This window comes from Alligator mississippiensis, chromosome 1 (assembly GCF_030867095.1).
Source record: "Alligator mississippiensis isolate rAllMis1 chromosome 1, rAllMis1, whole genome shotgun sequence".
NCBI classification, from domain to species: domain Eukaryota; kingdom Metazoa; phylum Chordata; order Crocodylia; family Alligatoridae; genus Alligator; species Alligator mississippiensis.
In genome coordinates, this window is record NC_081824.1 from 238,179,949 (window position 1) to 238,291,795 (window position 111,847).

At 48.4% G+C, this 111,847-nt stretch overlaps 4 protein-coding genes and 2 long non-coding RNA genes across 8 annotated transcripts in view; 3 read left to right on the forward strand and 3 right to left on the reverse strand.

The window, feature by feature from the left end:
* Positions 1-3,447: 3,447 nt before the first annotated feature.
* On the reverse strand, positions 3,448-17,773 carry FAM162A (family with sequence similarity 162 member A). Its single transcript, XM_006273259.4, has 5 exons — positions 17,623-17,773; positions 16,690-16,812; positions 12,492-12,600; positions 8,221-8,329; positions 3,448-3,690 (listed from the first exon to the last, which is right to left on the reverse strand). The coding sequence occupies exons 1-5, from the start codon at positions 17,693-17,695 to the stop codon at positions 3,634-3,636; spliced, it is 471 nt and encodes a 156-aa protein (XP_006273321.1). The 5' UTR covers positions 17,696-17,773; the 3' UTR covers positions 3,448-3,633.
* A 60-nt stretch (positions 17,774-17,833) lies between these two features.
* MIX23 (mitochondrial matrix import factor 23) lies at positions 17,834-38,870 on the forward strand. Of its 3 annotated transcripts, XR_002087914.2 has the most exons (6): positions 17,834-17,942; positions 20,772-20,897; positions 22,094-22,240; positions 27,967-28,026; positions 32,474-32,560; positions 38,591-38,870. XR_002087914.2 is itself a non-coding variant. In XM_006273254.4 (5 exons), exons 1-5 carry the CDS (start codon positions 17,892-17,894, stop codon positions 38,639-38,641), a joined length of 435 nt encoding a protein of 144 aa, XP_006273316.2. In that variant the 5' UTR covers positions 17,835-17,891; the 3' UTR covers positions 38,642-38,870. The 3 variants fall into 3 exon arrangements, 2 of the variants coding, with proteins under 2 accessions (XP_006273316.2, XP_059576305.1); XM_006273254.4 differs by lacking the exon at positions 32,474-32,560 and having other exon boundaries at positions 17,835-17,942; XM_059720322.1 differs by lacking the exon at positions 32,474-32,560 and having other exon boundaries at positions 17,883-17,942; positions 20,767-20,897.
* Positions 38,871-55,881: 17,011 nt separating this feature from the next.
* Positions 55,882-72,854, forward strand: LOC102576020 (cystatin-B). The gene is made up of 4 exons (XM_019480129.2): positions 55,882-56,337; positions 59,950-60,051; positions 69,569-69,670; positions 72,459-72,854. Exons 1-4 carry the CDS (start codon positions 56,263-56,265, stop codon positions 72,585-72,587), a joined length of 408 nt encoding a protein of 135 aa, XP_019335674.1. The 5' UTR covers positions 55,882-56,262; the 3' UTR covers positions 72,588-72,854.
* LOC132247674 (uncharacterized) lies at positions 58,865-78,919 on the reverse strand. The gene is made up of 3 exons (XR_009458953.1): positions 75,520-78,919; positions 69,475-69,580; positions 58,865-61,582 (listed from the first exon to the last, which is right to left on the reverse strand). It is a non-coding gene; the product is annotated as an uncharacterized LOC132247674 (long non-coding RNA).
* Positions 78,920-95,746: 16,827 nt separating this feature from the next.
* On the reverse strand, positions 95,747-109,756 carry LOC132247676 (uncharacterized). The gene is made up of 4 exons (XR_009458954.1): positions 109,659-109,756; positions 103,240-103,275; positions 97,137-97,214; positions 95,747-96,026 (listed from the first exon to the last, which is right to left on the reverse strand). It is a non-coding gene; the product is annotated as an uncharacterized LOC132247676 (long non-coding RNA).
* LOC132247675 (cystatin-B-like) overlaps positions 102,041-111,847 on the forward strand; it is a 10,991-nt gene continuing 1,184 nt past the window's right edge. The window contains exons 1-2 of the mRNA XM_059720325.1: positions 102,041-102,192; positions 109,753-109,854. Of these exons, the coding sequence (XP_059576308.1) occupies positions 102,127-102,192; positions 109,753-109,854 (168 nt within the window). The 5' untranslated portion in view covers positions 102,041-102,126. The remainder of the gene's footprint in view (positions 102,193-109,752; positions 109,855-111,847) is intronic.

Here is a 111,847-nt window from a genome sequence, read left to right on the forward strand (position 1 = left end):
CCCCCTGCTGTCCCAACCCCCCCACGGCTGTCCTGCCCGTCGTGCCTCTGGCCCTTTAAGAAAAAAAAAAGAGAAAAACCCCCGGACTCACTGTTCCTGTCAGATGGGGGGGCGACCCCTGCTGCCCTGCACTTCATGGGGGGCTCTTCCATGAGCCCCCTGAAGCCCCAAGGCCGCTGCAGGACCCAGTGAGTCCCGGGGCTTTTCTCAGTTTTTTTTTTTAAAGGGCTGGAGCAGGGGTGGGTGGGGCAGCCTGGGGAGGAATAGTGGGGGGTCAGGGGAGCTCGTGGCAGAGCCCCTCATGCAGTGGGGGGCAGCAGGGATTGCCCCCTCACCTGGCAGCACCCAGTGAGTGGGGACTTTTTTTTAAAGCCCCGGGAGCTGGGGCAGGCAGGGCAGCCAGGGAGGGGGGAGAGGGGGGGCTGGCGGGCAGGGGCTGGGGGCTGGCAGGGTCCCCCAAGGTCCCTTCCTCCTCCTACAGCCCCCCCCTCCCCTGGCCCCTACTTACTAGCTCCAAGTCCAGCTGCAGCTTCTTTCAGTCCACCGGGGACTGTCCAAATCATCAAAGCTCTCCAAATCTTCCAAAGATTCAGAGAGCTTTGAATTGATTTGGACCTTTTAATTGGTCCCGATTGGATTCAGATTTGAAGATTTGGCCACTGAATTGGCCGAATCTTCTCTGAATCGAATCATCACCCAAAGCTTCACCCAGCCCTATTGATCACCAGTAGCACATCAACACATCAGCCCAAATCCTACCAATCAAATGCCACTACCAGAGCACTCTAGTATTATGGTGTGTCTAGGCTCCATGCCCCAACACCATCTCTTTTTATTTCACTTACCACTGTGAACCCACCTGCCTATTCCCATTCCCCACATTTCTCACCCAAGCTCCCAGTCCTCCCCTTTCCTCTTCAGTCACGGGTCCCCTCATTCCTTGTCCCATTCTCTTTCCTGCCCTAGGTCCAGTTCTTGTTCTGTTTGCAGTTGGCTTAGGCAGCTTCCTCCCCCATACTGCAAAGTCAGAGTACTGGAGACCTCAGGACAGCCACTCTGCTTCCAGTTCTGATGCCTGGCCTTAACCCCTCCCATAGCTGCAAGAGCAAGGAGAAAGGCCTGCTCAGTCTTTCAAGGTTTTAGCTCCCAAAGCTTTAACAAGCCTCAAGTAAGCATGTATGGATGTACAATTTTTCAAGATCATCAAAATTCAGAAGGATGGCAACAGGTGTATTTCTGACACTAAGACCATCTTTGTAAGGACTGGGTTGTAGGTAGTCTGGCCTAGTGGTTGGACCCATCACAACATCTGAGGTTAGGAAGGAAGTTTATTCCATGGTCTGATTGGTATGGACAGTGGGGGTTTCTACTTTCCTCTGTAGTAGGGGGTCACAGCCCTCTTCTTTGGGTCCCTTGAGCATATTTTAACCCTTGCAGCAGCACCAGGGCATGTGCCACCATTGTCCCCCTGCTTTATCTGTAACAGGTTAGGGTGCTGTGCCTTGTGGTTGTGACAGGGATGACTATCATTTCAGTAGCAGCTTAGAAAAAGGGTTTGTATAGGATGTTTTGGACAGGGATGATCCTGATTCAGGCATGGGGGTTGGACTACATGATATTTAGAGGTTCCTTCCAGTCCTACATTTCTGATTCTGATTCACCTTTCTGGCTTTCTGAGTCCGAGTCTTGGAGAAGGACTTGCTGTGGAGCACTGCTCCACCTGTCTACCCCCTGCAAAGGTGCAACAGGCAGCAAACAGCAGGACTGGCAGATCCTACAGCTCAACAAGTGGTTCCAGCATGTAGACCAAGTTACTTTCCTGTGGAAGGATACAGAGGGACTGTCCTGATGCTGCAGGGTCTTCATCAAAAAGGACCCTCAACTAAGCCAGAGGCACTATCACTACTGTAAGTAAAAATACAAAGAAAAGGTATTAAACCTAGAATTTTAAAACTTTAAGCTACAAGCTAGCTGTAACGAACACACACTACTGTATTTTGGCTTAGAGCCCCATGCTATAAGAAGGCAAGCAAGAGGGCCTTCTGAGTATAGACACAGTCTAACCAGCAACATTTTAAAAGAATCCCATCCTAGGCACAGAGGGTTCATTAAAACTGATAGTGAAATCAGCATGGCCAGTACCTCAAAGACTAAATGTAGGTAATGAGGTAATAGAATTCACATAGAATGCCGTTTTATTTGAAAAGCAACTACAATATTTTTATAAACCAGCTGCTGGCAACCTTTTAAATCCATGGGCTGGAACAGCTTGGCTTCTGTCAGATGCAAGCCAGGTGGCTTCTGTGGCGTAGTGGTGGGTGGGGAGAGCATGGAGGAGCTTTGCCTGTGCAGGCCAGGGAGCTCAAAGCTCTGCCCATGCCACGGCTGCTACTTGTTGCTCCCCAGCAGGGGCACAGGCACAGCTTCGGGGGGAGCGGGGAAAGTGGTAGAGGGAGCTGCACTGGAGCCAGGTAGCTGCAGTGCATGCCCACACAGCTACTTCTTCTGTGCCACAACTAAGAGGCAGGAAGAGGGAAGGGAAGAAGCAGTAGCAATGTAGACACAGCTTCCAGTTGTCTGGCCCTGGAGCAGCTCCCCACCACCTGGAGCCCCAGCTGAGGAGGAGTGGAGCTGGGAGAAGTGGCAGCACAGCTCCTAGCTTCCCAGCCTGACCAAAAGCCAATAAAATACTGGGCATTTTTAAGAAGGGAATAGAAAATAAGACAGAAAACATCCTCATACCATTACATAAATCCATGGTACACCCACATCTTGAATACTGTATGGAGTTGGGGTCTCTGCAACTCAAAAAGGATGTAACAGAATTAGAAAAGGTGCAAAGCAGAGCAACCAAAATGATCAGGGGCATGGAGCAGCTTCCATACAAGGAGAGACTAAAAAGGTTAGTACTCTTCAGTTTGGAAAGAAAAGGAGGGGCGGAAGATAACATAGAGGTCTATAAAATCATGAAGGGTGTGGACCAAGAGAACAGGGAGCTGTTGCATCCCGAGTCCCAGAATGCTAGAACCAGGGGGCACCCTATGAAAATTAGTAGGAGTCAGGTTTAAAATTAATAAGAGATTTTTTTATGAAACACAGTTAACTTGTGGAATTCACTGCCACAGGAGCTGATAGAGGCAGATAACATAGCCAAGATCAAAAAGGGACTAGACAAATTCATGGATAATAGATCTATTAATAGCAGTTGAACAGAATGGTTGAAGATGTTTTATCTGGCATCTCTAAACCAATGATGGTGGATGCAAGGAAGGAAAATGGATATGGGATAGATGACCCTAAATCTATCCAGTTCAATGTTCTCCCTCTAGCATCCACTTCTGCCACTGTCAGAAACTGGATACAGGGCTAGAGGGATCACTGGTCTGAGACAGTATGGAACTTCTTATGTAATCCCTATAATAAACAGTTCAAAACAGGATAGATTAGTAGTATTAAGAAAACCATTTATTTGTTCTCTACAAAACAAAATAACACACGATTAGAACAACAGACCAGGAGAACATACAAAGGTCTTCCCCTTGTGGCTAAAGATGACATGGTCAGCAATGTTTTCCTTTCACTGGTTTCTTCTAAATTAGGATTTGGCAGATGGACTCTAAGCATACTCATCTCTCAGTGTGCTTTCTTCTCCAAGTTCTGGCTTACAAGGCTTTCATGTCTTTTGAGAGCCTAAAATAAAATGACAAGGAAAGAGTGGACATGTCACATAAGAGGCTGTAGCAATGAACTTGGAACTAGGAGTCAACAAGACATTTGATTTTGAGGTGAATAATATTAATGCATTCATACTAAGAAATGGCTCTTTTGAGCCTATGCACAGCTGCTCTTTTGCAACATTTGTCAACTTTAATATGAGATGAGAGGATTAAAATGAAAGCCCCAAAGAAACAAGTGCCTGATTCTTGAAGTTTGTTATTTCCCTGAATCCAAATTAAGCCAAGACAACAATGGCTTATGTCCCAGTTTCTTTTAGATGGCTATATTCTTCCTTATTTCTCAAAAGACAGCAGTTATTGGAAGCAAACCAAAGATAGATATGAAAATTACAACAGATTCCAGTACAAACTGCTGTGGTCAGGAAGCCCTTAAAAACTACTTCCACTATAATCTCACTTTCCAATGTTTTCACTAATTCATAAACCAGCAAAACCAGGACTGGAGCTGTCTCTGTCCAGCCTCTCCAGAAAGGGAGTTAGCTTTTAGAAGTCAGAAGGAAATCCCTTTCAGTCCTGTTTGTATTCAGAGAAGAGGACACAATAATATAGTTTACCAATTATAAACATGTTCTGGGGTATAGGTTGTAGCTGTGTTGGTCTAAGGGAATAGGCAGACAAAGTTCTTTGGGTAAATCTGATATCTTTTATTAGACCACAAGAATAGATTAGTGCAGCATTTCTCAATTGGTGGGTTGTGACCCAAAAGTGGGTTGCAAGAATATTTGAAAGGGTTGCAAGGAAGTCCTAGAAAAACTGGCAAAAGTGCAGGTTTCCCCTTGCAGGCTGGCAGTGTTGCAACCTGCAAGTGACTGCTTGGGATGATTGGAGGCAGCAAGCAGATGTGCATCTGCATGTGGCCAGCATACAGAGAGGCCAGAACATGGGAGCAGCCCCAGCTGCTGGACCCAGGTAAGTGTACGAGGAGTGGGGGATGGAAGTCCAGGGGACTGTCTGGAGGACTTTGGGGGGGGGGGGGGGGGAGGGGTGCACGTGTGCACACACTGGTGCTAGGGATGGTGGCCAGGCACAGCACTGCAGCAGGGCAGAGGGAGGAGAAGGTGCCTGACAGCCAGGGTCAGTCCTTTGCAGCAGGGAGCTGCGTGCCTGGGCCAGCAGCATGAGTCCAGTACCCATAGATGAAGGGGCCCACACTTGCTGCTTGGGGGACAGGATGGGGGCAGCACTCACTGCTCACGCTCTGGCCCAAGTGGGACAGGGGCAGCTAGGGGCCCCCTCCGGGAGAGCTGGGCGGGGGCAGGGGACTGCAGATCAGGAGTGAGGGGTGCCAGCATGGCCTGGGTGGGCAGGGCTGTGACTTGGGGGTCATGGGTGCCAGCAATGCCAGGGGGCTATGGCTTGGGACAAGCCATCGAACTTGGCAACTGGGTCCCAGTACAAAAATGGTTGAGAGCCACTGGGTTAGTGCAGTCCATCTGAATCTGAGCATAATGCCCATTGTGCTCCATTCCCCTCAGCACTGACTTTTTCAAGTCATGGTGAACCATTACACTGACTACATTTCAACTCCCTCTTCACTCCCACAGCTAAGCAGGTACCTTTTTTATTATTTCCAAAGATTCCTATTTCTTTTATCATCCTTAAATGTGCAAACCTCACCAAATGGCTATGTAGATGAGAGGCTCTTTTGCCCCCTCACTAGGTGTGTCACATATGACTGGTGTGGCCTCGTTTTCCATCTGCACATTAAATTTTTGGATGGTCCTAGGACTTGACAACAACACCTGGTTCCAGCTGTGAGTGGAGGCCTAATTAGCACATGGATCCTTTTGTGGGGAGATCTCTGTAGTAAACACACATACTGACTAGTGCTGGCCTGTGGGGTCACCAAGGCTTGAAACGCTGTTGACTCTGTTAGGGCCCAGCCCCAACACATTCTAAATCACAAAACATTTGGCTTTCAACTAATATCTTATATGGCCTGCAATATGTTAAAACATACATAAAATGAGTGCTTATGCTAAAAAGTAGAGCAGTTTACAAAAATAAATAAAACTAAAACAATGATTATAGCATGGGGTTTTTCTGTTAATGTTCTATTTCATGCCTGCGTGGCTTCCTGCATAACCAAGTCTGTACTGCTGTAGTTTGCATATAAGCAAATTATTGTGGCTATATTATTTCAACACCATTTATTTTTAAGCTGGAATTTTCTGGTCCCCTGTGTTTTGAATTATCAAGGTTTCCCTGTATTCTGAACTGAGGAAAGCAAGACTTAATAACAAATTTTAAGACTAGTTTTCTACAAATTTACAAGTTGCACATGTCCAACTGAGCACATACTACAAAGTGTTCAATGCAGGAGCATAATGTACACTTCAGCATACCTGCACATGCTGAAGCAACTTAGGAAATCTATTCTGGCCACATACAACCTCTTAAATTTTGACCCTCCTACCTTGTGGCCAGGCCCCAAGTAGTATTTTCTGAATGTTGGGGATCATGAGATTTAACACCCCAAACTGTCTGAGTGCTAACTTAGTCAAGAACATGTGCATGTGATAGGTTCAGCAAACAGTGGGTGTATTTTTCAGGGACACTACTGTGAATTTACAAGAAACTGTGCTTGCCTGCTCAGAAAGGATGCTTTGGGGCTGTATCTTTTCCTCTCATCAAAAGCTCATTGTTGATTTGATATGATGTTAACATGGCCAAAGTCAAGCCACACAACAATTAACACAGGCTTTGGCCAGGTCTCTGTGTCAAACTCACTGTCCCCAGCAGCAGTGCCCTTACACACGCTGCATTGCTCTGGGTAGACAGTTGCCTAAACCGGAAAGCAATACAGCTGCTGCCAGAGGCAGGCCCATTAGCTTGGAGGTGGGTTTATTGGCACTGTTACTCAGCAGTACCTGTGAACCCATCTTTTGGCAACAGTTCCACGGCTTTTGACTTACAAGACAACGTTCCCAGAACAGAGCAGTATGCTTGAGGGCACAGACCCCAAGGGACAGTGGGTTTGCCACGTAGACATGGCTTTTGCACAACTAACATAATTTAGCTCTAACAGCTAACAATTATGTCAAGGCAGGACTTTACATTTATGGAATGTAGCTCAACTAATATTGCTGTCTGGACCTTAAGCTCCCACATTTATTGACTTCTTGTGCTGTAACTGAGAAAACTGTAGGATCTGATCCTACCAGACGCTAAGAACTAGGCCTGTGCAAAGTGGCTAGTACTCGCTTCAGATTTGGATTTGGCCGATTCGGGGGACAGTGATTTGATTTGGCCAAATCAGCCAGGCCCATCCCCTACCCTTCTCCCAGCCCAGCAATGGCTGCCCTGCCCACTCCAGCTCCCAGTACTTGGGGAAAAAAAAGCCCCAGCTCAGCAGGTGCTGCCGGGGTGGGAGGCAATCCCCGCTGCCCCCCCACTGCATGGGGGCCTCTGTATGAGCCTCTGAATTGTACACCCCCCCCTCACAGGTGTCCTGCACGGGCCAGCTCTGGCCCTTTAAGAAAAAAGACCAACCTGAAGATAGAAACTTTTCTTTGAAGTATGGAGCTGGGGCGGGCGGGGACAGCAATGGGGGGGACTGGGGAAGCGAAGATTCGTAGAGCTTTGAATTGATTTGGACCTTTAAATTGGTCCCCTGATTCGATTCAGAGATTCGGCCGCTGAATTGGGCTGAATCTCCTCCAAAGCTTTGCACAGCCCTACTAAGAACCCTCCAATCTCACTGGGGTTGACTGAGAATGGAGGATGAAAGGAACTTCACTGGATTATGCTTGGGTTTTTTTTTAACTGTACTACCAGGTTTTTTGTTAATAAAAATCACTTGGGAAAACTCTCCTTCCAAATGTGAGGAAGTGGCACTTCCTAATGGAATTAAAAGGACACAGGCTATCACTATTTCCCCATTATTAAGCTATTTCTTGGGGGTCAGGCAAAGGTTCTCTTATACCTGAGAACATAGCTATGGTGGTATGGCTGTTGTGGGGCACCTGGTGGTGGCAGCACAGAGCCTCCCCTCCCCACCCTACTCCACCCACCCTACTCCAGGTACTGCAGTCGCACATTCCCGCCCCTACCCTGGAGGCTGGGCAGTGCACCCAGCCCCAGATACCAACCCTGCCCCACTCCCTCCCTCCCTTACCATGGCTGCTGCAATGTGCTCCCCTCCCAAACTTACCTGTAGGAGCTTCTCTCCACCTCTGCATGGGGCTGTATTCCTGGCCATGTGCATGTGTGCATCCCACTCCCCCAGCGCCTTGCAGGCTGGAACTCTGCCAGCCTGCAAGGGGAAAGTCACAGTTTTTCATGTTTTTCTCCTTTAAACACTATGACTTCTAAATTTCTGCTCTGGACTGCATAAAATACTGAGGGCAAGTTCTGAGAAAGTATCAGGCTCATTATTTTATCACTTCCTTGGTATTTCCTATTACATTATATTCCCAAGAGGGATCTGAAGATTGGGTGAGCAGGTTAAGCTCCACTTTGCCAGTCAGCTCTGAATACTCACCTGCTTCCCTTGAATGACCATTGCTACGCATCCCAGTACTGTCAGGACAACCATTAGGTAGCTGACCTTCACACGTAACTTGCCCCTTGCAGCATCAATCATCTCGAACCTTATGAGGTAAAGAGAGACCAAAGACAGAAAAGCAAAGACTCACATCACTTCCCATTAAGGAAATAGCATTTGTTGTAGGCTTTTCACCAACGATAATAAACATTTTACCAAGATGGGACAGCACCATTCTCCAAGGAAATGTCTTGCCCAAGATCAGAAGTCCATAGCAAAGCTGGGAAAGGAAGCTAGTTCTCCTGATATTTGATCCTTTGCTCTAATAATCAGATAATGTCTTTACTTGAATCTAAGATGTCCCTGAATTTAAGACAACCCCCCCCAAAATTAGATGTTATACATAAAAAATTATAACAAATTTATAGGGGGTAGGTGTTGTGGGGAGGTCAAGCAGTTTATCCCCTGCTTGGCCTGCCCCCCTGCTGCCTGTCACACATCGTTTTCCCTTATGTAGACATGTCCTAAAAGTCTGCAGGATTAAACACACATACCCCCCCCCAATTCTGTAATTACATCTGGCTCTTTCTAAAGAAGGGAGAGTGGCTTAGTCATCTAAACCAGGGGTTAGCAATCTATGAGTCAGAAAAAGACTGGATCTGGTCTGTGTTTTAGTAACCGTTCCTGTAACCAGGAATAAACTGTGAAACGCAAACCTTTTGAGAGGAGAGAGGGAGGTGGGGGTTCACCACATTATGCCATCACAAAAAAAAAAAGATGATACCCCTTTTCAGTAAGATGGGCTGCTTCCAGCACTGGGCTTGAAAATGTTAATGGAAAATTATTATAAATAGAGATTTTGTATGATCCACCTCCAGTATGACCACCAGCAATTTATGTTGCTAGAAAATCTGAGTAGATAGCGCTCTACAAATGACCCTTCCCACCATCTGCTAGAACAGTGGTGCTCAAGCTTTGGCTCTGCTGGCCAGGTGCCTGGTGCCGGGCCAGTCCTTAGGCCAGATCAAGCCCCACGTACCAGGATCGGGCCCCATGGGGCCTCAGTTGGCCCTTGCAGGCCAGGATCAGACCCTGGGGCCCTGCATTACCTACACACATCAGGATTGGGGCCTGACAGTCTGTACTGCCCCTGCCTGGCCTGGTGAGCTACCACTCTGGCTCACAGGCCAAGGGTTGAGCACCCCTATGCTAGAATAATCTTTTAAGGGAACTCATCTGTTCTTGTGAGGAGCTAGCTCACCATACCATGCAAGCTTTGTCTGCTTCCAGTCTTTTGCAGATTTTATTACATCTCAAGAAGCCCAACATCTGTGGTTACATCACTTGCTGCAGAACATTTACAATCTGGCTTTTTCTAAAGGGAGAATGGCTGAGTCATCTAAACCAGGGGTCAGCAATTTATGAGCTGTAAAAAGACTGGGTCTGGCCTGTGTTTTATTAATTATGTGCCAATCCACTGCTGACACTCCAGCCATCCAATCTAGTTCATATTTTACTAAAAGTACACCAATCCCCTGCTGCTGCTCCAGCCCTCCAAGCTCTGTTCTGAGGACTGCTTTCCTGCCCACTCCTCCCCAGTGCAGCCTCTGCTTACCATTTTCATAGCCAATTCAAGCTCACCCTCTCCACTGCTTTCAGCAGCACATTTTTAAGCAGTGGCTGCATTAGGCATGTAAGAGTAGCTTTCCATACAGAGCTGAGACAGCTGGGGCAGTAAGGGAATCAATGGTCTGCAGTAGTGCCTAACGCCTGAACTAAGCATTCCTAATGCCCTCCGTGAAAGCCAAAAAGAACAATGAAAGGATGTATCAAATACTTCAAAGTTCAACTATCAACAGGTCTCTGTCCTAAACTGGGCTAAATCTTAAAAGACTGAAATATAACTTTGATGGTACAATTTCAACAGGCCCCAAACAAAATCATAGGAAGTTGATACTAAGGATATCAAACACCAGATGCATCTCAATGGTATAAATTTCTCTCTGTAGTTGCAGAGAAAATTGGGGCTATCAAGAGTCAGTTTAGCATTTCAATGAACTCTGGACCTAGGTTATTAGTCACAAACTTCCATCAGTTCAATGTATGATTTTTTTTTTAAATTCTGGCAGCAAATTGGTAGTGCATGAATATTCTAATTTAAATGTATTTAATGTATTTGCAGTAAGTGTAGGCATTCACAGAATTCTGAATTTCAAATCAAGTGTTAAGTAGATTTGCTTTCAAAGTAAAGTTAAAAAATCCATTTTTTTAAAATCGCCTTTTATTTGCCATGCCTGCACCTTAGAAAAAAATAAAAAAAAATACAGATCTGCAATCAGTCTCTGCATTGTGTATCAGGATGGATGGAATATATTATGGAAAGGGCCCCCAGATTTGCCTGCCTTAGGATCACAGGCAAGTAGGGCTGGAAGGGACTTCACAAGGTCATCTAGTCCAACTCCTTGTTCAAAGCAGGAGCATCCCTTGACTAAACCATCCCGAGGCAAATGTCTGTGCAACCTGCTCTTAAAAATTTTCAGGAACAGAGATTCCACAACTTCTCTAGGAAGCCTGTTCTAATGCTTGACCACTTGCATAGCCAGAAAGTTCCTCCTAATCTCCAACTTAAATTTCCTCAGCTGCAGCTAGAGGCCATTGCCCCTAATTCTCTCTCCTACAGCCATAGACAAAAGCCCATCTCTCCATCCTCTCTGTAACTGCCCTTCAGGTGTTTGAAAATTTATGAAATCCCCCTCCAGCCTTCTTTCCCCCAGACTCAATAACCCTTCTTCTTTCAGCTTTCCCTCATAAGCCATACTTCCCAGGCTTCTAATCATCAGTGTTGCTCTCCACTGGTTTCTTTCCAATCTGTCTACATCTTTTGTGACGTTTGGGGCCCAAAACTAGACACAGTATGCCAAGTGAGGTCTCCTTAGTACTGAACAGAGGGAAAGAACCACTTCCCAAAGCAATAAGGTATAATTTATATATGTGCCTCAAATACATATGTAAGAGATTACTATTTTAAAAACATACTGGGTGCATCTACATGTGCGTTTTAATGCGTAGTAGACTGCACATTAAAGTGTCATGTAAAAAATATGACATTATGCTAATGAACAGTAAAAGTCTACTGTATATTAACTGTCACTACAAAAGCATGCAAATGCGCTACTGCACATTAGTGCAACTTAACATGCATTTAGTAGCTTACATTGGAGGTACTGAGTTTAGTGTGCATTAGGAAAGGCGCAATAATGCACGTGTAGACATGCCCAAAGTCAGCATAATTTGTTTTATAAAATAGGCATACCTGAATAAGTTAGTCTTTAAGCTGCTACCCTGCCCTGCCTGACTTCAAACTAACATAGCTAAAGACCTCTCTACTGATAGCTGCAGAAGAGGGTTGTTTGTCAACTTTTAGACTAGGTTAGACAATCACTTGTTTTAAGATTATTTGGATGAGGATATTTCTGCTTTGAGCATGGTGGGGTACGGGGAGGTTACATGTATTACTACATCTCTGCTGCCCCACCATAATTCTCTAATGTCAGTGGTCTCCAACCTTTTTAAAGTAGATCACCTTTGACATATAAAAGCAACCCAAGATCTACGGTGTGCTGACACCCCACCCTCCCCCCACCCAGCAGATAAGTCTGTGGGAAGGGAAGAGGGGGGCAGATCAAGACAGAGGGAGAAAAAATTATTTGGAGGTATGCATCCCCAGCAGGTAAGTCCCACCCGGCCAGGGCCCCACTCAACTTTCCCCTGCTCTTGCCTCTGTGGCACTGTCCCTCTCTGCCGGGGCCTCAATCTAGCCCCGGTCTCTTCCCTCCCCCACGAACTGACCTGCTGGGCCAGGGCATGCGTGTGCTCCAAGATCTACTAGTGGATCGAGATTCACTGGTTGCTGACTACTGCTCTGTGTTAACTTGCTATAAAATGATAGTTCATCCATATTCCAAAATTAGTTGATTCAGGGTCTTTTAATGATCTGACCCATACTTTTAGACTACCCTTTGGAACAATCAATCCAAAGGGTTAAATTAAAGAATTCCAGGCAACTGATATATAGTTCCTCTATCAGAGATCACAACAGGGTAAGATTCCAGACATCACAACTGCTAAAAACTGAGAAGTGTTTGATTCTGCACAATTTTCTTTCACCTACAGAAACCCACTTGCTCTAGGAAAGGAAACTCTGGAGAAGGGCACAAGTACCTCATTAGTATGTAGACAATCTCTAGCTTATAATTTCAGGAACTTACGAGACAGTCTCTGGTATATCCTCTGCTTTTTTGAAACGGCCTGACCACAGAAGAATCTTCTTGTCCCAGTCTGTGGGCCTGTGTCCTGGAACTTTGAATGAGGGCTGACCTAAATCCAACGAGGAAGAGAAAGACGATCATTATAGTTAAAACAATACTGGTCAGGTTGAACACCACAGATCGCCTTGTCTGAGCACTGCTGAAACTAAAGAGGAGAAGGAATCATATACACAAAGAACTTTACGGTAACGGTTGCCAGAATCTGGAATGGGTTTACAAGGGAGGTGGTGCTCTCCCCTACCTTGGGGGTCTTTAAGAGGAGACTGGACAAGCACCTGGCTGGGGTCATCTGACCCCAGCACACTTTCCTGCCCATGGCAGGAGATCAGACTTGATGATCTATTGAGGTCCCTTCCGACCCTAACAACTATGAAACAAGCAGAATGAATGGGAACAAATGAAAAGCTAGCAAATCTTACTTAATGCCTTGCATATTTGGTGTTTCTGAGGCCAAAGGAAATGCTGCAGAAACCACACTTTGCCCAGACTCATGCTCCAGAATCTATGCTTCCATTTCCTAAAAAGTCACAGGCTTCATTCTCCATTGCCTTGCACCTTCTGTCATTATTTACACCTATGCAAAACAGGCATAAGGTACATCATGACAGGGAAGTGTTTCCCAAACTGTGGGATGTGCTCCATAAGGTCAGTGAAAGTATGAAGATAGCTGGGGTTGGTGAGGTGAGGACTGACTGTTAAACTGTTGTCCAGAGATTTAGCTTATCTTAACAGAAGTTATTAGTTACCAGGGTTGCAAAAGAGCTTTCAAAATGTGATGTAAATGTAATCACTGATAGCTGTATCTCCAGGAGTTTGTAGAGTACCCAAAACACTTGCTCCAACATGTGAACTGCTTTACGCACTTCCAGTGCAACAATTTCTAACTTGCATTTCAAGAATCACATTTTAAATGACAACTGTTTCTGTTTCTAACAACTATTTTGCTGTCCATAGATCTACGAATAGCATCTGACGAAGTTGTTACCTACAAAAGCTCATGCCTCTCTTTAACGTACCACCTACCTATCCTGCCTTCTGTCAGAATGATCGTGCAGTGCATAGGAAAGGCAGTTTCATGGATTGCTGCTTGCTGAGAAAGTCTCAGTGCTGTTTTGACTATCATACCACTTCTAAATATACATACTCTTTACTGGAACAAGTGGCCAACTCTAGAATACCATGGGAGCATTCTGAATGTATAATTACTGGGATAAGAACTAAAACTAGGATTTAAAAGTTCCCCTGTTATCATTAGAATAAAAATTTCCCCAGGTCTGTAATAAAATATTGGGCTTGAATCTGAATCTAATGATGTATCTTATGAATGAAAATGAAATGATTTTCAAAAAGGCAAGGGCATTGACCTTGACCAAGATTTTACTCACGCTGGTTTCCCAACTACCTCTTAAAATTATCACTATGGTAAAAATAGTCTCTCCGTCTGTCTCATCCTCAGTCAGTACGTATCATACCAGGCCATGTGTGGCCAGGTCTGCAGGTCACCCAGCATCAAAAGAAGCAGCTAAGAACCAAGGGGAGCACACAGAGTCAGAGTGTAGGGAAGCCAGAAGATCTGTCTGAGGAACAGAGTCAGAAATCCAGAGGGTCAAGCCAGATCTGGTATCCAGGATATCAAACCAGAACCGGGCCAGGAAGCCAAAAGGTTAAGCCAAAATCAGGGTCCGTGGGCAAGCTGGCTTGGGTATCCAGAGTCTGTCAGAGAACCAGTAGCAGCACAAGCCAAGGATACAAGGTTGAACCTTATTGTCCAGACACTTCCTTTTTGGGGTCATGGTTTTACATTGGAAGGGCTGAAGGGTCAGTTCACCCTGGCTGACCACTCTGGTGGCAGGCAGTGTGCATATGGCTAGACCCAGACGGAGGGTTGTGACCATTTGAGCCTGCTCCCGTGTGCTACTAAGGAACTGCCAGACGGGGATGAATGGATATGCCAAGCAGGCTGAGGCCCCAGGTTCAAGTGTGCAGTCAGACAGCATGAGAGTTCAGTACACAGGTGCAAACTGGTGTGCCTCCACATGCTGGATCCAGCTGTAGAGCAACTGTGGCATGACCACACACTGGTGCAATCAGAAGCACAGGGCCATGTCATCTGGATCTGTGAGGCTCTTCCTGGGTCCGGAAATTTGTCAGCAGGGAAGTGGTGGCAGCATTAATTACTGCAACTCTGGGAGCAATTAATGTTGCTATGGCTCCCACACTACCATATTTCTGGAACTGTGGGGAGCCCCAGGGCTGGATGACATAGCTCCATGGGCTGTAAACTGAGCACCGTTGCTTTATACCTGTTACACCTCAGACTGGCTGTGAAAATTGCTAAAAATATTTTCAACTTTCCAAGCAAAAGAGCTGTTACTTGACCATTATAGTCTGTTTTCTCAACCTGTAGGTCAGGACCCATAAGAATATATGAAAGGGTTGTGAACAGACTTTAAAAATGGATTATCCTTTAAAGAAGAAAAATATGGGGAACTGTGGCTTTCCCCTTGCAGGCTGGCAGAGTTCCAGCCTGCAAGGTGCTGCTTGGGGCCCCACATGCCCCACCCCTTGCAGGGCAGCAGGTGGGGAGTTAGGGGCACTGGGTCAGGACTGACCACAAATGTGTCCTGGTACAAAAAAGGTTGAGAACCACTGATCTAGACATTACTGCCTTCAAATCACGGTCAATGTGAAACATCCTTAGCACAGTCAAGGTCTCAGATGCCAGCTGGAACAGCCTCAAGGATAATCATGGAAATAAGGAGAAAGCAAAATACAGATTTCCCTTGCTTAATGTAGGTTCTGTTTATGTAAATTCGCTCTTATACGATGACCCTTTTTATACCAAAAATTCATTATATGCGAGGTAAATTCACTCTTATGAGATCAGTGTGGTGGAAGCCCACAGTCAGCTGCTTTGTGCAGTGCATTGTGGGAGTGACACACACCAAAATATAGTCTCTCCTGTGTGGATCTGTGCTCCTTGCTCGTTGTCTGCAACACGCGTTTCTGTAGTTGCCATCCCCATTATGGCTTCTAAACATCCCACTTGCTTATCTCCTACCCCTCTCTCTGGCCCATCAATGAAGACTTCACCACTCTCTTCACACCAACTAAACATTCACCACCACCCTGTGCTTGTGTGTACTGTCTGCTGCTGGTGAGTACCAAAATTGCCTTGTAACAAGTGGTAGAAATGGGTCTGGGGGTCAGTACAGTTGAGGTCTTGGAACGTATCCCTATTTGTTATATAGCAAAGTGGGTTTTCTTTATGCAAATTTGAGTTATGCACCGTTTTCCAGGAACCCATGTACCGCATAAAGCGAGGGAAACCTGTATTTAAAGCTTGATGTTCTGTGAAGAGAAGAAACAAAAATACCTAGACCTAATACCCACGGCGGAGACGGGTGCGCGCAGGCCCCGCTCCCACCCTTCAGCCGGCCCCACATGGCGGCCGCGGGAGGCCTCGTGCCGCCCCGGGCTATCGCTTCCGCCCGTGCCGGCCCAAGCGGGGGACGGATGGGCAGGCGGGCGGGCGTCCTGCTGCCCAGCACTGCGGTGCTCGGGCCCGGACAACCCCGCCTGCAGGCCCCGCGGATGTATTGGGGTCCGGGGCAGGTAGAAGAGCGGAGGCCCCCCACAGCCCGCTCTACGCACGGACATGTGGGCTTCTGTGCAGAACAGCCCGGCCCGGCCGGCGGTGGGGTCACATGCCCGCCTCGGCTTCTCCTCCCCCAGAGGGCGAGTGCAGGCTGTGGGCTCGGGTCTCTCTGCTGCACTGCCTTTGCCCCGGGCCCGCGACAGCCCCGTACCTGTTGTGGGAGGCACAGCTCATGGCCCCCACTCTTGCTGGGCTGACAGCAGGGGTGGGGCCAGCGCAGTGCTCCTGGGGCAAAATCAGCAGGACAGAGAGAGCCCACAGCGAGCAGACCACATCTCTTCCATGCACAAATTTGGGAGGGCACTGGGGGGCGGACATAGTGGTTGGGAACTGCACTCCATCCCTCCACGCACCCAGATGAGTAGCCTGTGGCCCCATCCTGCTCCCAGCCCGGATCCTATGCTGCACCCCCAGTCCCTGCCCCACTACTACAGGCCTGATCTGCTGATGAGCTAATTCCAGCTTGCCCCAAGCCCCTACCTTTCAAGTTCTGATTGATCCCCTCCTGGGATTTACTGCAGAATCCTCTCCTTATCCTCAGATCCATCCCTTTGGTCAGCCTCAGACTCACTGGAACCTTCTGCAACACAGCCATTGCTCTGCCTGCGAACCAGAAGAAACGGGCAGTAAAGGACTGAGTAGAATCCAAAGAGCTCGTAGTGAAATGGAAAGTGCGAGGTAGACATGCAAGATACCGCATAAGAAACAGAGTAATTCTCCATGCTGGAAGCTAGGACAAAAAAAGATGAGGTGATGACATTGCGATGGAACAGGATGCTGAGGGTCTAACAACAGAGCTTTAGAGGAACAGAAAACTGAACATATTAGTACTTGTGCCTGAACTTGCCCTGCCTGCACAGAGATGGAGAGTGATGCAACTTCCTAAGGACAATGGGACATGTAGCAACTGCATTTCACTTCTACTTTCAGCTGCCTTGGATTCAGTTCAGGCAGTACCACTTCTAGGACACGCACTAGGTTTTTATCTGACTTTCTGTACCCCAAAGGTCAGCACAGACTGAAGGCAGAGGTAAACAGGCAAAGAAGAAGTACACAGAAGATGAGCCAGCTGTCTTGCTGGGTAGTAAAAGAAAAAAAAAAGGCATATCTAGCAGAAGTGAAATGAAGCCTGGGGGCAGCTTGTACTACACACAGCAAAATGCTGAGTTACAAGGTCTTTGCCAGGCACTCTAAAACCACTTGCTTCGTGCCCCTCGACCGCAGGCTGGTTTTGCAAGGAGGAAGTCTCTTTTTTTTTTGTGGAAACTTCAGCCCTTTTACTACCTGCGTGGGCCCTGCTTTCAGTCCTTTTGAAAAGGAGAGGAAGGAAAGAGGGGCCCGAGCCCGACCGGCCGTGGGGCGGCTCCGTGGCGCGGTCTGAGCCCGCGGGACCGGCAGGGGGTGGGCACTCACCGGGCAGTCCCCACATGGTGAGGAAAAGATCCCGCACAGCTGCTCCTGGGCCCAGGCCGGGCTCCAATGTCATGTCATGTCATGTCACGTCACCTGCCCTGCCCTGCCCCTCCCTCCTGCTCGTGCGCAGGCCGAGCTGAGCCGAGGGTGAATCAGTGTGTGGCAGGACCGGGGGCGGGGCCTGCGCGTGCGCCGTGACCGCGCGATCCCTGGTTGCACGCACCGGCCGGCCCGCCCCCCGATTGGCTGGCGGCTCCCGCCCCCCCAACATGGCGGCGCCCGGTGAAGGTGTGGGCTGCGAGGACTTTGCCGAGTTCCAGGTGGGGGCGAGGCCCGGGCCTGGGCAGGCCGAGAGGGGCCTGCAGCGGTGGAGACGGGTGCGCGTGGGCCCCGCTCCCGCCCTTCAGCCGGCCCCGCGTGGCGGCCGCGGGAGGCCTCGTGCCGCCCCGGGCTATCGCTTCCGCCCGCGCCGGCCTGTGCGGGGGACGGATGGGCGGGCGGGCGTTCTGCTGCCCAGCGCTGCGGTGCCCGGGCCCGGACAGCCCCGCCTGCGGGCCCCGCGGACGTATTGGGGTCCGGGGCAGATAGAAGAGCGGAGGCTCTCACAGCCCGCTCTACGCACGGACGTGCGGGCTTCTGCGCGGGACGGCCCGGCCCGGCCGGGCTGGCGGTGGGGACACATGCCCGGCTAGGCTTCTCCTCCCCCAGAGGGCGAGGGCAGGTGCAGGCTGTGGGCTCAGGTCTCTCTGCTGCGCTGCCTTTGCCCCGGGCCCGCGACAGCCCCGTACCCCCGGCCTGGCCTGTTGTGGGAGGCACAGCTCATGGCCCCCACTCTTGAACCATGGGCACTCAGCAGGGGTGGGGCCAGCGCAGTGTTCCTGGGGCAAAATCAGCAGGACAGAGAGAGCCCACAGCGAGCAGCCCACATCTCTTCCATGCACAAATTTGGGAGGGCACCGGGGGGGTGGACATAGTGGTTGAGAACTGCACTCCATCCCTCCACGCACCCAGATGAGTAGCCTGTGGCCCCATCCTGCTCCCAGCCCAGATCCTATGCTGCACCCCCAGTCCCTGCCCCACTCCCTCCTTCACCATAGGGGCCTCAATCTACTCCCCCTGCCCTCTTTTCTCTTCTTTATGCCCCTTCTCCTCCATAGAATTGCCTGCAGGGAGCTGTCCTCCATGCTGCCTGGCTGCATTCCTGCCCACATGCATGCATGCAGCTGCGCACATGCACATGGGTCCCCTGCATCCCGCTCCCCACAGCTCCAAGCAGCCCCTTGTGGGCTAGAATACATCCCGCCTGCAAGGGGAAACCTGCCATTTCCCTGGCCCTGGCCCTGGGCCCCACTGGTTCATGCATTAATCTGCCTGTGACCAGCATGGAGACAGCTCCATATTTGATGCTGTTCCCCCAACACCAGCCACTCTCTCAGGGCAGGTCTAAGCTGCTCTGAAAAGGGTTGGGGTGGAAGTGCTTCCCATGGGCCTTCCCCACAGGCATGGCCTCTTCATGTTTTGCTGCTTGAACAGGGCTCTACTCTCAAAACTCTGCCTGTATTTTCCAGGAATGAAGAGCCAGCATTGCTATTCCCAGCCAGGAGACCCAGTGTGTTTGTCCTGTAGCCTTGCTTCCTGGCCTGTTTGGTCATGGTTACAAGTCTAGTTTATTTAAATACCTGCTTCCTCTTTCATCTTCTTTCCAGCAGGTCCCCACTCTTGCTCTGGTATCACAGGTGAAAGGCAGCTCCATTCAAATATTAGTGCCACATCTTGCTCTCACACTCTTCATATAAAGTTTCTTGTGCTTCTTGACTAATTCATATCAAATGCAAAATGTGAAACAACTGTGCACTGCTGTAACCAGGGACTCACATACGTTGTATCCCTTGAATCTGCAGTTTTTCCAAGACATTGCAGAATTCAGTACATTTTGCTGTGAGATGTGCCAGTTTGCTGCAGTGTATATATATTTTTTTCTTCTTTATTGTGGTAGTTTATAAGAACCTTAGTCCTTCCATTGTGGACCTTTATTTCACTAGGTATTGTACAAAAGATGGTCCCACCCCTATGGTGTTTTTTTCCTGTGATTTGTCTGTAGTTGTGCTGTCCAGCTTTTTCTGCTATGGGAGCTTAATTAGATACTTCCTGCAGCAGGTGTAGGAAGACACAGCAGGAGTGGATTGAGAGAGTGTGCTGTGCAGTGGCATAGCTGCGCTTCCTTTGGAAAGGAATGGACGAGCCACTTTCTAAGGAGCCCCTGGGGGCTTTTAAAAAAGTCCTTGAAGTAAATTAGAGTCCCCCCCTCCCCCCTGTTTTGTCCTGCATGCTCAAAGGCATGTGCCCTCACCCTCCTCCCCAGCATACTGCTACTGCTTTTCTTGCTGTCTATGATCAGGAAAAGCTCCAAAGCCACTCAGAGCTGCATGCAGACTGGACTTAGCTGGGAATAGCCACGGTGGTGTTAGCAGTGATGTCAGGGCTGGGTTGCCCTACTCTGCTTGGTCCCTCCAGGAGTGGGATCTCCCAGCCCATTGCTACACTGCTGCTGTTCCCAGCTGAGCCCAGCTTCTGTAGCCTGGCTGGAGCAGTCAGGAGCAGCTTTGAAGCTTTTCCCTCCCCTAGGACAGAGGGGAAAGCAGCAGGCAGACAGGGGAGAGGGGAGAAGATGTGCCTTTGAGACTGGATGAGAGTCCAGCTTGTAGAAAGTGAACCAGAAATGCTGGCTAGCTGGCTTGACATGCCCTGTTTCAAGGGCAGCAGAGCAACGGATACAGGGGAGGTAAGGAGGTGCTCAAGCAAGCTACAAGTTCCTTACTGGTGGCCATGGTGGACAGTACTGGGACTGAAGTCTGGAAAACCCTTAGGCTTGAAGAAGAGGAGAGTGGAGACAGGCTGCCTGGACCAGACAGTGGAATATTTTCCTTGGCAAATTTTAGATCCCTGAGTATCTCTGTGACCCACACGTTAAAAAAAAACAAAGAAAAAAGTTAAAGACTGTATTCAAGTACGTAGAGGTTGGCAATTTGTTTTAGCTACATTCTCTTGCCAACCTAATTCAGCTTCCTACCAAAATGTGCTTTGTTGTATAGTTTTTCTCTGACTTCCCAGTTGCACAAGTGTAAGCAAAGATTTCTTTTTAAGTACAGGAGTTGCTCAGGGTGATGAGGACAATTGATGACAGGATAGTCCATGAATTAAATACTACACTTCCAACAGCTTCCTTTGCAGGGAAAATCGATGCCAAGCAAACCTGTCAAGAGCTCTACGAATCTGTAAGTATATCTGCTCCTTTCTGTCCCAATCCCTGATGCTTTATTAAATATAGAGTCTAGTGAAGGAGAGCACCACATCCTTGTTTCTCAGAGAATTACTGGCCTGGCATGTAGCACGCTATGCATTCCTAAGTGGCCTACTTGATCTTCTATAGTCCCATGCATGTAACATTTACTTGACAGCAGATATACCATGCACATGTTTCTTTTGCTTTACAGTAATGTTCCTTCAGGATATAGTTCTGACCTCTGTGTGGCGATAGATAGTCCATTCATTGTCTCCATATAAATAGTGGTGCTGACATATTCCTGTGTTACTTTCTAAGTAGTCCGGTTCCTGTCAATATTTGATTCCCATCTGCTGTCACTTGTTAAATTCAGTTACTTGCTCCCTTGAGCATCAACGGGAATCAAACTACAGTGGCAAGTACCCAGATATCAAACCTTTTATATTGAGCACCTTCGACTCAGTGAACTAGCAGAGTGAGTTGTGGATAAGAATCAGGTACAAAGTACATAAACAACAAAGCAGGAGGGTTCATCAATGGGAAGCACCCCCTAGGAGAGTTGTAACCTCAGAACTGGGTGTGGGTGGTTATGGTACAACCCTCCTGTCTGTTGCCCCACCTACTTCATTGTCAGAGACAATCTGTCTAAATGACTTGTACCCCAGGACAAAATTCAATGATTGTTGCTGGATGAGAGGGGAGAGTTTGCATGAGACATTTTCTATTTACAGAAAGCAAGAGAATACCATTTTAATAGCTTTATCTGTCTCTGCTGATATTGTGTTCTTATAGCACCTGCTTAGAAAGTTTCTTCATAGCATGTAGTATGAGGCTGACAGTGGTAAAGAAGCATGGTAAGGAAGCCAATATAGTTATATTACTGGAATTCATTTCCTTACCTGCTTTAGAATAGGAAGTAAGACCTGCCCCCAAAGGCAGTTGTCAGTTTGTAAGGAGCAGGATCTGCTTTTGGAAGAGGGAAGGGGTATTCTTCTTCCCTATGATGTGTGGAAGTGAGCTGTTCCACAGGCAGGAGGACATGAGAAGCATTTGTGGGAAAACTAATACCATCAGAGCTATTTAGGCATCATCTTTTTTTATCTTGTTTTGTGATTTGAGGGTCTTTCTATTTCTTCTCTTGGGACATTTAACTTGTTGCTTTCATTCCCCCCTGTACTCACCAACTAGCTGATGGAGGCTCATACCAGCAGGGAGATGATGATCAAAACTTGCATTGCTCAGACTTCCAATGTAGTAAAAGCTCTCCAACAAGAGAGGGAGAAGGCTGAGAATGATATAGCATTGTTAAAGCAACTCAGAAAAGAGCAGACGAAGGTGAGTGGTAACATTTTAAGTCACAAAGGAAGTGTGTGTGTGTGTGTGTGTGGGTGGGTTGAGAGGGTGGTGGGGGGTTGTCTCTAGAAGATTGTTGGCCTGTATTGAAGTCTAGCTGAGATTAATTTGATCTAAAAAGTCTGAAGATTTGTGAATTTGTTTGGAGCAAGGATCAGCCTCTTCAGGCAACAAGACAGTACTGCCTACATTCTCTGAATGTCCTGCTTCAACCCCTGGTTGTGCTGATATACACAAAGATAAATGTGCACAGTACACCCACCTAATAATTACTTTAGTCAAAACCTACTAGCACCAGATAAGCTAAAAATGAAGGCCATTTCATGTTCATATTTTTTATTCACTTTAAAATGCCTGCCAGTGTCTTATTTCTTTTCAGAATTTGAGAAAAGTAATGCATCCAAGAATTTGAAAATACATGCAATAAAACACAAACATTAGAAAACTAGGAAATTTCACTGTTTGAGTGCTGCCTTTTGTACCACACCTTGGTACAGCCTTAAATCAGCCCCCTTGTATCATTGCCGTAGATGGGGCATCGCCACCCCATAACTCAATCTGTTAATTGGTACTTGTACTCAGTTTACCTGCAGTATTAGCCTATAATCATGTCCCTGGCAGTTTTGATTTGCAGTATTTTTGTGTATGAAATACAAATGCCAAGTAGAGAAATTTTTTCCAGACTTCACTAAGCAAGCTTGAGTCTGAATGAAATTGTCATAGCTCACAAATCTCCAGAAAAGAGGATCTGAATTTGTTTTTTCAAAACTCCAGGACCAGTTCCTGTTCTCCAAGCTATGGTTTGTGTGGGTTATGCAACCTATGTTGTTAAAAAAAAAAAAAAGATGGCCACAAACTCCTGGAAGATTGATTCAGGCTCAACATTAGGAAAAACTTCTTCACAATCGGGGTGTCCAGACTGTGGAATAAGCTCCTCCAGAGGTGGTGCAATCGCCTACCCTGGAAATCTTCAAGAGGAGACTAGACAGTCACCTTGCTGGGGTCACCTGACCCCCAGTTATCTTTTCTGCTTGGTGCAGGAGGCTGGACCCGATGATCTTCCGAGGTCCGCTCTGGCCTTACAATTTATGAATCTATGATCTCAGTAACTTAGAGCAAGTGTCTTTACCTCCAAGGCCTTACTAAAATATCCTTTCTAGAGCCTACTAAACCAACCAGCAATAGTGTGATAACTGTTGAGTTTCAAAACTAGTTCCTAGTATCGCTGGACCGCCAAGCTAATGGATAGTCCAGTGGTACATTTTTGAGAGGTTCACAGTAATAGCATTTTCTAGTTTGGGGGATGGGGCAGCAGTTACAAAAACTATTCAAACCGGATCATGTTTTTACACATTTTTTTAATCTTTGAAACCACGAGCCAAATGACTAAATATGTGTTGGACATAGATGTAGCTAATATTCAAGCCAATCTGGACTTTAGTTTTACCTCTATAGAGAGATTTTTTTATTTTTTTCTTGCTCAGTGTATGACTTTACATTTAACCACACTGAAAATGTGTGCTGTTCGATTGCACTCAGCTGCCAGGCAATCCAGATCTTATTGTCCATGTCTTATTGTCTTCATTTTTTACCAGTTCTCCCAGTTTACATTATGTGCAGATGGTATCTGGAATTACTTTGTGGTTTTCAGCCTATAGTCTGTGAGCCCCTTCGGGTCCACAGACTGTGTCTAAGATAACTATGATATATCAAAAGTATGTGAATAACTAAACTTACAATTCAAACGGGTCTGCACCTTCATTCAAAATTTCCAAAGGGGGCCACACCTCCATTCAAATTTTTTTTAGGGGGTTGCAAATGAAAAAAGATTGAAAATCACTGTTGTATGTAATTTAAAAAAAATAAATGACATAGGGCCAAGAACTGAACTTGTAATCTTATTTAAAAAAAAAGAGTTAGAAAAGATGTAGTTTCCGTAAACCCATGGTGACTGTCATTACTCTTTGATATTTTATATTATATTGCAGCAGCAATGACAGGCCTCATCTCCCTACTTAACCCTGTGGTGTCTTTGGACAATATACTTTGTAGTTCTGCATCTTGGTTGATTGTGCATTTTTAGAAATAGGTTAGACAAATACTTGTATAAGATGATTTGGATAGGGATGACTCTGTCTTGAGCAAGGGGTTGGCCCACATGACGTCTGAAGGACCTTTCCAGCAATACTTCTGTTTCTACCTTCAATTCTCTCTCTCTCTCATATGCATCAAATCTTGTATTCACTTATTTTGCTTAGAATCAATGTCAGGTTGAAAGACCTAGCATTCCTCACATCATTCCATTTGTTTTAAGAGTTGGTGCAGCAGTACTTTCTTCCAGCTCTGTGCAACTTTAATGCTCCAGAGAGTTCCTTTCCCATAACCTGAATACCTTGCATCCAGAAGTTTTTATGCCTGAAAATATCTAACTTTAGTGTAGCTGCTATTTAGCATACCCCCTTGCTGGGCAGCTTGTGTGCATATGTTTGGATTTGGGGGATGGGAATCAGTGACCCTGCCTATGGAGGTTTTGTCTGTAGCTAGGGAGTGATAAAAGCTAAGCCTCAACAAGTTTTAGAATTAGGTTGGGGGCATGGGGGGGGAGGGAGGAGGGGGGCAGAATAGAGGGAATGACCCTAGATCTTCAGAATTTAAGATGCTTCATTTATGGGAGATTGAACACAAAACCAGAAAAACAAATTAGTTTGACCCAGATTTTCAATTCTTTTTGTCATTACTAGTATAGAAAGCTGACATAGTAGGTTTAGGACTGGGTGAAATTTGGAAATTGAACACAAGTACTTTTGCATCTTTAAACTTTCTGCTTCTTTGGAGAATGCCTGCATGGCCCTAATATAGACTTTGTAAGGCAGGCTTAAGTCCTTCAGAAAGAGTGAGTTGGCCATGTAGGCTTCAGGAAGACTGCAGTATGTGCACTCTTGGAAATCTGGATGGAGTATATTTCCTGAACTACAGGTACATGACTCTGGAAGGGTTAGGGAAGCAGGATCCTTTTGTGTGCTGTGAGGTTCTGCTGCCTCCCTCCATCTACTTTTGACAGTAGTAAGATCCTGTTTCTGATGTTTCAAAATTCTGCCTTTTAAGGGAAGCTTTTCCTAATCCTCTGTCAGTTAATGGTGTGGGTCATTTTTGCCTTAATGTAACTTCAGATAACCTCATTATTCATACGAATATTTCTTGAAGTCTTCTAAACCCTTAAACTCTTTCAACAGTGAGTTCTGTAATGTCTCATGGCAACAAAGACCACATGGTGGTTAGCAGAACTGTGCATTAGTGCAGGGGTGGCCAGCTTGTGGCAGGAGTGCTACGAGTAGCACAGACAAGATTTTTTGGGTGAATCTGATATCTTTTATTAGACCAACTTAAATAGTTGGAAAATTTTTTTAGCAAGCTTTCAGGTTTAAAAACCCTTTGTCAGGCTAAGGAGGTCTCTGCAGTTGGTGTGTGCTCTTCCTGGATGGAATGAAAAGCAAAGAAACCAGAGGCTGGGCTGGTATGCATACAAGACAGATGGTTAGTGAAGATGTAAATTGAGGAGCCAGTGGGTGAGAAACAGGCTGCGGGGGGGGGGGGGGGGGGGGTGAGGATGAGGATGAATGTAGGAGTTAAATAGTGGAGAGGTACCTGGGGAGTCAGATGTCAGGCAGGTTATAATGCATCATAAATCTAGTGTCTATATTTAGTTCATGATTTTTTGTATCCAGGAGGTTGATGAAGTGAAGTTCATTGGCTCGTCTCTGAGAAATGTTTTGTAAGTTTCCTTTGAGGGTTAGAACTGAGAGATTGGAGAGTCTGATTACTTTATCTTTTGCTTCTTCCAATTTTGGATTTATTGAACTTAGCACTGGAATCACAGGTCTTCTTATCAATCCATCATGATCTGCTCACTGAAATCAAAGGGAAGTTTTCTGTCTACATCTAAAGTCACTGAGCCTATCGGCATACATGTTTTCTTACTAAAGTAACTTGAACAGCAGTATTCTCTGAAAGTACCATAAATCTTTCTCAGGTAGGACATCTTTAGGAAATGGTAAATATTTTCTGTTTGGATATTTTGTAAAGGGTATGATCTTTATCAACCTGTCAGGTTCTTAAAGATGGATTATAATTTAAAACAGTCTGGAGTCTTTAAGTAATGAGACTTAGCAGTCATGTCAGCACTTCAAAAATATCCATTTCTGTTTATCCAGACTTTGAGGTTTTTGAAGGGATTACTTTGTCTGTTTTTGCCATTTGTGGAACAAACAGTTTGACCTAAGAGCTTAAAGTAGTCATTGATCCTTTAGCACAAAGGTCATATTCTTTCTTCTTAAAGGTGCTGGCTAAGATTTGCTTTTAAGAAACGAGGGCCTTAGAGAGAGATTTTATAAGGTACAAATGGCAGTTCAGTGCTAAATTTCTCTATGATTGACTTGCAAACTGTATTTTTAATTTTACCCCAGTTTGTATATACAGTGTGACACAATTTTAAAAATGTTTTGATTGCACATTACCAGTTCTGTAGGACTCCCAGTGTGCTGCACGAAAGACACAGTTTTTTCCAATTAAAACACTGGAATGGAACCTAGGAAAGCTTTTAGTCTTGGTTCTGTTGCAGACTTCCTGTGTGACTTTAATAATGCATGTGGGCAAGGGACCAAAACTAAGGTTGCACAGCTAACCTTTATTTTGTAATAAATAATTTAAGTGCTTGACACTTCAGCCTTAACTTGTTTCTTGGACCCACCTGCTATAGGGGCCTGTTTATTGCTTATTAATTTGCACAAATAGTTCTCATTGGAGAAAGATGTTGCTTCTCATTAACTATTTCTACCAGGCAGTTGCCTTCATGGATCTATATTCTTAACTCTCTTTATTGCAGGCATACCTGATTGGGGTGCTGGAATGGCAGCAGGAGAGCAAGGGCCTTCAAACTTGTGGAGCGCAGCAGAGGCAGAATGCAATTGCAAGAGAGGTGTCACTGTCCAAAGCTAGGTTAACCTCCCTTGGCCCTGCAACTGCTTCAGTTTTGTATTGAGTGAGAATCCAAAGCCCTGAATTTGGTGGCAACTGCAGGAGTAGGGGAGGATTAACCTGGCTTTTGACAGTGACACCTAACACCACCTCCTGCATCAATGTCCTTCTTCCTCACATATACTCCTTCTACTCTATGTTGTGAAGGCTCAAGACCCTCTGTTCCATTCTGGCACCTCCCTTTACTGAAAGCCTGGGACTTGTGTGCCACTCACAACTGCCTGTGCCATTTGTGGCATGTGTGTCACAGGTTGGCCACCTCTGTCTTATTAGTACAGGGGCGGGCAATTATTTTGGGCAGAGGGCCACTTACTGAGTTTTGGCAAGCCATCAAGGGCTGCATGATAGTCAGTCAGGGGCAGATAAATACTAATTTTCTAAATTTTTTAGGGGCCCCGCAGGCCGGATAGAATGGCCTGGCTGGCCACTTTTTGCCCACCCCTGTATTAGCATCTTCAGTCGTTGATAGCTCCTTGACTGAGTGGCAGGAACTGTAAAACTCATTTACTGTAGGCTTGAGCCTGTACGATGAAGGAGGATGCTTGCCTATGCTTGATGGGCACATTGAGCAAGGAAGTTTTCATGGCATATGAATAGATTGGAGGACTGGTCATTCCGGTTATTGTATTGTATGACTAATGAGTGTGTTTTGTCTTCTTTCTCATTTTTTGCAGTTGAAATTGATGCAATCAGAGTTGAATGTTGAAGAAGTGGTGAATGACAGAAGCTGGAAGGTACTGGGCAATTATTATAGTAAACATAAGTCATATTACTTATGACTTCTATCTATATGTTCAGAATGATGTGTGACCATGATGCATGAAAGGGTAATGAGGCAGGTGTCTAGTGGGGTGGATGAACTGGCAGGCAGGTAGTTCTGTGGATTCATCACTAAAGTCATGGCTCTGCCTCCTTTTGTGGCCTTCCCTGACAAAATTGGGAAGGTAACATCCTTCCTTTCTCCCCCTTCTTCCCCACATCCTCAAAGGGGTGGGTGTGGGGGTGTGTGTTTGGAAGGGGGCGCAGGGGAAAGTACATTACCATTCCAGTTACCAGGAATCTCATCTTCATCATCAGGGATCCTGGTTTTCCCTGATAAAAAATTGCAAATTCTCTGATTTAAAAAACCCCAAATCCGTGATTAAAATGAAAAGTCCTCTCAGTGTGTACGTACCCCCACCTCCCCCGATTTCTGTTCTGCACTGGTATAGGTTACTGGTCTCATCGGTGCTTGAGTCAACTTAGTGGCCAGCTAAGTTGATCACAAGTGGGAGCCGGGCTTTTATTGGTCCGTCTTGTCAGGTGAACCGATGCTCCATGATGTTATGCAGAAGAAGACCCAAAATTGACATGTCTAGTCCCACTTTTTACAGTCTTGTCAGTTCATTCAGTCCTCTGGGCTTTTGCTGTGTTACCACTGTGTTTCTCTTTGAAGGTCGATTGATGTTGTTCTCTCGCTGTTCTGGGGCAAATCTTCTTGTTTTGGTCTCTTATCTGTCTGCATTCTTCAGCCAGTCACCAACTGGTGTTTTCCTTTTCCACAGCCACACTCTCACCCATTTCCTCACGCATGCAGTGTACAAAGGAGTGAAAGGTTGAGCACTTATGTCAAGCTACAGAGCGATACAAAATGGAGTTTCTTAAGGCAATGCAAAACTCAAGAACACCCCCCCCACCCCCCCCATCAAGATAATACACAAGATTAAGGCAATAGGCAAAAGTCTATCTCCATGTTATTTACCTAACTTAAAGCTGGTATTTATTCCATTTCCATAACAACAGGCAACAGCAGGGCCACACAACTGCTTGCCACTGTCAGATCCACCCTGCCCTGGCGATGCATCCCATGTGCATGTGGCAGCAGTGAGAGGCACAACTCTGTGCTGCCGCCTCTGCTGCTGTTGCGCAGGTAGGGGACACATCGCCTGGGCAGCGCAGTGCTTGCAGCTGCAAGGAGATCCCTATGAGGCCTCGCTGTTGCCTGCAATGCTGGGTTGCACCCACAGGGCTGTGGAGGCCTTGGGGGAGGGCAGTAGGGCAGGAGCCCAAGCTTGCAGCAGTCAGTCCGCCCCATCCCTGCCCCGTGCATAGAACTGGGGGGCATGGGTCACCCCTGGGAGTTCACACAGCAATAAGGAGCTGGCCCCACCCCCACACCTCCCAGGTGAGCCACCCACGGCCCCATCCAGCTCCCTGCTGGGGCCCTGCAGCCGTGCATTGCATCCCCAGGCCCTAAGCCCTACACATTGCCTCGCTGGCCAGCAGGCTGAGTTCCAGCACTGCCCAACTCCCTCCCTCCTGATGCGGGGCCTCAATTCCCCATTGCCCCAGCTCTCCCTACTTACCTACAGGAGCTGCTTTCCAGGCTGCCTGGCAGCCATGTGCATATACACGCACGTGATGCCCCCTGCCTAAGTGCCCTTCTTCCGCTTCCCCCAACCCCTTGTACGCTGAAACTCTGCTAGCTGGCACAGAGCTCTTTGCAAAACTGCAAAATCTGTGGGTTTCTTCCCTAAAATGAGAAATCTGTGTTTTCATCTGGTTAAAGGGGAAATCTGTGTTTTACTCTGTTTTTCCATGGGAACTAGAAAACCCGGATCCCTGTTCATCATGAGGAACTATAAGGAAATAGGGAACTAGCATCTGAGAATGCTCATGTTTGATTGAACAACACTAAGATGTTTTCTTTAATATCAGTTTTTGTTTCTCATAAGGAGGGAGAGACTTTAGCAGTAAAGCAAGTTTTATTTCTTGTTTTGTCACCAGTTTAGTGTGCAGTTTTGGACTTCTAACTTCAAACCTACTCTATTTGCCAATGAGTTAAAAGCATTGTTGCTGATATTTGTCTAACAATACTGAAATCTATGTGCAGTAGAGCAGGGGGCATCAAACATATGGCTTGCAGGCAAAATCAGGGCCATGGAGCCATATCATCCAGCCCCCAGTGCTACCTGTGGATATCAGAGTGACCCACAAGCAGCATGCAGGGTATGCCAGATTGCCTCGTGCACTTTGCGGGGCGCCCATTCCAGCTCACATCCTAGAGCAGTAGAAGAATGCCTGCTGTTAGCAGCACAGCATCAGAGTATCTGTATGCCACTCTTGGGCTGTGCTGCATGGCCCCATGGTGGCTGAAGCAGGCAGGACCATACTGGTTGCAGTACCCACTCCAGCTCAGGGTGGATTGATTTAAATCAGGTCAATTTAAATCATAATTTACATCAGGAAGCCAAGAGCTCAATTTAAATAATTGATTTTTTTCAACTCTCCCACTGTATATTTTTGTTTGTTTTTTAACGAAAGGTGAATTTTCATTGGTTAAAACAAGTTGATTTACAACTAAATAGAGTTTTTGCAGTAGATTTGGTGTATATGTTTCCACTGCTCCTTACTCTTCTCCCTTTCCCTTTTCCACACAAGAAATTAACAACAGGGTGGTGAATCACTGGAATGATTACCTAGAGAGGTGGTGAAACCTTCATTCTTGGAGGTTTTTAAGGCCTGGCTTGACAAAGCCCTGACTGAAATGATCTAGTTAGGATGGTCTTGCTTTGAGCAGGGGTTTAGAGTAGATGACCTCCTAAGATCCCTTCCAACCCTAATTTTCTATAATTCTATAACAAACCAAACTCCTTCTCTCTGGGTGCATCTACATGTATGTATTAATGTGCAGCAATAAACTCTGGCACATATCATGCCAGAGCCAGTTGCTCCTGGGCACTGTGTTTACCCATGTACGTGGGACTCTAGCATGTTGAGCCAGGTTGGTGCAGTAGTGGCTGGCAGGTAGCCCAGGGGGTTAGCTTGCCAGCCCATGGCTGTTCCAACCCAGCTCAATGTGCTGTGGAGGGGCTGGTTGGGGCACAAGGATGCTGCAGTGTAGGGTTAACTGGCAGGCAGCCTCTGCACTGAAGCACAGTTGTGAATCAGTCACCTGGGCAGTGTCTATACATGCACTGCTGCACGGAAAAAAGGTCCACAGCAGGACAGTACTTGTATTTACAAGTACTGACCTTCTGTGGAGTTCATTAGTTTTCTGTAGCCTAATAGGGCCACGCATGTAGATGCTGAGATGTTTACTGCAGAGCTAATTAGTCAGCTCTGCAGTAAACCTCCTGTGACAGCCTACTGCACTCCCCTCCCCCAAAAACTCTACCTCTACCAATCCATGATTTTTGTTGTTGTAACCCCCTAGGCTTGTGTGCTGTGGTATTTTAGTTTAGAGACATGCATAGAGCACTTGAAGTTAGTATTTACAACTCTGTACATATGCAGAGGAACCAAGAAAGGCCATTTAACTGAAGTACCCAGAACTATTCAGTAGCAAGGGTTGGCAGTTACTGAGCAGACGCTTGTTTTTTCATGAGCTGGAGAATAAGCCGCCATTAAGCATGCAGAGTCCTGTGTATTCATAATTTCAGAGCTGAGATGATCAGAGCTCAGATAGAGCCAATGAAACAGAAGTTTTGATGCCATCCAGGTGGACTCTGTGGATTATCTTGATCAAGGAGGACACATGATGGTGTCTGCTGGAGTCAAAGGCCAGGTCCCAAAATTTGTGATGACTTTGCCGCTCCTTTGCATACTATAGTTTAGACCCTGCAACCCTTGGAGGGTCAGGCCCGTAATACATGAAACATGCCATATTTTTAAAGCTTGACCTCAGAAGTTAGATGTTTTCCCATCATTCTTATATAGAAGAAAATCAGCCTTTAACTCGAGAGATTTTAGTGTAGAGGCTCATGGACTCAATGTGTTATTTTATTTGAATTACTTTAATAGATTGTACTACATTTATACCTTACCTTATGCTATATTAAATTCACATTTCATTAAGCTGGTTTATTTTTAAAGAGGAAAACTTACAAAAAATCCAATTTAAATGTAAGAAAAATTCATGTTTTTTAAAGGATGATTAAAAAAAAAACAAACCCCAACCCTGCTCCAGATCCAGAATGCAGGGTAGTCTGACCTGCAAACTGTCTCTGTGCCACTCATCCTGCAGTAGCGGGTTAGCCTAGTTATGCTAGGGGCTGTACCAAGGTGATGGATTCTTCCACATGTTAGGTTGTGTCCGTTTATCATTTTGCAGTTAATATTCCTGTTTTGAAAGCTTTTCCTTTTTCTTCCCTGTTGCTGGGCAAAAGAAAAATGAGAAATTCTCTCTATTTTTGGTTATAGGACAAAACCAGAAACTGACTCTGTTAAATGCTAACAAGGCAGAATCAGACTAACCAGGCAGAACTGGTTTTCACCATTGTCAGAAAAGTAAGTTTGCTTGCTTGTTCTGAAGAAAAGCTACTTTTTGTGCTAATTATCTTTACTTTCATAGATTCATAGATTGTTAGGGGCTGGAAGGGACCTTGCAGATCATTGGGTCCAGCCCCCCCCCCTCTAGGCAGGAAGACAACTGGGGTCAAGTGACCCCAGCGAGGTGACTGTCCAGTCTTCTCTTGAAAACCTCCAGGGTAGGTGACTGTACCACCTCTGGAGAGAGTTTACTCCACAGTCTAGACACCCTGACTGTGAAGGAGTTTTTCCTGGTATTAAGCCTGAAGCAGCCTTCCAAGAGTTTGTATCCATTGGTCCTGGTCTTCCCCAGGGGTACCCTAGTGAACAGTTGTTCTGAGCTCCTGATACACTGATATAGCGGTATGCTACTATCAAGTCCCCTCTCAACCATCTCTTCTTTAGGCTAAAGAGGCCCAGGTCCCTCAGCCTATCCTTGTATGGCTCGCCTTGCAAGTCCCTGATCTTATGGGTGGCTCTTTTCTGGACCCTCTCAAGTTTTTCCACATCCTTATTAAAGTGCGGCACCCAGAACTGGACACAGTACTCCAACTGCAGTCTCACCAGTGCTGAGTACAATGGGAGTATCACTTCCTTAGTTTTACATGAGATGCATTGGGTGATGCATGCCAGCTTGTTGTTTGCCCTGCTGGCTACTGCATCGCATTGACAGTTCATATTCATGCGATGGTCAGTCATTACCCCTAGGTTCCTTTCAGTCATGGTGCAAGTCAAGGTGTCACCACTGAGCCTGTAGGTATGTTGGGGGTTGTTTGCCCCCAGATGGAGCACCTTACACTTGGAAGTGTTAAACTTCATCTGGTTTATCGAGAGTCTGCCCAACTCTTGAGCCTGTCCAGGTCCGCCTGTATCTGCAACCTATCTTCTGACATGACACAGCCCCATAACTTGGTTTTGCCCGTGAACTTGGCCAGCAAGCTTTTCACTCCCCCAACCAAATCATTGATAAAGATGTTGAAAAGCACCGGTCTAAGCATGGACCCCTGAAGGACACCACGGGCCACTTCACGCCGAGACAACACGGATCTGTTCATGAGAACTCCTTGGGTCCTACCCTGTAGCCAGTTTCCTACCCACTGAACCGTTGAGCAGCTGAGCCCACAATCTTCCAGTTTTCCCACTAGATCATTTTGTTCATTTTAAATAGCCAGTTAAGAAGTGACTATTTCTGTGAAGTACTTGGAGGATTAGTGTAGCTTACCAGCAAAAGAGATGCTCTTTTTTGGGAACGTTTGCCTGTGGGTTTGAGTCCAGCTATTATGCAGCCAGCAGGTAGTATTCAAAAGAAAACACACCCATGGGCACCAGCCCCTGGGGTTTGAATTGCAGGAATCTTTGTAGATAAAAAAGGAAAAATACCTCATAGTGTATGCACATGTATGTTTGGAACCCTTTCAAAAGGGGAACATTTCAAAGGACAGCACCTGTTAACTTCCAGTTGTTCAATGTGAACAAGCTGAGAAAGATTCAAATGCAGCAAAACAGCTCCAGCTTTTATGGTGGCCTCTTTTAAGATGGTTTTTAACTGTAGGTTCCTCCATTTTCTCTATTGGTGAAATGGGGCAAACTTCTGGGAGGTTGTAAGGGTTAATCAGTTAACACTTAAAGTGCTTTAAGATCCTTAAATGGTTTAGGGATGTGAAAGCTTAACCAATTAATCGTTTAACCGATAAGTGCAGTGATAACTGATTTCAGGGGTGTTGGTTATAGCTGTGTTGGTCTAAGGACATAGACAGACAAGGTTCTTTGGGTAAATGTGATATCTTTTATTAGACCAGCTAAGTAGTTGGAAAAATTGTTCTTTGCAAGCTTTTGGGCACAAATGCCCTTCTTCAGGCATAGGGAGAGGCTGCTGGTGTTTTGTGTATTCTCCTGGGTGAAATAGAAGCCAGTGTGCAAAATGCAGGTCTGTGAAAATTCAAATATGTGCAGTGAGAATCAGAGGGGATGGGAGACAATAGGTGTGAGATGGGTAGGTTGGGAGGGAAAGGGGGGAATGTTGACCTGGTGATGACATGTAGAGAACTTACCTGGGGTTATAGGATTATGCTACCTCCTTCCCCTTCCCTCTCTGCCCCCCACCCCCAAGGGCTCTGAGAGCTGCTGTGTTATTAGTTAATCATTTAACCAATATAATTAGAGGTTAAACCAATATTTTAAATTATATTTACTCCCTAAAATGGACAGGAGCATTAATAAACCTGAGCTGTGAGTGCTCCTGTGGCCTAAGGCAGAAAAATCATTAAATCATGTAAAATTCAATAGAGAGTAAGTTGGAAGAAGGTAAGTCCCTTTTTTTTTTTTTTTTTTTTAGCTTTACCTAATCCAGGGGTAGGCAGCCCCCAGCATGGGTGCCAGCATGTGGCACTTGAAGGCATTTTGCTTGGCACATGCCTCAGGGCGGATGGCAGGATAGGGGCCAGGACTACACTGCCACAACAAGGATCAGGCCCCTCGTGGTTCCTCTACCATCTGCCCCTGGCATGCCAACATCTTACAAGTCAAGGTTGTGGTTGTTTTTGGCACTCTGCCCAAAAATGTTGCTGACCCCTGACCTAAGCATTGCAGTCAAAAGTACTAACACTTGTGGTTGTGGGTCCTTTGATTTTTATTCCCAGGCATGAAGGATTCCTAAGCATCCTAACTACTAACTTCTAAAAAAGTTGTCTGGCATGCAGTGATAATTTGGAGGCTGCAAGGCAGTATATAGCCCAAGTACATCCTGAGTTTCCATATCGCAATAATTTGCAGCTTATCTTTCAGTACTTTGCTTAAACAATATATATAGGCTATTTATCATATACAGATCAAGTAAAAAAGACAATTAAAATCAAGCCAAAGTAGGACTGGCTTTGCAATGCATGTTGTAACATATGTTGCAAGTCACAATTTTTCATCAAGGTTGTGGGCAAGCCTTAAAAATCACTTCCCCATAAATAGCCTAGCCCTAGGAATTGGAGTTTTTGGAAAGAAAGATTTAAAAATGATATATTTAAAATTATTTCTCTTACTTCTATGAAGTGAGCCATTGTTTGCTAAAAACTACCAATAGCTAGAAGGTAACAATCAGAATATGTATGAAACATACATATGAGAGAGGATGGGAGACAATAAGTGTGAGATTGGGAGGGAAAGTGGGGAATGTTGACCTGGTGATAGAATGTAGCTGGTAAAATGCAGAGAAGTCACCTGGGATTATAAGATTGGGTTTGGTGCCTACCCTACTTTAGATCTTAAATGCTAAATAAAATCAGATCTGGGAAGAATACTATGGGAGCTTCAAACAAAAAAAAAAATGGTATTGCAAGAAGTGGCATCTACTAGCTTGGCTCACTACTGAGTCAGTACCTTACCTTGACACTAGGTGGCAATCTTGCTGAGTTTTGGGTCTTACTTTTGCACACACAAAAACCAAAGTAATAAGTAACTCATAAGCAGGGTTTTAATTATTTGATGCAAGTCTGAGCATAGACTTTATTTAGGATGTGTGTCTATTTAAAAGCTGTTTTTATCGGCTCTCTTTGTAGCAAACCATCTACAAATGTGTTTAATTTCTTGTGTAAAGCCTTCAGTTAGAGCAGGGGTGTCCAGCCTTTTTGAATGTGGGCCTGGATCACGAACTTTTTATCACCCAGTGGGCCGGTGAGCCATATTCAAAGATCTCACAGGAAGTGGTATCACATCAGGAAGTGATGTCACGTGACCTTTGACACCAATGAAGTTGCAGGAAGTAACAATGAAATGGGTCTGGAAATGTGGTTTAAAATCCCAAATAAAAACAGTATAAAAGCAACAATGAAATAATACCAAACACTTGACTAAAATAAACACTTAGGTTACAGCAGCAAGCTTTTTTGGCATTCCTCCCTTGTCAGCCTGGCAGCTTTGCAGGGAAAGGGGCCAGGCCTTGGGTGCTGCTTGGTGCCCTGGCCACATTTTGCCCAAACCCATCCTCCCAGACACTCGCTGCTTGGAAAGAAACAGGCTAGAATCAGGGGCTCAAACCCCCTTCTGGCTGCCTTGGCCTGAGTTCCTCAGAGTTTTGCATCCTATTATTATTTTTTAAAGGTGAAGGTGGCTGAGACCTCTCGCCTGTACCACACAAGGCTTCTGAGACAGAAGGGTGCCCATTCTGCTGCCCTGGTGGCTGTGGACACTGCCTTGGAGAGGGAGGTGAAAGGTCAGGGATGCCCCTGGCTTCCCTGCATTGTTCTCTAGCCTCCTCCAGCTGAGCCTTCTCTAATGCAACCTTGTATTAACTTTTTTTTACTTTTTGGGCCCCTGTGCCCCCTCGGCTGTGCCCATACAGGCTGGGAGGGAGATGGCCTCCATCTGCGGCGTTTGGTGGCTCTGGGCTGGGGGTGCAGCTGCAAGGCAGCTGAGTTGGTGCAGGGTGGCCTGTGGCCCTGTGTGGGCAGAGCTGTCTGCTTGGGGGCAGCTGGAGGTTTAGTTTTCTCTTCCTGGATACAAGCCTGGCTCGGGTGGCCCTTGACCAGTGGCAGCTGGCAGGCTTCGGGGCTGGGGGCTGTTAGCCGGAGCCCAGCCACCCGGGCCTTTCAGTGGCACACAGCACTTCTGGCCTCATGGCTGCAAGGAGCAGCCAGGACTGGGAGCAGCCAGCAGGGCAGGGCAGGAGCACAGCAGTCCCAGGGCCCCTGGCCCCACCCGCAGCAACTAGCTCCTGCCCCAGACTGAGGCGAGGCCGCTGGAGGAAGCGGCGACTGGTCCTGCCCGGGCTGTGCAGCGCCAGGCTCTTCCCCCCGGCTCTTCTCCGGCGATGGCAGCAGGCACCGCAGCTGCTGCCCCACATACTGACGCCGGCGCCGGGCAGCCCTTCCACAGCCAGGAGCCAGGTAACACTGTGCTGCCCCCTGCGTAGAGCACCTCTGGACCGGGCTCCTCCTGCCTCCCACCCAGCCCGGCGGGATCTTACCTTGTGCCTCCGTCTGCCATGCATGCGTAGGGCCCGGGCCATGCTGCAGCTCCCCCGGCCAGGGCCAAGGGGCGGAGCCAGAGAAGAAGCTGCATGCGTTCTATCCAGCTCATCTAATCAGGTGCGGCTGGGGCAGCCCTGTGCTGGGCCGTGCAGCCCTCGGGGCAGTGGCGGCGGAACCTGGCTCTCTGATGAGCCCGGCCCCACGGGGGTAAGCAGCTCCCCTCCCTTCGCTGCTGGCTGGGGCCCCACAGGCCGGCCCTGGCCGCCTCGCCTCACTGCTGCCCTGCCGCCGCCGTGGAGTGCGGAGCAGGCACCTCAGGCCAGATAGAATGGCTTCGCAGACCGCACGGCGGCCCGCAGGCCGTATGTTGGACAAGCCTGAGTTAGAGAAACTAAGATAAGCTGTCAAACATGAGCAATTGATTGTCAGGATTGGAATTATCCCCACATAAAGGTTGCTGTGTTAATATTGCACTTTTATCTAAAAGCACTCTACTACAAACTGCCATGTTTACATGAGACACTGCCTGCACAGTTGTTACCGCACAGTCATTTAGTACTTGCATACGCAAGTACTAAATGACGCTTTGTGCCACATAACACGACTGCGCAATAGCAAATAGCTACCATGCAGTCAACATCTTGTGTAGACACGGCCACTGTGTATAAGTCTTGTACCAAATTTACATATAGGTACAAGCTATAATAAATCTAGTTAAAATTTCATCCTCCACTATGATTCTTCCACCTCTCGTGTGGAACCTGGCATCCATTGGGTAATACCATCATTGCTAAAACAGACTAGCTCAGGAAGTAACAAACAGTGTATCCAATTTAAATGCTGAAATCAGTTTAGCCTGGCAGAATGCAATTTCTAAGTTATTTCTTGTGAAAAGTGTCACAGTATCTCTAAGGACTGCAAACTGCCAAAACCTGAGTTTTGTTTCATCTGAAATGTTACATTGCATGGAGAAACAGTTGCCAAATCTGATCTCAACCTTGTGTGTGGAGGATTTTTATGGGAGGAATGACTTGCTCTTTTGGTCTCCCAGGTATTTAACGAGCGCTGCAGAGTTCACTACAAGCCTCCAAAGAGCCAGTGATGCAAGGATGTTTCCCATGAAGGTGGTCTACAATCATGACCAAAGTTGGAAGACATTGGGCAAACTGTATGGGACCTTTCTGGAACCAGTAGAACCCAGTCTCATTTTGTTTTCACTTAGCTGGAATCTTAAGTTTAAATGATTCTCTTAATTGAGAGAAACCAACTTCTGTTTTGTACAAAATGTGTGAAACCACTTTTATAACTAATAAAATGATTTTCAGATGGGATCTGATATTGGCATCTTTTCTTAATTTCTTACACACACACACACACACACACCCCTTGGAGCCGTGGTACCTCATTGAGAAGTACAGCTCTGGATCTGCCCTATTCATATGCTCTCCCTTTGCTGGCCACCAAGTGGGGGCTGGAGGGGAATTTCCCCCCTCCTATTGCTACAGGGCTGGGTGGGGGGGCCAGTTGCCACATTCCTCACCAGTGTTGGGTGGTAGTGGCAGCCCAGGCTGGGGCTGGGAATGGAGCTGTGCCAATGCCTCTGCTGGCACTCATACGTTAGGGTTCCAGCCAGTCCCTTTTCCTTCTCCCCGATCCATGCCTTTGGGGTTACAACTGGGTTTTGCCTCCCACCGCAGTCAGCATGGACTTGTGGGGGCTTTGCCTTCCCCTGTGTCTGAGGGAAGGCACTAGGCCTGGGGTTTCTCCCATGTGTTTAGCTCCCCTCAGAGCAGCAGGGAAGCACAGCCAGCCCTCGTCCCCCTGCCTTTTCTGGGGCATTGCCAGCAACTCTCGGGGCCTTGGAGCACTAGGCCTGGTGGATGTACAACAGCAGCACTGGGTGTTGATGGCAGCACAGGATGGTGATGGGGATAGAGCTGTGCCAATGCCCCTGCTGGCTCTCACAACCAGAGGTCCTAGCCAGAGGGTCCTGTCCCCTTCCCTCCTCCCTGATCCTTGCCTTTGGTGTCAGGAAGGGGTTTTCTTTCCCACCTCAGTCAGCATAGATTGGAGGGTGCTTTGCCTTCCCCTGTGGCTGGGGGTAGGGCACTAAGCCTGAATCCCTCATCCTGTCAAGGGCTGTGAGTGAGCGAGCCCTGTGGGCTATGTAAATGTTGGGGTAGGGAGTGGGGTTCATGTTGGTGTTTGAGAAGCCAGTGGCCCCAGTGTGGGCAGGCCCCCATTCTGCCTGCTGGATCACAGGAAGTTGCTGCTGCCAGCTGGGGCCAGTGGCAGCACCAATCTTCCTGGTACTTGGTGCAGACTGCGCCCAGCGCCAGTCCCAGGTAGCAGGAGCAGCTTCATGTGATCCAGTAGGCAGATCAGGGGCCCGCACCCCTGGGAGGAGTCCAGCACAACCCTGTAGCCCTCCTGAGGGTGCGGGCGGGCCCCCAATCTGCCTGCCAGATGACAGGAGGCTGCTGCTGCCAGCCGAGATTGATGCTGGGCGCAGCCCGCACCCGGCACAGCTCCAAGGAGCTGAGCCCGATGGCAGAAGGCAGCGCTTTGCTTCCCACCACCGGGCTGAGTTCCACAGGGCTGCTAACCACTGGGAGCTCAGCCTGGTGGCGGGAGGTGGTGCGCAGCACCGGCTCTGCTTGCCTCCCGCCCTGGGCTGAGCTCCATGGGGCTGGTGGAGCGGTTTGGAGTGCAGCCTGGTGGTAGGAGGTGGGGAGAGCCAGGGCTGCGCTCCCCACTGGGCTGAGCCACCTGGGGCTGCAGAGCCACTTGGAGAGCAGTGCTGGCTCTCCCCTGCCTCCCACCACCTGGCTGCTTTGAAACTTGAGACATTCTGACACTTTCGAAACATTTCGATTGCCCTCATTTCGTTTTGAAGCTGTTTCAGTGCTTTTTGTTTCATTTGGATTTTGCTGTTTCAAGCTTGAAATGCATCGAAACAGCTTTGAAATGAAACACTTGGCAAAATTTCACACAGCCTTGGGGGTCAGACTCGATGATCTATTGAGGTCCCTTCCGACCCTAACATCCATGAATCTTAACTGCTGTCAAATCCCCCCTCAGTCTTCTCTTCTGCAGGCTCAATAATAAGTCCAGTTCCCTCAGCCTTTTCTCTGCCCAGTCTCCTAACCATTTTTGTGAGCCTTTCGTTGTGTGTGAACCATGTTTATTTCTGCCTGTGTGTTTGTGTGTGCTATTTTCTTCTGCCTCTATGTGCATGTCAGTGTGCCATGTACGTTTCTGCCTATCTCTGTGTGTGTTTGTGCTGTTTCTTCCAGCCTGTGTGTGCATGCACGCGTGTGCTGTTTGTTTCTGTCTGTGTCTCTTTGCACACGCTGCTTATTTCTGCCTGTCTGGATGTATGTGTGCTGTGTTTCTCCCTGTTGTGTTGTATTAGTTTGTGTGTGTGTGTGTGTGTGTGTGTGTTTGCTGTGTCTTTCTGCCTGTGTGCATGTGCTGTGTTTTGTTCATGTGCATGTGCGAGCATGTGAGTGAGAGCCGTGTGTGTGCGTGCGCACGTGTGTGAGAGATGCTGGGTTTGTTTCTGCCTGTCCCCCTGTGTGTGCTGTTTGTTTCTACATGTGTGTGTGGATGCCATGTTTGCTGTTTGGTCAGACACTGACAGAGAATGTAGGCTGCTGGGCAATGCACATTTTGCAGCCTGGGGTGAATGACCAGAGCAGTGTTCAGAACACAGGGTGCATGATAAGGAGACATCTCAGGAACTGGGGTGGAAGGATGCTGGGCAGTGTGGGGAACTGATAGGGTTACCTTGATGAGCCTGCCCTTGCTTTGTGGGGAAGAAGTAAGAATGCATAATGCTGGCCGAAGCCCATTTTTCAGCTGTGCTGGATCTGTTTCCCAAAAGTGGGTGCAGCCTAAAGAGAGCTCATGCCTGAACATGTCAGGCATAAAACTGCATACTGCTGAGCACAAATGACGCGTGCCCCTGGAGGCTGGGGAGCACAGCAACCACCCGCAGGTGGTGGGGGTGTGGCAGCAGCAAGCAGGGAGCTCCCACAGGTGGCTGCAGTGCTGTCAGCAACTGGGAGAAGGACAGGGGACCCGGGGTGGTGAGCACTGTCCAGTGATTGGCAACCTCCCGCAGATGCCACAGACTTGAAGTGGGGAGCGGCAAATGTCTGCAGGCAGCATTTGCAGCGCTTCTTTTAGGAGGTGCACTGCCAATCTCAGTGGATGCACATGCACCCGCTTGCACTCCCTACATGTCGCCAATGCTGCTGAGACCAGATGAAAGTGGGCAATAGAGATGAAGAGACAGTGCAAAAGCCAGCTATGCTGGGCAGTGTCAGGAGAACAGAGCAGTTTGCCTTCCACCCAGTTCAGCTGAGTTCTTAAGATGACTTCATACAGGGACCTGAAAGTGAGAAACCTTTGGCATATGGTAATAGGGAGTGTAGGTGTGAACATGTCAGGCTAAAGGCTGTCTCTCTCACAACTGACCTTCAGCTGTGCACAGCTTGAATGCAGAAGTGCACACAGACCCCTGCTGATGAATGCTTGGTGGCAACAGTGCATAGTATTTCAAAGAAGGTTTGGGAAAATACCACTGGGCATACTGGTGTAAGGGGAGGAGAAAAAATTCTTAGAAAAAGGGACCCCAAGGGTATAAGTTAAATTAAAAAATTAAAAGCCACTATTGTTCTTTTTGTGTGTATAAAATTTCACAGATTAACAAATGCCTTGTGGCTGGCAACTGTTGAGGATGTCTGTATTTGCCCCTGATGTGTGTGTTTGCCCCTTGAGGGTTTGTGAGTGCTGGTGAGGGCTGTTTCCACCTGCTTCAGCAGTGCTAGGTGTTGGCAGCTGCTCAGATTCGGGCTGTGGATGGGGCTGTGCCAACACCCCTGCTGGCACTCACACCCAAGGGTCCCAGCCATAGTGTCCTGTCCCTCCCCTTGCTATCCAATCCCTGCCTTTGGGGTCATTAGGGCATTTTCCCTCCCACCCCGATCAGCATGGGGGGGGGGGAGGGAGGATGCCTCCCCCTGAGGCTGGGGGCTGGGCACTACGTCTGGGATTTCTCTGGTGTGTTTAGCTCCCCTCCCAGCAGCAGGGGAGGCATGGCCAGCCCTCATCCCCCCCATCTCCCTGCTGCATAGCCAGCAGCTCTCAGGGCCTTGGTGCAATGGGCCTGGTGGGTGTGCAACAGGGCTGTTGGGTGGTGTCAGCACAAGCTTGGACAAGGATGTGTGGGGGCTGGTCTGGAAAAGGACAGTGCTGTCTCTGGGGAGTGTCTGGCCTGGCTGGGACCTCTGCAGGGTTTGGCTTGTTCAGCTCTGCTGGGGCTCTGTGAGACACCAGGGACAATGGCCGTATATGTTATTCCTGCTGGTCCTGGGCCTGCCCCCCTGGTTCTCACTCCTCTGCCAGACAAAGGGAACAGTGCTTGAGCTAGATCATAAATGCTCTGCTGCTTCCTGGCAAAGATGAGCGTAAATTCCATTCCCGTTATCCAGAAGCAGCACCTGCCTTTTGCTTTTGGTCTTTGGTCTTACTGGCTCCTGTGTGCCAGAGGTCCTAGAGCAAACCTCTGTCTGGCATGTAAACCAATGTCCAGCACTTGGCCAACAAGGCCAGAGAAGCTCTGGCAAGAAGGATGACAGGGTCTTCTAGGAGCAAGGGCTGAGGGGGCTCTAGGCCAGAGCTGGGGGAGCAAGATAATGGAAGCCAGAAGGCTAGGCTCTGGGGATGAAAAATTTCAGGCCTAGGGGAATGAGAAGATCTGAGACTTAGGGAGCAGTTGGCAGTCTTTGTGGACCCCTTGTCTTTGTCTGCCTTAACTGAGGCAGTGTCTCCCAAGTCCCAACCTCTGCTGTCTAACAGAAGGCTAGGCTGTGGGGGTGCCGACACCACTGGCGGCATCTGCAGGTGGTTGCCAATCGCTGGACTTGTTGGTTACAGTGGACAATAAGCTGAATACGAGCCAACAACATGCCCTTGTTGCAAAGGCGGCAAACAGCCTACTAGATGGCATTAGTAGGAGAATTGCCAGCAGATCAAGAGAAGTGATTATTTCCCTCTCTTCACCACAGGTAGGCCACATCTGGAGTGCTGTGGCCAATTTTGGGTTAAGCCCCCAATACAGAAAGGAAGTGGAGAAATTGGAGAGAGTCCAGCAGAGGGCAATGAAAATGGTTAGGAGGCAGGGGCACATGACTTATGGGGAGAGGCTGAGGGAGCTGGACTTATTTAGTCTGGAGAAGAGAAGACTGAGGGAAGATTTAATAGCAGCATTAAACTACCTGAAGGATGGTTCTGAAAAGGATGGAGCTAGACTGTTCTCAGTGGTGGCAGATGACAGAACAAGGAGCAATGGGTCTCAAGTTGCATCAAGGGCAGTTTAGGCTAGATATTAGGAAGACTTTCTTATTAGGAGGGTAGTAAAACACTGGAACATGTTACCCAGAGAGGCTGTGGAGGTTTTTAAGACCCACCTAGACAAAGACTTGGGTGGAATGATGCAGTTGGGGACAGTCGTACTTTGAGGACGGTGTTGGATTAGACCTAGGTGACCTCCTGAAGTCCCTTCCAACTCTAATTATCTATGATTTCTATAAATACATATATATATTTTTAACAAAAATGGAAAGGCAATTTCTTATTTTGTTTTTACAGGAAATATTGCTAAATTGGATAACAAATATTTTGGTCTAGAATTGTTGCAAGCAGGAAGACAGATATATTGGCTGATACATACTGACTGAATGACATGTGCTATTACATGGAAACTCTGGACAGATTATTTAGTATACCTGGCTATGGTTACATCTGTCCAGCAGAGGCATACCGTGAGGACTGAATTGGCTTTAAAATGTGAGGTTACAGGCCAGGTAAAGATGGGACATATTTTGAGGAATGTACCTATTCCCCCAATATTTTCATGGACCCCCCCCCCCAATATTTTCAGTAAAGGCCCTAATGAAACGAATACAAAGGAAACCACAGCTAGTGAAGTCTTGATAACTATAAGTACAGAAACTCAGGGGTTATACCAACAAGTGTTGGTACATTAACTAATTAAATTGTAAGAATCATATTAATCTCATAGTAATATCTATACCGGAACAACACCTAAAATGTGACCAAACATCTAAAGCCTTGTCTGTCCTCTGGAACATCTAGAGGGAATTGTAAGAATGTAGCGGAGATTTATCAGCCCTTTTAGTGTACTTCCTCTTCTAAAATTGGTAGAGCCAGAGTGCAAGCAGAGTGAGGAGTCTATACGCCCTTTCTTACAAAACACTCCCAGCTGAAAGCATCATGATACACAGGTAAGTTTGTGTGAACAAGAAGGGGTGTTAAGGCAACCTGAAATCAAATCTAAGATTGAAAAATGTCTCCTTCAAAAATCAAGAAATTTTAACCTGTCCTTCCCATAGCACTTGTAACATGGTATGTCAACACATGCAATGATGTTACTGTTGCATGAGTATTCACCCAAGTATACAAACAAGCTAAACAATAGATGGTGAACAATAGCCCTGATGTGGATGTAGCTACACCAGAATAAATGAGAATGCCTTCGCCCAGTATAGTTTATTTTGCTTCCAAAAATTGAATAAGCTACATTAGCACGAGCACTTAACATTTGGATAATTGCCTGTCTTTTAGAGTGGGGTTGCCTTTTTGACTGTATACCACTATAGTTACAAGAGATAAAACTGTTGTAGATGAGCTCTGAGGTACCGTCTCAGAATGGAGGTGACGTGGAGCTGTGTGACCTGTTGAAAGTTTAAGAGAGTAGTGGGCTCAAAGCAAGAAGGAGCTTTCGTGATATCCTCAGAGAATACAGGGTGTGCTCCCATCTAGCTCAACTGGTGTGGAACAGTGGCCTCATCTCCTTCCTGCCATTTTAGAGGTGCAAACCCCACCATGTAGGGGGGAGTAGGCAGCAGAGCTTGCTCATGGCAGGGGTGCAAGGGGGAAGGGTTATTCTTTGTACCCCGATCTGCCTTACATACTTCTGCAAGAAGACAGTGACACAGAAGGAGTGAATTGTGCATGTGGCAGGAAATCTCTCTGATATTGCATTACACTAAATTTCCCCTGTATTTAATATTACATAATTACAGGCATCATATGGTGAATATGATAGAAGAATGGTGAGTGGGGAAAATGAATAGACAGACAATAACTATGCTGTCCTTGGCTTGTTCTGGTCAGACCTCATGAAGAAAGTCCTGCATCTGAGAGCTTGTCTAACTATCCCAACTACACAATTAGTCCAATAAAAGATATCATCCAAATAAATCTTTCCTTCTAGACAAACTAAATATTTTTTGTAATTTTGAAAATTGTTAATGATACTGTTTACATTTTAGACTAGCAGTTGCTTCATTTATCAGCTCAAGCTCCTTGCAGTGCAAATATGACTCCATTTTCCACATTCTATAAGATGCTAAATCAAGGCATACTAAATGCTCCCTTTCTGCACTGGATCACCCATCAGAAGCTTTGCTGTTTAGAGTTTACGGAGACACCGAGTTCTCAAGACAGCGAGAACTTTGGTTCATTTCTCTTGCCTGCCCCACACGATGGGCTTGGGCCCTGGCCCAGCCCCCAGCCCCCTTCTGGCTGCCCCCGTCTGGCTGCCTTGGCCTTGGCCTGAGTTCCTCAGAGTTTTGCATCATATTATTATTTTTTAAAGGTGAAGGTGGCTGAGACCTCTCGCCTGTACCACACAAGGCTTCTGAGACAGAAGGGTGCCTGTTCTGCTGCCCTGGTGGCTGTGGACACTGCCTTGGAGAGGGAGGTGAAAAGTCAGGGATGCCCCTGGCTTCCCTGCATTGTTCTCTAGCCTCCTCCAGCTGAGCCTTCTCTAGTGCAACCTTGTATTAATTTTAATTTTTTACTTTTTGGGCCCCTGTGCCCCCTCGACTGTGCCTGTACAGGCTGGGAGAGAGATGGCTTCCATCTGCGGTGTTTGGTGGCTCTGGGCCGGGGGTGCAGCTGCAAGGCAGCCGAGTTGGTGCAGGGTGGCCCGTGGCCCTGTGTGGGCAGAGCTGTCTGCTCGGGGGCAGCTGGAGGTTTAGTTTTCTCTTCCTGGATACAAGCCTGGCTCGGGTGGCCCTTGACCAGTGGCAGCTGGCAGGCTCCAGGGCTGGGGGCTGTTAGCTGGAGCCCAGCTGCCCAGGCCTTTCAGCAGCACACAGTATAACCTCATAAATCCAGCTTTCAAAATTCCAGAATTCTCAAATATCCAGCACTTTTAAAAAATGCAGTTCACTACATTATTGCATTGAAGAATAGTTTCCCAATAATCCAGAAATTTCTCTGGAAGTCTGGCACGTCTCTGTCTGCCATTGTTTATGTTCATCATTGTTTTGAACAATACTCAGTCACATGTTCACATTTATAGTGGTTGTGCGTGCTTTTCGGTATTGTAATACAACACTGTAAGTACTTTTATTAAATTTTACCATGAAATGACTGCAAAGAGAACAGCAAACACTACCTGCTGTAGTGCTATGAAACTTAAACATAAAACACTCACAATTGGATATTGCATAGGTGGTTCCACTGTGTATGAATTGAAGAGGAAGAAAAATGAATTACTGAAGTTTTATGCAAACAGTGACATGCCTAAAGCTATGAATAGCTGTAAAACAATTGCATATGGCACACGTAAATGATGTTGATAAAGCATTGTTTGAGTAGTTTTGGCAACAAAGAAGTGAAGGTGTACCTATTTCAGGCCCAGTGCTGAGACACCAAGCAAAAGCATTTCATGATGACTTGAACATTACTAAAGCCTGTGATTATTCTGAAGGCTGGCTCCATTGATTCAAGCTTTGTCATAGTATATGAAAATTAGCAGTGCCTGGCGAAAAACTTTCTGCTGGTTCAGAAGCAGCTGAAATGTGTTGATGAATTTGCCAAGTTCGTTGTGGATGAAAATCTTACTACTGAGCAAATGTATAATGCTGATGAAATAGGGCTATTTTGTATTTCTTGTAGCACACTTGCAGCTGGAGATGAGGATATGGCAAGTGGGCTGAAGGAGTCAAAGGAGAGGCTGATGGAACTTGCATGTGCAAATGCAGCAGGCATGCACAAAGTTAAATTAATGATGATTGGTAAAAGTTAGGCTCGGAAGTGGCGAGAGACGCGCGGGTGAAAGCCCGTTGCGCCCCTGCTCCCCCGAAGCCCCCCAGAAACCCTCCAGCAGCTGCGGAGCCCCCCGCTGACCCCCAGTACAGTCGGGGTAAGCGGGGCCCGTGGAGAGAGGGGGCTAACCCCTTAGGTGTGTGTGGGAGGAGGCGGCTGAGTGGAGCCGGGCCGGGTCAAGCCCCGCCCAGGCCCCTACTTCGCCCAGCCCCCCAGGGAGCCACGCGACCGAAGCCGCATGAACAGGCTGCGCAAACAGGCGCGCTTCTCTGCTGGCGAGTGAGTTAGCGCGGAGTTCCCACGGGAGGGCCCCGGACCCTGCCTGCGCACCCCCCAGGGCAGACAGTCCCAGCCATAGCCAGCCTCCCAGAGGCATGACACGGATGGGCATGCGCTGCACCCTGAGGGTCCCCTCGGGCTCCGCGGCCCCCCCCCCCCCCCGGCACCTCAGAGACGGCCACCCAGACGGAGCCCGTAGTTCCGGGCTCCACGCAGACGGAGCCCCTGGTTCTCAGCTGCGGGGGCTGCCTGTCCCTTTTTCAGGCTCTGGGGCCTGGGAGCATGGTGACCTCCCCTTGCGGGGTCTGCTCCCTTTTGGGGTCTCTGGTGTGCCAGCTGGAGGAGCTCCAGGCCACAGTCCAGAGACTGCGTGCCATCAGGGACTGCGAGCAGGAGATAGACTCCTACTGCCAGGCCCTTCTCCCCCGGGAGGCGGAGGGTAGATCACAGTCCCCCTCCACGCCAAAGGAGGACTCTGGGACCTCCCGCTCTGTCCAGCCAGGGGCGTGGACCAAGGTGGTCAAGAGCCGTAAGGCCCGCCGCACCAAGGCCCCTGCCCCGCCGGAGCTGAGCAACAGGTATGCACCTCTTGCTGCCCCATCAGAGCCTGCTGAGTTGCTGGCCCCCACAGGCAACATGGGCCTAACTGCAGCTCCCGCCCCTGCTCTCCCCCAGACAAAACGTAAGGTGTTTGTTGTGGGAGACTCCCTCCTGAGGGGGCAATCTGCTGCCCCGACCCCTTAGCCTGGCAAGTCTGCTGCTTCCCAGGGGCCCGCATCCGGGACGTTGCGGAGAGGATCCCAGAGCTCCTCAAACCCACAGACCACTATCCCATGCTCCTTATTCATGTGGGCACCAATGACACTGCTCGGAGCGCTCCCAGCCGGGTCATGAGGCGCTACAGGGATTTGGGAGCGGGGCTAAAGGGTCTGGGGGCACAGGTGGTGTTCTTGTCGATCCTCCCAGTCTCAGGCTATGGGCTGAGAAGGGACAGGAGGATCTATGTGGTCAACCAAAGACTGCAGCGCTGGTGTCGTCGGGAAGGCTTTGGCTTTCATGACCACAGCCCGCACTTTGGTGAGAGAGGCAGCGAGCTGCTGGGAAGAGATGGTCTCCACCTCTCTCCCCTAGGGAGGAGGCTCTTCTCAGCCAGACTGGCTGACCTGCTCCACCGGGCTTTAAACTAAGCCCGTTGGGGGGCGGGGGGACTACCGCCACTGCTGGCCCACTGAGCAATCCTTGCAAAGCCAGCGGATCACGGCGCTTCAGGGAGCCCACCCCTGCCCCAGCCCTGGTAAAATCTGTGGGCAAGGAAGGAGCCCCCCAGGGGGCACTTGCCTGCCTGTACACTAATGCCAGGAGCTTGGGGAATAAGCAGGAGGAGCTCATCCTCCTGCTCAGTGCAAACAATTACGATGTCATAGGGATAATGGAGACCTGGTGGGACTCCACCCATGACTGGACCACGGGTATAGATGGCTATACTCTGTACAGGAGGGATCGTGTAGAGAAAAGGGGCGGGGGTGTAGCTCTCTATGTTAAGGAAAGCTACGCGTCCCTGCAAGCCGATATTGGCGACCAGGGTGGGCAGCTGGAGACCCTCTGGGTTAAAATCCGTGGGTTGTCATGGGTGACTTCAATTACCCGGACATCTCGTGGGAGGATCGCTCAGCAAAATCTGAGCGGCCACAGAGCTTCCTCTCGTGCATGGATGACCTCTACCTGACTCAAGAAGTCTATGGGCCAACGAGAGGCAAAGCGCTGCTCGACCTGGTACTGGCTACTGGGGATGACCTAGTCGGCGACCTAGTGATCGATGGGAAGCTGGGTGACAGCGACCATGAGCTGATCACCTTCACCATCCGCCGAAAAGCTGGCAAGTCAGTCAGCAACACGGAAGTCCTTGACTTCAGGAAAGCCGACTTTGTCAAGCTCAGGAGGCTTGTCAGTGAGGCCCTAAGGGACCGTGACCACAGGGAGAGGGGAGTTCAAGAAGAGTGGTTGCTCCTCAAGGGAGCGATCCTCAAAGCACAAACAAAGTCTATTCCATCTCGGAGGACAGGCAGCAAGAGGCCACAGCAGCCCCCCTGGCTCTCCAGGGACCTAGCAGACCTCCTGAGGCTAAAAAGAAAGGCCTACAAAGGATGGAGGATGGGAGTCACCTCCAAGGAGGATTACTCTGCACTGGTCCGGTCCTGTAGGGAGCAGACCAGGAAAGCCAAGGCTGCAACTGAACTCCAGCTAGCTTTGAGCATCAAGGACAATAAAAAGTCCTTTTTCGGATATGTGGGGAGCCGGAGGAAAAGCAGGGGCAATGTTGAACCCCTGCTGAACCATATGGGGCAACTGACAACTGACGCCCAGGAAAAAGCCAACCTATTAAATAGGTACTTTGCGTCAGTCTTTCATCAGCCCCATGGGACGCCCATGCCCGCTACAGGGCCGGGAAGTCCAGGTGAGGGTGATCCCCTGCCCTCCATTAATGCTGACTTTCTGAAGGAACATCTTCAGAAGCTGGATACCTTCAAGTCAGTCGGCCCTGACAATCTTCACCCCAGGGTACTCAAGGAGCTGGCGAGCATCATAGCCCAGCCTCTAGCACGGATCTTTGAAAACTCTTGGTGCTCTGGTGTAGTGCCCAAAGACTGGAAGAAGGCCAATGTGGTGCCTATCTTCAAGAAAGGGAGGAAAGTGGATCCGGCTAACTATAGGCCCATCAGCCTGACTTCTATCCCGGGGAAGATCTTAGAAAAGTTTATTAAAGAGGCCATCCTTAATGGACTGGCCGACGTCAACATCTTAAGGGATAGCCAGCACGGGTTTGTTGCGGGTAGGTCTTGCTTGACCAATCTCATTTCCTTCTACGACCAGGTGACCTATCACCTGGACAAGGGAGAAGAGATGGATGTCATATACCTTGACTTCAAAAAAGCCTTCGATCTGGTGTCCCATGATCGTCTCTTGGAGAAACTGGCCAATTGTCGCCTTGGGTCCCCCACGATCCACTGGCTGGAAAATTGGCTCTGGGGTCGGACCCAGAGGGTAGTAATTGATGGAAGTCACTCATCGTGGTGTCCTGTGACCAGTGGGGTCCCCCAAGGCTCTGTCCTTCGACCCATACTGTTCAACATCTTCATTAATGATGTGGACACTAGAGTCAGAAGCGGACTGGCCAAGTTCGCCGATGACACCAAACTTTGGGGCAAAGCATCCACGCCAGAAGACAGGCGGGTGATCCAGGCTGACCTGGACAGGCTCAGCAAGTGGGCGGATGAGAATCTGATGGTGTTCAACGCCGATAAATGCAAGGTTCTCCACCTTGGGAAGAAAAATCCGCAGCATCCTTATAGGCTCGGCAGTGCTATGTTGGCTAGCACTATGCAAGAAAGAGACTTGGGGGTCATCATTGACCACAAGATGAACACGAGCCTGCAATGTGATGTTGCGGCTAGTAAAGTGCCCAAAACGCTGGCTTGCATCCATAGATGCTTCTCAAGCAAATCCCAGGACGTCATTCTCCCCTTGTACTCGGCCTTAGTGAGGCCGCAGCTGGAGTACTGTGTCCAGTTTCGGGCTCCACAATTCAAAAAGGATGTGGAGAAGCTTGAGAGAGTCCAGAGAAGAGCCACGCGCATGATCAGAGGTCAGGGAAGCAGACCCTACGAAGTCAGGCTGAGAGCCCTGGGGCTCTTTAGCCTGGGAAAGCGCAGGCTCAGGGGTGATCTGATGGCCACCTACAAGTTTATCAGGGGTGACCACCAGTATCTGGGGGAACGTTTGTTCACCAGAGCGCCCCAAGGGATGACGAGGTCGAATGATCACAAACTACTACAAGATCATTTCAGGCTGGACATAAGGAAGAATTTCTTTACTGTCTGAGCCCCCAAGGTCTGGAACAGCCTGCCACCGGAGGTGGTTCAAGCGCCTTCATTGAACACCTTCCAGAGCAAACTGGATGCTTATCTTGCTGGGATCCTATGACCCCAGCTGACTTTCTGCCCTTTGGGCAGGGGGCTGGACTCGATTTTCTGAGGTCCCTTCCAGCCCTAATGTCTATGAAATCTATGAAAAGTGGAAACCCTTGTGCTTTTAAGGGTGTAAAGCAGTTTCCTATTGATTACCATGCAAATAAATGTGCATGGTTAACTTTGCAGATAACATTAGGCTGGTTTGAAAATCGCTTTGCACCAGAGGCGCATGCGCATTGCAAGTCTAAGGGACTAGTTGATAACTGCAAAATAATTTTGATATTAGATAACTGCAGTGTGCAACCTGATGCTTCACTCTTGGTGTCAGGCAATGTATGCACTATTTTTTTACCCCCAAATTGTACTTCTATAATACAGCTGATGGACCAGAGAATTTTACAATCACTAAAATGTAATTATAGAAAACAATTTATGCAGAAATTCCTTGTTGCCAGCAATAGAGGTGCAGGTGTTGATGCATTTAAAAAGGAATTTAGCATTAAGGATGTCATTTGGATTATAGCGCATGAGTGGACTGACATAACAACTACAACATTGAAAAATTCTTGGCATAACTTGTAGCCTGCAAATATATTTTAGGATGATGATGATGAATTGCCACTAAACTTTCAAAGTTTTCATACTAGTGGTCAAAAGAAAGTGGCTTCTGAACTTATGGAGTTTGCTAAGGGAATGACAGATAATGCTGTTGCAGAAAGATTGGAAGAAGATGACATTGAAAAGTGGATGGAAATCGACCACGATGTACCTGTTGTACATCAGCTAACTGATATCACTTTCTTTATGTTTCAAAACTCTGGACTTTTCAAATTTCTGGCAGGTGCTAGCTCCCAAAGATGCTGGATTTATGAGGTTATACTGTATTAGGCAAGGCCTAATCCAGGGGAAGGCAAAATACAGTCCATGGGCTGAATCTGGCCCACCAAGCACTTTTATCCGGTCCACAGGGCCCCCCAACATATTGTGCCCTGCCCAGCCCTTCCACCCACGAAGGTGGGAGCAAAGTGCCCATGTGTACACGCATACTCCAAACATACCCTATTGCCTCACTCCCACCCTCATGGGCCGAAGGGCCCAGCTGGCCAGCGCGCAGCTTCCGCACAGGGATCTGCTCTGCTTCCCCGGTCTCCTCCTGGCTTTGGGCAACAGCTAAGGAAGCAGCAGGGGCAGGGCTGCAGTTGGGAATGAGCCCAGAGTGTGGGGCTGGGGCTGGCAGCAGCACGGAGCCTGTGCTCAGGAGGGCAGCGGCAGCACAAAGCTGGGGTGGGTTGTGTGTGGGTGTGAGGGAGGTTGGGAGGTGTGGGGATCCTCCCACACTCCCCCATGGCATGCAGCCCTGGCAGGTGGTGGCAGTAACAGCAGCAGGTGGGTGCTTAGGGTACAGAGGCCCGGCAGAGCATGGCTGCGGCAAGTGCTGCACATTACAGCGAGTGAGGGGCACAGCCTCCCCTGGGCTGTCTGTATTGCCAGTGCTCCCTGCCACTCATGCACAGCCCCTGCACTAGCACAGCACAGAAGGGAAACACCATGTGCTGGAGCCAGATGCCTTCCCTGCTGGGGGTGTGCAGCACAGGTGAGAAGCCCTGCGAGCTGGAGCTGCTTGCCTTCCCTGCTCCACAGTGGAAGGCACCTGGGGCTTCCCACCCCTGCCACGCAACCCCAGCTGGGAAGGCAATAGATTTAATAGATTTCATAGACATTAGGGCTGGACGGGACCTCATGAGATCATCAGGTCCAGTCCCCGGCCCAAGGGGCAGGAAGTCAGCTGGGGTCAGATCACCCCAGCAAGATAAACATCTAAGTGGTTTTCAAAGGTATCCAGAGTAAGTGCTTGCACCACTTCTGTGGGGAGTCTATTCCAGACCCTGGAGAGTCGGATGGCAAAGTTTTTCCTTATGTCCAGTCTAAAATGGTCTTCCAGCAGTTTGTAACCATTAGAACTTGTCATCCCTTGGGGTGCCCTGGTAAACAGATGTTTTCCCAGATCCTGATGCACACTCCTTATATACTTATAGGCTGCCACTACGTCACCCCTGAGCCTTCACTTCTCCAGGCTGGAGAGTCCCATGCCTCTCAGCCTGTTGTGGTAAGGTCTGTTCCCTTGACTTCTAATCATGTAATGTGTTGGCAGCTTTTACAAATAAGGAGGCAGGTCTTAACTTGCCAGGGGTTAACCTGTTTATGGTTTCACAGCTTGAGGCAGCTACATTGCAAATGTAGGAACCAAAAGTGAGTATTTGGCAATTTTAAGGGGGGTGTTGGTAAACACTGGGTGTGGCTCACAAGATTTGCAATCACCCAGCACAGTCATTGGTCTGTGACTGGGCATGTTAGGGTGCTTGTCCACGGCAACAGCTTTTTCTGGCTAAAGATGTTCCTGTTTTTCTTCACTGTTGTAATGTACCACGACTCATGACGTAACGTGTATGTCATTTAGTACGGCTGTGCAAGGCTTTGGACAGAGTTTCAGATCCGGAGAAGCTTTGGACGCTTCAGGGTCGAAACAGCACATCTGGGTTGAAGCGTGGCCTCGTTCGGCTTCCCCAAGTGGTTCGGAGCTGCCTCGGCGATCTGGCCATAGGGTATAATGGGGAAACAACACAATAGCTATAACTTTGTTGTTTTTTGTCCAATTTGGATGAAATTTTCAGGGGTGGTAGGCTCTGCAGAGAGAATAAAGTCTGCCTAGGTTCAAGAAGATCGGTGCAGGGGTTTGGGGGCAACAGCACCCTAAATTCTTGAAAGCAAAACTCATGTCATGTCTAGGCGTTACAACATAGTGGGGTGTAAACTGCCAGGGTGGTAGCTCTTACTGAGGCCACAAAGCCTGCCAAGTTTCAAGAAGATAGGTGCAGGGGTTTGGGGGGAACTTCCCCTCAAGCTCCGGACAAGCAAAACTCATGCCATGGGTGGGTGCTTGTGGGACTGACTGTCTGTCTTGGGCCTGGGAGGGGAGACACTACTGCAGGCCTGGCTGCTAAGCTGCTGTGTTCCCAGTTACCAATCAATGAATCATGATTCACTCAGGGACCAGGGACTCAGGGACCAGCTCAATACACAGGACCTAGCTACTTCATAACGACTTAACGAGCATCAATTAGCACCTACAAAACCAGACTAAGGAGAGGAAGGACTCAATACAGACAATCAACTGCCCCAAGACAGACACAGTTTTGGCACGAGTTTTGTCTGTCAGCAGCTAGGGATGCAGGGCCCCAGAGCCCCCCTGCACCGATCTCCTCAACAGCTGGCAGGCGTCACAGCAGGGGCCACCATCCCTGCAGCTGTCACCCTGCTGCGCCTTAACACACGCAGTGTCACCCATGGCACCAGTTTTGCTTGTCTGCAGCTTGAGGGGCAGTTCCCTTCAAACCTCTGCACCGATCTCCTTGAAACTTGGCAGGATTTGTGGCCTCAGTAAGAGCTACCAGCCCTGCAGTTTTCACCCCCCTGTGTTGTGATACACAGCCGTGACATGAGTTTGGCTTTCAAGAATTTGGGGCACAGTTCCCTCAACCCCTGCACTGATCTTCTTGAAACTTGGCAGGTTTCATGCTCTCAGCAGAAGAGCTATCATCTCTGCAAGTTTCATCCAAATCGGACAAGAAACAACAAAGTTATAGATATTTCATTGATTCCCCATTATAGCCTGTGGCCTGATCTCCAAGGCGGCTTCGGAGCCACTTCAGCTGGATCAAGGCGGAAACCCAGTCCGGAGCTCCGGATCAGATCGCTGCTGACTCACACAGGCCTATTATTTAGTACGTAATGTGTTAATACAGGGGTTGTCAACAGGGGGTATGCATTCCCCTGGGGGTACTTGGGAAGGGGATAGGGGGTATGAGCACCTTGTGCTGCTGCCTCCCAGGAGCAGGGCTGGGGAGAGGGCAGTGGCACCCCCTGCAGGCAGCACAGGTGCCAGCTGGTCAGCCAAATGCCAAGTGCTTCCATTCCTGCCTGCACTGATCTCCACGGGAGAGGCTTATCTTTACAAAGTGTACATAATAGGGAGTGCTGGGGCCTGTTTGTCTTCTGCCTCCCCTGGAAGCCCAGAAAACTTTACACACACTGATATTTAAAGTGATTTTTCCCTTTTTACAATGACTAATAATGACATCTTACACACTTTCTTTATACCTGTCTTCTCTTTGTCTCCCCTTCTCTGATTTGGTGATAGTAAACTCCATGTGTGTAAGTCATATGACTGCTCGACTATATAAGAGATAGTTGACAATTCTCTGGTCACATTTGCTCTAGTGCTTTTTCATCAGAATTTTCAGACAGCCCAAAGTGGTGACTTGCCACCATGGAGACTGCTGTATGTGGAGGGTTAACTCCTACTGAGCCTGCCATCCCAGAAGTCCAGAAGATAGCTGATCAGGTGAGTTGCAAGTGATATGAAAAAAACTAATATACCCAAATTCTTCAGAAACCAGATACTTCACAGGGTTAGGGTCCTCACGCGTCTCCAATGATGAAGGCCTGCTAGGTAACCAGAAGTATGCAGAGCTGAAATATTCTAGCTGTTTGCTGTGACTTTTCTTCCCAAGGCCACCACTTTTCTGATAAGCTGTATAGGACCACTGCTGTGCTCCAACTAATAAAAGGCTCTTCAGTAAAAGCTACAAATGTGCCGGACCCCTGAGATCCACCAGCTGTTTGCTGTGGCTTTTATTTCCAAGGGTACCGCTGCACTGATTGGGGCACTGGACTGCTGCTGATGAACTCCAGCTGAACAGACATGCACGTGAAGTGCCCTTACTATTGCAACTTGTGAATCACCTGGCTATGAATTAAGTGGCTTCCACTGTATAGCAAAAGGTTTCTTTAAAGTAAAGAGAATTCTAGGAAGTCTTAGGAAATAGAATCATAGAAAAGACAGGGACCTCAGGAGGGCATCTAATCCAACCACCGCCTGCTTAGGGCAGGATCATTCCTAACTAAGTCATCTCAGCCAAGTTGCAATAAAACTGTAACCTATTTTAAAATCTGACATTCACATCTCTTACTGATTAGAAGTAACTTGCTTAGGGAATGGTGTTGTGTTTACTCCCCTGCATTAGTCTTTACACTAGTAAAGCTTCAGCAGTGACAGAGAAGGCCAACAGCAAAGGTCAGCTTTCTGCTCCTGAAGCATGAACCCATTGTGTCACTCTGGGTGGGCCACTTTACCTGCTTGTGGCTTCTTTTCCTTTAAAATTTCCTGACCTGTAAAGCAGAGAAAATACTACTACCTTATTTCACAATGGCACTACAAGATTTTCATAGATTTCATAGACATTAGGGCTGGAAGGGACCTTGGAAGATCATCGAGTCCAGCCCCCTGCCCAAAGGGCAGGACGTCAGCTGGGATCATAGGATCCCAGCAAGATAAGCATCCAGTTTCATCTTGAAGGTGTTCAATGAAGGCGCTTGAACAACCTCCGGCGGCAGGCTGTTCCAGACCTTGGGGGCTCGGACAGTAAAGAAATTCTTCCTTATGTCCAGCCTGAAACGATCTTGTAGTAGTTTGTGACCATTCGTCTTCGTCATCCCTTGGGGCGCTCTGGTGAACAAACGTTCCCCCAGATACTGGTGGTCACCCCTGATAAACTTGTAGGTGGCCATCAGATCACCCCTGAGCCTGTGCTTTTCCAGGCTAAAGAGCCCCAGGGCTCTCAGCCTGTCATCGTAGGGTCTGCTTCCCTGACCTCTAATCATGCGCGTGGCTCTTCTCTGGACTCTCTCAAGCTTCTCCACATTCTTTTTGAATTGTGGAGCCCAAAACTGGACGCAGTACTCCAGCTGCGGCCTCACTAAGGCCGAGTACAGGGGGATCAGTAAAGATGTTTGTGAAGTCTTTTGAGTTTTTTCCTTTGAAAGGCACTGCAGATCTACAAAATAGTATTTTGCATTTGCATGTAGAAATATAACCAATGGTTCCTACAGGAAAGATCTTACATGCCAGCAAGCACTGCAGTGTATATCTGATGTGAAGCCACAATCCTAATTTTTCAGTGAACATAAATATGGCTCAAAAGATGCTTTCAGGGGTCATGCACTTGGGATTGAAAGTTCTTGTATTATCAGCAACCTTAAAAATAAAAACAAAAATGACTGTTTTGCTCTCTTCTATGTAAGGCTAAGACTGCTGTCTTGTGCTGACACCAGTAAGTAGAACTCCTGTGTTCTGTGTTCATCTCTTACCTGTTAGCTCATTCCTCTCCTTTGATGTTGCCTTTTTTATAACAGCTGTCTGCAAAGCTTCAGACATCTGACTGAGGATTTTTCAACTGCTGAACCTGTTTCTCTGCTTCCTTTTCTTTGAGCTTCCCTGCTCATTCTGGTTTTTTTGGGGTTTTTTTTTTAACAGCCTGCCACAGAAGCCACACTGCAGCATTATGTTGCCTCTGCATAGGCAGCTTTTCCCACATACATTACTTTTAAAATTGACTTTCTAAGTCCAAGAGGACAAATCCTGGAGAATAAACATCCTCTTTCTAGGGTGAAGTTCCCCCTTTCATAATCTCTTTCCTGAGACTGGACATATCTTTTTTATGTACTCATTTGGAGGGCGATTCCTTCCTCTCAGAATTAGAATTAGATTTCTTCTTGAACATTTTCCTTGTTCCTGCACCTTGCCTGACTCTCCTTGCCAAGTGGGTATCCCCCTGGTCTTATCCAAGAGTTCCTAATCCCTGTATTCCCACTCTAGGATATGCCCCTTTTGCACTAAAAGGGGTTCTCAAATCTATACTTATACCAGTATTCCTCCACAGAGGTTCTCTCAATTATGTTATAAACCATGCAATAGCTGCCCAGTTTGCCTGAATTCTCCAACAGATATTGTTGGATAAATGACCAATATGGGGTTTGGCAAGGCAAGGTTTATTGCACAATATATGGATAACTGAGGCAAATGTAGCAGCTTATATAAGAATCACTTTTATTCATTCACATCATACATTTCATTCACACCATTCACACCAAGTCGCCTATCTGCGGCACTTGGAGTCACACTACAGTGGCCAGTCACAGGCTTCTTCAAGGCGATGTTCAGTCGAGAGGGGTGCCGGCTTCAATTCTCTCAACCATGAATGACGTGCCCCCAAAGGCTGAGGCGGGGAACGATGGCCACCTGTAGGTGATGGCGGTGGGAGCATGGTGGTGGCAAGTGGGGAGGTCCCGCAGGTGTCCGCAGCAGTGTTGGTGGTGGGGGGGAGGTGGCAACCACCCGCAGACACTGCTGGGAGCATCAGTGGTGGCCAGCAGTGATCGGTGATCACCTGCAGATGCTGCCAGCAGTGTCAGCAGTGGGGGAGGGGGGAGGGAGAGTGGTGAGTGGCAACTGCCCACAGGCACTGTTGGTAGCGTTGGTGGTGCAGGGGGTGCACCGCCAATCTCAGGAAGGGCATATGCACCCTCTACACGTCCTCAATGCTCTTGATGTGCGGGCAGGCTGGTGTTGCTGGTTAAGGCATGTTTGGGCTCAGCCTTCACTGCCCTTTTATTTTCATGGGGCAGACTTCAATCAATGCCTGGAGACTCCTTCACCAATCACTGCTTAATTTTTCACTTGAGCCCATCTTTTGGACTCTGTTACTGATTACACATTGTTTTTACATTTCAGTCTCTTTTTCAGTTCTTATTTGTAACATCTCCACATTCTTGGACCACCACCTGCGCTTCATCGTGACGTATATCTCTGTTTACTTCAAATACTTCGTATCAGTCTGTCTAATACCTGTTGCAATCATCCATCTATCAATCATATATCCATAGCACACATACACCCCCCCTTACCACTTCTTTTGCTATAAAATGAAAATATATTTAAAAACAGCTTAGCATAAACATAACCATAGCATAGATATAACATATTTTAAAACATATTCTAACAGTTGATACATTTGAATGTGCTTATTTCAAGAACCACAGAAAGAGGGACTGAGGCAGTTAATGTGATGAAAAATGTTATGCCACCAAACCTTATTTCTTTTTTCTTTTCTTGCAGGTGAAGTCACAGCTGGAAGCAAAAACAGACAAGACCTATACAGTCTTTAAAGCCATAATATATAGAACCCAGTTGGTTGGCGGGACTAACTACTTCATCAAGGTCAGTACACGTTGTGAGATGGAAGAGCAGGGGTTTTGCCATATGTTCTGGCTAAAAACTAAAGCAGAACACAGATACTATTTGAAGTGAGCAGAACAGTCAAGCAGTGAGCAAATGTTGTGGGAAGAAGGTTCAGTATGACTTTAATGCAGGGTCTAGACTTAGTGCTTGGGTAGCTATTCTGAAGTGTTCATGCAGGACTCAGTGTGGAATCAGAAAAAATATATGCCTTAAACTTTGATTATTTTAGTTATAAGATGACATAACCGCTTTGTGGAGAATTGCTGGCTCTGTACAGTAGAACAGATAAGGGCAAGTGTTTGTTCTTTATAACTCCTCTGCAACTGCTTCACTCACCGCGGCCTTGAAGGTAGCAAAAAGTATGTACAAAGTAGATTTCCAGGTGCAAGAAAGAGGTTTGTGAACTAACCTCGCCTCCCCCATTAGTTCCCATCCTGATTACAGCAAAGAAATAATGAAGTAATATTATAGCTGCTTTTCATGCTAATTTCACTATATGATCACGTGAGTTATAAGCGACTGTTAAAAAGTATATAAGCCTCCTGATTTTGCTCTTGGGGGGGGACCCCTTCCAAGTGCTTGGGAGATCCATGTCACTTTGGAACTCCCCCTACAGCTGTAGTTTCTTTTGAATAAAAGCTTCTGCTGACCTGACCCAAAAGTATGCTGCGTGTGTTTCCACGACATCAGGAAGCTAAGAATCTGATGCTCTGACTTTCTCATCTAAATCTTCATGAAGCACTAGTCCCACTCTTTCAGGTGTGAATCATAAAATGTTAGGCTTGTCAAAGGGACCATCCTCTTGCCTGACTTGGTCCATTCTTCTTAGTTGGTGTTAGCATCTTTTTGGGAAGAGAGATGGGGGAGATGGGCAGGAGTGGATCAGTGAAACAATGGCTCTTCATTCCTGCTCTTTTTATACCTTAAAAAGAAACAGACCCCTGTGCCCCATATCTGCTGACCAGGCTCGGGACTAGCGGATGGGATGAGGATTCTGAAGATTTGGGGCAGGGTTCTTGCATTCCTCTCAGATACCAATGCCAGCTTTAAATGCAATGTATGCATGCAGATTTTTATGTCCCCTCAACTTTCTGCTGCAAATGTATACCTCAGCTGTAGGTCCTTGTCAGAATAACAGGTCAGCTCATATTTTCCAAGGTCCTTTGCAAGTAAAAAAACTAGAAAACTTTTTTAATGAGGGGTGTTGCGATTGTATGGTTGGGCCAAATGCCAAGTGTGCTCCTTCTCCATTGTTAACTTGCACGTTCCTGACTTAGGCCCCTTCTGTTCTCCTTTAGGAATGAGTCCGCTGGGTAGACTTAGCTCCAGTATCTTCAGTAAGCTACTTGTTTGAGAGACAGGGTTTCAGTCCATATCCAGAGCTGGAAAGAAATGCTGCATCCCAGGAACTGAACTTCTCCACAAAGTGGAACTGACTAGGGATATCATCTTCCTGGTGTGTCAGTACCTGAATGGCCTGGGACACAACCTCTTGGGCATGTGGCTGCCACTACAAGATTGAGGAGTTTTTCTATTAGACAGGCAAATAGGTTGCTGGAACTAGACTTGTCTGTGTAATACACACACACACACACACACACACACGTCTAGTATATTAGTCTATATATATAAGTCTATACACACATTCAAAATCAGTACACAAGATAAGTAAGTATGTGCATGTATATGTCCATATATAATACACATGCACGCACACATACATAAAATCAATACACAAATTGGGTCACTTATTTAAAGGACTTCAAAAGCAGCAACTTGAGGGGGGGAAGAATAAGGGATTTGAAACCTCTTAGCTAACTTCTGAAAATTCTTCCCCAGGAGGCTAAGGTTGGGCAACCATTTGTGAAAATATAGGCCTAATACTTTGAGGAATAAATGCATCTTTCTGCTAGGAAGGGACTTAGTCCTGAAACAGAAATTTACCCTAAATCCATAAAGATATCATCAACTTGCAGTGACTACCCATTCCTGAAAAATGTGGATTAGTTGGTCCTAGCTGTGCTTGAAGCTGATGGTGATGTCCTGTTTCAAAATGCATCCGTGCCTTTGACTATCTGTGTACAGACATGGAATGGGAACTGGGGCCTTCTGCTCTGATTATAACCCTGCTGGTTGTTGCCTTTTGTACCTGGAAAATGGATGAATGTGGCTAGATTCCCTGCCTGAGTTGTATGCCAACTTTTGGCTCTAGAAAAGGAGAATATAACTCCCTGGTTCCATGTTTGCAGAAATTTTGGGGGGTGGGGTAGGAGGTAAGAGGAGGGAAACAAACAAAAGAAATACAAGTATATGTAAACCTATCAACAATATGGGGATGGATTTTGCTTATTTTGCCAGGGCCATGGTCAACACCATTGTTCTAAACCTTAATGGTCTACCTTCTTTAAGTCCACAACTAATGATGCAACAATATTAGTTTATAGCTCCATTAGGGGTGGCCAGTCACTTGGAAGTGGGTCTTCTCCATCTGTTTGCTTTCTCCTCCCCTCCTCTGTTTTCACCGCCCCCCCCCGCCCAAGGTTTTACTCTGGTTTGCAGCTGCTTAGTTTGGTTCTGAGATGCCAGTTCTGTTCCAGCCATTGCTAGTCTAACCAGGTCTGTGCAGGCACTTCTGTCACCACTACCAGTACAGCCAGCCTACTGGAGTACCACTCAGTCTTTCCATGGAGGCTTCAAAAGCTCCAGAATAAGACAGAGCTGAAGGACAGTCCTTCCCCTTAGGACAGAGCCCTTTACCTTGAAGCCCATTCCTATAATACACAACCTGCTACCTGTGAGCACACTTAGAGAGGGACATGCCATGTATAGTTATAGTAATAATGTATACAGCCAGTGAGTAAATTCCAAATAAAGCAACAGAGCATCGGAAGTAGAACTATGGGTAAGAAATATTATTACTCATTTAAATGAGGCTGGCTGGATATGGCAGTATCATTTTCTCACATGAACTAAACACGATCCCTTCCTTCTAGCTCTGGTGTTTGAACGTATGTAAGTTTATCCTTCAAAAGGGAGAATATCCTCCAGCATATGTTCTGACTGGCTTATTTTGAAGTAGCCAGTTCCTTCATGTACTTACTGACTATAGCTGACCAAGGGCTGGTTTGTTGAGCAGCTGCAAGAGCTCACTGTTCTTGTTGTCACTGTGTTCATGCCAGTGGCAACAAGTAGTGGGTGCACGGGGGTGCACATGCACCCCCTGAGAGCACTGGTGCACCCCCTGACAGACCAGTTGATGGAGCAGGAGGGAGCACCGGTTCCGCCCCTGTAAGAGCTGGCCAGGAAGTGGGGGTGCTGCATGAAGCGCCATAGACACTTCTGGGAGTGCTGCGGCCACTTCTGGGAGTGCCACGACCACTTATCAGTCAGCATGATTGGCTGCGGAGGGACCCCCCGTCAGTCAGTGAGATTGGCACATGCCCCCCCTGACTAAGGTGACACCAGTCATGTGTGGTTTATGCTATGGAATACAGGCTTCTCTGAAGATCAAACAGTCATATCAGATTCAACCTCTGTGGGCAGCACTGGTTTGTGCACATTTTCTGCATCCTCCTGAGCCAGGTCCTGCCTCTGAATGAGCCCACAGACCCTTTGCTCTTTTCATCCAGGAACTCATTTCTCTTTAAGAAGCACTTTTAGTTTGATCCTTCGTTAGCCTGTTTCCTCCTCTCACCTCTGTCTGAGCCTATTCTAACAGAGCACAAAACTGTGTCTCTCTGAACCTGCTGTCTCTTGCTTCATCTCTTTGTAAGCTCACATTGTCCCCAACATTGGTTTTGGATTTCTTTAGGTTCTCAACCTCTGTATATGTATATTCCTATAGACCCTTGTTTTCAGAGTTGTGTCTTTATTTCACTGTTAACATATGTATAAGAAGAGGGTCAGTTACCCCATCCCAGCAGCCAGTTATCTCTGACTCAGTTTTCCCATCTACTGAGAATTTGCCATAGTGCAAACTGCCTTTGGGGTCTGACCCTGTGTTAGTTTGTGTGAAGCACCAGGCCAACAACTGCAAACAACAGAAGCTTGAGTACAGTGTGTGGAGGATACATTTTGGAGTGTGAAAACTGATCCAAATTCAGTACAAGCAATAACAGAGAAGCTGGCCGTCTTATGGAAAGTTTGGATTTTGCTCTGTAAACCCAAGGTAGCAATTTCTACTTCTACAACAACCTGAGCACCAGGACTTGCAGGTGTCCTTAGTCACACATGCGGTGTGACATGAGACCATTTGTGCAGATTGGGTTCAGGATATTTAAGGATACCATGAGCAATCAGTAAAATGCACTTGCATAAATCAAAATTGTTATGATCCTTCAGAGTCGCTACTTTATCTTTGTAAAGTCATCCTTTTGTTAGCTGTTTTATCTTTGATCCTAACTCCCCCATTTGCTTTGTATTTTAGGTTCAAGTTGGTGAGAATGATTATGTGCACTTGTGGGTGTTTCTCAGCCTTCCTAATGAGAAAAAAGAACCACGTCTTGATGGATTTCAGACTAACAAAACCAGAGATGATCCACTGATTTATTTTTAAAGCAGTAATAGGAATGATTTCTATTGCTCCCTCTGCAGGCTGCAAACTTACTCTGCCTGTGTATCAATGAACATACAAAAATAAAACAAATACAATTTTGACAAATAATTTGACACCAGTGATTGCTGCTAATTTACAAGGGGCCAACAAGGAAATGTGGTAATGGTACCCAAAAAAACAAAAGCCATGTTTTCTGGTAGTAATACATGGTGCTATTTACAAAACCTTCCACATAAATATTTCAAAATGTTTTACAAGCAGCAGTGAGTTTGCACACACTGTCCAGTTAGTAAAATGAAGATGATGATACAGAAACAGAGTGGTGAAATAAATGGTGCAGCTTTGGATCCAAGCACCAGGACAGATGCTTGAGCTTGGGTAGGGGCGCAAGCAAGAAAAGGAGCATCCCACTGCCCCTTGGGCATGCAGCAGGGCTGGGGAAGCTTTATGGCTGGACTGCCTTTCCAGGAGCCTAGCAACTGGAGCATTTGAGCATGTGACCAAAAACTGTGCCACAGCACTCCACTACCCTCACTCACGTGAGGCTGGTGGTCATGGGAGTCTTAGAGAACATCGGAAGTGTCTTAGTCATGAAATGGCCTAAGTATCCTCAAAAGGCAAAGCGATTTTGGCTACTTTTATATGGTAGAAAATATATGCTTTATTATGAAACAATTTCACCAAAATACGAGAGCTGACATGTTCAAATTTATTTCAGAATCCCAACCAGGACTCTTTTGAGCAAGATATTAAGATTGATGCAGTCAATCAATGAAGTGCTTTTGGCAGATTTTACACAATCAGCAGGGATCCAGGTTTTCCGTTTCCCACGGTAAAACGGAGAAAACCACGGATTCCGTTTTTATCGGAGAAAACGCGGATTTCTCTTTTTAGCAGAGATATCCGCAGATTCTCTGCTTTTGCAAAGAGCTCTTGCAGGCTGGCACAGCTCCAGCCTGCAAGAGCTGATTGCAGAAAGGGCGGGAAACCCCCAGCCCTGGCGGAGGGGTAGGGAGAGGGGGGAGGGAGGGAGGGGCCTGTGCCTCTGAGGCAGCCAAGGCCGGGCTCAGGCTCAGACTCGCCCTTTGCCCCTGGAGCATGGAGGTAAGTGGAGCTGTGGGGCAGGGCTGGGGAAGATGGTTGGGGGCTGAGGGAGCAGGGGGCGCTGCGCACCACAGCTGGGAGCAGGGCCAGGGGGTGAAGGCAGGGGTGCCCCTTTGCAGGGGGACTTTGCAGGCTAGCGATGCAGGGCACAGTGTGGTGGTGCCTGCCATGTGCGGGCCACACATACATGCTGCCCGGCTGCCTGCCCAGGAGAGGGAGGCTGGCATGTGGCTGGAGCACAGCTTGCACGCGGAGGCCACTGCCGCTTACCTGGATGCCCATGACAGTGGTGATGGCTGCTGCCTACAAAACTTCCCACTGCCGCCGCAGAGCCATGCCCAGAGCTGTGCAGCCAGCCGCCAGGCAGCAGTGGCAGCCTGGTGGTGGCAGGGCAACATGCAGCCATTCCCATCCCCACCACCGCCCCACGCTGCGCCTCTGTCCTCAGCCACGCAGCTCTGGGCATGGCTCTGCAGTGGCAGCGGGAGGTTTTGTAGGCAGCGGCTGTCTCCACTGGCACAGGCAGCCCCACAGGGCCTTTTGTAGGGCCACTGCCTACAAAACCTTCTGCTGCCGCCGCGGAGCCATGTTCAAAGTTGTGTGGCCAGCGGCAGTGGTGCTGTGTGGTGTGGGGTCGTGGTGGGGTGGCTGCGTGCTGCCCAGCCACCACCACACTGCCATTGCCGCTGCCACTGCTGCCCGGTGGCTGGCTGCGCAGCTCCAGGCATGGGTCCGCAGCGGCAGTGGAAAGTTTTGTAGGCAGCGGCCGTCACCACTGTCACAGGGCTCCAGGTAAGTGGCCACAGCCTCCGTGTGCAAGTTCAGGCCCCCCCCCCACCCATCCCTCACTGTGGCTGCAGAGTTGGCCACGGAGCTGTGCTTCGGCTGCATGCCAGCCTCCCCCTCCCCTGGGCAGCCGGCCAGACGGCATGTGTGTGGTCCGCACGTGGTGGGTACCACCATGTTGCACCCCACATTGCTTGCCCGGAAAGCCCCTCCGCAGAGGGGCACCCCTGCCCTCACCCCCTGGCCCTGCTCCCAGCTGCGGTGTGCCACCTGGGGCCAGCAGCACCCCCCATTCCCTCAGCCCCCAACCATCTTCCCCAGCCGTGCCCCACAGCCCCACTTACCTCTATGCTCCAGGGGCAAAGGGCATAGCTCTGCGGTGGCAGAGCTTGCCCACAAAGCCCCCCCACCCTGCATGCAGCTGCCACCATCCTGCACCGCTGCGGAGCCGTGCAGCCGGTTGTGGGACATGCTGCTGCATGGAAGCACCCCGTTTCACCCCCTGGCCGGGCAGCACATATGTGGCCCACACATGGTGGTTGCCACTGCACTGCTGCTGCCGTGCCCTGCACCACTTGGCCACAAAGCTGTGCAAGTGGCCGTGGGATGGTAGCACAGGGTGCAGTGGCCGAGTTGCGGTGGCGGCCTCTGTGGGTGAACCTCCTGTCAGGCCAGCCGGCATGTGTGTGGCCCACAGAGTGGCACCCCTGCCCTCACCCCCTGGCCCTGCTCCTGGGAGTGGGCACAGGGGCACACTCCCCCGCTTCTTGATCTACCCCCCAGCACCTTCCCTTTTCCCTGCCCTGCCCTGTCCCTTCCCCCCACACACACTTACCTGCTGGGGTGGGTGTCAGTGTCTGTGTCTGCATGTCTAGGGGGCTGTTGCGTGGGGCATCAGGAGGGCTGTTGAGATTGGGGGGCGGGGGGGAGTGTGGGGCACCAGCAGTGCTGGGAGGGGCTGTGGGGGGCCTTTAATTTTTATCCTGGATTTTGGGTTTTGAGTCCGAGAACTTGCAATTTTTAATCGGAGAAAACCAGGATCCTGGATAATCAGTATACATCTTGTCCAAATAAATTATAAGTTATATAGCAGCTTGAAAGAGCGAATTAACTCTTTCTGGTGTTAGCGCTTTAACATATACTTTTACTCATCTTTACAGGGCCACGGAGACTCTGGTCTCCAAAGTGCACACTCATAGGCACACGGATCATGATACCTGGCCAAATATTGCTCCCCTCCTCACTTCTGTTCAGCCCATTGGCCTTTTCACTGTGGGCTAAATTCTTAGGCTTTTGAAAGTAATTGTTAGTGGCACCACCAATTCATTGATGATCTAAACCTTCTTGCCTTCATTTTTTTTAATATTACAGTAGAGAGAGACTTTTTCATTCTTGCACGAATAAGTTTAAAAAAATGCAAATTATGTAAAGTGGGTTCCAAGAATAAGCAGAACTCCACAAACTTGGATCAGATATTGTATGATTGCAGAGCACTGTTTCCTTTGGAGCCGCATTTAATAATATACATAATAAAAGGGTAGTGGTGGTTATTCACCTGTAGGGTTGACTTTGGTCTACAGTATGGAGCCTCTAGATCCAAGGCTCCAAGTAGGTATGGTGGTGGTGGTTGTGGGGGAGGGTTGTTTGTTTTTTAGGGAACTAAGTATATTTTGCCATTGTTCTCCTGAATTTTACCATGACAATGGCTGGTGTATCTGTGGTGATGTTTACACTAGGGAGAGCCTTCACTACCACCAGGAAGCAGAAGTTCCAGGCTTCAGGTCTGTCCTGAATACTTGACTGTGACAGTGCACTGAGCCTGGGATGTACTTGGTTTCAAGGTACTAGTTGGTGGATGGGTCAGATCATTTAGAATTGTTGGGTTGGGAGATAGATGGCTGCATGCCTGTATCGGCAAAAGCTGTCTGGGGCCAGAGATCAAGTAGAAGATTCAGTTGGGAAAGGTTTTCATGAAAGGCCAAGCAGAACGTCTGGTTTGAACAGGGCTGTAAAGGACTATGAAGGCGCTTTGGTACAGGCCTATTGAACTCAAGGAGGAAGCCGGCCAATTTTGCGGGCAGATCACAGGCTGCTGTTTTCGTGGGCTGATCACTGTGGGCTCCCCCATACCTCTGGCCATGGGGCCCTGGCAGTCCCACCCCTCACTGCAGATTGCCACGTGGCCCCAAACCATGGCTTAATTACCCTGATTAAGCCCAGAGAAGCCATTAATCCATGTATTATTAATCATGAATTAATGGCTTTGCCATGGTTTTGGGCCATCCTCATGTGATGAGCCCTGCATTTTTGGTGGGCTTCCTGCAACCTGCCCTCCCCTGCAACTCCCCTCCCCCAAAAAGCTTACCAGCAGTCTTGGAGCACAGGGGGGAGGATGGGATGGGGAGAGAACAGGGAGACGGGGGAGTGCCTGCCATGGTGTGCCTCCACACGCCCTCCCCGACAGATGGACAGAGGGTGCAGCCCAGCTGGACTACGTGGTCACACCACAGCGCAGCCTGCGGGTGCCTGTCTTCTTTTTGCTCGGCAACCCCACACCCTGCCAGACCCAGGCATCGCACTCAGAGTGGGTCAGAGGCCCTAGCGGCAGGGATTGTTCCTCCAGCTGCACCCTGGCTGCCCCGTGCTCCTGCTGCTGCGCCCCTGGATGCCACAAACTACAAGCTGGGGTGGCAGCTCTCTGTTCTCCCCTGACCAGTCCCACTGCAATGCAGGGGGGATGCAGCAAGCCGCTCACCTTGGGCTGACTAAAGATAGGCTGCTGCCGCCCCGCCTGCCCTGACCTGGCTGTCAGGACACCTTGTGGCACTACTGCCCCCTGTGGCCGGCCATGCCCCTGCCCATGCCCCACCTCTGCACATCCTGCTGCGAGCAGCCACCCCCGGCCCCTTCTTCAGCCTCACTCCCATGCTTCAAGACTGCAGGGCTTCTCTGCTTACCAGTGAGGTTTTTTTTTGGTGGAGGGGGGAGTTTCAGTGATGTGATGAAAAGGGGTATGCCACCAAACCTTCTTTCTTTTTTCTTTTTTTGCAGGTGAAGCCACAGCTGGAAGGAAAAGAAAACAAGACCTATCAATGTTTTACAGCCACAGAATATAAATCCCAAGTGGTTGCTGGAACGAACTACTTCATCAAGGTCAGTACACACTGTGAGATGGAAGACCAAGGGTTTTGACAAATGTTCTGGCTAAAAGTTAAGCAGAACACAAATGACATTTGCAGTGAGCAGGACAGTTGAGCAGCGAGCAAATGTAGTGGGAGGAAGCATCAGTATGACTTTGATGCAGGGTGTGGATTTAACAGTGCTTAGGTAGCCATGCTGAGGTGTTCATGCAGTACAGGATTAGGGAAACTAAGAAGCTGATGCTCTGACTTCCTCATCTAAATCTTCATGAAGACCTAGTCCCACTCTTTCAGGTGTGAATAATAAAATGTTAGGTTTTTCAAAGGGACCATCCTCATGCCTGATTTGATTCATTCTTTATCTGCTTTAATTTTCTTAGCTGGCTCTAGCAACTTTTTGGGAAATGGAGAAGGGGGAAGATGGGCAGGAGTGGACCAGTGAAACAATGGCTCTTCTTTCCTGCTCTTTTTATATCTCAGAGCCCTGTGCCCCATAACTGCTGACCAGGCTCAGGGCTAGTGGGGTGGGAACTGACTATGCATGTCATAAGTTTATACACATACGCACAATCAGTACACACACAAGATAAATACGTATATGCATGTATAATGCACATGCACACACACAATCAGTACAAAAGTACTTGATCACTACACAAGATAAATATGCATGTGTGTATATAATACACATGCATGTGTGCTCATGCACACACAGAATTATTCTGTAAGGAACATTCATTTCACATGTTCAGTACTTTTGTCACCTCTTCCCTCGTCACGCAAGATGTGGATAAGTCTCAGCCAAACGAATGTTCTTTCGTGGGTCTCTTTATCCCAAAGGGTAATGAGGTTTTCTTAGGTATTTCTGCTTTCTAAGTGATGCTGCTTTATTAGAAAGAAGAGACCGTCTGTTTATATGGTCAAAGTATGCCTGTGCCTCACAGAAGTTAATGCATTTATCTTTGTGTCACTCCCAAAGGAGGAGAGTGCTCCCATTTTCTGGATCAGGAACTGAGATAGAGACATAAATAGGACCATAGGAAAGTAGGACTGAAGGGGCGTCCTGGGGTCCTCAATTTCAGCTTCCTGCTCAAGGCAAAATCATTCTTGACTAAAACATTCCAGCCAAGTTTATGCAACCTGCTCCTGTGGAATCGCATCCCTGGAAGTTTTTGACTTTCCTCGGTAGCCTGTTCTAATATTTGACCACTCCATAATCTGGAAGTTCTTCCTAATCTCCAGCCTAAACTTTACCTGCCGAAGCTTAAGGTTGTTGTTACTAGTCCTGTCCCCTACAGCCACAGAGAAGGGTCTTTATCCTCTCTATGATTGCCCTTCAGGAATTTGAACACTATTGTCACATCCTCCCTCAGTCTTCTCTTCTCCAGGTAAAATAACCCTAGTTCTTTCAACCTTTCCTCACAAGTCTTGTTTCCTAGGCCTCTAATCATTTTTGTCAGTCTCCAATGGACTCTTTATAATTTCTCCATGTTGCCTTTGAAATGTGAGGCTGAAAACTGGACACAGTACTCCAAGTGCAGTCTCACTAGGACTGAATAGACTGGAAGAATGACTACCCTTGACTTGCAAGTGACACTTCTGTTAATGCAAACCAGTATGCTGTTGGCTTGTAAAAAAAAAAGAGCATACTGCTGGCTGATATCCAGCTTGTGGGCCACTGTAACTCCCAGTTGTTCCGTTGAAGTACTGCAGCCTAGCCACTCATTCCTTAGTCTGTCTTTGTGCATGCAATTTTTCCATCCAAAGTCCAGGACTTTGAATGTTGTTGAATCCTTGCTAAATCCTTGCTGAATTTCATCTGATAGACTGGAAAAATGGTCCACAGTCAGTCAGGTCTTTCTGGATCCTAGCCCTACCCTCCAGAGTGTTTGCAACTTCACTGAACTTCGTATTATTAGTAGCAGATTTGCTACGTGTGCACTCAATCCTATTGTCCACATCATTAATGAAGATGTTAAACAATGCTGGACCTAAGACAGACCCCTGAGACACACCAGTTGGCACCTCCTTCCATCTAGACATTGAGCCACTGATGACTTGTTGACTATGATTTTCCAACCAGTTATGTATCCACCTTACAGGACTTCAGTCTAGTCTTTGTTTCTTTAGTGTCTTAATGATTATGTCCCTGCTCCCCTCAAGCCTATAACCTTATCATAGAAGGAAATCAGGTTGGTCACCTCAGCCCATTCCTAAAATACACAACCTGCTACCTATGAGCACACTTAGAGCATGCCATGCCATGTATAGTCATAGTAATAATGTATACAGCCAGTGAGTCAATTCCAAATAAAACAACAGAGCATCAGATGTAAAACTATCCGTAAGAAATATTATTACTCATTTCATAGATTTCATAAACATTAAGGATGGAAGGGACCTTGGAAGATCACCGAGTCCAGCCCCCTGCCCCAGGGGCTTAAATGAGGCTGGTTGGATATGGCAGTATCTTTTTCTCAGGCAATAACAGAGAAGCCAGCCTTCTTATGGCAAGTTTTGATTTTGTTCTGTAAGCCCAGGGTAGCAATTTCTACTTCTACAGGTTGTTGTAGAAGTAGAAATTGTAAGGCCTGTCCCTAGTCACCTGTGGTGTGATATGAGATCATTTCTGCAGATTGGGTTCAGGATATTTAATGATACCGTGAGCAATTGGTAAATTGCACTCTCATCAACCAAAATTGGTATGATCCTGAAGAGAGAGCACTGCATCTTTTTAGAGTCATCCTTTTGTTGCTGTTTTGTCTTTGATCCTGACGCTCCCCATTTGCTTTGTATTTCAGGTTCAAGTTGGTGAGAATGATTATGTGCACTTGCGGGTGTTTGTGAGCCTTCCTCATACAAATGAAGGAATAACATTTACTAGCTATCAAACCGGCAAAACCGGAGGTGATCCACTGACCTATTTTTAAAGCAGTAATAAGGATGATTTCTATTGCTCTCCCTGAAGGCTGCAAGCTTCCTCTGCCTGTGTATCAGTGAACAGATAAAAGTAAAACAAATATGATCTTGACGAATAATTTAACACAAAGGTAGTCTTTATGGCAGCAGTGATTGCTGCTAATTTACAAGGGGCCACTGAGGAAATGTGGCAATTGTACTCAAAAAAGCAAAAAGCTTATGCTTGATACTTTTGGGTAGTAATACATGGTGCTATTTGTTACCAGATTTACACGTCACTTTGGGGAGTGCTCATTTATTCGGGGTATATTTCTGGGGTCTCTGTAATTCTATCAATGTGCTGCTTGTGTTACTTGTGTTTCTTTATGGAGCTGTAGCTCTCCCTTCTGCAAGTCTTCACCCCCAATGGAGCTATCTTGCAGGACTCGGTTTCAATGGGGCTGGGTTCCTCCAACCACAGAATCAGTCAAACACATGTATACACATACACAGATCAACAGGACATGCCTGAGCCAGGCCGGGTTATTTAGCACTGACAGGCTAACACCCCCATATGCCTTGAACTGAGTTCATCAGGGCAATAATAAAATGCAGTCAGACACATACACACGCTAACAGGGTACATCTGAGCAGGCTGGGTCTGATCAGCACTTTCAGCTGATACCCTCATGAGCCTCAAAACTCAGCATGTCACAAGCGTCCTAGTAGTAACCCCCTTGATGAGCAGACCCCGCTGTGGTTTTGGGCATTACAGGGATCTTTGGCTTAGGTAAAAGAAGCATTGCTGCAGAGCAAATGGGGAGGTCAAGGGGAAGGAGGAGTAGGTGAGGTTCAGAGAGAAAGTGTAGCAACCAGCTTGACCAAAAGAGTTATTTATTGCCAGGTATATGAACTTGTGATGATACCAGTAATAATAGCCATACAAGACAGAGACAAATAAACAGTTACAGTATTACATAGTTTCAGTTAGGTTTTTAGGGAAGTCTAGCTCAAGTTTGATTAGCAAAATTCAGGTTTAGAAAGCTGTGCCTGAAGTAAGAGCATAAAAGGTTCCTGGAAAGGGAGGGGGGAAGAGGGAGAGAGAGGGTCTCACCACTCAGTGAAGCTTGAACTAGTTGAGGTCCCCAGGTGTTGTTGGATTTGGCAGACAGGCAGAGTCCTCAGCACAATCAATGGAGAGAGTCCAGGCAGAAAAGGAGTGGAACTGGTGCAGCTTTGGATCCAAGCACCAGGACAGATGCTTGAGCTTGGGTAGGGGCGCAAGCAAGAAAAGGAGTGGAACTGGTGCATCCCACTGCCCCTTGGGCATGCAGCAGGGCTGGGGAAGCTTTATGGCTGGACTGCCTTTCCAGGAGGCAGTCCAAGGGGCTGTGGCTCCTTACAGCTGCTGCTGGCCTCAGCCTTGTGGTACGTGTACTCACAGCTTGACCCCGGCCCGCCCTGCACCTGCTCTGGGCTTGGCCCAATGGAGCAGACCAGCTCCAGACCAGCCGGAACACACACGTGGCCCACCCCGTGCCTGCTCCAGACTCGCTCGCCCACACTGTGAGCAGCAGAGCAGTGGTGGCCAGGCAGAAGCTGCTACTTGGTGTAGAGGAAAAGCAGCTGCCCAGAGCCCATGTCTGAGCTGCCCTGCATCTCGTCTGCACTGCCACAGCTGCTCTGCTGAGTGGTCAGGATGCAATGGTGATGGCAGCAGAGAGGAACCACAGGGTAGACTGGGCGCAGGCTCTAGGGGACTCCAGCCAGAAGGGCTGGGTAGCAGTGAAGGGGAGGGACTGCCTTTCCCTCACACCAAGCAGCAGCTTCTGCCCAGTCACTGCTGCTGTTCAGCATGGGTGGGCGGTCTGGAGCAAGAGCCGGGCAGGCTGGGACTGGGGCTGTGCGCTCCTGATGGTGGCAGAGAGGAGCCACAGGGCATGCGGGCTTCTGGCTGTTGCAGGGGGAGGGCTATTTAGCCCACGGCAGCTGCCCAGAACTTCCTCTGTGGCCTGCAGGCCCAAATAATTGCTCACCCCTGGCTTATTCTGTGCTGCTACTTTTCATTTTTTCTACTCCATTCATTTTCCTAACCAGCACTGTAGAATTGGTCCCTAGGGCTTCACATAGAGCACTGGCAGATGTTAATCTACTTGCATGGCCAGGGCTGCTTGCAGGACACCTGGGGAGGAGCAAAGGCACACCAGAGAGGGTTTGCCCTCCCAATCAGCCCTTGCTGTAGTCACGGTTGCTCTGTTCCCCTTGCCACCCGGTGGCAATGGGGACAGGACTCCATGCAAGCCTCCTTGACAGCTCAGTAATACTTATGTTCCCAATTTCAAACTTCAGATTCTCCAAAGTCCTACTCAGCTGCCCCCTCAGCCTGGCAGTTTCTACAGCTTGCAGGGGGGTTCATTTTCCATCCAGTAAAGCCCTTCACCTGCCAAAACAGTTCTGCTGATGGCCACGGCAAGAACTTGACACTGTTGAGCGCTTGCCTCGTGCCTAAGCCCTTTCAGGATCTACAGACAAGGCAGTGCTCTGCTTGTCTTGTCTGAGGCTCCTTCTGGTAGACACCATCGTGACACCGGCAGGTGTCACCCATGCCTTGCAGATGTCTTATACTTTTCTCTTCATGTTGGGCTATCACTCGCCGGGGGTTTACCCCCTGGCTTTGCCCCTCTTTCTGTAGCTAGGACCGTTCACTTAAGTCCACCCACCAGGACTCGGTTTCAAGGCTCCTAGCTTCCTTTCAAGTGACTCTGGGCTCATGGCCCCAGTGCTGCACCCCTAGTGCACAGGGCTTCTTGAGCCCTCTATCACGGCACCCCTCAGTGCTAATGAGGCCTCCTGCTCCCCTACAGCCTCAGGCACAAACCACTGGCTTTAACATTAAACATAAACCATAGGCCCCTGTGGCCATATAAAGAAAATAAAGATAGGAGAGGCAAACTGCCTGCTTACATGCAATTGTGCTTCTGTCTCACAGCGTGGCCCGTTCTCCCTGAGGAGGCTGCCGCAGCTTCTCTGTAGTCATCAGGAGTCCCCCTCTTTGCCGCCCCCCCATGCCTTCTCCGCCTGAGGTTGCTGTGGTTCTGGCCTTTCCCTTCCTATCACCTGACCAGCTGGCAGGGCTCGATCCTGAAGCCCTGCTCGACTGGACGGCTGCACCTGGCAGGTTCTGGTTTTAAAGGGGCTGCTCTGCTTCCTGGTAACAAGGCTAGGATTCCCTGTTGCAGAAGCTCATCAACTTGTTGGCACCTGAATCTCCACTTGCATCTGCTCAGCATGTAGGTAGGGTCTGGCATCTCAAGCTGGGCAATGCTCAGCTGTGCCTCTTGCAAGCTGTGATCTCCTGTGTTACAGAGAAGCCCGGTCAGATCTTACCTGCGTAGCCAGCTACAACGCAATGAATGCAGCCACAATGACTAGTGGGAGGCGGGGAGGGGGCAGAAATGCTACTGCCAGTGATGTGCCCTGCCCTGTCCCGTGTGGCCTCCATGGTAGGTACCAATCCACTTGGCAGAGGTGAGGTGATTCCCTGTCCCTGTTGTCTCTGGTGTCTCAGACCTTGGCTGCAGTCTGGGAAAACTGCACTGGGGCTCATGAGGACAGCATGGGAATGGTGTCCTGGCCCTAGTGCCCCAGCTGGAGGCAGAATGGTCCCTCCCCTAGTGACAGCTCTTCTCAGCCCTGTTGCCCGTCTCTAACTATGTATAGGGCCATTGCTCCATCAGCCCAGCTCCTCCGTGCTCAGGCTGAGCTCCAGCAGGCTCACGCTTGGGAAAGACTGGCCCTGGGACCTCCAGGCTGCCCCCAAGGAAGAGGTGCCATCGGGCACACATGCAACACTGCCCATCCAAGAGACATGAGCTCTGACGCTGGCTGGCAGCACAAAGCTCTGCCTGGGCTACAGGTTCCTCTGTGCTCCTCCTTCGGCCCTCTGCCAGACGGTGAATCCCATGGCCGTGACCCCACCCGGCAGCCCTGGGACAGCCTAGGGCTCAGGCTCTGAGTTTACTCCTCTCTGTGCCCTGCCTGCAGCACCACCAGCGGCTCTGCCCAGGCCCCCGCTCTTTGCAGGTGCTTGCCAGCAGCTGCCTGGCTAGTGACTGCAGACATGCGTACCCTGTCCACTTTGGGTTGCAATTGGGAGTGGGGGAACGGCCCTGCCAGCACGGCTCACAGGGGAGCAGCTGTGTCATCCTGTGGCCTGACAGAGCCTGCTCAGTAGGGCAGAAGTGCTACTTCATTGGTTGCTCGGTGAGCTACCAACCTCCCTACAAGTGTACCCAGGAAGTGGCCAGGTCCAAGGGCAGTTGGACCCCCTAAGTCCCACAGCTACTTGGTACCTCCCTGTGCTGGGAGTGGGGCAAGCCCTCTGGGTGGGCAGGGCGTGGGGAGCACAGTAGGAAAGGAAGGCCATTACAGGCAGTGATTGCTGTGCAGGAGCGCGTGGTGTTGGGGGTACCAGGAGGCTGCATCTGTGCTGAGCCCCCCGCTGTGCTGGGTAGGGAGTGGTGAGGGTCAGCGCATTGTTCTCCAACTCAGCCAGGCCATCAAGATCTGTGGGACTGTCCTGCAGAGTTTTGGAAGCGTGCTGGATCCATGAGCCTCTGGGAGCGGACCAGCCTCACCAATCCACAACCCTGACAGGAGCCACAGAGGACAGAGCTCTGTGCCTCTAGGAGGTAGTGGTCCAAGCGTGACAGGTTTCTTGATGATACCCCCAGCTCCTCCAATAATCAGAGCACCAGTAGCTAGGCAGAAGCAAACATTAGGTTCGATATGTGCCAATCAGCACGGGAGATCTGCCCTAAATGGTTAATCTGCTGAAAAACCAGAACCGTTTAAAATTGCAACTTTTTGTGGCGGAAAGTTTTTTTTGCCACACATTTACCATGTTGGACTGGTATTCCTATGTACCAGTAGGCCACAGTCCCTTGCTCTCCCTCCTCCCTCACCCCAAAAGGGAGGAAAACTTGCCTGCTCTGTGAAGCTGTCAGGGTATGCTGCCTCCTCCCTGGTACAGCTGAAAAAGGGGACAGGGCTGGAGCTGCCTCTGCCCTAGACCCTGGGACTGCCCCTTGTCCAGTCACACCAGTTTTGCCCTTTAAATTCCTGGCATGCCAGCAGCCCAAGAGCCAGGGATGGTGCTGGTGGGTGGTCCCGGGCTGCCCCCTCACCCTTTAAAGCCCCTACAACCCAAGCAGATGCCAGGAAGAGCCTTAGTCCCCGCAGGGGAGGGGATGAGCAGAGCCGGTCCCCGTGCTCTGCTGGAAGCGGGGGAACAGTGCCAGCTCTGCTTACTGAGCCCCCACCCAGCAGGGACCACATGTAAAGGTCGGGTGGGTGGTAAAGGTGCGTGGGCTGCCTGCAAGCAACAGCAGGGGCTGATGAGGGGCCTGCGCCCTACAATCGGTTCCTTCTGCCCTTGCAGGGAGCCCTACCGCCCTAGCCTCTATGCAAGCAGCTGTGGCAGAGACTGGTTGGGGGTGGCAGGGTGCAGGCCCTCTGATCAGTCCCTGTCACTGCAGGGGAATTCCAGGCAGCCCCCTGACTGTTGCCACCCAGTGGCCAGGGTGAAGGAGCTGTGCGTAAATGGTGGAGAGCCCCCAGTTAGCCTTTGCTGCTGCGGAAGGCTTGCAGGGAGCCCTAGCAGCAAGAGTGACAGGAGCACCTGAAACCCAGGACCTTTAGGGGGTTTCTAGTGCCAGAACACCGGCAGCCCATTAAAGCACCAGAAACTTTTAAGGGGCTCCTGGACAGCCTGAGAATGGCATCAGACAGCTCCTCCCAGGGAGCCAGGAACTCCGAAGGGCTTGCAATCCTGTCTCACTGACAAGCTCCCTTACAGAGCAGCTCTCTCTTGTCCCCTGGCTGGAGAGTGCACCTTTGTGGCACCTTTGTCACCCTCCAACCAGGTGGCCTGCTATAGTGCTTTATTTTTTGTAGCCAAAATAACACCTGTCTCAGGGCCTTCAGACAATATGAACGAGTGATGGCAGCTCCCTGGGTAGAGCACTTAGCCAGGATGCCGAAGAGCTGGGTTCAATTTCTTCCTCACTGGCTGTTGTCTACATGAGACTCTGACCGTGCAGTCAGTTGTTATTACTGCATAGTAGCTTGTTACTACTGTGCAGTAGCATGCACAAAGTGGGACGCGATGCTACTGCGCAGTACTAACAAGCTACTGCACAGATAGCATCAGCAAAAAACCGTTCAGGAACACTACAGCACAGTAACTCCAGTTATTGTAGTCATTTAGTATTTGTGTATGCAGGTACTAAATGACTGTGCAGTAATGACTGTGCAGTCAGTGTCTTGTGTAGAGGCAGCCAGTCAGAAGGGCTGAAATCAACATCTTCCACCTCCCAGGGGCCTACCCACATTAAAAGAGTGGATACTATGTGGGGAAGCAGGGAAACTCATATTCTCACCCTCCCTACCTCACTTGTATTACTGCTCCTCCACTTTGCCATGAAGACTTTGCAACTCACTGAGCCAGAGAAAGACCAAGTACGAGCATGACCCACTGGTTAGCACACTCAGCAGCCCATGAGAGACCTCTCACTGGCTTGAGTATGCTTTCTGGACCCATGAAACTTTTAGTAGTCCAGAGACCAAATATGACTCAGGATCTCTGTGCAGGCTCTTGGAGGCCAAAACCCTTGTTGAGCAAACACTTCTTGAAATGACATCTCTCTCTCTCTCTCTCTCCTTTCCTCCCCACCTGAACCTTTCCCCACCCCTGCTGCTACAAAAGCACATGCATCTCTTCCCATCTGGCCCAAACTGCCATGTGTTTCAGTGCAAGTATGTTTATATACCTTCTATAAGAACAGTTTTGTTCCTTTTTAAAATTTTGCACTGTCCCACCCCTTCCTGCACATACGTAAAGGTAGTAACTTTAGCTATACTCCCAATGCTCCCTACTGTCCTGGTAGAGCAGCACTCCCCACACCACTACTGCTGGCTTCATATCCAGCACTCGCCACCTGCCCCGATCTGGCTACAGGCTGCTGCAGGATGGGGGAGAGGCGGCCACACTGAGATACCTGCACACTCCCAGCCAGGATTGCTCATGGATTGCTAAACCTTAGAGGGAACATTGTTCCAGACCTCTGGGGAGCCTGGCAGGGCAGATGACACAGCACTGTGGGCCAGATCTGGCACATGGGCCAGAGATTGAGAAACCCTGTGGTAGAGGATGGTCACATTCAGTGGTGCTTCATATTCCAGCTCATCAAGGAACACACTTACACTTGTACCCAAATTGAATTTCAAGTGAAGATAAATCCTCTAACACAGGGGCGGGCAAAATATGCCCCACAGACCAGATCTGGCCTGCCAAACGCTTTCTTTTGGCCCAACAATTTGTGCCCCATCCAGCCATTCCACCAACGAGGGTGCTATCAAGGTGCCCACGTGTACATGCAGCCCCAAAAATGTACCCTATTGCTTTGCTCCCACCCTCATGGGCGGAAGGGCCTGGCCAGTCAGCGCGCAGCTTCCGTGGAGGGCTGCTGCTGCCGCAGCCCTCGGGACCTGCTTGCTTCCCCGTCTCCTGCTTGCTTCGGGTGGCAGATAGGGAAGTAGTGGGGCTGGGGCTGGTGGCAGAGTGGAGCCCGTGCCTAGTGGGACAGGGGTCATGGCAGCATGGAACTGGGGTGGGCAGCAAGTGGATGTGAGGGAGAGTGGGGGATGTAGGACCCCCCCACCACACTCCCCCAGTGGCATGCAGCCCTGGCAAGTGGTGGCAGTAGCAGCAGCAGATGGGGTGCTCAGGGTGCAGGTGCCCAGCAAGGCATGGCTCCGACCAACACTGCACATTGCAGCGAGGGGTGCAGCCTCCATGCAGCTGCCTGTATCACCGGCAGTTCCTGCCACTCACGCACAGCCCCTGCACTTGCACAGCAGGGAGGGAAGCCCCATATGCTGGAGCCAGGTGCCTGTCCTGGCTTCCCTCCCTGCCGGTGATACAAACAGCCAAACATTTCTTTCAGTCTTTGAATTTCGGGCTCCCCTGGGCCCCCAACATTTCCGCAAGTGATGGAAGGCAAAGGTAGGCACCCCACCTTCAGGGCACTGGTGGGGCAAGCACACACCATAGGGGCAGTCAGTGGGCCTTTGACTCTTCCTACCCAGGGGACCACCAAGGTCCCAGCAGGAGATAGAACCCTCTCCCACCACCATGCTGTTTGCTGACAGGTCACCACTTCAGGGCACTGTTGGGGCAAGTACACAGCACTGGGGCACTGGTGGGACTGGGGGGTGCCCACCCAGTGAACCATGAACTTTTTGCTAAGTGCCTCTTTGAAAGCAAAAAAAAAAGCCTTGTCTCAGTGCTAGACAATCTTTTGCCCCTCACCAATCTAGGGTATCCCACAGGCTCCCTATAATGTTGGCTCTCTCTGCAAGCATCCAGAGTTGCTTTGCCCTGCAGCCAACAATTTGTTTCAGTCTTCGAATTAGGTGCTTCCCTTGATCACCCCAACAATTCCCCAAGCGATGGAAGGCAAAGGTAGTAAGCACCACCCCCCGAACCTAGTTTAGGGTACTGATGGGACAAGCACACAATGGGGCAGTCAGTGGACTTTGGAGTTTGCCCACCCAGGGGACCACCAAGGTCCCAGCAAGAGAAAAGATCCCTCCACCAAAACCGCTTCTCAGCCCCAGCCCCAGCCCGAAGCACTATCACCAACAGATTTTTTGCAGTATACACACAACTGTACTGGATGTGGGTATGAAATGCACGCTGTCCAAATTTGCTGACGACACCAAGTTGTGGGGCGAGGTGGGCACGCTGGAGGGGAGGAACAGAATCCAGCTAGATCTAGACAGATGACAGAGGTGAGCGGATGAGGATAGGATGGAATTCAATGCAGACAAGTGCAAGGTGCTGCATCTAGGGAGTAGGAACCAGCAACACACCTATAGGCTGGGGAACACCCTTCTTGTCAACACGGTGGCAGAAAGGGATCTTGGAGTCATTGTTGACTCCAGAATGAACATGAGCTGCCAGTGCTAGGTGTACCTTGTTATGCTAGCCGCACCTATTAAGGCTACCCGCACCATGTCGTGCATCTACAGACGCATCACAAGCAGCTCCAGGAAGGTGATCCTTCCCCTCTATGTAGCCGCAGTTGGAGTCAGGCCACAGATGGAGTACTGCATCCAGTTTTGGGCGCTGCACTTCAAGAGGGATATGGACAGCATTGAGAGGGTCCAGAGGAGGCCCACTCTCCTGGTCAAGGGGCAGCAGGGCAGGACCTACAAAGAGAGGCTAAAGGGCCTGAACCTGTTCAGCCTCCACAAGAGAAGGCTGAGAGGGGATCTGGTGGCCTTTTACAAACTCACCAGAGGGGACCAGACTGTGCAATGGGCTCCCAAGGGAGATGGTACTCTCTCCTACCTTGGGGGTCTTCAAGAGGAGGCTGGACAGATATTTGGCTGGGGTGATATGATCCTGTCACCCATTCCTGCCTGGGGCAGGGGGTCAGACCTGATGATCTGTTTAGGTCCTTTCCAACCCTTTGTACAGTACCAAAACTTTCATTTACGGAATTTTAAGTAAGAACAAACAGACAAACAAACAGCAATGGTCATTGAATAATCAAGCAGAAAACAATAGTTCCTCATCATCGTTGGGACTGGAGATCATTGTTTTCCAAAAAGACAAGTTTGAAATCTTTACAATGCCTCCTGAGTATTACTCTGCTGTTGCTTTCTGTGAAAGAAAGGAAGAATGAAAGGAATTTTGCTTTCTTCTCACCCTACTTAATTTAGATTTCTAAAACTCTTTACTATTATATACCTACCTAATCAATCACTGTCCTGATTGATAGTATTGTTCTTCAGCCTGGGTTGTGGCATCTCATGTTGAGAGGCGAGCAACAGCTAGGAGGGGAAATTACATTCAGCGGTTAGCCTGTTCCCAAATCTCAACTAAAAAAAAATCAGTTGGTTTTAAGACTTGAAAAGTACCCCACAGTCAGGTAACTTACCAATGTCTGGCACTCTGACTCTCGGTCTTGGTCCCAAAACAGCAGCTGGTGGTCGGAGGATTCCAACTGGCACAGTGCTGGCAAAGGTGGGGTGTGGGACCATGTTAAAAGCAGGAGTATGGATGAGAACCACTGTGGGTGGCATTAGGGCTAGCACTCTTTGAGTGGATATGGGTGGAGGAGTGGGTGCCTGTGCCTGAGGCAGTGGCAAATGCATTCTGTTCACCAAAGGGCTTGGGTAACAGGTTTTGAAGGTGCTTTGGCTGAATTGTTCACCCTGTCCTCCTACCTGGGTTGAAAGCAGGGATGGTAGCCCCTGCTAAGGCCACAATGCTGCCAAGTTTCAAGGAAATAGGTGCAGGGGGTTCTGGGAAACTGCACCTCAGGCTGCTGACAGGCAAAACGCATGACATGGGTGCTTGTGCGACTGACTGTGTCTGTGTTAAGTCACGGGGGGGGGGAGGGGGGGGGAAAACTGCAGGCCTGCTAGGTCTGCTGTGGCCATGAAGCCTGCCAGCTGTCAAGGAGACAGGTGCAGGAGGGTTCTGGGGCCCTGCACCTCTGGCTGCTGACAGGCAGAACTCGTGACATGGATGGGTGACACTGTGTGTGTGTTAAGGTGTGCCCTCACTGGGGCTGGGGCATCTACACAACACGGTAGTATACCCCAATGAAGGCTCCTCCTACCCTACAGCCTCAGTCCAGTCCACCGCTTTACAAGGCAACAGGTAAGACAATCTGGTGTCTTTTTAGTAGCCCAACTGTATAGTTAGAGAAATGTATCTTAGCAAGTTTTGGGGTTGAAAAACCCTTTGTCAGGCTGAGGAAGCACCTGCAGTTGGTGTGTCTGCTGGTCCTGGATGGAAGAAATAGTAAAGAAGTCAGAGGCTGGCCTGGCATGCAATGCAGGCAAAAAAGCCAGTCAGTGAAAATGGAAATGGAGGCATCAGGGGGTGAGGGATAGGTTGGGGTGGGCGGGGGGCAGAAATGTAGCAGAGAAGGTAAAAGTACCTGGGGAGTCAGATGTCCAGCAGGCTGCAGTGTGTCAGAATTCTACTTTCCATATTGAGTCCATGAATTTTTGTACCTACTACCTAGGAGGCTGATGAAGAGCAGTTCATAGGCCCAACTCTGAAAAGTGGTCTGTACATTCAAACAAGCACCTAACCTCATCACCAGAACTGAAGCCAACTTCCTACAGCTCAAAACAAAACCTGCCAACAATCTTCAGTACCCCTACAAACTGCACACCAGAATCTATCAAAGACGACAATACCCAACTACCTGTGGGGGCACGTTTCTCGCCAAAAAAATCACTCTGTCTCCAGTCTCTCAGGCCTCATCCTGAGAAGGAACAATTTACAAACCTCTTTTCACAGGCGGGCCTATGAACTTCACTTCATCAGCCTCCTAGGTACAGAAACTCATGGACACAATATAGATTAGACAGTGGAATTCTGACACTGCAACCTGCCAGACACCTGACTCCCCAGGTACCTCTGCACTTTTACCTGCTCTGCTATATCCCCCTTCCCCCCATCCCACCCCAGCCTGTTCCTCACCCCCTGATGCCTCCATTTTCATTTTCATTGACCGGCTTTCTTGCTTGCATTGTATGCTAGCCTCGGGCTTCTTTACTATTCCTTCCTTCAGAAACAGCACACACAAGAACTGCAGGTGCTACCTCAACTTGACAAAGGGTTTTTCAACCACAAAGCTGGCATCCCAGGCAGCTAAGCTGAGCTCACCTGGAGCCTCACAACTTCACTGCAACCAGCAAGCCTCAGGCCTGTCAAAGATGTGACAGGTCTGGGCTTTCCCCAGACAGGACTGTACTCATGCATGCATTAGCTGGAGTTTATGGTGCCTCCTCCCCGCCTTTCACCAGGGCATCCTTGGTCCTGGCATTTATGGGGCTGCCATGCTGCCAGCAGTCCCACCAGGCCTCCCTATCCTAGCAGGATGCAGTTTTAGTGGTCATGCCCAGGACCTGGGGCCTCCTCCTTCCCCATAGTCCCAGTCCATACCTCCAAGTTCATCCTGGCAGGGGAGCTCAGCAGGGACATGTTCTTCCCCTGCTGGCTGGTGATGCAGTGAGTGTCCCCTCCAGCTGAGAGTGGGGTATTAACTGGTTTTTAAAAAATGAAAAAAGGAAATAGGTGCTGACAGAGTGAGGAGGGTGGCATTCACTCCATCTGCACCTGGAGTTTGGGGAACCCCACCAGCGGGAGGTTCACCTTCAAGAACACCAGCTACTCCACCAAACCAGGATCCAAGCAGGTGTGGTGGGGTGTCACTATTTCCCCAGCAATGCTAAACACCCTCTTGCTTGGAACACTGGTCGGTAGACAGGACAGGTGCTCACAGGCAACTGTGGCCAGATCCGGCTACATCTGGCTGCGGCTTGCCCAGTAGGCCAAGGGATCACGCAGCTGTGCCTCCACGTCCTCGGCAAGATAGGTAGTCATCAAGCTTGAGTGCTACCTGCCTGATGGTGGGGTCTAGTGCCTCTGGACCCCTCCATGGAAGCCATGCCCTTGGCCCACATTGGCAACGCCTGTGGTGGACGAGGAGACTGGCTGGTGGATGGCATGCTAGCATGAGACAGTGGATACCCCTCTTCCACGTCCCCCTGCCTCCACCAGTCTGCCCCCCTGACTCTCTTCACCAGCACCTCCATCCACTGATCCAGGCTTTGACTGTGGCATACATTGCTCTTCACCCTCAGGTCACAGATGGTGGCCAGCACGTGGCCTGTACTGGCCCACAAGGGATCAAGCCATTTCCTGATACCCTCCTTCAGCCACCTCACCAGTGCCTGCACGTCCAGTGACAGCAACTTGCCCCAGCCAGGAACATTGATCCCCTGGAAGCTCTCCATTTGGCTCTGAAATTCCCTCACTATGGGGATCACCTGGCTAAGGAGGGCATCGGCAGTGCTGAGGGTCTCGATGGCCTTGAGGAAGGGCTTGAGGACCACCAAGATCTGGGAGATGGTATCCCACTCAGCTCTGTGCAGGGGGCCGCGGATCCCAATTTCCCCGAGCAAGGGCATCTCACAGATGGCCTTCTGTTGCTCCACCAACCTCTTGAGCATCAGGGATGTGGAGGTACACCGAGTCTCCACATCCTGCATGATTTTGTGCTGTGGGATGTTCAACTCTGTTTGTTTGTCCCACAGCATCTTGCCCCCCTTGATGCTCTGGTGGAAGCAGCCTGCTACCTTCTTGCATTTTGAAATGCACTTGCTGGTGGTACTGGCACCATCACTGGCAGCTCTGCCCCCTTGAAGGCGTCTCTGACAATGAGGTACAACTTCTGTGCCACATAATGGATGCCAACAAAGTTGGCATCACGGACCACCTTGGCCATATTGGCCCCATTGTCGGTGACCATGAACCCGCGGGTGAGCTCGCCCGGCCCAGACAGGCACCCCTGCACCAAACAGTTCATGGCCCTCATGATCTCTTGCTGTGTGGGATTCATCCATCACCTTGGCTTGAAGGAGAGCCCACCAACGGCCTGACTGGTCACACCAGTGCCCTGTGAGGGAGACGTAGGTGTGATCTTCACCCTGGCTGCTCCAGATGTCCAAAGTGAAGTGTAAGGCCACCTGTGGACCTGCCTTGTGCAGCTTCTCCCTCAAGTACTCCCTGCATGCCTTATACAGGGAGGGTACCACTGTCCTGCTGCAGGTGGTGCATGTGGGCACTTGGTAGGATGGGGCCATGAGCTACCCGAACCCTGGCTGCTCAACTAAGGAGAAGGGTTGGCCACTGACAGCAAGCATCTGGGTGATCTCACTCGCTCTTGCAACATGCCCCATTGTTCCAGGGTGGCCTGCCTCTGCTTTGGGGGGATGGAGGCTTTGGAGCAAGATGGAGACTTCCTTTTAGGCATGCTCCCACTGGTGCCAGGCTGAGGAGAAGCAAGGGCAAGGGGGTGGTGCCTGTGGAGATACATCAGCATCCCTGTGGTGCTCATATGTTTTGTTCCCTTGCCGCGCCTGATTTTGACTCACCAGTGCAGGCAGATAATGTATGTGGGATCAGCTGCCAGCTCAAAATGATCCCAGACCACACTACCTGCTCGGTTCTGAGGTGCAGGTGCATGTGTGGATGCTGCACTTTTCCCCCCCTCAGCAGGCAGAGGCACATCAACACGAGGACTAGACTCATCTGATCTGCTTGCCTCTGCCTCTACCTCAGCCTCCTCCAAAGTGCCTTCTGGGGAAGGAGACCCGGCTTTAGGGGAAACTTGAGAGGTATGGAGCACAAACTCAGATGATTCCCCCTCCTCACCCAGAATTTCCCTTGCTAGGGCACTGAGATTCAGCTCCAGCTCCAGCTCTTCCTCTGTCACTGGAAGGCTCAGAGTGGGAAGTGAAATGGGGGAGAAGAAGGCTGTCATGCTGGTGCTAGTGCTGATGCTTGTTGTCATGGTGGTGGTGAGCGGGGGTTATGGCTGGTGCTCTTGGAGGGGATGCAGTCTCAGGCGCAGGCAGTGGCACTGACACCGCTCCCCTCTCCTTGCTGCTTGTGGAAGCCTCATCTCTGCTAGTTGGAGGAAAGAGGCTGTGTCTCATTTTGGTGGGGGTGGGAACTTACACTTTTCCCTCTACCCCCTATTCTGCCGCTCCCTGAAGGCTTGCCACTACCTACCTTTCCACCACACTTCATGGTGTGTTTCATGTATAAAACCAAATATAATGTCTTCCTTCCTATATAAATTCAATACTGTGTGTGGGTGCAAAGAAACTATAAATGTATAAAAACAAATATAAATGTGTCTTGCTTCCTATATAAATTCTATAATGTATGTATGTATGTATGTATATATGCTGCAAGCTTTAAATGTATAGAAATAAAATATATGTAGCAGGCTTACTGTCTTGGAGCTTGGGTTGAGTAACCGGATTGAGGGTCTACTGTTTGATTGGTGGAACCCACCCTCCAATCCGGAGGCAGCACAAGGGAAGCAATGCCCCGCCCTTTTCCAAAGGGAGGGGGCAAGAAGCAACTGGATCTGAATCAGAACTGCACCAGTCAGGTCCAGAGAACATGGGGGGTGGAGCCCCTAAAGAGTATAAAAGGAGCGTGCTCAGCATGCTACGGAGAGATGACAAGGGACAGTGAGGAGCTCCAGAGACAGCCATCCTTGGGACCCCACTTGAGCTTTAACGATGCATGAATTGGTGCATAGGGATCAGGCTCTAGGAGCCGCTCGAGGTGACTTGAATCTGCGAACCTGGCAAGCAGCTGGGCAGTCGGTGTGCAGGTCACCACATGGAGAGCTGGCCCTAGGAGCAGCTCGAGGCTACTCAGGCCCCACACGGTGTGTGGATCAGCACATGGAAAATCTGCCCTGGGAGCAGCTCGTGGCTGCTCGGGCCTCACTCGGTGCGTGGGTCAGCACATGGAGGACCCACCTGGGAGCAGCTCACTGCTTCTCAAGTTAGCCCCAGCCCTAGGCTGAGTCGTGCATCCAAAGATGCATCTCAAGCTGGTCCAGAGAGGTGATACTCTCCCTCTACGCGACATTGGTCATGCCACAATTGGAGTACTGCGTCCAGTTCTGGGCACCACACTTTAAGAAGGATGTGGCCTGCCTTGAGAGGGTTCAGAAGAGGGCCACCCACTTGGTTGGAGGGCAACAGGGCAGGCCCTATAAGGAGAGGCTGAGGGACCTGAACCTGTTTAGCCTCCTCAAGCGGAGGCTGAGGGGGATTTGGTGGCTGCCTACAAACTCGTTAGGGGAGATCAGCAGCAAATAAGAAGGGTCCTATTCCCTCCAGCAGCACCTGGGGTGATGAGGAACAATGGCCAGAAGCTGCTGGAGAATAGGTTCAGGTTAGAGATTAGAAGGCACTATTTCACTGTAAAGGTGGCTAGGATCTGGAACCAACTTCCTAGCAAAGTGTTCCTCGCTCCTACCTTTGGTAAATTCAAAAAGAGGTTGGATGAACACCTGTCTGGGGTCATGTGATCCTAATGTGTGCTGGGGCCAGTGGCGGGGGGGTCAAACTAGATGATCTATTTAAGTCCCTTCTGACCCCTAACTACTATGAAACTATGAGTCACTGGAGCCCCGCAGTGAAGCTCTGCCTTTAACTAAGTAGGGAGGGCCCTAACCAGAGTAGGGCCAGGGAAAGGGAGGACCCCCAATGTGAGACCTGGGAACCAGAGCCTATAAGGTTCAGCTGCTGTGAGAGACAGAGCCCTGGGCTGCCTAGTGCAGGGTGCCAGGCCACTGAGGAGAGCCAAAGGTGCCGCTGGAGAAGCTCTTTTGGGATCGGCCTCCAGGGATGAGCCTTGGTTGCTTCAGAGAGGAAGTGTGAGTTGTTGGGGAAGTGGGCCCCGCAGGGGAGGTGGGAACAGGATAGGAGGGTCTGCCGCCTCCACCCTCCATTGCGGGAGGGACGTGTCCACATGCCAGGACCCTAAAGGGGAGGGGCTCCCTTGTAACCTTAACTACCTTGTTCAATATATTAATTATTATATATGTTGTAAATTATATGATTTATGTGAATTGGGTGATATTATGTGTAGTGTCATATGCTAAGCTTTATTGTAAATATTTAATGTTTTAAGTATTCATTAGAGTAATAAACTGTATATAGTTAAGCACTCTGGCTCTGTAGAGAGGAGAGGGAACTGCTCTAGTAGCCGGCCCCTCCATCAGCACCCTGCCTGACCCCCACCACTGTCATTGGAGGACAGGGCACACCCCCCTGGGTGTACCCGAGCTACATATACATGTATTTCCCTTCCTATATAAATTAAATTCTGTAGTGTAATCCTATCCAATATAATTATAAAATTGAAAAGAATAAATTAATGAATGTAATACTACAAAAAAAAAAAAGTGTAAGAAAGAAAAAGATATTCTGAAATCCCACTTGCTAGGCTAGCAGTAGCAAGTAAGAAATGAATGGTAACCTTTGTAGTCTGATGCTGCTGAGCTGCTGTAAAACAGCTCAGTAATTGACACCAAGGCAGAAAGCAGGCCAGTTCAAACAACGCTGCTTTTTATGCTGTTTTTCCATCCCTCCTCCAGAGCACTGGGATTGGAAGGGACCTCAGGGAAGGAGCACAGTCAGTGGCCAGCTACACAGTCAATATGAGAGCAGTCCTTCCCCTCCCTTTGCAGTCTTGCATTTGCTGGCAATGGCTGTAGTGTAAAAAAATGTATCCACCAGTTGGCTAGCAACAGTATAGTTGAGTAAAAAAAGTCTATCCTGTTTTAGCTTTATTGTCATTTCTCAATGGAATTGATTGCAATCTATTTATTGTGAAAAAAATAAAGATGAGGAGGAAAAAAATTCTGATTTGTACTTGCTCCTGCTTGATTTCATGGACCTGGGAGGCAGGGGGGAGTGGGTGGGGAGCGATTTGCAGCCGAGGGGGGCAGGGGGGGCGGGGAGTGAGTGCGGTTGCTTTGCAAGCTGGACACAAACAGGGCCCACATTTCAGATTGGCCTCCCCTCCAGGCACCTCAATAATATATCTGGGGATAGACATCTGATGCATATAATCTGTATATATAGATAGTCAGCCACATGTGTGTGGCTATCCATCCAGAGACAGAGTACCTCTGGATGTGCAAGTACATCATAAAGGCCACTTAGGTGAGCAGGAAGAAAGGGAATATGTCAAGGCCTAGGCCAGCTTTTGCAATGCTTATATAATGCTTTATCTCTGCAGCATGAGCAGTCAGTAAATGGACAAAGCACCCGTCTCAAACATCACCCCCATGAGGAGCTGTCCAGACATGACCAGATACCCCATCTCCAACCTCCAGTCTCTGCTCGGCTCCTATTTTCCCATGCAAACATCTGCCTGCACACTTGAACAGACCACCCTTCCAATGCAGCAGCTGGTAAGACACCCGCAAACTCCAGTACCCTTTGTGGGTACCGATCTGAAGGCATGCACTGGCCCATATTAGTTACTGAGCATGGGATTTAGGGGGACCACAGACCACAAATGCTGGAGGCTGTGAGGGGGAGAGGAACTGCGGGGAAAGAAAAACCCCCTGGGCGTAGTACTTTTTGAAACCATGGCCTTGGCTAATTAGCAGCTCCCTGGTTAGCTGAGACCCATCTGATGAGGACATGCCAATACCTAGTGTAGAAGAAGGAGGTATTACAATTTTCCTGAATTTGGATGAAGAGAAGTTCTTTCTGAATACACTTTATTCTGGAGAGGCCAGATTACCCTGGGATGCCTTAGGAATACTGCTCCTCATCTCCCTCAACTTCTCCCCGTTCTTTGAGAAGGCTGAGAGGACAGCTATGGCAAGGGAGTCCTGAACAAAGAGATGAGCTGTCTCCAGGGGGGTAGCGGGTTGAAGCAGTTGGGGGCGGGGGGGTCTGCAAACCTATCTCTGAAAGGTACTGCATGCAGGATTTTGTAAAGCAAATGCTGCATTGCAAAGAAAGCATTGGGGAAAAAATTCATTTTTGCATCACACCTCCCATAACAGTACAGCTGGGAGACTGTTTTGCAGGTGGTAACTCCAACCCCCTACATGGCAACCATAGCACACGCATTATAATGCATTTTAAAGACCTACTAAATTGTCTTTAAAGACTAGCTAAAGGCTAAAGGCCCTGAGTGGGGTAGTTTAGTCTTTTTTCTTACAGGACACCTCTGGCTGGACTGCACCCTACTTAACAAGTCCACCCTGCAACTCTTTCCAAATCTTTCCAGTAATGCCATGACTCAAAATCCCTCAGGCACAACATTCCCATCACTGAGGTGGGTGTCATCTCCGAAAAAAAAAATCAACCATCCCAAAGAAGACATGACACATCTATTATATACATCTATTATATTATATACATCTATATACATCTATTATTTACATCTATTATATCTATTATATACATCTAAACACTACACATCTATTATAAAGAAAAAACTTTACTGAACTGAGAACAAAAAACTGGTTGGGGCGGGGGGGGGGGGGGGGAGTTTTTACCTGTTCCTTCCTTTGGTGGGGGGGAAGGACCCCCGTTAGCCCTCCAAGAGCACTGGGGCACTGGCCGGCCCTTCTGCGCATGCGTGGTTTTAAAAGGGCCCGGCAACAGCAAAAGCCTCATTCAGGTCCCTGGCTCCAGAGCGAGACATGCAGGTGTAAGCCCACTGTGCCCCCATGAGCCTAGGGACCCCAAGAGAGACCCCAGAACCCCCAATGAGCCCCGGCCTCCCAGCAGGTAATCCGAGGCCCATGGAGGGAGGGACCTAAACAGCTGGGAGTGGGCTGAGTGGGCCGAGGAGCGTCACGCCCCGCCCCAGCTCCTACTTTGCCCAGCCTCCCCAGGGAGCTGCATGACTGGAGCCTCGTGAACAGGCTGAGCAAACAGGCACGCTCCTGGGCCTGGTGTGCAAGTTAGCTTGGGATGTTGCACAGGAGGGTGCGTGGGAGGGCCCGTGGCCTTGCCTGTGCACCCCCTAGAGTAGGAAGTCCCAGCCGCAGCCAGCCTATTAGCAGCATGCCATGGATGGGCACGCACCACATCCCGAGGGTCCCCTCGGGGTCTGCAGCCCCCCGCCTCTGGCTTCTCAGAGGCCTCCACCCAGACAGAGCCCATGGTTCTGGGCTCCAGGCAGATGCAGCCCCTAGCTCTTGGCTGTGGGGGCTGCCTGTCACTTTTTCAGACTCTGAGGCCCGGGAGCATGGCCACCTCCCCTTGTGAGGTCTGCTCCCTTTTAGGGTCTCTGGCACTCCAGCTGGAGGAGCCCCAGGCCGCAGTCAAGAGACTGCATGCTATCAGGGACTGTGAGCAGGAGACTGACTCCTACTGCCAGGTGCTTCACCTCCGGGAGGTAGGGAGTTGACCACAGTTGCCTTCCAGGACTGGGGAGGGCTCGAGGACCTCCCATGCTGTCCAGCCCAGGGGTTGGACCTAGGTGGTCAAGGCTCCAAGGCCTGCCACACGAGGGTCCCTGCCCCGCTGGAGCTTTGCAACAGGTACAAACCTCTTGCAGGCCCAGCAGAGCCTGCTAAATTGCCAGCTCCTGCAGGCAGCACAGGCTCCACTGTAGCTACCAGCCTCACTCTCCCTAAGACAAAATGCAAAGTGTATGTCATGGGAGACTCCATCCTGAGGGGGAGTCAGGGGGCAATCTGCCACCCTGACCCCTTAGCCTGGGAAGTCTGTTGCTTCCCGGGAGCCCGAATCTGACACCTTGTGGAGAAGATCCCAGAACTCCTCCAGCCCACAGACCACTACCCTATGCTCCTTATCCATGTGGGCACAAATGACACAGCTCGGAGTGCTCCCAGCTGGGTCATGAACTGCTACAGGGATTTGGGAGTGGGGCTTAGGGGGTTGGGGGCACAGGTGGTGTTCTCATTGATCCTCCCAGTCTCGGGCTATGGGCTGAGGAGGGAGAGGAGGATCGAGGTAGTGAAACAAAGACTGCAGCACTGGTGGCATCGTGAAGGCTTTGGCTTCCATAACCACAGTTCGCTCTTTGGAGAGAGAGGCGGTGAGCTGCTGGGAAGGGATGGCCTCCACCTCTCTCTGCTGGGGAGGAGGCTCTTCTCGGCCAGATGTTTTCCCTTCATTCTTATATAGAATAAAATCAGCCTTGAACTTGAGTTTTTAGCATAGAGGCTTGTTGACTCAACATGTTATTTTATTTGAATTACTTTAAAGATTGTACTAAATGTATACCTCACCCTATGCTATATTACATTCAAGTTTCTTTAAGATGGTTATTTTTAAAAAAAGGAAACTTTTAAAATAAAATTAAAATACAATTTAAATTTAAGAAAAATCCATTTTTTTAAGGATGATTAACCCCCCCCCCCCCCCCGCCAAAAAAAATAACCCTGCTCCAGCTACAGAATGTGGGGGCAGTCTGGCTTGTAGACTGTCTTTGTGCCACTCATCCTGCAGTAGAGGTTAACTTAATTATGTAAATGCAGCAAAACAGCTCCAACTTTTAAGATGGCCTCTTTTAAGATGGTTTTTAACTGTAAGTTCCTGCATTTTCTCTATCAGTGAAATGGGGCAAACTTCTGGGAGGTTGTAAGGGTTAATCAGTTAACACTTAAAGTGATTTAAGATCCTTAAATGGATTAGGGATGTGAAAGGTTAAAAGATTAATCATTTAACTGATAAGTGCAGTGATAACTGATTTCAGGGGTATTGGTTACAGCTGTGTTGTTCTAAGGATGTAATCAGGCAAGGTTCTTTGGGTAAATGTGGTATCTTTTCTTAGATCAGGTAAGTAGTTGGAAAACTTGGTTTTTGCAAGCTTTTGGGCACAAATACCTTTCTTCAGGCATAGGGAGAGGCTGCTGGTGTTTTGTGTGCTCTCCTGGGTGAAATAGAAGCCAATATGATGGCTGAAGACTACAAGCAGTGACCCCACCCTGAAGATTGCAGATCGCAAAGCCAGAAGATCATGTCCTACCAATCCTAGCCCGCCAATGGGACAAGGAGGATGACTGTCGCGTCTCACTCAGCGGAATCCATAGGCTTGTAAGGACAGCTGTCACTATAAAGAATAAACGCAAAGAAAAGGCTTTGGGTCTGTCCACCTGCAAGAAGGGGTTTTGCCTGTGTCCAACAAGACCTGACTCCATTTCTCGTGGTTGGTCTGGCTGGCCACCAGACTGACCCAAGCATCTTTAGAACTTGGTAACACCTTAACCTTTGCAGGACTGTCTAACTATCTCTGTGTGTGTTTGTTTCTTTTGTATAAATGAATGAATGATTGAGTATGTATGGGGATGAGTGAAGCAGATAACCTTACTGTTCTTTATTCCTTTTGTGTTTTATGTTTTATGTACAAATGAATGCGTTATGCCTTATCCCCTGATAAGATTACCACTTGTTTTTAATTCACACTGTACACCCTGTGCGTACAACAGCCCAGCTCTAGGAATGGGAGTTTTTTGAAAGCAACAGGTTTACAAACAATATATTTCAAATTATTTCTCTTACTTCCATGAAATGAGGCATTGTTTGCTAAAAACTGCCAATAGCTAGAAGGTCACCGTCAGAATATGTATAAAACATACATTTGTGCCTACCCTACTTTAGATCTTAAAAGCTAAATAAAATCAGATCTGGAAAGAATACTATGGGAGCGTCAACCGACAAAAAAAGGCATTGCAAAAAGTGGTATCTATGAGGGCTGTGTGAAGCTCCAGTTGCTGATTTGATTCAGAGGAGATTTGGCCCAATTTGCTGGCCAAATCTCCAAATCTGAATTGAATCAGGAGACTCATTAATCTCTCTGAATCAAATCAAAAGCCTCCAAATCGATTCAGAGAGAGCTGATGATTTGGTTATAGACACAGATTTATATGATTTTTCTATGTACCTACATTCTACACAGCTCATGACTGCTAAGATGGTGGGGCAGATGGAGCATCCCACAGGAGCCCGGGGTGGGATCCCGATGCTCTCAGCAGTGGACCCAGAAGTGGACCAGAAGTGCTTCTGGTCCACTTCCGGGTCTGCTGTTGAGCACACTGGGGACCCCCTCCCCCACCTCCATGCTCCTGTGGGACACTCCATCCACCCCAGCATTGCAGTATTGATGAGCTGCCGTGTACCTTGAGGTATGTAGAAAAAACATTTAAAGCTGTATCTATGTCCAAATCTCCAAATACTTCTGAATTTCTCTGAATTGATTTGGAGAGGTCCGATTCGATTTGGAGAGTTTAAAGGGTCTCCTGATTCAATTTGGATTCAGAGATTCAGCCACCGAATTGGGCCAAATCTCTGCTGACTCAAACCAGGGACCGAAGCTTTGCACAGCCCTACAATCTCTCTACATGGTTAGTCACTGAAGTAGCTGAAGAAAGGCTTCAGAATGGTGGGTATTCATTACATTGCTTTCATTCCTGAAAGCACCACTATTCAACCTCAGAGGTGAGGTTAGCCTACATCAAGAAGCCAGTTTTGTCCATTTAGCACTTTCGACTTTAAACCAGTCCAGAATTCCACTAGGAGATCAAGTACAGATCAAGGAAAGGTATATGAGGTGCTGTGAGTACAGTGGCAGAACTACCTAGTGTGTAATCTCATAGCACTGTTTCATTGAAGCACTCTATGGATTGCCCACTATGTCTTCCACCTTCTAGGGCTGCTGCAGATCGGAGGGCAAGGGAGTTGGCAGGGAGGGGGAAAAAAATCAGGAAAACATGCCAGTATCAGATCCTGTCTGAAAATCATTTTATTAGTTATAAAAGTGGTTTCACACATTTTGTACAAAACAGAAGTTGGTTTCTCTCAGTTAAGAGAATCATTTAAACTTAAGATTCCAGCTAAGTGAAAACAAAATGAGACTGGGTTCTACTGGTTCCAGAAAGGTCCCATACAGTTTGCCCAATGTCTTCCAGCTTTGGTCATGATTGTAGACCACCTTCATGGGAAACATCCTTGCATCACTGGCTCTTTGGAGGCTTGTAGTGAACTCTGCAGCGCTTGTTAAATACCTAGGAGACGAAAAGAGCAAGTCATTCCTCCCATAAAAATCCTCCACACACAAGGTTGAGATCAGATTTGGCAACTGTTTCTCCATGCAATGTAACATTTCAGATGAAACAAAACTCAGGTTTTGGCAGTTTGCAGTCCTTAGAGATACTGTGACACTTTTCACAAGAAATAACAGAAGTTGCATTCTGCCAGGCTAAACTGATTTCAGCATTTAAATTGGTTACACTGTTTGTTACTTCCTGAGCTAGTCTGTTTTAGCAATGGCAGTATTACTCAACAGATGCCAGGTTCCACACCAGAGGTGGAAACAGCGCAGTGCAGGATGAAATTTTAACTAGATTTATTATAGCTTGTACCTATCTGTAACTTTGGTGCAAGACTATTATACACAGTGGCCGTGTCTAGACAAGATGCTGACTGCATGGTAGCTCATTGCTTTCTCATAGTAGTGTTATGTGGCATGAAGTGGCATTTAGTACTTACATATGCAACTTCTAAATGACTGCACAGTAACAACTATGCAGTCGGCATCTCGTGTACACGTAGCCAGTTTGTAGTAGAGTGCTTTTAGAGAAAAGTGCAATATTAACACAGCAACTTTTATGTGGGGATAATTCCAATCCTGACACTCAATTGCTCACATTTGACAACTTTTTTGACTAAATTCAGAGAACTGATGACCTGAGATTATTTTAGTTTCTCTAAGTGAAGGCCTCACACAAGAAATTCAACACATTTGTAGATGGTTTGCTACAAAAAAAGCTGATAAAAACAGTTTTTAATAAGACACACGACCTAAATAAAGTCTATGCTCAGACTTGCATCAAATAATTAAAACCCTGTTTATAAATGAGTTACTTATTACTTTGGTTTTTGTTCGTGCAAAGGCAGAACCCAAAACATGGCAAAGCGCCACCTTGTGTCAAGATAAGGTACCGACTCAGTAATGAGCCAAGCAAGTAGACAGCAAACAGTCTATGGCTTAATAAAAATGCACCTGATGTTTCTGAAGCTGTACATAATGTTGACTAAAGCATAGCTGGCTGATGAGTATCCAGCACAAACTGCTCAGTCTAGTGGCCATTGTACTGACCTGCATTGTGTCATACCTGTAACAAGTCTGGTGCAGAATAGTCCAGTACCAGGATGATGCGGCTGGAATGGGAACACCCAGATCAGGAGCAAGCCTATGGTACAGGACAGCTCATGATATTGGTGGAATGCAATACACAATTTGTTTGGATCACTGTATAAAAGAATTAAAAAGTATGGAGACTTTGTATTGGTCTAAGGGAGCCTGCATGGTATGTGCCAATACCTTGTCACAGGCATACATGCATTAACACCTGTCAGATGACAAGCATGATGACCCATCCCCTGTTGTGGATAAGTTAGGACAATCCCTGTATTTAACATAAATGGCCAGTTACAATGGAAACGTATGCAGTTAAAATACACAGTTTAATTGTGTGTTAAAAATCTTTAGTACTTGTTATAGACAATACTTTAATAGCAAACCACTAATATGTATCTACACCATGCTGCTACATCTCAATGCCTTTTTTACCTCAGTCTTCACAGGCAAGGTCAGCTCCCAGACTACTGCACTGGCAGCACAGTTTGGCGAGGAGATAAGCAGCTAACAGTGGGACAAGAACAGGTTAGGGCCAAATTATAAAAGCTGGACATGTACAAGTCCATGGGGCTGGACAGGATGCACCTGAGGGTGCTGGGGGAGTTGACCAATGTGATTGCAGAGCCACTGGCCATCATCTTTGACAATTTGTGGAGGTTGGGAAAGGTCCTGGATGATTGGAAAAGGGCAAAAATCGTGCCCATCTTTAAGAAAGGGAGGAAAGAGGATCCAGGGAACTACAGCCTCACCTCAGTCCCTGAAAAAATCATGGAGCAGGTCCTCAAGCAATCCATTTCTAAGTACTTGGAGGAGGAGAAGGTGATTAGGACCAGTCAGCTTGGATTCATAAAAAGTAAGTCATGCCTGCCCAATCTGATGGCCTTCTATGATGAGATGACTGACTCTGTGGATGTGGGGAGAGCAGTGCACATGATATAGCAAGGCTTTTGGTATAGTGTCCCACAACATTTTCACAAGCAAGCTAAGAAAGTATGGGTTGGATGAAAAGACTGTAAGGTGGATAGAAAACTGGCTGGTTCATTGGGCTCAGAGGGCTGTAAACCATGACTCAATGTCTAGTTGCCAACCAGTATCAAGTGGAGTGCACCAGGGATCAGTCCTGGGGTCAGTTTTGCTCATTATCTTCATCAGTTACCTGGAAGATGGGATGGAGTGCACCCTCAGCAAGTTTGCAGATGACACTAAGCTATGGGGAGTAGTAGATACGCTGAAGGGTAGGGCTAGGAGTCATTGTGACTTGGACAAATCGGAGGGTTGAACCAAAAGAAATGTCATGAGTTCAATAAGGAGAAGTGCAAAGTCCTGCACTTAGGATGGAACAATCCCATGCACTGGTGCAGGCAACTGGCTAAGAAGCAACTCTGCAGAAAAGGACCTGGGGGTTACAGTGGACAATAAGCTGGATATGAGCCAACAATGTGCCCTTGTTGTGAAGAAGACAAACAACATACTGGATGGCATTAGTAGGAACATTGCCAGCAGATCAAGAGAAGTGATTGTTCCCCTCTCTTCAGCACTGGTGAAGCCACATCTAGAGTACTGTGTCCAGTTTTGGGTGAGGCCCCACTACAGAAAGGATGTGGACAAATTGGAGAGAGTTCAGCACTGGGCAATGAAAATGGTGAGAGGGCTGGGGGACATGACTTATGAGGATAGGCTGAGGGAACTGGACTTATTTAGTCTGAAGAAGAGAAGACTGAGGGGAGATTTAGTAGCAGCCTTCAACTCCCTGAAGTGAGGTTCAAAAGAGGATGGAGCTGGACTGTTCTAAGTGGTGGCAGATGGCAGAACAAGGAGCAGCGGTCTCAAGTTGCAACAAGGGCAGTTTAGCTTAGATATGAGGAAGAACTTTTTTACTAGGAGGGTAGTAAAACACTGGAACAGGTTACCCAGAGTGGTGGTGGAATCTCTTTTCTTGGGCGGGGTTTAAGACCTGGCTAGACAAAGCCTTGGCTGGGATGACGTAGCTGTGGACAGTCCTGCTTCGAGCAGGGTGTTGGACTAGACCTAGATGACCTCCTGAAGTCCCTTCCAACCCTAATTATCTATGATTTCTATAAATACATACATACACATATATATATATATATATATATAAAACAAAAAAGAGAGGCAATTTCTTATTTTGTTTTTACAGGAAATAGTGCTAAATTGGGTAACAGAAATGTTGGTCTAGAATTGTTTCAAGCAGAAAGACAGATGGTTTGGCTGACACATACCAGCTGAATGACACACGTGCTATTACACAGAAACTCTACACAGAGAATTTAGTATACCTGACTAAGATGACATTAGTCCAGCAGGGGTATACCATCAGGTCTGAACTGGCTTTAAAATGTGAGGTTACAGGCCAGGTAAAGATGGGACATATTTTGAGGAATGTACCTATTCCCCCAATATTTTAATGGGCATCAGATAAGGAGGATATCAATAAAGGCCCTAATCAATTAATAAAAAGGAAACCACATTTAGTGAAGTCTTGATAACTATAAGTACAGAAACTCAGGGGTTATACCAACAAGTGTTGGTACATTAACTAATTAAATTGTAAGAATCATATTAATCTCATAGTAATATCTATACTGGAACAACACCTAAAATGTGACCAAACATCTAAAGCCTTGTCTGTCCTCTGGAACATCTAGAGGGAATTGTAAGAATGTAGTGGAAATTTATCAGCCCTTTTAGTGTACTTCCTCTTCTAAAATTGGTAGAGCCAGAGTGCAAGCAGAGTGAGGAGTCTATACGCCCTTTCTTACAATACACTCCCAGCTGAAAGCATCATGATACACAGGTAAGTTTGTGTGAACAAGAAGGGGTGTTAAGGCAACCTGAAATCAAATCTAAGATTGAAAAATGTCTCCTTCAAAAATCCAGAAATGTTAACCTGTCCTTCCCATAGCACTTGTAACATGGTATGTCAACACATGCAATGATGTTACTGTTGCATGAGTATTCACCCAAGTATACAAACAAGCTAAACAATAGATGGTGATCAAGAGCCCTGATGTGGATGTAGCTATATCGATATAAATGAGAATGCCTTTTACCTGTATCGCTTATTTTGCTTGCCAAAATGAAATACGCTACACCAGCACAAGCACTTAACATTTGGATAACTGCCTCTCTTTGAGAGCAGGGTTGCCATGTTGACTGTATGTCATTGTAGTTACAAGAGATAAAAAGGGTTGCAGACAAGCTCTAAGGTACCATCTCACAATGGAGGTGGCGTGGAGCTGTGTGACCTGTAGAAAGTTAAGAGGGTAGCAGGTACAAAGCAAGAAGGAGCTCTTGTGATATCCTCAGAGAATACAGGGTGTGCCCCCATCTAGCTCAACTGATGTGGAGTGGAGCAGTGGCTTCATCTCCTTCCTGCCATTGTAGAGGTGCAAACCCCACCATGCAGGGGGGAGCAGGCAGCTGAGCTTGCTCATGGCAGGGGTGTAAAGGTGGAGGAAGGGTTGCTGTTTGTAGCACTATCTGCCTTGCATACTTCTGCAAGAAGACAGTGACACAGACGGAGTGAATTGTGCACATGCCAGGAAATCTATCTGAACTTCAGTATTGTGTTAGATCAAGATTACGGGCGGATATTGCATTACTCTAAATTTCCCCTATATTTAATACTACATAATTGCAGACATCATCTGATGAATCTGATAGAAGAATGGTGAGTGGGGAAAACGAATTGACAGACAATAACTATGCTGTCCTTGGCTTGTTCTGGTCAGACCTCATGAAGAATGTCCTGCATCTGAAAGCTTGTCTAACTATCGCAACTACACAATTGGTCCAATAAAAGATATCCCCCAAAGAAATCTTTCCATCTAGACAAACTAGATATTTTGTGTAATTCTGAAAATTGTTAAAGCTACTGTTTACATTCTAGACTAGCAGTTGCTTCATTCATCAGCTCAAGCTCCTTGTGGTGCAAATATGACTCCATTTTCCACGTTCTATAAGATGCTAAATCAAGACATGCTAAATGCTCCCTTTCCGCGCTGGATCACCCATCAGAAGCGTTGCTGTTTAGGGCTTACAGAGACACTGAGTTCTCAAGACAGCCAGAATTTTGGTTCTTCTCTCTTGTCTGCCCCACACGATGGGCTTGGGCCCTGGCTTTAGCACCTTTCAGCTTTCTTAATAACCTATTAAAAAGCTGCCTGCTACCTTTGCACACGTGAGGAAATTGAAGCTACAAAAAACGGATTGGAAATGCTTGAGGCTTAATCCTGGAATAAATTGGACTGTGGCAGTTGTGCCTGAAAAGACAGACATTGCAAAGTGTTAGAAAACTTACCCTCATTTGCCACTATTAGGCCAGGCCTAATCCATGAATAGGGGCTGTGTAATGTGTTGGCAGCTTTTACAAACGAGGAGGCAGGTCTTAGCTTGGCAGGGGTTAACCTGTTTATGGTTTCACAGCTTGAGGCAGCCACATCTTAAATGTAGTAACCACGAGTGGGTATTTGCCAATTTTAAGAGGGATGTTGGGAAACACTGGGTGTTTCCAGTCACCCAGCACAGTCATGTGCCTGTGACTTGGCAAGTCATTATGCAAATAGCCTTGTCTTCCTGTCACTTAGCATGTACTAGTTCTGAGTCAGGAAGCTTCCATTCCTGCCTGAACTGATCTCCATAACAGGAAGCGTTGGGGGCTGCTTGTCTTCTGCCACCCCTGGAAGCCCAGGAAACTTTACACACACTGTTATTTAAAATGATGTCTCCCTTTTTACAATTAATAATAATAATAACATTTTACACTTTGTTTCTACCTATTTTTTCTTTGTCTCCCCTTCTCCAATTTGGTAATGGTAAACTCCATGCGTGAGTCATATGACTGCTTGGCTACATAAGAGCTAGCTGACAATTCTCTGATCACATTTGCTCTAGTGTTCCTTTGTCAAGAGTTTCCAGACAGCCCAAACGGGTGACTTGCCACCATGATGCTTGGAGGGTTATCTTCTACCAAGCCTGCCACACCGGAAGTCCAGAAGATAGCTGATCAGGTGAGTTAAGTTGCAACCCATAAAAAAACGAATATACCCATATACACCAGAAACCAGATACTTCACAGGGTTAGGGTTCTCACGCTTCTGCAGTGATGAAGGCTTGCTAGGTAACCAATGTATGCAGAGCTGAAATATTCTAGATGTGGCTTTTTTTCCCAAGGATAAACTCTTTTTCTGATAAGCTGTATGGGACCACCACTGTGCTCAAGCTAATCAGAGAGGTGGAGGTCTTTAGAGTAAAAGCTGCAAAAGCCCCTGAGATCCATCAGCTGTTTGCCATGGCTTTTATTTCCAAGGGTACCGCTGCACTGATCGGGGCACTGGACTGCTGCTGCTGAACTCCAGCTGAAGAGACATGCACATGAAGTGCCCTTACTATTGCAACTTGTGAATCACCTGGCTATGAATTAAGTGGCTTCCAGTGTATAGCAAAAGGTTTCTTTAAAGTAAAGAGCATTCTAGGAAGTCTTAGGAAATAGAATCACAGAAAAGACAGGGACCTCAGGAGGGCATCTAGTCCAACCACCTGCTTAGGGCAGGATCATCCCTGACTAAGCCATCTCAGCCAAGTTGCAATAAAACTGCAACTTATTTTAAAATCTGACATTCACATCTCTTACTGATTAGAAGTAACTTGCTTAGGGAGTGGTGCTCCTGACTCCAGTCCAGTGAACATGACAGTTTGTGTTCTAGTTTCCCGGAAGCTCAAGAAAAATTCCTGACTGGTGCAGATTGCTACACTAGTGCGGCAGCTAAAGTTGAGTCCACACTGCCTAGTTGGTATAGTTCAACCAGCAGTAACAGGAATAGGAGCATCTACTAAAAAGACCTGTCTTTACACACAGTGTTGTTGAGCTCTGCTCTCTACAGAGGAAACATGCTGTTGTGTTTACTCCCCTGCATTAGTCTTAATATTAGTGAAGCTTCAGCAGTGATGAAATCAGGTACCATTTATGAAATCAGAGACGGCCAAGAGCAAAGATCAGCTTTCTGTTCCTAACTCAGGCATGAACCTGTCGTGTCACTCTGGGTAGGCCCCTTTACCTGCTTGTGATTTTCTTTGCCTGTAAATGTCCTTACCTGTAAAGCAGAAAAAATACTATTACCTTATTTCACAATGGCATTGTGAGATGTTTGTGAAGTCTTTTGAGATTCTTCCTTTGAAAGGTACTGCAGATCTACAAAATAGTATTTTGCATGTGCAGTGTAGAAATATAACAGATGGTTCCTGTAGGAAAGATCTTAAGTGCAGGTAGGCACTGCCGTATCTGATGTGAAGCCACCATCCTAATTTTTCAGTGAAGACCAGGAGCTTCAGAACACCCCACCCCACTCAAAATCTGTAGCTTTGCTTGTGGCCAACACCCAGTGCTTCTAAGCTTCATCCTGTTGTTTGCACTGAGCTTCATCCTGTTGTCGCCAATAAGAGCTTTCCAGTCTATCTAGATCTTTCTGAATTCTTCTGTCCTTCAGTATGTTTGCAATCCTTCCCACATTCATGCTGTCTGCATATTTGCTCAGGAAATTCTGTGCTCCAATATCCAAATCATTAATAAATACATTAAATGACACGGCACAGCCCCCTGTGGGACTCCGCTCAAGACCTTTTGCCATTCTAACATTTTTCCTTTTATGATTAAGGTGTGCTTGTGGCTATTCAGACAGCTGTCTATTTACCTTGCAGTAGGTTTGTCCAGCCCACACGTCTGTTTGTTTGTGAGAAGGTCATGTGGGACTTGGACTTCAGTAAGCCCTTTGACCAAGTACACCATATCCACTGCATTCCCTTTATCCACCCAACTAGTTATTTTGTCAAAGAGGGAGGTACAACTTGTTTGGCATGATTCACACTACAACTGCTGCTAGTCCAGACGCAGCTTGTACCAAGTTTCTTCTAGACAATGGTGTTCCCCTTAAAAGGGACAGTTCTAGCATCTTATTCTGTGACTAAGAGAAGGGGCATTTCATACACATTTCAAGGCATCACAGGCACAGATGTGAACAGTCACCTGCTTCCCTTGGAGACCCTAACATCCAGCAGCCCTTGTCCTATCAGCTTCTTGTAGCACTGTTGATCCCTGAGCTTTAATTTGCTTTCTGTCTTTATCTTGGAGTGTACTTAGACTGTATTTTGCGCAATAAGTCTCCTTGTGCTATATCTGTCATGTAGGAGCCAAGAACTTCGCTTCTCATTTGGGGACTTAATTATCTGGCTTGCTAACCTTCTATGAAGGGGTGAGCACTTTTAATAAATAACTCATGAGTAAACAGTCTTGGAGACTGGGAAGGATCATGAATTGGGGGATTGGGAGGCAGGGTTCATTTGCCTGCACCAAATGACAATAAAGTTAGGGGCAGCGTGCACCGAATGACAATAAAGTTAAATTCTGCTTAAGAGGTGGGAAGCTTGGGTGCATTAAGATGAGTTTGCTAATAGCAGCAGAAGAGGAAGTATTTTTGGCTGGCTGACTTTTTCATGTCCTTGTGATAAGATATGCAGCAGAATTTTCAGATTTGTTTGGGATGTGACAGAGCTGTGTCATGAGCACTTCTGCTATGGCCTCAAACTTGTGACCTCTGGGCTGTCAACCGTGTGCTGTGCCAGTGCCACCCCAGCTCTCCTTTGGTGCTTCAGCAGTGGAGCAGTCAATGGATCTGGGAAGAGTAAACTGTTTAGAAACTCTTGGTCTGTGAGAGTTTGCAGCAGTAGTGTGGCAGCTCCAGAGTAAAGTTTATAACTGGTTGTGCTTGCATAATGGAAGCCATATGGCTTATGAAGCCATATGAAGTATAGAGGGGCCCCCTATGAGTCCTGCCACAGAATTGAAAGCCCTGACTGGTTACAGCCAGTAGATGAATGCACTTGGGCTGTGAGATCTGTGGAGCTGTAATTGCTAATGAGTCTGCCTACAAGGATTAAACAAGGTTTAAACAGGATTCACTGTTATTGTTAACTGAAACAGTCTAAAACAGTGGGTCGGTGGTATCTGACTCTTCCTAGCAGCCATGTCAACTCGGGCTTTCATTTGAGCTGCATGCGTGCAAGCCTGCATACTTCAGCTCACTAGAAGCTAATGCTCTTTTGAGCCTAGCAACTGGAGCATTTGAGCATGTGACCAAAAACTGTGCCACAGCACTCCACTACCCTCACTCACGTGAGGCTGGTGGTCATGGGAGTCTTAGAGAACATCGGAAGTGTCTTAGTCATGAAATGGCCTAAGTATCCTCAAAAGGCAAAGCGATTTTGGCTACTTTTATATGGTAGAAAATATATGCTTTATTATGAAACAATTTCACCAAAATACGAGAGCTGACATGTTCAAATTTATTTCAGAATCCCAACCAGGACTCTTTTGAGCAAGATATTAAGATTGATGCAGTCAATCAATGAAGTGCTTTTGGCAGATTTTACACAATCAGCAGGGATCCAGGTTTTCCGTTTCCCACGGTAAAACGGAGAAAACCACGGATTCCGTTTTTATCGGAGAAAACGCGGATTTCTCTTTTTAGCAGAGATATCCGCAGATTCTCTGCTTTTGCAAAGAGCTCTTGCAGGCTGGCACAGCTCCAGCCTGCAAGAGCTGATTGCAGAAAGGGCGGGAAACCCCCAGCCCTGGCGGAGGGGTAGGGAGAGGGGGGAGGGAGGGAGGGGCCTGTGCCTCTGAGGCAGCCAAGGCCGGGCTCAGGCTCAGACTCGCCCTTTGCCCCTGGAGCATGGAGGTAAGTGGAGCTGTGGGGCAGGGCTGGGGAAGATGGTTGGGGGCTGAGGGAGCAGGGGGCGCTGCGCACCACAGCTGGGAGCAGGGCCAGGGGGTGAAGGCAGGGGTGCCCCTTTGCAGGGGGACTTTGCAGGCTAGCGATGCAGGGCACAGTGTGGTGGTGCCTGCCATGTGCGGGCCACACATACATGCTGCCCGGCTGCCTGCCCAGGAGAGGGAGGCTGGCATGTGGCTGGAGCACAGCTTGCACGCGGAGGCCACTGCCGCTTACCTGGATGCCCATGACAGTGGTGATGGCTGCTGCCTACAAAACTTCCCACTGCCGCCGCAGAGCCATGCCCAGAGCTGTGCAGCCAGCCGCCAGGCAGCAGTGGCAGCCTGGTGGTGGCAGGGCAACATGCAGCCATTCCCATCCCCACCACCGCCCCACGCTGCGCCTCTGTCCTCAGCCACGCAGCTCTGGGCATGGCTCTGCAGTGGCAGCGGGAGGTTTTGTAGGCAGCGGCTGTCTCCACTGGCACAGGCAGCCCCACAGGGCCTTTTGTAGGGCCACTGCCTACAAAACCTTCTGCTGCCGCCGCGGAGCCATGTTCAAAGTTGTGTGGCCAGCGGCAGTGGTGCTGTGTGGTGTGGGGTCGTGGTGGGGTGGCTGCGTGCTGCCCAGCCACCACCACACTGCCATTGCCGCTGCCACTTCTGCCCGGTGGCTGGCTGCGCAGCTCCAGGCATGGGTCCGCAGCGGCAGTGGAAAGTTTTGTAGGCAGCGGCCGTCACCACTGTCACAGGGCTCCAGGTAAGTGGCCACAGCCTCCGTGTGCAAGTTCAGGCCCCCCCCCCACCCATCCCTCACTGTGGCTGCAGAGTTGGCCACGGAGCTGTGCTTCGGCTGCATGCCAGCCTCCCCCTCCCCTGGGCAGCCGGCCAGACGGCATGTGTGTGGTCCGCACGTGGTGGGTACCACCATGTTGCACCCCACATTGCTTGCCCGGAAAGCCCCTCCGCAGAGGGGCACCCCTGCCCTCACCCCCTGGCCCTGCTCCCAGCTGCGGTGTGCCACCTGGGGCCAGCAGCACCCCCCATTCCCTCAGCCCCCAACCATCTTCCCCAGCCGTGCCCCACAGCCCCACTTACCTCTATGCTCCAGGGGCAAAGGGCATAGCTCTGCGGTGGCAGAGCTTGCCCACAAAGCCCCCCCACCCTGCATGCAGCTGCCACCATCCTGCACCGCTGCGGAGCCGTGCAGCCGGTTGTGGGACATGCTGCTGCATGGAAGCACCCCGTTTCACCCCCTGGCCGGGCAGCACATATGTGGCCCACACATGGTGGTTGCCACTGCACTGCTGCTGCCGTGCCCTGCACCACTTGGCCACAAAGCTGTGCAAGTGGCCGTGGGATGGTAGCACAGGGTGCAGTGGCCGAGTTGCGGTGGCGGCCTCTGTGGGTGAACCTCCTGTCAGGCCAGCCGGCATGTGTGTGGCCCACAGAGTGGCACCCCTGCCCTCACCCCCTGGCCCTGCTCCTGGGAGTGGGCACAGGGGCACACTCCCCCGCTTCTTGATCTACCCCCCAGCACCTTCCCTTTTCCCTGCCCTGCCCTGTCCCTTCCCCCCACACACACTTACCTGCTGGGGTGGGTGTCAGTGTCTGTGTCTGCATGTCTAGGGGGCTGTTGCGTGGGGCATCAGGAGGGCTGTTGAGATTGGGGGGCGGGGGGGAGTGTGGGGCACCAGCAGTGCTGGGAGGGGCTGTGGGGGGCCTTTAATTTTTATCCTGGATTTTGGGTTTTGAGTCCGAGAACTTGCAATTTTTAATCGGAGAAAACCAGGATCCTGGATAATCAGTATACATCTTGTCCAAATAAATTATAAGTTATATAGCAGCTTGAAAGAGCGAATTAACTCTTTCTGGTGTTAGCGCTTTAACATATACTTTTACTCATCTTTACAGGGCCACGGAGACTCTGGTCTCCAAAGTGCACACTCATAGGCACACGGATCATGATACCTGGCCAAATATTGCTCCCCTCCTCACTTCTGTTCAGCCCATTGGCCTTTTCACTGTGGGCTAAATTCTTAGGCTTTTGAAAGTAATTGTTAGTGGCACCACCAATTCATTGATGATCTAAACCTTCTTGCCTTCATTTTTTTTAATATTACAGTAGAGAGAGACTTTTTCATTCTTGCACGAATAAGTTTAAAAAAATGCAAATTATGTAAAGTGGGTTCCAAGAATAAGCAGAACTCCACAAACTTGGATCAGATATTGTATGATTGCAGAGCACTGTTTCCTTTGGAGCCGCATTTAATAATATACATAATAAAAGGGTAGTGGTGGTTATTCACCTGTAGGGTTGACTTTGGTCTACAGTATGGAGCCTCTAGATCCAAGGCTCCAAGTAGGTATGGTGGTGGTGGTTGTGGGGGAGGGTTGTTTGTTTTTTAGGGAACTAAGTATATTTTGCCATTGTTCTCCTGAATTTTACCATGACAATGGCTGGTGTATCTGTGGTGATGTTTACACTAGGGAGAGCCTTCACTACCACCAGGAAGCAGAAGTTCCAGGCTTCAGGTCTGTCCTGAATACTTGACTGTGACAGTGCACTGAGCCTGGGATGTACTTGGTTTCAAGGTACTAGTTGGTGGATGGGTCAGATCATTTAGAATTGTTGGGTTGGGAGATAGATGGCTGCATGCCTGTATCGGCAAAAGCTGTCTGGGGCCAGAGATCAAGTAGAAGATTCAGTTGGGAAAGGTTTTCATGAAAGGCCAAGCAGAACGTCTGGTTTGAACAGGGCTGTAAAGGACTATGAAGGCGCTTTGGTACAGGCCTATTGAACTCAAGGAGGAAGCCGGCCAATTTTGCGGGCAGATCACAGGCTGCTGTTTTCGTGGGCTGATCACTGTGGGCTCCCCCATACCTCTGGCCATGGGGCCCTGGCAGTCCCACCCCTCACTGCAGATTGCCACGTGGCCCCAAACCATGGCTTAATTACCCTGATTAAGCCCAGAGAAGCCATTAATCCATGTATTATTAATCATGAATTAATGGCTTTGCCATGGTTTTGGGCCATCCTCATGTGATGAGCCCTGCATTTTTGGTGGGCTTCCTGCAACCTGCCCTCCCCTGCAACTCCCCTCCCCCAAAAAGCTTACCAGCAGTCTTGGAGCACAGGGGGGAGGATGGGATGGGGAGAGAGCAGGGAGACGGGGGAGTGCCTGCCATGGTGTGCCTCCACACGCCCTCCCCGACAGATGGACAGAGGGTGCAGCCCAGCTGGACTACGTGGTCACACCACAGCGCAGCCTGCGGGTGCCTGTCTTCTTTTTGCTCGGCAACCCCACACCCTGCCAGACCCAGGCATCGCACTCAGAGTGGGTCAGAGGCCCTAGCGGCAGGGATTGTTCCTCCAGCTGCACCCTGGCTGCCCCGTGCTCCTGCTGCTGCGCCCCTGGATGCCACAAACTACAAGCTGGGGTGGCAGCTCTCTGTTCTCCCCTGACCAGTCCCACTGCAATGCAGGGGGGATGCAGCAAGCCGCTCACCTTGGGCTGACTAAAGATAGGCTGCTGCCGCCCCGCCTGCCCTGACCTGGCTGTCAGGACACCTTGTGGCACTACTGCCCCCTGTGGCCGGCCATGCCCCTGCCCATGCCCCACCTCTGCACATCCTGCTGCGAGCAGCCACCCCCGGCCCCTTCTTCAGCCTCACTCCCATGCTTCAAGACTGCAGGGCTTCTCTGCTTACCAGTGAGGTTTTTTTTTGGTGGAGGGGGGAGTTTCAGTGATGTGATGAAAAGGGGTATGCCACCAAACCTTCTTTCTTTTTTCTTTTTTTGCAGGTGAAGCCACAGCTGGAAGGAAAAGAAAACAAGACCTATCAATGTTTTACAGCCACAGAATATAAATCCCAAGTGGTTGCTGGAACGAACTACTTCATCAAGGTCAGTACACACTGTGAGATGGAAGACCAAGGGTTTTGACAAATGTTCTGGCTAAAAGTTAAGCAGAACACAAATGACATTTGCAGTGAGCAGGACAGTTGAGCAGCGAGCAAATGTAGTGGGAGGAAGCATCAGTATGACTTTGATGCAGGGTGTGGATTTAACAGTGCTTAGGTAGCCATGCTGAGGTGTTCATGCAGTACAGGATTAGGGAAACTAAGAAGCTGATGCTCTGACTTCCTCATCTAAATCTTCATGAAGACCTAGTCCCACTCTTTCAGGTGTGAATAATAAAATGTTAGGTTTTTCAAAGGGACCATCCTCATGCCTGATTTGATTCATTCTTTATCTGCTTTAATTTTCTTAGCTGGCTCTAGCAACTTTTTGGGAAATGGAGAAGGGGGAAGATGGGCAGGAGTGGACCAGTGAAACAATGGCTCTTCTTTCCTGCTCTTTTTATATCTCAGAGCCCTGTGCCCCATAACTGCTGACCAGGCTCAGGGCTAGTGGGGTGGGAACTGACTATGCATGTCATAAGTTTATACACATACGCACAATCAGTACACACACAAGATAAATACGTATATGCATGTATAATGCACATGCACACACACAATCAGTACAAAAGTACTTGATCACTACACAAGATAAATATGCATGTGTGTATATAATACACATGCATGTGTGCTCATGCACACACAGAATTATTCTGTAAGGAACATTCATTTCACATGTTCAGTACTTTTGTCACCTCTTCCCTCGTCACGCAAGATGTGGATAAGTCTCAGCCAAACGAATGTTCTTTCGTGGGTCTCTTTATCCCAAAGGGTAATGAGGTTTTCTTAGGTATTTCTGCTTTCTAAGTGATGCTGCTTTATTAGAAAGAAGAGACCGTCTGTTTATATGGTCAAAGTATGCCTGTGCCTCACAGAAGTTAATGCATTTATCTTTGTGTCACTCCCAAAGGAGGAGAGTGCTCCCATTTTCTGGATCAGGAACTGAGATAGAGACATAAATAGGACCATAGGAAAGTAGGACTGAAGGGGCGTCCTGGGGTCCTCAATTTCAGCTTCCTGCTCAAGGCAAAATCATTCTTGACTAAAACATTCCAGCCAAGTTTATGCAACCTGCTCCTGTGGAATCGCATCCCTGGAAGTTTTTGACTTTCCTCGGTAGCCTGTTCTAATATTTGACCACTCCATAATCTGGAAGTTCTTCCTAATCTCCAGCCTAAACTTTACCTGCCGAAGCTTAAGGTTGTTGTTACTAGTCCTGTCCCCTACAGCCACAGAGAAGGGTCTTTATCCTCTCTATGATTGCCCTTCAGGAATTTGAACACTATTGTCACATCCTCCCTCAGTCTTCTCTTCTCCAGGTAAAATAACCCTAGTTCTTTCAACCTTTCCTCACAAGTCTTGTTTCCTAGGCCTCTAATCATTTTTGTCAGTCTCCAATGGACTCTTTATAATTTCTCCATGTTGCCTTTGAAATGTGAGGCTGAAAACTGGACACAGTACTCCAAGTGCAGTCTCACTAGGACTGAATAGACTGGAAGAATGACTACCCTTGACTTGCAAGTGACACTTCTGTTAATGCAAACCAGTATGCTGTTGGCTTGTAAAAAAAAAAGAGCATACTGCTGGCTGATATCCAGCTTGTGGGCCACTGTAACTCCCAGTTGTTCCGTTGAAGTACTGCAGCCTAGCCACTCATTCCTTAGTCTGTCTTTGTGCATGCAATTTTTCCATCCAAAGTCCAGGACTTTGAATGTTGTTGAATCCTTGCTAAATCCTTGCTGAATTTCATCTGATAGACTGGAAAAATGGTCCACAGTCAGTCAGGTCTTTCTGGATCCTAGCCCTACCCTCCAGAGTGTTTGCAACTTCACTGAACTTCGTATTATTAGTAGCAGATTTGCTACGTGTGCACTCAATCCTATTGTCCACATCATTAATGAAGATGTTAAACAATGCTGGACCTAAGACAGACCCCT

Bases quoted from the DNA above. Each gene is read 5' to 3' on its own strand.
- FAM162A (XM_006273259.4), bottom strand. From the start codon at position 17,695: ATGACATTGGAGCCCGGCCTGGGCCCAGGAGCAGCTGTGCGGGATCTT. The intron at 12,601-16,689 runs GTAGGGGCTTGG...CGTTGGATTTAG, and splicing joins GATCAATCAGAACTTGAAAG to GTCAGCCCTCATTCAAAGTT. The intron at 8,330-12,491 runs GTAAGTTCCTGA...TTACCTCATAAG, and splicing joins GATATACCAGAGACTGTCTC to GTTCGAGATGATTGATGCTG.
- MIX23 (XM_006273254.4), top strand. From the start codon at position 17,892: ATGGCGGCGCCCGGTGAAGGTGTGGGCTGCGAGGACTTTGCCGAGTTC. The intron at 17,943-20,771 runs GTGGGGGCGAGG...TTTTAAGTACAG, and splicing joins AGGACTTTGCCGAGTTCCAG to GAGTTGCTCAGGGTGATGAG. The intron at 20,898-22,093 runs GTAAGTATATCT...CTCACCAACTAG, and splicing joins GTCAAGAGCTCTACGAATCT to CTGATGGAGGCTCATACCAG.
- LOC102576020 (XM_019480129.2), top strand. From the start codon at position 56,263: ATGGAGACTGCTGTATGTGGAGGGTTAACTCCTACTGAGCCTGCCATC. The intron at 56,338-59,949 runs GTGAGTTGCAAG...CTTTTCTTGCAG, and splicing joins TCCAGAAGATAGCTGATCAG to GTGAAGTCACAGCTGGAAGC. The intron at 60,052-69,568 runs GTCAGTACACGT...CTTTTTTTGCAG, and splicing joins GGACTAACTACTTCATCAAG to GTGAAGCCACAGCTGGAAGG.